The sequence below is a fragment of the Liolophura sinensis genome, chromosome 2 (genome assembly GCF_032854445.1).
Source record: "Liolophura sinensis isolate JHLJ2023 chromosome 2, CUHK_Ljap_v2, whole genome shotgun sequence".
Lineage (NCBI taxonomy): Eukaryota > Metazoa > Mollusca > Polyplacophora > Chitonida > Chitonidae > Liolophura > Liolophura sinensis.
Genome location: NC_088296.1, coordinates 26712355 through 26815708, shown reverse-complemented (window position 1 = coordinate 26815708; position 103354 = coordinate 26712355). Strand labels below are relative to the sequence as shown.

The following is a 103354-nucleotide window of genomic DNA, read 5'->3' as shown; positions in this document are numbered from 1 at the left end:
ATGTATGGAGTAAGCAAACATCTACATGTATGGCGTAAGCAATCCTTGTGGTGTACTGCACCGTTTTTCCCCCACAGGGACCTACATGTATGGCGTAAGCAATCCTTGTGTAGTATTGTACCGTTATTTCTCCACAGGGACCTAGATGTATGGCATAATCAATCCTTGTGTAGTATTGTACCGTTATTCCTCCACAGGGACCTAGATGTATGGCGTAATCAATCCTTGTGTAGTATTGTACCGTTATTTCTCCACAGGGACCTACATGTATGGCGTAAGCAATCCTCGTGATATACTGTACCGTTGTTTCTCCACAGGGACCTACATGTATGGCGTAAGCAATCCTCGTGATATACTGTACCGTTGTTTCTCCACAGGGACCTACATGTATGGCGTAAGCAATCCTTGTGGTGTTCTGTACCGTTATTTCCCCACAGGGACCTACATGTATGGCGTAAGCAATCCTCGTGATATATACTGTACCGTTGTTTCTCCACAGGGACCTACATGTATGGCGTAAGCAATCCTCGTGATATACTGTACCGTTGTTTCTCCACAGGGACTTACATGTATGGCGTAAGCAATCCTTGTGGTGTTCTGTACCGTTATTTCCCCACAGGGACCTACATGTATGGCGTAAGCAATCCTCGTGATGTACTATTCCGTTATTTCTCCACAGGGACACAGCGGGACAGGAGAGATACAGAACCCTGACATCCGGGTTCTACCGGGGAGCAGAGGTCAGTACTCTATCAGGGTTAATAACCCACAACACGAATACGCTGTACGACCAGACTGCGCGATGACAGCTTTTTCCACAGCTATTTTTCACTCAATTTTTTACTTATGTGTAGCATAACTCCGCAGTATAAATAAATAAATAAATTAATAAAAACAGCAAATGACCACAGGCAAGTTCCAGTCGATAAGATTTGTCATTACTTGTTTCGTAAATAACATCTGATTTATGGCGGTGGGAAAATGAAGGTGGAGGTGGGAAGATGAAGATGGAGGTGGGAATTAGCCATTCATGTGTCCATGAATATTCTGACGGTGAGTCCTCGACTTTAGAACGCCATTGTGAGCTGATCGTGATTGATTTAAGTTGTTTGGACATCGCCTTGACAATAGGTAAAGTTTATAGAAGTTTATTAGACTCACGCGAAATGTACAGCTTAAGAGAATCCGTGAATTACGTATTGTCACCACTCAAGGAAATAAAATCTTCTGCATGGATACAATAATTAATTTTGTGCATGTATTGTAGGCCTATTAAGAAAGTATTAGCATAGGAATTTGGCTTCTTTCCTGTATATCTGTGCAACTAGTCATTGCACCAATCTGTTAGATTAGGCCTAAATTATGTTGTCATACATTTGACTTCCACTGAATATATACGGCTCTTATTTATAGGGAATCGTTATCATGTATGACGTCACAAATGAGGATTCGTTCAGCAGCTTGCCTCGCTGGTTACGAGATGTAAATGAGGTGAGACAAAACCAAAAATAGTCCAGTGCCTGGGCTCTTTCTACCTGCCCTACATGCTCTGACAGATCATGTGGCTTGACAGCATTTCAGTCGGGTCAAACGTCTGAACTAAAACAAAATTTCATTTAAAAGACTGAATGTTTAATTCTGACAAGACTTTGGAAATTACTATAAGAAATGGATACCAAGAACGATTGCCCTACATGGCACATTTGTGTTACATGTAGGCAATTATGTGTTAAATGTGTTGTAGTCGCCCTTACTATGCCATGGTTAATTGCGCTACATATAGGCCTGTGTTGTTGTCGCCCTTACTGTGCCATGGTTAATTGCCCTACATATAGGCCTGTGTTGTTGTCGCCATTACTGTGCCGTGGTTAATTGCCCTACATATAGGCCTGTGTTGTTGTCGCCCTTACTGTGCCATGGTTAATTGCCCTACATATAGGCCTGTGTTGTTGTCACCATTACTGTGCCATGGTTAATTGCCCTACATATAGGCCTGTGTTTTTGTCACCATTACTGTGCCGTGGTTAATTGCCCTACAAATAGCCCTGTGTTGTTGTCGCCCTTACTGTGCCATGGTTAATTGCCCTACAATATGCCTGTGTTGTTGTCGCCCTTACTGTGCCATGGTTAATTGCCCTACATATAGGCCTGTGTTGTTGTCGCCATTACTGTGCCGTGGTTAATTGCCCTACAAATAGCCCTGTGTTGTTGTCGCCCTTACTGTGCCATGGTTAATTGCCCTACAATATGCCTGTGTTGTTGTCGCCCTTACTGTGCCATGGTTAATTGCCCTACATATAGGCCTGTGTTGTTGTCGCCCTTAATGTCCATGGTTAATTGCACTACATAAAGGCCTGTGTTGTTGTCCCCATTACTGTGCCATGGTTAATTGCCCTACATATAGGCCTGTGTTGTTGGCATCATTACTGTGCCATGGTTAATTGCGCTACATATAGGCCTGTGTTGTTGTCGCCCTTACTGTGCCATGGTTAATTGCCCTACATAAAGGCCTGTGTTGTTGTCATCATTACTGTGCCGTTGTTAATTGCCCTACATATAGGCTTGTGTTGTTGTCGCCATTAATGTGCCATGGTTAATTGCCCTACAATAGGCCTGTGTTGTTGTCACCATTACTGTGCCATGGTTATCACTTTGCGATGGTGCATGGTACATTTAGGCACTATTTAGCGAAGGAGAGAACAGGTGAACAGCAGTTTATATTAACGTTCAGTCCTTATTACGATATTTATTTCATTGATTTCATTGTTGTTTAATTAAGCTGTACCGTACTGAATAAGTTTTCATTTGTATAATGGCAGTCAGCTCTAGATCTTTAGGCAGGGAAAAGCAGAGTACACCACAGACCAGTGGATGGTCATCATTCCATGTGTCACGTGGGGACAGATATACACAACATACTGGCGGAAGACAAGTGGTCTTCCAGTGGAAGAAGACCCTCCACACCCCCACACCCCCAAACACAAACAGTGACAGTGGGGTAATATACAAAGTCCCTATCCATGGTGGGTTTTGAACCCACACCATGTGTCTCCTAGTGATTGAAAGATGAACAAGCACCTCTAGCCACTCCGACACTGTCCGCTCCCCAAATAGACCACGACCCTCTCGCCCTTACAGTGTGTTTTGCATAAATTTCTGCCCTGTTTTCTAACTCAAAGAGAAAGCTTATGTAGGCTGAGAACCTTTTGGTTACAGCATGGGTGTTTCATACAGGCATATAGTTCCATATTTTTCACTTTCGCTTTTACTTTCAGAACAGCACAGAAGACATATGTAAACTGATAGTAGGCAATAAAATAGATCTGAGCACAAAAAGATGTGTCAGTAAAGAAAGAGCTAAGCAGGTAAGTACGGAAGCCCATTCGGCCCGATAAAACATTTCTTCGTGCCTGGTTATATGCTTGAAGACATATAAGGCGATCATCTAGAAATCATCCAGTTTATAACACTAAAGTTTGAAAAACAACTGTGGTAGGCGTGGCTATCTGTGGTAGGTGTGGCTATCTGTGGTAGGTGTGGCTATCTGTGGTACGTGTGTCTATCTGAATATAATATACTACAGCACTGAGAGTAAAAGCAGAGGACTGGCGAAGGTGTAATAAATGTAGTTAGCAAATGGTACATGTATGTTCTACCACTGACATACGGCCTTTTGTCCGTTCACACCAGGGAACACGTCTTAAACAACGCTGTCAGTGCTTTGGGTAAACATTTGTACTAAGCTAACCTTTTCATATTTTCGTTTTTTTTTTCTTTTGTCAGTTTGCAGAATTCCACCAAATTGAATACCACGAGATCAGCTGTCGTGAAAACACGAACGTAGATGAGGCTTTAGCTATACTAGCCAGACGGATAAAGGAAAAATTTGAATTAAAGGTATGTACGAGATCTGATGACAGTCTGTTTAATAGTGCACATGAATTGAGAGATATGTACAAGAGCTGATGACACTCTGTTTAATAGTGCACAATGAATTGAAGGTATGTACGAGGTCTGATGACACTGTTTAATAGTGCACATGAATTGAAGGTATGTACGAGGTCTGATGGCACTCTGTTTAATAGTGCACATGAATTGAAGGTATGTACGAGGTCTGATGGCACTCTGTTTAATAGTGCACATGAATTGAAGGTATGTACGAGGTCTGATGACACTGTTTAATAGTGCACATGAATTGAAGGTATGTACGAGATCTGATGGCACTCTTTTTAATAGTGCACATGAATTGAAGGTATGTACGAGGTCTGATGGCACTCTGTTTAATAGTGCACAATGAATTGAAGGTATGTACGAGGTCTGATGACACTGTTTAATAGTGCACATGAATTAAAGGTATGTACGAGGTCTGATGGCACTCTGTTTAATAGTGCACATGAATTGAAGGTATGTACGAGGTCTGATGACACTGTTTAATAGTGCACATGAATTGAAGGTATGTACGAGGTCTGATGGCACTCTGTTTAATAGTGCACATGAATTGAAGGTATGTACGAGGCCTGATGGCACTCTGTTTAATAGTGCACATGAATTGAAGGTATGTACGAGGTCTGATGACACTGTTTAATAGTGCACATGAATTGAAGGTATGTACGAGGTCTGATGGCACTCTGTTTAATAGTGCACATGAATTGAAGGTATGTACGAGGTCTGATGGCACTCTGTTTAATAGTGCACATGAATTGAAGGTATGTACGAGGTCTGATGGCACTCTGTTTAATAGTGCACATGAATTGAAGGTATGTACGAGGTCTGATGACACTGTTTAATAGTGCACATGAATTGAAGGTATGTACGAGGTCTGATGGCACTCTGTTTAATAGTGCACATGAATTGAAGGTATGTACGAGGTCTGATGGCACTCTGTTTAATAGTGCACATGAATTGAATGTATGTACGAGGTCTGATGGCACTCTGTTTAATAGTGCACATGAATTGAAGGTATGTACGAGATCTGATGACACTCTGTTTAATAGTGCACATGAATTTAAGGTATGTACGAGGTCTGATGGCACTCTGTTTAATAGTGCACATGAATTGAAGGTATGTACGAGGTCTGATGGCACTCTGTTTAATAGTGCACATGAATTGAAGGTATGTACGAGGTCTGATGACACTGTTTAATAGTGCACATGAATTGAAGGTATGTACGAGATCTGATGGCACTCTTTTTAATAGTGCACATGAATTGAAGGTATGTACGAGGTCTGATGGCACTCTGTTTAATAGTGCACAATGAATTGAAGGTATGTACGAGGTCTGATGACACTGTTTAATAGTGCACATGAATTAAAGGTATGTACGACTTCTGATGGCACTCTGTTTAATAGTGCACATGAATTGAAGGTATGTACGAGGTCTGATGACACTGTTTAATAGTGCACATGAATTGAAGGTATGTACGAGGTCTGATGGCACTCTGTTTAATAGTGCACATGAATTGAAGGTATGTACGAGATCTGATGGCACTCTGTTTAATAGTGCACATGAATTGAAGGTATGTACGAGGTCTGATGACACTGTTTAATAGTGCACATGAATTGAAGGTATGTACGAGGTCTGATGGCACTCTGTTTAATAGTGCACATGAATTGAAGGTATGTACGAGGTCTGATGGCACTCTGTTTAATAGTGCACATGAATTGAAGGTATGTACGAGGTCTGATGGCACTCTGTTTAATAGTGCACATGAATTGAAGGTATGTACGAGGTCTGATGACACTGTTTAATAGTGCACATGAATTGAAGGTATGTACGAGGTCTGATGGCACTCTGTTTAATAGTGCACATGAATTGAAGGTATGTACGAGGTCTGATGGCACTCTGTTTAATAGTGCACATGAATTGAATGTATGTACGAGGTCTGATGGCACTCTGTTTAATAGTGCACATGAATTGAAGGTATGTACGAGGTCTGATGACACTGTTTAATAGTGCACATGAATTGAAGGTATGTACGAGATCTGATGGCACTCTGTTTAATAGTGCACATGAATTGAAGGTATGTACGAGGTCTGATGACACAGTTTAATAGTGCACATGAATTGAAGGTATGTACGAGATCTGATGGCACTCTGTTTAATAGTGTACATGAACTGAAGGTATCTACGAGATCTGATGGCACTCTGTTTAATAGTGCACAATGAATTGAAGGTATGTACGAGATCTGATGACACTGTTTAATAGTGCACATGAATTGAGAGATATGTACGAGATCTGATGGCACTCTGTTTAATAGTGCACAATGAATTGAAGGTATGTACGAGATCTGATGACACTCTGTTTAATAGTGCACATAAATTGAGAGATATGTACAAGATCTGATGACACTCTGTTTAATAGTGCACATGAATTGAAGGTATGTACGAGGTCTGATGGCACTCTGTTTAATAGTGCACATGAATTGAAGGTATGTACGAGGTCTGATGGCACTCTGTTTAATAGTGCACATGAATTGAATGTATGTACGAGGTCTGATGGCACTCTGTTTAATAGTGCACATGAATTGAAGGTATGTACGAGATCTGATGACACTGTTTAATAGTGCACATGAATTGAAGGTATGTACGAGGTCTGATGGCACTCTTTTTAATAGTGCACATGAATTGAAGGTATGTACGAGGTCTGATGGCACTCTGTTTAATAGTGCACATGAATTGAAGGTATGTACGAGGTCTGATGACACTGTTTAATAGTGCACATGAATTGAAGGTATGTACGAGATCTGATGGCACTCTTTTTAATAGTGCACATGAATTGAAGGTATGTACGAGGTCTGATGGCACTCTGTTTAATAGTGCACAATGAATTGAAGGTATGTACGAGGTCTGATGACACTGTTTAATAGTGCACATGAATTAAAGGTATGTACGACTTCTGATGGCACTCTGTTTAATAGTGCACATGAATTGAAGGTATGTACGAGGTCTGATGACACTGTTTAATAGTGCACATGAATTGAAGGTATGTACGAGGTCTGATGGCACTCTGTTTAATAGTGCACATGAATTGAAGGTATGTACGAGATCTGATGGCACTCTGTTTAATAGTGCACATGAATTGAAGGTATGTACGAGGTCTGATGACACTGTTTAATAGTGCACATGAATTGAAGGTATGTACGAGGTCTGATGGCACTCTGTTTAATAGTGCACATGAATTGAAGGTATGTACGAGGTCTGATGGCACTCTGTTTAATAGTGCACATGAATTGAAGGTATGTACGAGGTCTGATGACACTCTGTTTAATAGTGCACATGAATTGAAGGTATGTACGAGGTCTGATGACACTGTTTAATAGTGCACATGAATTGAAGGTATGTACGAGGTCTGATGGCACTCTGTTTAATAGTGCACATGAATTGAAGGTATGTACGAGGTCTGATGGCACTCTGTTTAATAGTGCACATGAATTGAATGTATGTACGAGGTCTGATGGCACTCTGTTTAATAGTGCACATGAATTGAAGGTATGTACGAGGTCTGATGACACTGTTTAATAGTGCACATGAATTGAAGGTATGTACGAGATCTGATGGCACTCTGTTTAATAGTGCACATGAATTGAAGGTATGTACGAGGTCTGATGACACTGTTTAATAGTGCACATGAATTGAAGGTATGTACGAGATCTGATGGCACTCTGTTTAATAGTGTACATGAACTGAAGGTATCTACGAGATCTGATGGCACTCTGTTTAATAGTGCACAATGAATTGAAGGTATGTACGAGATCTGATGACACTGTTTAATAGTGCACATGAATTGAGAGATATGTACGAGATCTGATGGCACTCTGTTTAATAGTGCACAATGAATTGAAGGTATGTACGAGATCTGATGACACTCTGTTTAATAGTGCACATAAATTGAGAGATATGTACAAGATCTGATGACACTCTGTTTAATAGTGTACATGAACTGAAGGTATCTACGAGATCTGATGGCACTCTGTTTAATAGTGCACAATGAATTGAAGGTATGTACGAGATCTGATGACACTCTGTTTAATAGTGCACATGAACTGAGAGATATGTACGAGATCTGATGACACTCTGTTTAATAGTGCACATGAATTGAAGGTATGTACGAGATCTGATGACACTCTGTTTAATAGTGCACATGAATTGAAGGTATCTACGAGATCTGATGACACTCTGTTTAATAATGTACATGAAATGAAAGTACCTACGAGATCTGATGACACTCTGTTTAATAATGTACATAAAATGAAAGTACGTACGAGATCTGATGACACTCTGTTTAATAATGTACATGAAATGAAAGTACCTACGAGATCTGATGACACGCTGTTTAATAATGTACATAAAATGAAAGTACGTACGAGATCTGATGACACTCTGTTTAATAATGTACATGAAATGAAAGTACCTACGAGATCTGATGACACTCTGTTTAATAATGTACATGAAATGAAAGTACGTACGAGAACTGATGACACTCTGTTTAGCAATGCACATGAAATGAAGATACGTATGAGGTCTGATGACACTGTTTAATAGTGTACATGTACCCATACACAAGCTACTGAGGTCCAAGCTGTTTAGTAGGTTGTTCCCTTCAGTTTTATCTTTCTTTCGTTACATCAGTCCCTTCTCTCTCTATCTGACACACAGGTTTTCTGTTTTTTTTCCTATAGCTGTGGTGTTTTTGCATATTGCTGTTTTAAAAATTACATTCTATACCTGCCTGTCTGTAATGTACGCTTAACAGCCCGATTCGGGGCGAAATGTAACAGTGCTACGGGTGGATAAAACGCCATTCGTTTCTTTTGAGCATGAGTAGACATATCGTACACTGCACAGTCCTTTTTAATCTCAATGAAAATCTGTTGGCAAATTATAAAAATTTAACTTCAGTGTGAACCCTTCAAACATATGAAAAAGGACGGTTTAAGAATTACCGGTAATTAAGTGCGATAAAGAACGCTTTACAGGGCGCCATATTTTTGATAAACTCACGCCATGTGTTCATTGAAATGTATGTTATTAAATCTAATTATGTCATTACTTTCCTTTCAGTCCACGTTGTCGAGACAAAAAGATATCACACTTACCGCACCGCCGAAGACAAAAAGCTCCTTCAAATGCCCGTGTATATGACGATACAAAGATACCTGGGGAGACAGCTCCACGGTGTTGCACTGACAATCGTTGTAACTTACAGCCTCGATCGAGAATCCGGTGAAGTTTAGTGTAGCCCCCTGAATCTTGTATTGAGAACAGGTATCTTGTGTTTTCGGAATTATTTCGTGACGTTTGTGGATTCGTGATTACCACACGGTGATTGGTGGAGTTTTTTATGTGCTCGTTTCTGAAAGAGTTGATAACGAATCAGGATATAGTTTCCGCACGGATTCGTTGTTGTTCGCATTCATCCTTTCTAGTATCGTCCTGTTCCGTGGGTGATTTTCAACTTATCTTCATCGTCTTTGTGTTATATGATGCTGTGATTTAACGAATTCTTTAAACTATATATCTATTTTTGACATACCGGTACTTTGAATGCCAGTGAGTGCTAACAGCAGCTCTTGATTGCAATCAACATGTCCGTCATAGCTACATGTACATACTGGTACAGTGTGTTGATTAGTAAGAGACAATGAAGGAATTCGTGATTGTTATTAACATATTCGCCACAGTGATTCACGAATTCGTGATTGTCATTACCACATTAAGCCACAGTGATTCACGAATTCGTGATTGTCATTAACATATTCGTCGCAGTGATTCACGAATTCGTGATTGTCGTGAAGTCATATTACCCTTAGCGGACCTTGCACTGTAGTTGTCACTTCCCGATCGTCAACATCCGGGTACTGGATAATACTGGACAGACATCTGGTGAGACAAATTACCTCCCTTACATCGGGAAACCTTGGCACCTTGGCGGTTCGGAGTGATGCGAAAAAATTCATACAGGAGAGCAAATGATAGAATCAGTTCATTGCTAATCGATTCCTTAACTTTTATGAACAACTGCATAAGGTAACGTGAGATCAAGAAAGCTGAGGTTGAAGAATGGATTGCAGAAAATTTTCATACTTGTAAGTTTGTTCCGGTAAATGCTGGTCACGAAAACCGCTTACAACCTATATATGATGTCTGATGGACGCCTCGCGAATCTCTAATTGGGCCAATGACGCTATTTGATCGCTACCACACATGGACATTGTGAAACCGCCGATCACCAGGAGATATGTTTACATGTAGACAACGTGAATGCATTGAACATTAACGAAGTTTGTGTTTTTAACCAGAAGTACATTGGACAAATTATCGAGATCTTTATTCAGTGTCCTCGAAGCTTTAACTCTGGACCTGTATTCCGTATATTTAATGTAAGAGTATAAAATGCAATGTAGGTCTATATGTGTATAACCGACACGTGACGTGTGAAGGCTGTATAAGAGATGCCGGGCAGTTTGTTATTACCATGCCTTTCAGTTCGTCAGTTTAGGCCTATCATCGTATGTGAATCTGTGTTGACATTAATACCACGCACTTCAGCTCGTCGGTTTAGGCCTATCATCGTATGTGAGATGCCGGGCAGTTTGTTATTACCATGCCTTTCAGTTCGTCAGTTTAGGCCTATCATCGTATGTGAATCTGTGTTGACATTAATACCACGCACTTCAGCTCGTCGGTTTAGGCCTATCATCGAATGTGAATCTGTGTTGACATGAGCGGGCAGTTTGTTAATACCACGCACCTCAGCTCGTCAATTTAGGCCTATCATCGTATGTGAATCCGTGTAGACATTAGCACACAATTACACGTACATATATCTTGATCTTATTTCTGATTTAGCTGCTTAATTAGAAACGCGCGAAATGTTTCATCATCTTTAATTAACGGAGTTGTTCAAGGTTATAAATTCTAATGGTTGCTCCCCGTAGTAATGTACATGTTCTTCAAACTGTCCTGTGTAGGCCTGCTCACAAATACACTACTGAAGGAGGCTACCGGGTAAAAACGCGCCACAATGTTCTTTATGTATAGTTCGTAATTCTTTTGTACTATGGAGGGTTAATCATTTTTATCTTCTCTGTTATGGGCAAGTAGCTAGGTGAGGTAGGGTGTAATTAATAAAGCATTCGATTACAGTTGAATTTATTACCGGTGACCTTATGAAATAAACTTTTTCTTTCGTCTGTAATTAAATATTCGATTCTTTACATCCTTGAAACCACAGGAAAATGGGGGCTTTTTTTTAGCATGGATGATGTACGTGCAAAGCTCAAAACTAGTGTGATAGAGGGGCCTTACATGGGTTCTGTTAGCCTGGATACTGTACGTGCAAAGTTCAAAACTAGTGTAATAGAAATATACATATATGAATGGGCCTCACATGGGTTCTGGTAGCATGGATACTGTGCGTGCAAAGCTCAAAACTAGTGTGATAGGGATATGCATGTGTGACTGGGCCTTACATGGGTTCTGGTAGCATAGATACTCTGCGTGCAAAGCTCAAAACTAGTGTGATAGAGATATGCATGTATGACTGGGCCCCACATGGGTTCTGTTAGCATGGATACTGTGCGTGCAAAGCTTAAAACTAGTGTGATAGGCAAGTGCATGTATGACTGGGCCTCATATGGGTTCTGATAGCCTGGATACTGTGCATACAAAGCTGAAAACTAGTGTGATAGGGACATGCATGTGTGACTGGGCTTTACATGGGTTCTGTTAGCATTGATGCAGTGCGTACAAAGCTCAAAACTAGTGTTATAGAGATATGCATGTATGACTGGGCCTTACATGGGTTCTGTTGGCATGGATGCTGTGCGTGCGGAGCTCAAAACTAGTGTGATAGTGATATGCATGTATGACTGGGCCTCACATGGGTTCTGTTAGCCTGGATACTGTGCGTGCAAAGCTCAAAACTAGTGTGATAGGCAAATGCATGTATGACTGGGCCTCACATGGCTTCTGGTAGCATGGATGCTGTGCGTGCAAAGCACAAAACTAGTGTGATAGGGATATGCATGTATGACTGGGCCTCACAGGGCTTCTGGTAGCATGGATGCTGTGCGTGCAAAGCTCAAAACTAGTGTGATAGGCATATGCATGTATGACTGGGCCTCACAGGGCTTCTGGTAGCAAACCCCAAGCACGCTTCTGGTAACATGGATGCTGTGCGTGCAAAGCTCAAAACTAGTGTGATAGGCATATGCATGTATGAATGGGCCTCACAGGGCTTCTGGTAGCATGGATACTGTGCGTGCAAAGCACAAAACTAGTGTGATAGGCATATGCATGTATGAATGGGCCTCACAGGGCTTCTGGTAGCACGTATACTGTGCGTGCAAAGCACAAAACTAGTGTGATAGGGATATGCATGTATGAATGGGCCTCACAGGGCTTCTGGTAGCATGGATACTGTGCGTGCAAAGCACAAAACTAGTGAGATACATGTAGGGATTACATGTATGACTGGCCCTAACTTGGGTTCTGTTAGCATGGATACTGTACGTACAAAGCTCAAAACTAGTGTGATAGGGACATACATGTATGACTGGGCCTCACATGGGTTCTGTTAGCCTGGATACTATGCGTGCAAAGCTCAAAACTAGTGTGATAGGGACATGCATGTGTGACTGGGCCTAACATGGGTTCTGTTAGCATTGATGCAGTGCGTACAAAGCTCAAAGCTAGGTGACACCCGCAGTATATAAAACTGGACCTCACGGAATATATCTGTGTTAGCATGGATGCTGTTCAAACCGGACAGAGTAAGGATTTAACTGACAATCTTGGTGCTCTTATAACAACAGTCGAAGTATACCATTCGGACAGAAATAACGTTATCAGATAGTCAAGCTATAAAAGAAAGAAACGAGCGGTCAAGACAGAGTTATACTTGCTCTCAAAACAAAGGGGGATGTCATTAATGTGTTCTTCGCGCATCTTTCTTACATGGAGAGTGATGTGTTTAATTGTATTTATTTACCTGATTGTTGTTTAAAGTCATATTAAGGACTATTTCACGTCTATTTATTAATTTATTTGTTGTGTTACAACTTACTCAAGAATATTTCACTCATACGACCGCAGCCAGCATTGTGGTGGGAGGAAACCGGGCAGAATCTATGCGTTGAAACAGAAATTCCTATACCAGATGAACGTTCCTGGTCAATAATCGCAAATCAAATTCCCAGAGCAAGGAAGAAAGCCATGACAATCATCAGGTTTCTCTCAGACCTGCCAATGTATAGCGGGAGAGGAAGCCAACATGAGCTGGACTTGAACTCATAGCAACCGCATTGGTGAGGGCTCCTAGCTCATTGCACCGCGCGGTAGGCTAACCACATCGGTCACGGAGCCTCCCTTTTCACTTATAAGGCGATGTTTTAGTGTTTGCGGGTGTAAGAAACCGGAGTGCCGAGGTAAATCATTTACCTTTGGCAATCTACTCACGAACTTTCCGACGGGTGACGCACAGATACACGGTATATCCACACAATATTGGCAGAAGACAAGTGGTGCCGGGCAAACGGTCACGAGCCCAACCCTTCTAAAACATTAGAGCTGTACGCCATATCGTGGCGACCAAGCCCAAAGAAACGCGTGTTTGTCCACAGCTTGACATCTTATGTGTCTTGTGCAGCTGTACTAAAGGAGTTCTGTTAGATGCAGCCCTCCAGCGCTCACTGTCCACGGATTCGTTCTCGATTCATCCACAACGTTCACTATTCCTACATGTACTCCGATTTATCCCCAACGTTCAATCTTCATGATACATCTACAATGATCATTATCCATTCCTCAACAACGTTCACCATCCATGCATGTTACCACACTCGATTCCTCCACAACGTTCACCATCCATGCATGTTACCACACTCGATTCCTCCACAACGTTCACCATCCATGCATGTTACCACACTCGATTCATCCACAACGTTCACCATCCATGCATGTTACCACACTCGATTCCTCCACAACGTTCACCATCCATGCATGTTACCACACTCGATTCCTCCACAACGTTCACCATCCATGCATGGTACCACACTCGATTCCTCCACAACGTTCACCATCCATGCATGTTACCACACTCGATTCATCCACAACGTTCACCATCCATGCATGTTACCACACTCGATTCCTCCACAACGTTCACCATCCATGCATGTTACCACACTCGATTCCTCCACAACGTTCACCATCCATGCATGTTACCACACTCGATTCCTCCACAACGTTCACCATCCATGCATGTTACCACACTCGATTCATCCACAACGTTCACCATCCATGCATGTTACCACACTCGATTCATCCACAACGTTCACCATCCATGCATGTTACCACACTCGATTCCTCCACAACGTTCACCATCCATGCATGTTACCACACTCGATTCATCCACAACGTTCACCATCCATGCATGTTACCACACTCGATTCATCCACAACGTTCACCATCCATGCATGTTACCACACTCGATTCATCCACAACGTACATTATCTATGCCTGAAACCACACTCGATTCATCTACAACGTTCACTGCCCATACATGTAAGCACACTCGATTCATCCACAACGTTCACCATCCATGCATGTTACCACACTCGATTCATCCACAACATTCACCATCCATGCATGTTACCACACTCGATTCATCCACAACGTTCACCATCCATGCATGTTACCACACTCGATTCCTCCACAACGTTCACCATCCATGCATGTTACCGCACTCGATTCATCCACAACGTTCACCATCCATGCATGTTACCACACTCGATTCATCCACAACGTTCACCATCCATGCATGTTACCACACTCGACTCATCCACAACGTTCACCATCCATGCATGTTACCACACTCGATTCATCCACAACGTTCACCATCCATGCATGTTACCACATTCGATTCCTCCACAACGTTCACCATCCATGCATGTTACCACACTCGATTCATCCACAACGTTCACCATCCATGCATGTTACCAGACTCGATTCATCCACAACGTTCACCATCCATGCATGTTACCACACTCGATTCCTCCACAACGTTCACCATCCATGCATGTTACCACACTCGATTCCTCCACAACGTTCACCATCCATGCATGTTACCACACTCGATTCCTCCACAACGTACATTATTTATGTCTGTAACCACACTCGATTCATCCACAACGTTCACTGCCCATACATGTAAGCACACTCGATTCATCCACAACGTTCACCATCCATGCATGTTACCACACTCGATTCATCCACAACGTTTACCATCCATGCATGTTACCACGCTCGATTCATCCACAACGTTCACCATCCATGCATGGTACCACACTCGATTCCTCCACAACGTTCACCATCCATGCATGTAACCACACTCGATTCATCCACAACGTTCACCATCCATGCATGGTACCACGCTCGATTCCTCCACAACGTTCACCATCCATGCATGGTACCACACTCGATTCATCCACAACGTTCACCATCCATGCATGTTACCACACTCGATTCATCCACAACGTTCACCATCCATGCATGGTACCACACTCGATTCCTCCACAACGTTCACCATCCATGCATGTTACCACACTCGATTCATCCACAACGTTCACCATCCATGCATGTTACCACACTCGATTCATCCACAACGTACATTATCTATGTCTGTAACCACACTCGATTCATCCACAACGTTCACTGCCCATACATGTAAGCACACTCGATTCATCCACAACGTTCACCATCCATGCATGGTACCACACTCAATTCATCCACAACGCTCACCATCCATGCATGGTACCACACTCGATTCATCCACAACGTTCACCATCCATGCATGTTACCACACTCGTTTCCTCCACAACGTTCACCATCCATGCATGGTACCACACTCGATTCCTCCACAACGTTCACCATCCATGCATGGTACCACACTCGATTCATCCACAACGTTCACCATCCATGCATGGTACCACACTCGATTCCTCCACAACGTTCACCATCCATGCATGTAACCACACTCGATTCCTCCACAACGTTCACCATCCATGCATGGTACCACGCTCGATTCCTCCACAACGTTCACCATCCATGCATGGTACCACACTCGATTCATCCACAACGTTCACCATCCATGCATGGTACCACACTCGATTCATCCACAACGTTCACCATCCATGCATGTTACCACACTCGATTCATCCACAACGTTCACCATCCATGCATGGTACCACACTCGATTCCTCCACAACGTTCACCATCCATGCATGTTACCACACTCGATTCATCCACAACGTTCACCATCCATGCATGTTACCACACTCGATTCATCCACAACGTACATTATCTATGTCTGTAACCACGCTCGATTCATCCACAACGTTCACTGCCCATACATGTAAGCACACTCGATTCATCCACAACGTTCACCATCCATGCATGTTACCACACTCGATTCATCCACAACATTCACCATCCATGCATGTTACCACGCTTGATTCATCCACAACGTTCACCATCCATGCATGGTACCACACTCGATTCCTCCACAACGTTCACTATCCATGCATGTAACCACACTCGATTCCTCCACAACGTTCACCATCCATGCATGGTACCACGCTCGATTCCTCCACAACGTTCACCATCCATGCATGTTACCACACTCGATTCATCCACAACGTTCACCATCCATGCATGTTACCACACTCGATTCATCCACAACGTTCACCATCCATGCATGGTACCACACTCGATTCCTCCACAACGTTCACCATCCATGCATGGTACCACACTCGATTCATCCACAACGTTCATCATCCATGCATGTTACCACACTCGATTCATCCACAACGTTCACCATCCATGCATGGTACCACACTCGATTCCTCCACAACGTACATTATCTATGTCTGTAACCACACTCGATTCATCCACAACGTTTACCATCCATGCATGTTACCACACTCGATTCATCCACAACGTTCACTATCCATGCATGTAAGCACACTCGATTCCTCCACAACGTACATTATCTATGTCTGTAACCACACTCGATTCATCCACAACGTTCACTGCCCATACATGGTACCACACTCGATTCATCCACAACGTTCACCATCCATGCATGTTACCACACTCGATTCATCCACAACGTTCACCATCCATGCATGTAAGCACACTCGATTCATCCACAACGTTCACCATCCATGCATGTTACCACACTTCGATTCATCCACAACGTTCACCATCCATGCATGGTACCACACTCGATTCCTCCACAACGTTCACCCATCCATGCATGTTACCACACTCGATTCATCCACAACGTTCACCATCCATGCATGGTACCACGCTCGATTCCTCCACAACATTCACCATCCATGCATGTTACCAAACTCGATTCATCCACAACGTTCACCATCCATGCATGTAAGCACACTCGATTCATCCACAACGTTTACCATCCATGCATGTTACCACACTCGATTCATCCACAACGTTCACTATCCATGCATGTAAGCACACTCGATTCATCCACAACGTTCACTGCCCATACATGGTACCACACTCGATTCATCCACAACGTTCACCATCCATGCATGTTACCACACTCGATTCATCCACAACGTTCACCATCCATGCATGTAAGCACACTCGATTCCTCCACAAATCCATACATGTTACCCACACTCGATTCATCCACAACGTTTACCATCCATGCATGTTACCACACTCAATTCATCCACAACGTTCACCATCCATGCATGTAAGCACACTCGATTCAATCCACAACGTTCACCATCCATGCATGTTACCACACTCGATTCATCCACAACGTTTACCATCCATGCATGTTACCATGCTCGATTCCTCTACAACGTTCACCATCCATGCATGGTACCACACTCGATTCCTCCACAACGTTCATCATCCATGCATGTAACCACACTCGATTCATCCACAACGTTCACCATCCATGCATGTTACCACACTCGATTCATCCACAACGTTCACCATCCATGCATGTTACCACACTCGATTCCTCCACAACGTTCACCATCCATGCATGGTACCACACTCGATTCCTCCACAACGGTTCACCATCCATGCATGGTACCACACTCGATTCATCCACAACGTTCACCATCCATGCATGTTACCACACTCGATTCCTCCACAACGTACATTATCTATGTCTGTAACCACACTCGATTCATCCACAACGTTCACTGCCCATACATGTAAGCACACTCGATTCATCCACAACGTTCACCATCCATGCATGTTACCACACTCGATTCATCCACAACGTTTACCATCCATGCATGTTACCACGCTCGATTCATCCACAACGTTCACCATCCATGCATGGTACCACACTCGATTCCTCCACAACGTACATTATCTATGTCTGTAACCACACTCGATTCATCCACAACGTTCACCCATCCATGCATGTTACCACACTCGATTCATCCACAACATTCACCATCCATGCATGTTACCACGCTTGATTCATCCACAACGTTCACCATCCATGCATGGTACCACACTCGATTCCTCCACAACGTTCACCATCCATGCATGGAACCACACTCGATTCCTCCACAACGTTCACCATCCATGCATGGTACCACGCTCGATTCATCCACAACGTTCACCATCCATGCATGTTACCACACTCGATTCATCCACAACGTTCACCATCCATGCATGTTACCACACTCGATTCCTCCACAACGTACATTATCTATGTCTGTAACCACACTCGATTCATCCACAACGTTTACCATCCATGCATGGTACCACACTCGATTCATCCACAACGTTCACCATCCATGCATGGTACCACACTCGATTCCTCCACAACGTTCACCATCCATGCATGTTACCACACTCGATTCCTCCACAACGTACATTATCTATGTCTGTAACCACACTCGATTCATCCACAACGTTCACTGCCATACATGTAAGCACACTCGATTCATCCACAACGTTCACCATCCATGCATGTTACCACACTCGATTCATCCACAACGTTTTATCATCCATGCATGTTTACCACGCTCGATTCATCCACAACGTTCACCATCCATGCATGGTACCACACTCGATTCCTCCACAACGTTCACCATCCATGCATGTAACCACACTCGATTCATCCACAACGTTCACCATCCATGCATGGTACCACGCTCGATTCTCCACAACGTTCACCATCCATGCATGGTACCACACTCGATTCATCCACAACGTTCACCATCCATGCATGTTACCACACTCGATTCCTCCACAACGTTCACCATCCATGCATGGTACCACACTCGATTCATCCACAACGTTCACCATCCATGCATGTTACCACACTCGATTCATCCACAACGTTCACCATCCATGCATGGTACCACACACTCGATTCCTCCACAACGTTCACCATCCATGCATGTTACCACACTCGATTCCTCCACAACGTTCACCATCCATGCATGGTACCACGCTCGATTCATCCACAACGTTCACCATCCATGCATGTTACCACACTCGATTCATCCACAACGTTCACCATCCATGCATGTAAGCACACCCGATTCCTCACAACGTTCACCATCCATGCATGTTACCACACTCGATTCATCCACAACGTTCACCATCTATGCATGGTACCACACTCGATTCCTCCACAACGTACATTATCTATGTCTGTAACCACACTCGATTCATCCACAACGTTCCACTGCCCATACATGGTACCACACTCGATTCACCCACAACGTTCACCATCCATGCATGTTACCACACTCGATTCATCCACAACGTTCACCATCCATGCATGTAAGCACACTCGATTCATCCACAACGTTCACCATCCATGCATGTTACCACACTCGATTCATCCACAAACGTTTACCATCCATGCATGTTACACACTCATTCATCCACAACGTTCACACATGCATGCCATGTTACCAGACTCGATTCATCCACAACGTTTACCATCCATGCATGTTACCCACGCTCGATTCATCCACAACGTTCACCATCCATGCATGGTACCACACCCGATTCATCCACAACGTTCACCATCCATGCATGGTACCACACTCGATTCCTCCACAACGTACATTATCTATGTCTGTAAACCACACTCGATTCATCCACAACGTTCACTGCCCATACATGGTACCACACTCGATTCATCCACAACGTTCACCATCCATGCATGTTACCACACTCGATTCATCCACAACGTTCACCATCCATGCATGTTACCACACTCGATTCATCCACAACGTTTACCATCCATGCATGTTACCACACTCGATTCATCCACAACGTTCACTATCCATGCATGTAAGCACACCTCGATTCCTACACAACGTACATTATCTATGTCTGTAACCACACTCGATTCATCCACAACGTTCACTGCCCATCCATGGTACCATACTCGATTCATCCACAACGTTCACCATCCATGCATGTTACCACACTCGATTCATCCACAACGTTCACCATCCATGCATGTAAGCACACTCGATTCATCCACAACGTTCACCATCCATGCATATTACCACACTCGATTCATCCACAACGTTTACATCCATGCATGTTACCACACTCAATTCATCCACAACGTTCACCATCCATGCATGTTACCAGACTCGATTCATCCACAACGTTTACCATCCATGCATGTTACCACGCTCGATTCATCCACAACGTTCACTGCCCATACATGTAAGCACACTCGATTCATCCACAACGTTCACCATCCATGCATGGTACCACGCTCGATTCATCCACAACGTTCACCATCCATGCATGTTACCACACTCGATTCCTCCACAACGTTCACCATCCATGCATGTTACCACACTCGATTCATCCACAACGTTCACTGCCCATACATGTAAGCACACTCGATTCATCCACAACGTTCACCATCCATGCATGTTACCACACTCGATTCATCCACAACATTCACCATCCATGCATGTTACCACACTCGATTCATCCACAACGTTCACCATCCATGCATGTTACCACACTCGATTCCTCCACAACGTTCACCATCCATGCATGTTACCACACTCGATTCATCACAAAGGTTTACCATCCATGCATGTTACCATGCTCGATTCATCCACAACGTTCACCATCCATGCATGGTACCACACTCGATTCCTCCACAACGTTCATCATCCATGCATGTAACCACACTCGATTCATCCACAACGTTCACTGCCCATACATGGTACCACACTCGATTCATCCACAACGTTCACCATCCATGCATGTTACCACACTCGATTCCTCCACAACGTTCACCATCCATGCATGGTACCACGCTCGATTCCTCCACAACGTTCATCATCCATGCATGTTACCACACTCGATTCATCCACAACGTTCACCATCCATGCATGGTACCACGCTCGATTCCTCCACAACGTTCACCATCCATGCATGTTACCACACTCGACTCATCCACAACGTTCACCATCCATGCATGTTACCACACTCGATTCATCCACAACGTTTACCATCCATGCATGTTACCACACTCGATTCATCCACAACGTTCACTATCCATGCATGTAAGCACACTCGATTCCTACACAACGTACATTATCTATGTCTGTAACCACACTCGATTCATCCACAACGTTCACTGCCCATACATGGTACCACACTCGATTCATCCACAACGTTCACCATCCATGCATGTTACCACACTCGATTCATCCACAACGTTCACCATCCATGCATGTAAGCACACTCGAATCATCCACAACGTTCACCATCCATGCATGTTACCACACTCGATTCATCCACAACGTTTACCATCCATGCATGTTACCACACTCAATTCATCCACAACGTTCACCATCCATGCATGTTACCAGACTCGATTCATCCACAACGTTTACCATCCATGCATGTTACCACACTCAATTCATCCACAACGTTCACCATCCATGCATGTTACCAGACTCGATTCATCCACAACGTTCACCATCCATGCATGGTACCACGCTCGATTCATCCACAACATTCACCATCCATGCATGTTACCACACTCGATTCATCCACAACGTTCACCATCCATGCATGTTACCACACTCGATTCCTCCACAACGTTCACCATCCATGCATGTTACCACACTCGATTCATCCACAAAGGTTTACCATCCATGCATGTTACCATGCTCGATTCATCCACAACGTTCACCATCCATGCATGGTACCACACTCGATTCATCCACAACGTTCACCATCCATGCATGTTACCACACTCGATTCATCCACAACGTTCACCATCCATGCATGTAAGCACACTCGATTCCTCCACAACGTACATTATCTATGTCTGTAACCACACTCGATTCATCCACAACGTTCACTGCCCATACATGGTACCACACTCGATTCATCCACAACGTTCACCATCCATGCATGTTACCACACTCGATTCATCCACAACGTTCACCATCCATGCATGTAAGCACACTCGATTCATCCACAACGTTCACCATCCATGCATGTTACCACACTCGATTCATCCACAACGTTTACCATCCATGCATGTTACCACACTCAATTCATCCACAACGTTCACCATCCATGCATGTTACCAGACTCGATTCATCCACAACGTTCACCATCCATGCATGGTACCACACTCGATTCATCCACAACGTTCACCATCCATGCATGGTACCACGCTCGATTCCTCCACACCGTTCACCATCCATGCATGTTACCACACTCGATTCATCCACAACGTTCACCATCCATGCATGTTACCACACTCGATTCATCCACAACGTTTACCATCCATGCATGTAAGCACACTCGATTCATCCACAACGTTCACCATCCATGCATGTTACCAGACTCGATTCATCCACAACGTTTACCATCCATGCATGTTACCACGCTCGATTCATCCACAACGTTCACTGCCCATACATGTAAGCACACTCGATTCATCCACAACGTTCACCATCCATGCATGGTACCACGCTCGATTCATCCACAACGTTCACCATCCATGCATGTTACCACACTCGATTCCTCCACAACGTTCACCATCCATGCATGTTACCACACTCGATTCATCCACAACGTTCACTGCCCATACATGTAAGCACACTCGATTCATCCACAACGTTCACCATCCATGCATGTTACCACACTCGATTCATCCACAACATTCACTATCCATGCATGTTACCACACTCGATTCATCCACAACGTTCACCATCCATGCATGTTACCACACTCGATTCCTCCACAACGTTCACCATCCATGCATGTTACCACACTCGATTCATCCACAAAGGTTTACCATCCATGCATGTTACCATGCTCGATTCATCCACAACGTTCACCATCCATGCATGGTACCACACTCGATTCCTCCACAACGTTCATCATCCATGCATGTAACCACACTCGATTCATCCACAACGTTCACCATCCATGCATGTTACCACACTCGATTCATCCACAACGTTCACCATCCATGCATGTTACCACACTCGATTCCTCCACAACGTTCACCATCCATGCATGTTACCACACTCGATTCCTCCACAACGTTCACCATCCATGCATGGTACCACACTCGATTCCTCCACAACGTTCACCATCCATGCATGGTACCACACTCGATTCATCCACAACGTTCACCATCCATGCATGTTACCACACTCGATTCATCCACAACGTACATTATCTATGTCTGTAACCACACTCGATTCATCCACAAGGTTCACTGCCCATACATGTCAGCACACTCGATTCATCCACAACGTTCACCATCCATGCATGTTACCACACTCGATTCATCCACAACATTCACCATCCATGCATGTTACCACGCTTGATTCATCCACAACGTTCATCATCCATGCATGTTACCACACTCGATTCCTCCACAACGTTCACCATCCATGCATGGTACCACACTCGATTCCTCCACAACGTTCACCATCCATGCATGTTACCACACTCGATTCCTCCACAACGTACATTATCTATGTCTGTAACCACACTCGATTCATCCACAACGTTCACTGCCCATACATGGTACCACACTCGATTCATCCACAACGTTCACCATCCATGCATGTTACCACACTCGATTCATCCACAACGTTTACCATCCTTGCATGTTACCACACTCAATTCATCCACAACGTTCACCATCCATGCATGTTACCAGACTCGATTCATCCACAACGTTTACCATCCATGCATGTTACCACGCTCGATTCATCCACAACGTTCACCATCCATGCATGGTACCACACTCGATTCATCCACAACGTTCACCATCCATGCATGGTACCACAGTCGATTCCTCCACAACGTACATTATCTATGTCTGTAACCACACTCGATTCATCCACAACGTTCACTGCCCATACATGGTACCACACTCGATTCATCCACAACGTTCACCATCCATGCATGTTACCACACTCGATTCCTCCACAACGTTCACCATCCATGCATGGTACCACGCTCGATTCCTCCACAACGTTCACCATCCATGCATGTTACCACACTCGATTCATCCACAACGTTCACCATCCATGCATGGTACCACGCTCGATTCCTCCACAACGTTCACCATCCATGCATGTTACCACACTCGATTCATCCACAACGTTCACCATCCATGCATGGTACCACACTCGATTCCTCCACAACGTTCACCATCCATGCATGGTACCACGCTCGATTCCTCCACAACGTTCACCATCCATGCATGTAAGCACACTCGATTCCTCCACAACGTACATTATCTATGTCTGTAACCACACTCGATCCATCCACAACGTTCACGGCCCATACATGGTACCACACTCGATTCATCCACAACGTTCACCATCCATGCATGTTACCACACTCGATTCATCCACAACGTTCACCATCCATGCATGTAAGCACACTCGATTCATCCACAACGTTCACCATCCATGCATGTTACCACACTCGATTCATCCACAACGTTTACCATCCTTGCATGTTACCACACTCAATTCATCCACAACGTTCACCATCCATGCATGTTACCAGACTCGATTCATCCACAACGTTTACCATCCATGCATGTTACCACGCTCGATTCATCCACAACGTTCACCATCCATGCATGGTACCACACTCGATTCATCCACAACGTTCACCATCCATGCATGGTACCACAGTCGATTCCTCCACAACGTACATTATCTATGTCTGTAACCACACTCGATTCATCCACAACGTTCACTGCCCATACATGGTACCACACTCGATTCATCCACAACGTTCACCATCCATGCATGTTACCACACTCAATTCATCCACAACGTTCACCATCCATGCATGTTACCAGACTCGATTCATCCACAACGTTTACCATCCATGCATGTTACCACGCTCGATTCATCCACAACGTTCACTGCCCATACATGTAAGCACACTCAATTCATCCACAACGTTCACCATCCATGCATGTAAGCACACTCGAATCATCCACAACGTTCACCATCCATGCATGTTACCACACTCGATTCATCCACAACGTTTACCATCCATGCATGTTACCACACTCAATTCATCCACAACGTTCACCATCCATGCATGTTACCAGACTCGATTCATCCACAACGTTTACCATCCATGCATGTTACCACGCTCGATTCATCCACAACGTTCACTGCCCATACATGTAAGCACACTCGATTCATCCACAACGTTCACCATCCATGCATGGTACCACGCTCGATTCATCCACAACATTCACCATCCATGCATGTTACCACACTCGATTCATCCACAACGTTCACCATCCATGCATGTTACCACACTCGATTCCTCCACAACGTTCACCATCCATGCATGTTACCACACTCGATTCATCCACAACGTTTACCATCCATGCATGTAAGCACACTCGATTCATCCACAACGTTCACCATCCATGCATGTAAGCACACTCGATTCATCCACAACGTTCACCATCCATGCATGTTACCAGACTCGATTCATCCACAACGTTTACCATCCATGCATGTTACCACGCTCGATTCATCCACAACGTTCACTGCCCATACATGTAAGCACACTCGATTCATCCACAACGTTCACCATCCATGCATGGTACCACGCTCGATTCATCCACAACGTTCACCATCCATGCATGTTACCACACTCGATTCCTCCACAACGTTCACTGCCCATACATGTAAGCACACTCGATTCATCCACAACGTTCACCATCCATGCATGTTACCACACTCGATTCATCCACAACATTCACTATCCATGCATGTTACCACACTCGATTCATCCACAACGTTCACCATCCATGCATGTTACCACACTCGATTCCTCCACAACGTTCACCATCCATGCATGTTACCACACTCGATTCATCCACAAAGGTTTACCATCCATGCATGTTACCATGCTCGATTCATCCACAACGTTCACCATCCATGCATGTTACCACACTCAATTCATCCACAACGTTCACCATCCATGCATGTTACCAGACTCGATTCATCCACAACGTTTACCATCCATGCATGTTACCACGCTCGATTCATCCACAACGTTCACTGCCCATACATGTAAGCACACTCGATTCATCCACAACGTTCACCATCCATGCATGGTACCACGCTCGATTCATCCACAACATTCACCATCCATGCATGTTACCACACTCGATTCATCCACAACGTTCACCATCCATGCATGTTACCACACTCGATTCCTCCACAACGTTCACCATCCATGCATGTTACCACACTCAATTCATCCACAACGTTCACCATCCATGCATGTTACCAGACTCGATTCATCCACAACGTTTACCATCCATGCATGTTACCACGCTCGATTCATCCACAACGTTCACTGCCCATACATGTAAGCACACTCAATTCATCCACAACGTTCACCATCCATGCATGTAAGCACACTCGAATCATCCACAACGTTCACCATCCATGCATGGTACCACGCTCGATTCATCCACAACATTCACCATCCATGCATGTTACCACACTCGATTCATCCACAACGTTCACCATCCATGCATGTTACCACACTCGATTCCTCCACAACGTTCACCATCCATGCATGTTACCACACTCGATTCATCCACAAAGGTTTACCATCCATGCATGTTACCATGCTCGATTCATCCACAACGTTCACCATCCATGCATGGTACCACACTCGATTCATCCACAACGTTCACCATCCATGCATGTTACCACACTCGATTCATCCACAACATTCACCATCCATGCATGTTACCACACTCGATTCATCCACAACGTTCACCATCCATGCATGTTACCACACTCGATTCATCCACAACGTTCACCATCCATGCATGGTTCCACGCTCGATTCCTCCACAACGTTCACCATCCATGCATGTTACCACACTCGATTCATCCACAACGTTCACCATCCATGCATGGTACCACGCTCGATTCCTCCACAACGTTCACCATCCATGCATGTTACCACACTCGATTCCTCCACAACGTTCACTGCCCATACATGTAAGCACACTCGATTCATCCACAACGTTCACCATCCATGCATGTTACCACACTCGATTCATCCACAACATTCACTATCCATGCATGTTACCACACTCGATTCATCCACAACGTTCACCATCCATGCATGTTACCACACTCGATTCCTCCACAACGTTCACCATCCATGCATGTTACCACACTCGATTCATCCACAAAGGTTTACCATCCATGCATGTTACCATGCTCGATTCATCCACAACGTTCACCATCCATGCATGTTACCACACTCAATTCATCCACAACGTTCACCATCCATGCATGTTACCAGACTCGATTCATCCACAACGTTTACCATCCATGCATGTTACCACGCTCGATTCATCCACAACGTTCACTGCCCATACATGTAAGCACACTCGATTCATCCACAACGTTCACCATCCATGCATGGTACCACGCTCGATTCATCCACAACATTCACCATCCATGCATGTTACCACACTCGATTCATCCACAACGTTCACCATCCATGCATGTTACCACACTCGATTCCTCCACAACGTTCACCATCCATGCATGTTACCACACTCGATTCATCCACAAAGGTTTACCATCCATGCATGTTACCATGCTCGATTCATCCACAACGTTCACCATCCATGCATGGTACCACACTCGATTCATCCACAACGTTCACCATCCATGCATGTTACCACACTCGATTCATCCACAACGTTCACCATCCATGCATGTAAGCACACTCGATTCCTCCACAACGTACATTATCTATGTCTGTAACCACACTCGATTCATCCACAACGTTCACTGCCCATACATGGTACCACACTCGATTCATCCACAACGTTCACCATCCATGCATGTTACCACACTCGATTCATCCACAACGTTCACCATCCATGCATGTAAGCACACTCGATTCATCCACAACGTTCACCATCCATGCATGTTACCACACTCGATTCATCCACAACGTTTACCATCCATGCATGTTACCACACTCGATTCATCCACAACGTTCACCATCCATGCATGTAAGCACACTCGATTCATCCACAACGTTCACCATCCATGCATGTTACCACACTCGATTCATCCACAACGTTTACCATCCATGCATGTTACCAGACTCGATTCATCCACAACGTTTACCATCCATGCATGTTACCACGCTCGATTCATCCACAACGTTCACCATCCATGCATGTTACCACACTCGATTCATCCACAACGTTCACCATCCATGCATGTTACCACACTCGATTCCTCCACAACGTTCACCATCCATGCATGTTACCACACTCGATTCATCCACAACGTTCACCATCCATGCATGTTACCACACTCGATTCATCCACAACGTTCACCATCCATGCATGTTACCACACTCGATTCATCCACAACGTTCACCATCCATGCATGTTACCACACTCGATTCATCCACAACGTTCACCATCCATGCATGTTACCACACTCGATTCCTCCACAACGTTCACCATCCATGCATGTTACCACACTCGATTCATCCACAACGTTCACCATCCATGCATGTTACCACACTCGATTCATCCACAACGTACATTATCTATGTCTGTAACCACACTCGATTCATCCACAACGTTCACTGCCCATACATGTAAGCACACTCGATTCATCCACAACGTTCACCATCCATGCATGTTACCACACTCGATTCATCCACAACGTTCACCATCCATGCATGGTACCACGCTCGATTCCTCCACAACGTTCACCATCCATGCATGTTACCACACTCGATTCATCCACAACGTTCACCATCCATGCATGGTACCACACTCGATTCCTCCACAACGTACATTATCTATGTCTGTAACCACACTCGATTCATCCACAACGTTCACTGCCCACACATGGTACCACACTCGATTCATCCACAACGTTCACCATCCATGCATGGTACCACACTCGATTCCTCCACAACGTTCACCATCCATGCATGTAACCACACTCGATTCCTCCACAACGTTCACCATCCATGCATGGTACCACGCTCGATTCATCCACAACGTTCATCATCCATGCATGTTACCACACTCGATTCCTCCACAACGTTCACCATCCATGCATGGTACCACACTCGATTCCTCCACAACGTTCACCATCCATGCCTGTTACCACACTCGATTCATCTACAACGTTTACCATCCATGCATGTTACCACACTCGATTCATCCACAACGTTCACCATCCATGCATGTAAGCACACTCGATTCCTCCACAACGTACATTATCTATGTCTGTAACCACACTCGATTCATCCACAACGTTCACCATCCATGCATGTTACCACACTCGATTCCTCCACAACGTTCACCATCCATGCATGGTACCACACTCGATTCCTCCACAACGTTCACCATCCATGCATGTTACCACACTCGATTCATCCACAACGTTCACCATCCATGCATGTTACCACACTCGATTCATCCACAACGTTTACCATCCATGCATGTTACCACACTCAATTCATCCACAACGTTCACCATCCATGCATGTTACCAGACTCGATTCATCCACAATGTTTACCATCCATGCATGTTACCACGCTCGATTCATCCACAACGTTCACTGCCCATACATGTAAGCACACTCGATTCATCCACAACGTTCACCATCCATGCATGGTACCACGCTCGATTCATCCACAACGTTCACCATCCATGCATGTTACCACACTCGATTCCTCCACAACGTTCACCATCCATGCATGTTACCACACTCGATTCATCCACAACGTTCACTGCCCATACATGTAAGCACACTCGATTCATCCACAACGTTCACCATCCATGCATGTTACCACACTCGATTCATGCACAACATTCACCATCCATGCATGTTACCACACTCGATTCATCCACAACGTTCACCATCCATGCATGTTACCACACTCGATTCATCCACAACGTTCACCATCCATGCATGGTACCACACTCGATTCCTCCACAACGTTCACCATCCATGCATGGTACCACACTCGATTCATCCACAACGTTTACCATCCATGCATGTTACCACACTCGATTCATCCACAACGTTCACCATCCATGCATGGTACCACGCTCGATTCCTCCACAACGTTCACCATCCATGCATGGTACCACACTCGATTCCTCCACAACGTTCACCATCCATGCATGGTACCACACTCGATTCCTCCACAACGTACATTATCTATGTCTGTAACCACACTCGATTCATCCACAACGTTCACTGCCCATACATGGTACCACACTCGATTCATCCACAACGTTCACCATCCATGCATGTTACCACACTCGATTCATCCACAACGTTCACCATCCATGCATGGTACCACACTCGATTCCTCCACAACGTTCACCATCCATGCATGGTACCACACTCGATTCATCCACAACGTTTACCATCCATGCATGTTACCACACTCGATTCATCCACAACGTTCACCATCCATGCATGGTACCACGCTCGATTCCTCCACAACGTTCACCATCCATGCATGTTACCACACTCGATTCATCCACAACGTTTACCATCCATGCATGGTACCACGCTCGATTCCTCCACACCGTTCACCATCCATGCATGTTACCACACTCGATTCATCCACAACGTTCACCATCCATGCATGTTACCACACTCGATTCATCCACAACGTTTACCATCCATGCATGTTACCACACTCGATTCATCCACAACGTTCACTATCCATGCATGTAAGCACACTCGATTCCTACACAACGTACATTATCTATGTCTGTAACCACACTCGATTCATCCACAACGTTCACTGCCCATACATGTAAGCACACTCGATTCATCCACAACGTTCACCATCCATGCATGTTACCACACTCGATTCATCCACAACATTCACCATCCATGCATGTTACCACGCTTGATTCATCCACAACGTTCACCATCCATGCATGTTACCACACTCGATTCATCTACAACGTTTACCATCCATTCATGTTACCACACTCGATTCATCCACAACGTTCACCATCCATGCATGTAAGCACACTCGATTCCTCCACAACGTACATTATCTATGTCTGTAACCACACTCGATTCATCCACAACGTTCACTGCCCATAAATGGTACCACACTCGATTCATCCACAACGTTCACCATCCATGCATGGTACCACACTCGATTCATCCACAACGTTTACCATCCATGCATGTTACCACTCTCGATTCATCCACAACGTTCACCATCCATGCATGTTACCACACTCGATTCATCCACAACGTTCACCATCCATGCATGTTACCACACTCGATTCCTCCACAACGTTCACCATCCATGCATGGTACCACACTCGATTCATCCACAACGTTCACCATCCATGCATGGTACCACACTCGATTCCTCCACAACGTTCACCATCCATGCATGGTACCACACTCGATTCCTCCACAACGTTCACCATCCATGCATGGTACCACACTCGATTCATCCACAACATTCACCATCCATGCATGTTACCACGCTTGATTCATCCACAACGTTCACCATCCATGCATGGTACCACACTCGATTCCTCCACAACGTTCACCATCCATGCATGGTACCACACTCGATTCATCCACAACGTTCACCATCCATACATGTAAGCACACTCGATTCATCCACAACGTTCACCATCCATGCATGGTACCACGCTCGATTCATCCACAACGTTCACCATCCATGCATGTTACCACACTCGATTCATCCACAACGTTCACCATCCATGCATGTTACCACACTCGATTCATCTACAACGTTTACCATCCATGCATGTTACCACACTCGATTCATCCACAACGTTCACCATCCATGCATGTAAGCACACTCGATTCCTCCACAACGTACATTATCTATGTCTGTAACCACACTCGATTCATCCACAACGTTCACTGCCCATACATGGTACCACACTCGATTCATCCACAACGTTCACCATCCATGCATGTTACCAGACTCGATTCATCCACAACGTTTACCATCCATGCATGTTACCACGCTCGATTCATCCACAACGTTCACCATCCATGCATGGTACCACACTCGATTCATCCACAACGTTCACCATCCATGCATGGTACCACACTCGATTCCTCCACAACGTACATTATCTATGTCTGTAACCACACTCGATTCATCCACAACGTTCACTGCCCATACATGGTACCACACTCGATTCATCCACAACGTTCACCATCCATGCATGTTACCACACTCGATTCCTCCACAACGTTCACCATCCATGCATGGTACCACACTCGATTCCTCCACAACGTTCACCATCCATGCATGGTACCACACTCGATTCATCCACAACGTTTACCATCCATGCATGTTACCACACTCGATTCATCCACAACGTTTACCATCCATGCATGGTACCACGCTCGATTCCTCCACAACGTTCACCATCCATGCATGGTACCACGCTCGATTCCTCCACAACGTTCATCATCCATCCCTCTTACCACACTCGATTCATCCACAACGTTCACCATCCATGCATGTTACCACACTCGATTCATCTACAACGTTTACCATCCATGCATGTTACCACACTCGATTCATCCACAACGTTCACCATCCATGCATGTAAGCACACTCGATTCCTCCACAACGTACATTATCTATGTCTGTAACCACACTCGATTCATCCACAACGTTCACTGCCCATACATGGTACCACACTCGATTCATCCACAACGTTCACCATCCATGCATGTAAGCACACTCGATTCATCCACAACGTTCACCATCCATGCATGTTACCACACTCGATTCATCCACAACGTTCACCATCCATGCATGTTACCACACTCGATTCATCCACAACGTTCACCATCCATGCATGTTACCACACTCGATTCATCCACAACGTTCACCATCCATGCATGTTACCACACTCGATTCATCCACAACGTTCACCATCCATGCATGTTACCACACTCGATTCATCCACAACGTTCACCATCCATGCATGTTACCACACTCGATTCCTCCACAACGTTCACCATCCATGCATGGTACCACACTCGATTCATCCACAACGTACATTATCTATGTCTGTAACCACACTCGATTCATCCACAACGTTCACTGCCCATACATGGTACCACACTCGATTCATCCACAACGTTCACCATCCATGCATGGTACCACACTCGATTCCTCCACAACGTTCACCATCCATGCATGTAACCACACTCGATTCCTCCACAACGTTCACCATCCATGCATGGTACCACGCTCGATTCATCCACAACGTTCATCATCCATGCATGTTACCACACTCGATTCATCCACAACGTTCACCATCCATGCATGGTACCACACTCGATTCCTCCACAACGTACATTATCTATGTCTGTAACCACACTCGATTCATCCACAACGTTCACTGCCCATACATGGTACCACACTCGATTCATCCACAACGTTCACCATCCATGCATGGTACCACACTCGATTCATCCACAACGTTCACCATCCATGCATGGTACCACACTCGATTCATCCACAACGTTCACCATCCATGCATGTTACCACACTCGATTCCTCCACAACGTTCACCATCCATGCATGGTACCACACTCGATTCCTCCACAACGTTCACCATCCATGCCTGTTACCACACTCGATTCATCTACAACGTTTACCATCCATGCATGTTACCACACTCGATTCATCCACAACGTTCACCATCCATGCATGTAAGCACACTCGATTCCTCCACAACGTACATTATCTATGTCTGTAACCACACTCGATTCATCCACAACGTTCACCATCCATGCATGTTACCACACTCGATTCCTCCACAACGTTCACCATCCATGCATGGTACCACACTCGATTCCTCCACAACGTTCACCATCCATGCATGTTACCACACTCGATTCATCCACAATGTTCACCATCCATGCATGTTACCACACTCGATTCATCCACAACGTTTACCATCCATGCATGGTACCACACTCGATTCATCCACAACGTTCACCATCCATGCATGTAAGCACACTCGATTCCTCCACAACGTACATTATCTATGTCTGTAACCACACTCGATTCATCCACAACGTTCACTGCCCATACATGGTACCACACTCGATTCATCCACAACGTTCACCATCCATGCATGTTACCACACTCGATTCATCCACAACGTTCACCATCCATGCATGTAAGCACACTCGATTCATCCACAACGTTCACCATCCATGCATGTTACCACACTCGATTCATCCACAACGTTTACCATCCATGCATGTTACCACACTCAATTCATCCACAACGTTCACCATCCATGCATGTAAGCACACTCGATTCATCCACAACGTTCACCATCCATGCATGTTACCACACTCGATTCATCCACAACGTTTACCATCCATGCATGTTACCACCCTCGATTCATCCACAACGTTCACCATCCATGCATGGTACCACACTCGATTCCTCCACAACGTTCACCATCCATGCATGTAACCACACTCGATTCCTCCACAACGTTCACCATCCATGCATGGTACCACGCTCGATTCATCCACAACGTTCACCATCCATACATGTAACCACACTTGATTCATCCAGAACGTCCACTACACATACATGTAACCACACTTGATTCATCCAGAACGTCCACTACATATACATGTAACCACACTTGATTCATCCACAACGTTCACTATTCATACATGTAACCACATTCGACTCATCCACAAAGTTCACTGCCCATACATGTAACCACACTCGATCCATCCAAATATTTTTGGTTCTTCGTTCGAATCTGAGCATAATAGAATTAGTTTTCATCTTTTTGAAACATCCATATAACAAAGGTATATAAATGTGAGAAAAAACGCAAAAAAATATATTAATGACATAAAGAGGCTGTATATTTATATATTTACTTACATTTTATATATTTTGCTTTTATTTTAATTATATTTTTGCACAATTAATAACAATCCGTCAACGGTGTCAGAAGTGCGGTGATATTTACAGCATGAGCAACCATATATGATGTGTGATGTATACTGTATGAACATGAAGATGAACACGAACAGGTATTACGCTCCACAAGGTATTTCCGTTCAGGAGCACGTTGAAACACGATTCCAACACCCAGACATTTCCGTTTGGCATAATAGATACGTCCAGCAAAACGGTGTACGAAGTAGAGAAAACAGAACTTAATACCAGGGAAAGAGGTTATCAAACAAACGAAGCTAACAGAACAATACAGAAACCCAGCGAAGTGGTACTGTCCGAGTTGGCGACAAGCGTAACCAGTTGGTTTCAACGTATCACTCAATAAAATAGCACAATGCTCATTTAAATTCGATGTCACTCGCTAGACTACAGCTGCAAGGGCAAAGTGTATGTTTGAACAGAGTGCTACACACAGCGCAGTGCAATATTCCGCAGTCACAACCACTTTAGGGAAATCCAATATGGATTCCATTTTACGATATAATCTTATTCACATTTCCGAATTACCAATTCCCGATCAGGATTGGAAGTGATCGGTGACAACAATTTTGGTTTAATGATGTTTGGTTTGCATGACCCTTTTCCCCCTCAAATGCAGCAAAATATTTAAGCCATACATCATTAATTAACTCCCTTTGTTATTAGAGGATTAAACCTATTTGAAACCATAAAAGTGAGAGGAGGAGAAAAGACCACAGGATGACACAAGATCATAGGATGACAGAAGACCCGGGGATGACTTAAGACGCTAAGGCGACGAAAGAGGCTAGGGCGACAAAAGATGGTAGGATGACAGAAGACGCTAGGATGACAGAAGACTGTAGGATGAGAGAAGACGTTAGGATGACAGAAGACGCTAGGATGACAGAAGACTGTAGGATGACAGAAGACCATAGGATGACAGAAGACGCTAGGATAACAGAAGACTGTAGGATGAGAGAAGACTGTAGGATGAGAGAAGACGTTATTATGACAGAAGACGCTAGGATGACAGAAGACTGTAGGATGACAGAAGACGCTAGGATGACAGAAGACGCTAGGATGACAGAAGACCATAGGATGACAGAAGACGCTAGGATGACAGAAGACGCTAGGATGACAGAAGACCATAGGATGACAGAAGACGCTAGGATGACAGAAGACTGTAGGATGACAGAAGACGCTAGGATGACAGAAGACTGTAGGATGACAGAAGACGCTAGGATGACAGAAGAACATAGGATGACAGAAGACGCTAGGATGACAGAAGACTATAGGATGTACAGTATGTAGGACAGTGTGGTAAAAGGTCAAGAAAACAGGGTTCTTAAAACTTCAACACATATAACCCTTGATCTCTGTTCATAGAAACGACAGGGATTCTCAGGGAGCATTGACTTAAGTTTGGAATGTAGGATGAATGGAAAAGACAGACAAGCAGGCCAGATAACAACACTACATTCCGCTTCCTGAGGTTTGAAATCATTCGTATTCAATCTCATGTTAACATCTGGAGTTAACTTCAGGATACAAACAAGTAGGTGGATGGATATGGATACTGACATTCTAGAATTCTTGGCAAATCTGCAAACTTCTTTCAGAATACTCAAAGAAATACTGCAAATCCATTTTCAATCAAGCTTTTAGCGGTCAAGTTTTTCCAAAATCCAAGGACTTCACAAACCAATGACTGTGAAGCTTCTGTAATCAGTGAAAAACACATATTTCAGTTCAATTTCTCCAATCTAAGGTCAGTTTCTGAAGCTTCTGTAGTCAGCAAACCACATATATTTCAGTTCAGTTTCTCCATTCTAAAGTCTTGGTCAGCTCCTGAACCTTCTGTAGTCAGCAAACCACATATATTTCAGTTCAGTTTCTCCATTCTACATCAGCCCCTGAAACTTCTGTGCTCAATTAACCAGGCTCTTCATTATACTTTCTCTGTTGACACTAAACCATTCTTCTGGAGTCCAGAAGTAGAAAGCACAAATTTTCGTCTAATTTCCCCATTCCAAAGCCTTGACAAACTCTTCTTCTGAAAATGACAACATCTTTGCTGCTTCTATATGCATCTGAAAACAAATCAAACATATACATGAAAACATATGTACAAGAGAATTGGGTAAAAAAAACTTACAATGTACTTAGCTAGGAAACCACAAGAGTTTTAGCTGAGACTCTTTGTGAGAGGCCTCTGGTTCAATGGCATGGGTTCCGTGATAAACTTGAATTTGGAGCTACATTCAGCTGTACATGTAGAGTCCAGCTTGTGGCCTGGCTTCACCACATGCCGGAAGAGCAATGTTTTAATCTAATGGGCCAGCTCATGCTGACTTCCTCTCCTGTCCTTCATGAATATGTACATTAGGAAGGCCTGACAGGAACCTGCGGATGGTCTCCCCCGGGCTCTGCCCGGTTTTCTCCCAACATAATGCTTACCAAAATATTCTTGATTACAACGTAAAACGCGAATCAAGAAAACTAACTAGTACATGTACATCTACTTGGTTTGTGTAACATTGCTATCTGACTCCATTTTCACAAAACTTCATAGATACATGTACATCATTCATAACTTTCTTGAAAATAACATTGCCGTTTACAATTTTAACTCAAAATAACATTGCCTTTTACCTCTTTAACCGAAAATAACAGCCTTTGAATTATAGGAAATATCCTGGAGGTTAAACCCTAAGGTTTAGATCCCCACCTCACTGTACTGTACACAAACCTTCTGCCTTTTCAGAATATCAATGAGTTTAAGTTGTTTTTTAAACCCAGCCATGAGCTCGTTTTTCTGTTTTTCCAGGCGCTTATTCTCAGCTATCAGCTGCTCTACCCTTTTCTTCTCTTGTACTGTAGTGTCCTGAGAAAAGGAAAATACAATACTGCTCACTATACTTTCTCATTTGTGCAGTGATTGGTCATAAAATCATGTACATTCCATCACAATGCTTTCAGAAGATGAGACAGCTAAGCTGACTATTGGCTGAACACAATGCATGACCTTGACTCATGACAGAGGTCATTTCTTGCATTTCACCAAGGACATTTATAGTCACCGAGTCATACTCAACTCAACCATGAGCCTTCAACTGCTGTTTCTACTTGGCACAGGTACATACAGACATGACAGATTTACCTTGGCTGATGACTTGGCCTTTGTACAGCCCCTCTTTGTACCTGTTCTCCTCCTCCACAGCGCTGTCTAACCGCAGCTCTGTCGGTCCTTGTGCTGTCAGTTGCTGTTTCTACCTGGCACAGGTACACACAGACATGACAGACTTACCTTGGCTGATGACTTGGCCTTGTACAGCTCCTCCTTGTACCTGTTCACCTACTCCACAGCCCTGTTTAACCTAACCTCAGTCGCTCCTTGTGCTGTCAGTTACTGTTTCTACCTGCCACAGGTACATACAGACATAACAGACTTACCTTGGCTGATGACTTGGCCTTGTACAGCTGCTCCTTGTACCTGTTCACCTCCTCCACAGCCCTGTTTAACCTAACCTCTGTCGCTCCTTGTGCTGTCAGTTACTGTTCCTACCTGGCACAGGTACATACAGACATGACAGACTTACCTTGGCTGATGACTTGGCCTTGTACAGCTCCTCCTTGTACCTGTTCACCTCCTCCACAGCCCTGTTTAACCTCACCTCTGTTGCTCCTTGTGCTGTCAGTTACTGTTTCTACCTGGCACAGGTACATACAGACATGCCAGACTTACCTTGGCCGATGACTTGGCCTTGTACAGCTCCTCCTTGTACCTGTTCACCTCCTCCACAGCCCTGTTTAACCTCACCTCTGTTGCTCCTTGTGCTGTCAGTTACTGTTTCTACCTGGCACAGGTACATACAGACATGCCAGACTTACCTTGGCTGATGACTTGGCCTTGTACAGCTCCTCCTTGTACCTGTCCACCTCCTCCAGAGCCCTGTTTAACCTAACCTCTGTCGCTCCTTGTGCTGTCAGTTGCTGTTTCTGGGACCTCTTCAGACTGTCCAGTTCCTGTAGAGAATAAAAGCTAATGAGCATGGACCAAGTCTCTTGTTTACAACTGGAAAAATATAAGCATTTTCCCCCTAAACACAGTACCTGTAAATAAACTATGACTCATTTTGATCTCTGGAATTTTACATTGTAGATCAAGATAAAGCTTAGGAGTATTAGCAGTGTACAACCATATTAACTGAAATTAAAATACAAATGTGTCTACTTTTCTCTTTTCTTTTAGCTTTTACATTGTTGGATGGCTGACAAAACAATTGCTCTGGTCAGTGTGATACACAGGCTATATGAGACAGAAGACATCCAGGCACTTCACCCTAGTCAGTGTGATACACAGGCTATATGAGACAGAAGACATCCAGGCACTTCACCCTAGTCAGTGTGATACACAGGCTATCTGTGGACATCCAGGCACTTCACCCTAGTCAGTGTGATACACAGGCTATATGAGACAGAAGACATCCAGGCACTTCACCCTAGTCAGTGTGATACACAGGCTCTATGAGACAGAAGACATCCAGGCACTTCACCATTGTCAGTGTGATACACAGGCTATCTGTGGATGTCCAGGCACTTATCGCCGTCTACACCATACCTGGTGCAGGACTCTGATAGCTGGTTACTTACCATTCTAACCCTGAGCAATATCTCAGTCTTGACCTTTCACAGGTATCACAAAGTAGTTTTCTCTCTACCACTGCCCACTCTCTTCTCACTGCAACCGTTATAACTTCTGTCAGCCAATTCTGCAAGCTTTTTGGCCTATTGTTCTTACACCCCTGACCTCTCACCTTTTTGACTGCAGTCAGCTGGTTGTGTAGACTGTCACACTTCCCCTTGGCCTCCTCAGCCATGTGTTTGTACTTGTCTATCTGTGTCTAATTTGTGGCATTTCTCCTCTGTAAGCTGTCCCACTGCCCCTCTCACTTCCCTGACCTCTCACCTTTTTGACTGCAGTCAGCTGGTTGTGTAGACTGTCAGACATTCCCCTTGGCCTCCTCAGCCATGTGTTTGTACTTGTCTATCCACTTCCCTGACCCCTGACCTCTCACCTTTTTGACTGCAGTCAGCTGGTTGTGTAGACTGTCAGACTTTCCCCTTGGCCTCCTCAGCCATGTGTTTGTACTTGTCTATCTGTGTCTACTTTGTGGCATTTCTCCTCTGTAAGCTGTCTTATTGCCCCTCTCACCTCCCTGACCTTTGACCTCTCACCTTTATGACTGCAGTCAGCTGGTTGTGTAGACTGTCACACTTCCCCTTGGCCTCCTCAGCCAAGTGTTTGTACTTGTCTATCTGTGTTTGCTGTGTGCCATTTCTCCTCTGTGAGGTGTGTCACTGCCCCTCACCCCCCCCCCCCACCCGCCCCCGCCCTCTCACCTTTTTGACTGCAGTCAGCTGGTTATGTAGACTGTCAGACTTCCCCTTGGCCTCCTCAGACATGTGTTTGTACTTGTCTATCTGTGTTTGCTGTGTTGCATTCGTCCTCTGTAACCGATTCCTCTCCTCCTCTACTTCCTTCACTTTGCTTGATAGAGCATTGTTTTTCTCATCCTACAAATGGATGTACGTTAAATTAGTGGCCAATAAAACGATGAGACAGCTTTGATGCTGGCATAAAAGCATATATGTACATGTACTAGGAGCACAGGACAGTTTCTGTGTAGCATGATACTGGGGACTCAAGCAACAATGGTCACTCAACAGTTCTATGTAACATGCCATTGGGGACTCAAGCTACAATGGCCGCTCAGCAGTTCTATGTAACATGCCATTGGGGACTCGAGCAACAATGGCCACTCAGCAGTTCTATGTAACATGCCATTGGGGACTCGAGCAACAATGGCTGCTCAACAGTTCTATGTAACATGCCATTGGGGACTCAAGTTACAATGGTCACTCAAAAGTTCTATGTAACATGCCATTGGGGACTCGAGCGACAATGGCTGCTCAACAGTTCTATGTAACATGCCATTGGGGACTCAAGCTACAATGGTCACTCAACAGTTCTATGTAACATGCCATTGGGGACTCGAGCTACAATGGCCGCTCAACAGTTCTATGCAACATGCCATTGGGGACTCAAGCAACAATGGTCAGTCAACAGTTCTATGTAACATGCCATTGGTGACTCGAGCAACAATGGCCACTCAACAGTTCTGTGTAACATGCCATTGGTGACTCAAGCAACAATGGTCACTCAACAGTTCTATGTAACATGCCATTGGTGACTCAAGCTACAATGGTCACTCAACAGTTCTGTGTAACATGCCATTGGTGACTCAAGCAACAATGGACACTCAACAGTTCTGTGTAACATGCCATTGGTGACTCAAGCAACAATGGACACTCAACAGTTCTGTGTAACATGCCATTGGTGACTCAAGCTACAATGGTCACTCAAGAGTTCTATGTAACATGCCATTGGTGACTCAAGCAACAATGGACACTCAACAGTTCTGTGTAACATGCCATTGGTGACTCAAGCAACAATGGACACTCAACAGTTCTGTGTAACATGCCATTGGTGACTCAAGCAACAATGGTCACTCAACAGTTCTATGTAACATGCCATTGGTGACTCAAGCTACAATGGTCACTCAACAGTTCTATGTAACATGCCATTGGGAACTCGAGCAACAATGGCCGATCAGCAGTTCTATGTAACATGCCACTGGGGCCTCGAGCAACAATGGCCACTCAACAGTTGTATGTCACATGCTACTCTGGACTCAAGCAACAATGGCTGCTCAACAGTTCTATGTAACATGCCACTGGGGACTCGAGCAACAATGGCTGATCAACAGTTCTATGTTGTATAGGAGGCTCTATCAATAACTCATTCGTGAACAAGTAATCAGCCCTAAATAAAGGCCAGCACTGGCCCTATTCCTCCTAAGCTGGGCTCAGCTGGTGTGGTACCAAGGTTTAATATAGGTATTAGTGCCTTTAGATTTGGCTGGACTAGGAGTTGAACTTCATCCTTAAGTTAAAAGCCCCAGTCACAGCTGCAATACTCTGTTGTCACCACACAACATCATTGGTCATGGTTTGCAGCCTCAATGGTCATGGTTTAGTTGTCTGGGGCCAGTTTCCTGAAGTGCACTTAGCTAAGTAAGCCCTGAACTACCTTGATAAAAAAGTTGCAGAGATATGGAGTGCACTAAAGGTCACTTAACAGTAAGTACGTTTCATGAAACTGGGGCTAGGATATGGCTGAAATATTATATCAGTAATTACCCATTCCAGGATGAGTGGTTTATACCATTGTCAACACCTCACATGGCTTTGGCCTCCAACACATGACTTACCTTGATGCTACATTCCTGGGCTAACCTATCCAGCTCTTCCTGCATCACTCTCAGCTTGGCTTTGAGAAATCTGATAGTGGCCTCTGGGAACAAGGTAAAAAGCACAGACAATTTCAACAACAGACATGCTTTCTCCTGTGTAACTCTAGGGAATGAGGTAAATCATCTTCTCATGTATGTTAAATGTTTACAGACTTGACACTGATTGGCACACAGTCGCAGATTTGGTATTGATTGGCTCACAGTTGCAGACTTGACATGGACTGTCTTACAGTCACAGACTTGACACTGATTGTCTCACAGTCGCAGATTTGACACTGATTGGCTCACAGTCTCAGACTTGACGCTGATTCGCTCAAAGTCGCAGACTTGACACAGATTGGTTCACACAGTCGCAGACTTGACACTGATTGGCTCACAGTCTCAGACTTGACGCTGATTGGCTCACAGTCGCAGACTTGACACAGATTGGTTCACAGTCGCAGATCTGACACTGCTTGGCTCAAACTGGATTGCATGAAATCTTTGTGTTAAATGTCCATACAGCCTTACGACATCTGACACCTGACCTTCATAGAATGAGCACGCCCAGTCATTCATGCTAAATCATTTTTGTTTTTGAAAAATATTTGAAATCAAAAATGACGCAAAACCCCAAATAAAGAGATGCATTATATTTTGGGCTAATCACAATTACCTGAGCCCATGTCTGCTGCTACCTCTGGTAAAACATCATCATCATCATCATTGGGGAGCAGTCCTTGTTCTGCCTGACCTTCTATGTGTGATATAGTATGTTTGAGGGAGAAGTCCTTAAACTCTGTCATAAACATATCATCAGGGACGGCCACGTCTTCTGCTCCTCCTCCAGATGGTTTAGCCCCACTTCTGGGTCGTGACCTGGGGAAGGCAATTCAAGTATACATGATATCACTAACCCTAACAACAAGGCAGTTTTGAGATGTGACGTCGATAAAAACACAATGGCGCCTTACAGAATGCCAGGGTAAATCAGTGCAGATTAAAGCTTGTGCGTATACATATTGAAACTTATTGAGAGATTGGAACTGAGAATTCCTGTACTGAGTTATGTCCCTTTGTAGCCCATGTATACCCAGGGTGTGTTTATATCTCTACATGTATCTCCTCGTGTGGTATGGTGAGCCCACAGAGGCCGCCACAGGATGCCGGCTGTGAAGTACACGACATTGCATCATGCCCAAAAAACACCAGACATGACAACTCACCCACTAACATAATACTGACAAGAGTCCAACCAGCCCTGTTTCCCTGTTTCAACCTCTCACCGCTTAGCACCAAATGAGGCCAAACAGTTACCACTTTTAAAGTCTATGGCATGACCAACAAGTAAGGAGGGTTTGATAACAGCTCTCCTGAATTTAAAGCAGACACTATAACCACTGGGGCATGCAAGCCATCCACATCCACATGTTACTGCAGCGGACACTTTAATCATACTAGGGGTAAAAAAAAAAATTGGACAAATTTAATACTGGCTGGTATTCATGATGACCATTTCATTATTGAAGCTTTTCTCATTTATCTTCTTTACTTATGTCAGACTCTCCAGCTGTGTATTGGTACAATGCGTTCTCAACACATGATATAAAAGTGAGACTCCTACACACGACCCACACTGTAAAACAATCCTGTTTTCATACAAACCTTGTTCCCGTTTTGGTCCTCGGAGTTTTTGATTGTGGCCGACTTTGATTTGACAGGTTAGAGGTGGGTCTACTTGGAGGCTGAAAATAGAATCCGACATGACAAAATCTTAACAAAACTGTGACAATAATGACACTAGTACCTCACCTCTTCCATCTCCTTAGCATAACATTCATTTGTGGTACTGTAAGATAAAATTATACTTTTTGCGAAGCGCTAAAATTGGCTAAATCCATAGAATGTAGTTTCTTCTCTTCCATCAAATTAAAAATGTGCATATTATTACCTTGCAAAGAAAGTTTTAGATTATCATTCAGTGCACATGTACTTAGAGTACGGTGGTTTTCACAGGTAATCCCAGGTAGTCACAGGTAATCACCTCTTCTGTCACATGACGTACTTAGAGTACTGTGGTAGTCACAGGTAATCACCTCTTCAGTTACATGGCACATGTACTTAGAGTACTGTGGTAGTCACAGGTAATCACAGGTAGTCACAGGTAATCACCTCTTCTGTCACATGACGTACTTAGAGTACTGTGGTAGTCACAGGTAATCACCTCTTCAGTTACATGGCACATGTACTGTGGTAATCACAGGTAGTCACAGGTAATCACCTCTTCTGTCACATGACACATGTACTTAGAGTACTGTGGTAGTCACAGGTAATCACCTCTTCAGTCACCAGACACACGTACTCTCAAGACTGACCACTTTACATTTTAGGAACTCAAAAGTCTACCTGTGTACCTGAGGTATTAATTTACATAATGCTGTAGTTCTACGCCTCAGAAACATCTTACGTATATCACATGTACAGTTCCTTAGAGTAATGGTCTCAAAATATCTCATCAAAAGTATGCCTTTATATTGCACACATTTTGGCCATAACATATTTCTGATATCGGCTCTGTAATCCACATGACAATAAATCTTCAAAAATTAGTAGTCAATAATAAACTCACAGCCCGCAAATCCCCCCCACCCACCCCACCACCAAAATCAGATAACAAAATTCTCAAGTTTTGTTTTCATTTGAATAATCCTGTTCTTACCTTGGGGGAAATGCCAACTCCACCATTGTTGTCTGAGTATTCATCATCCTCAAAGTCCCTGAAAAAAAATAAAAAAGAAGAAAACAGAAATTTACATATCCTGGGACAAGGCCTACTTTCACAAAACTTCTTAACTGTTTTTTTTTTCCTTAAGCAAAATTGTTCAGCTTGGCTGAACAATTCAAGTTCCATGAACAATTTTTGGCTAATTTGTGACTCTCCATACTAGACTTGAGTGAGTGAGTGCATGGGGATTAACGTCGTACTTAACAATTTTTCAGTCATATGACAACGAAAGAAGCCTTATAGTGCATGCAATGTGCCTCCTTGTTGCAGGACGGATTTCCACCGCTCTTTTATCTAGTGCTGCTTCACTGAGACGACTTACCGAAGGCAAATACGACGCCCAGCCTGAGCCATTATACTGATATGGGTCAACCAGTCATTGCACTATCCCCTTTATTCTGAACGCTAAGCAAGGAAGTTACAACTTCCTCTTTTAAGGTCTTAGGTGCAACTCGAGCCAGGATTAACCCTGGATCTACAGCTCCCAAAGTGGATGCTCTACCAACTGTGCTATTGTGGCCGGTCATACTAGACTTGATCTACCATCTTGAACAATTTACCAAACTACTGTTTTGTGAAACAAGTCAGGCCCAGCTGTTCATAAGTGCGTTAAGTACCCTAAATAATCTCAAATTACAGCACATTACAGTACTCAAATTTTTTTTTCTTCCTTCCTTTTAAAATTGATTTTAAGCATCTAGGTTAGGTGTTTAAAGCCTGAATATTTTTGTATGATTTTTTTTTTTAAATTTCAACCTCTTACTAGCTTTTTTTAATTCTCGTCCATTGCAGTTTTCACCAAACAGCATTCAGCTTTACTGCAATACAACTTTAGCCCTATATCATTATTTATCCCGTATCAGACAAGATACTCCGCTTTTCATTGGACAACAACAAGTCACATGGGGTAAAGATATGTTCTAAAATCCTGTGGACGAAGTCAAATGTGTCGTGTGTGTAGGTTATCTCCCTTTGTTGGGTTCCCATCGCTGATACGATTCACCTATACATCGGTCTTCTGCACTGAATTGATGGGTCTTTGCAGGATAAATTTGTTACATGGTTACTCAGTGATAGGATATGCAAATATATGGTGCCAGTGATCCTCATGTCAGTGATCCTCATGTCAGGATCCTCATGTCAGTGATCCTCATGCCAGTGATCCTCATGTCAGTGATCCTCATGTCTCGCCCAATATGAGGATTATGGAAACCACAGAGTAGCGTATCCTATCACTGAGTAACCATGTAACTAATGGTACGCGTTTCCACTTGTTTGTGAGGTAAAACTGCTGAGTGTGGCTGGTGTGCACATTACAGGTGACCACACTTGGTTAACTTTTGTTCCAATAATTCTTGAGTTACTCATTCTTTAAATCAGCATCCAATTCATATCAGTGATTTTGTGTCACATACCAAACAAAAGTCAGCATGATGTTAATGGTAAAAGTGACAAATCAAAGGTGTAAAATTACAGCTTGTTTAAAAAGACAAACCCCAAATCTGACATGCTAAATTCTAGTAGCTTACTTGAGAAAGTCTTCAGAGTTGATGTTGTCCAGGAGCCTGGATCTGGCCATGAAGCTCTCTTCTCTTGTCTGAAAGAGGATCAAGTTACTTCCTCATCATTTACTCATTTATTGATTTGATTGGTGTTTTATGCCGTACTCAAGAATATTCCACTTAGACAATGGTTGCCAGTATCATGGTGGGAGGAAAATGGGCAGAGCCCGGAGGAAACCCACGACCATCAGCAGGCTGCTGACAGAGCTTGCCATGTATGCCCAGACAGGAAGCCCCTAAGCCAGGGAGGGCCCCCTTCTCTCCTTATACAATTAGTGTCAATGATCTCAAGTCCTTTCCAAATCCCTAGGTCCCTATGTAAATAAAAGACATAAAATGCTATATTTGGCATCAAAACTTACATTTTTCCAATAAGATAATACAGTTCCTTCAAAACAAACCTCTGAACATCTTTCCTAAAAAAACTCTCAGAATCCAGCAGGCCAGTGAACAAATTACGTGTAAGCATGGACAAACATGTAAGCCATGTGTACTGACTTCATGTTTATGTGGGAAATTCTAACTGTTGTAAAATGGTTAGTACTGTACATGGTGGTATTTTTGAATCATTTCCATTAAACACATTTTCTAGTAAATGAGGCCCATCTTCACATTATTGTATTTTATTAAACTTTAAGCAATATTTAAATTACTTACGAAAAAATGAATTTACAAACTTCGGTGAAATCAGGCAGAGACAGGGAAAGACTAACTGTTTTGTGAAGTCGGATATAAAGACTTATTCCTAATACTACAGACCAAGGGAGATAACTGCATGGTTTGCTATAGCTTCAACTTCAAGAACCACTTCAGCCGTGTATTTGAATAGGACTTTTTTAACTGTTATGATGAATGTTACAGACAAAGGGAGATAACTGCATTCCTCACCATAACCTCTTCAGCTTCACGAACTAGATCAGCCGTCTTTGCTTCTAATTCTTGGTTCAGACGTCTGGGGAACATAAATCAATACAGGAGTAACACAACTGTACAATTCTCAAAAAAATTTGTAAACACACACTGTAAATAACCTAAATGTTAACCCCCAAAAAGTGTATTTTTAACAGAAGAAATAATTTTTTTCAAAGTCATAAAGTTACTGTTGGCTCTGAGCTTGCATTTTTCCAGCAGGATATCATCCTTCATTCCAAACAAACCCTTAAACATCTTCTTCAGATCGATACAAGTATTAAATCAGAAAAAAAGGAAATGTGAAAAGAAAAAAAAACGTATACATTTATATAAATGGTTTTGACTCTATAGAAGTGTATCCTGGAAATTTCCACTGCGTATGTCCATTCGCACGGTTTCATCTCAAATTGTCCAAATGATCAGATTAAAACATAAACCATTAAAACTCAACGTCAGTTAAGAATATGAACATTATTATCAAATGAAATGCTAAGCAAGTCATGAATGACAAGAATGAAAGAATTAGGGAGGTGTAAATCCTTAACACTGAAAATGTATAAATCATTCAACATTGTTTGTTTGTTAAATGGTGTTAAGTGTTTTGTTAAGTGGATTGAAGTTGGTCTAGTTTTACGTCAGGAGGTTTAGCAGACATGTAGTTAAGCCCTGGATTGAAGTTGGTCTAGTTTTACATCAGGAGATGTAGCAGACATGTAGTTAAGCCGTGGATTGAAGTTGCTCTAGTTTTATGTCAGGAGGTGTAGCAGACATGTAGTTAAGCCGTGGATTAAAGATGCTCTAGTTTTATGTCAGGAGGTGTAGCAGACATGTAGTTAAGCCCTGGATTGAAGTTGCTCTAGTTTTACGTCAGGAGGTGTAGCAGACATGTAGTTAAGCCCTAGATTGAAGTTGGTCTAGTTTTACATCAGGAGGTGAAGCAGACATGTAGTTAAGCCGTGGATTGAAGTTGCTCTAGTTTTACGTCAGGAGGTGAAGCAGACATGTAGTTAAGCCGTGGATTGAAGTTGCTCTAGTTTTACATCAGGAGGTGAAGCAGACATGTAGTTAAGCCCTAGATTGAAGTTGGTCTAGTTTTACATCAGGAGGTGAAGCAGACATGTAGTTAAGCCGTGGATTGAAGTTGCTCTAGTTTTACGTCAGGAGGTGAAGCAGACATGTAGTTAAGCCGTGGATTGAAGTTGCTCTAGTTTTACATCAGGAGGTGTAGCAGACATGTAGTTAAGCCGTGGATTGAAGTTGGTCTAGTTTTACATCAGGAGGTGAAGCAGACATGTAGTTAAGCCGTGGATTGAAGTTGCTCTAGTTTTACGTCAGGAGGTGAAGCAGACATGTAGTTAAGCCGTGGATTGAAGTTGCTCTAGTTTTATGTCAGGAGGTGTAGCAGACATGTAGTTAAGCCGTGGATTGAAGATGCTCTAGTTTTATGTCAGGAGGTGTATCAGACATGTAGTTAAGCCCTAGATTGAAGTTGCTCTAGTTTTACGTCAGGAGGTGTAGCAGACATGTAGTTAAGCCCTGGATTGAAGTTGGTCTAGTTTTACATCAGGAGGTGAAGCAGACATGTAGTTAAGCCGTGGATTGAAGTTGCTCTAGTTTTACGTCAGGAGGTGAAGCAGACATGTAGTTAAGCCGTGGATTGAAGTTGCTCTAGTTTTATGTCAGGAGGTGTAGCAGACATGTAGTTAAGCCGTGGATTGAAGATGCTCTAGTTTTATGTCAGGAGGTGTAGCAGACATGTAGTTAAGCCCTGGATTGAAGTTGCTCTAGTTTTACGTCAGGAGGTGTAGCAGACATGTAGTTAAGCCCTGGATTGAAGTTGGTCTAGTTTTACGTCTGGAGGTGTAGCAGACATGTAGTTAAGCCCTGGATTGAAGTTGGTCTAGTTTTACGTCAGGAGGTGTAGCAGACATGTAGTTAAGCCCTAGATTGAAGTTGGTCTAGTTTTACGTCTGGATTGAAATTGGTCTAGTTTTACGTCGGGAGGTGTAGCAGACATGTAGCTAAACCCTAGATTGAAGTTGGTCTGGTTTTATGTCAGGAGGTGTAGCAGACATGTAGTTAAGCCCTGGATTGAAGTTGGTCTAGTTTTACGTCTGGATTGAAATTGGTCTAGTTTTACGTCGGGAGGTGTAGCAGACATGTAGCTAAACCCTAGATTGAAGCTGCTCTAGTTTTATGTCAGGAGGTGTAGCAGACATGTAGTTAAGCCCTGGATTAAAGCTGCTTTAGTTTTACGTCAGGAGGTGTAGCAGACATGTAGTTAAGCCGTGGATTGAAGTTGCTCTAGTTTTACGTGAAGAGGTGTAGCAGACATGTAGTTAAGCCCTGGATTGAAGTTGGTCTAGTTTTACGTCAGGAGGTGTAGCAGACATGTAGTTAAGCCCTGGATTGAAGCTGCTCTAGTTTTATGTCAGGAGGTGTAGCAGACATGTAGTTAAGCCCTGGATTGAAGTTGGTCTAGTTTTACGTCAGGAGGTGTATCAGACATGTAGTTAAGCCCAGGATTGAAGTTGGTCTAGTTTTACGTCAGGGGGTGTAGCAGACATGTAGTTAAGCCCTGGATTGAAGTTGGTCTAGTTTTACGTCAGGGGGTGTAGCAGACATGTAGTTAAGCCCTGGATTGAAGTTGGTCTAGTTTTACGTGAAGAGGTGTAGCAGACATGTAGTTAAGCCCTGGATTGAAGTTGGTCTAGTTTTACGTCAGGAGGTGTAGCAGACATGTAGTTAAGCCCTGGATTGAAGCTGCTCTAGTTTTATGTCAGGAGGTGTAGCAGACATGTAGTTAAGCCCTGGATTGAAGTTGGTCTAGTTTTACGTCAGGAGGTGTATCAGACATGTAGTTAAGCCCAGGATTGAAGTTGGTCTAGTTTTACGTCAGGAGGTGTATCAGACATGTAGTTAAGCCCAGAATTGAAGTTGGTCTAGTTTTACGTCAGGAGGTGTAGCAGACATGCATTTAAGCCGTGGATTGAAGTTGGTCTAGTTTTACGTCAGGAGGTGTAGCAGACATGTAGTTAAGCCCTGGATTGAAGTTGGTCTAGTTTTACGTCAGGAGGTGTAGCAGACATGCAGTTAAGCCCTGGATTGAAGCTGCTCTAGTTTTATGTCAGAAGGTGGAGCAGACATGTGGTTAAGCCCTGGATTGAAGTTGATCTAGTTTTATGTCAGGCGGTGTAGCAGACATGCAGTTAAACCCTAGATTGAAGCTGCTCTAGTTTTATGTCAGGGGTGTATCAGACATGTACATTATTGATTAACTTATTTGATCGGGGTGCGTTCCATTCATCGATCTGACCGCCATTGGTGGCAGATTCAGTGGCCACCGGAGAACACAAATTGTTCTGGAAGTGGCATGAGTTAAGATGCTACAACAGATGTGACCGACTCCACTGATGTCAGACTTGGGGCGCCACTGGTCTCCTCCAGTGGTCAGTGGAATCACATGTCTGTGGCCACTACCTCCTCCAGTAGCCACAGGGAAGTGAACGGAATGTACCCAAGAATTTTCCACTCACAGGGCCTCCAATGGCAGTTAGTGTTATCGGTGTCCAAACCTCATTATGTTATGTCGAACAATATTGTGAATGAAAATACCTTGTTACCAAATATATAAATCAACAATTAAATAAGAGAACAGACAAAGCTCACTTGTACTCTTCCTCTCTGCTGAGAAGGTCCCTTGTTGATCCACCATCTTTACTCTGTGGTCGAGATATGTTGTTCCTCACATTTGTGGCAGATTTTTTAGTTCCTGACATTGCTCTCGAACCAGCAGTCTAATAAAACAATAAATAAATAAATCAACATGAGTAAAAATTTCAATGACCATCCAATACAAACCTTAAATAGGGCTTTCAATACGCGGTTACCCTGGAAATGTAGCCAGTTACCTGGCAGAGAATTAAGCGAAGTAAACTAGTCAGAGTTTTTGTGTCACAGTAATGGTCAAAATTTGACTAAAGTACACTACTGTCATGATTGTATCATGCTGCAGGTAGCTGGTAATCACCGCCTAATAAATTCACTCTTCATATTCTGATTAACAGATTCTATTTTAGTGGCTATTTACTGCTTCTTTTCAAACATCATCCAATCTGATATTTAATACTGAAAAATCAAGTACTTTCAAAGACCCATTCTAAGTTGTTGTTTTTTTTTTTTGTTTTTCAAACATTTCTGCATTCTTGAAAACCTTTTACAAAAACTCAAGCACTTTCAAGGATTTTCAAGGATTGAAACTCCAATGAAAAGATTGTGGGAACCCTCATCAATGCTGTCATAATATCTTTACTCGTGCAAGTATCTTGATACTTTAAAGTCTACAAATGAGTTGGAAGAAAGAAAAATAATCCAGAAATAAGTTGACAGAATATGTCCAGTCCCTTTAGCATCTGCGGTCATGTCATGAAAATCTAGCCCGGACCACTGGTCTGTAGATTGACTGTTGTTTGTTCACAATAGATGTAGGCAAAAGAATTATACACTAGCCACATATAACTTGTAAGAAATCTGTAAATAAAAACTACAGATACTGAATAATGGTATAATACAGTAATTTCTCAGAATGGCCAGTACAATGACAATTAAAACATACATGTATATATACTTCCGTTTAAAATTAGAAGTTATTAATTAATAATGAGTCAAGCTGTCTAATGACACTCCGCTTCCATCTAGGAATGTTGCATATGGCCATATTCCTTATGTCTGCAGAATGATATATCTGCCAATTAATTTGGCACAGGTCTACAGAGACATTTCAGTTGTTGTTGTTGTTGTAGCTGATGGATTTTGCCATTAAGCCCTGTCTATCTGTGCAGAGGTGGACTACTTATGCTGATTATGTATTGTTTCCCAGCAATAAATCCTTGTCGGTTCGGCATGTCAGATTTTAGGTCTTCACAAGCCTCAACATCAAAATATTAATCTGAAACGGATGCAAGTGTAGGTTTTTTCTTTCGCCTTCGTAAATAACGAACAGGCCGAGCGACTTCACTTTGCTTGAAGTAGAGGACAAAAAAATCACATGTAAAGGGCCTTTCAGACAGAGAATTACACAAGGTTTGGCTGATACTAGGTGCGTGCGTTGTTCGTACATTTGACCTTCCTTCCATGTAAGATTCTTGTCACTTCTTCTGACGATGACGTTAAGATATTTCACCGACGACAATGCCGCTAACTCCGAAAAGCGTGTGTTTGTTGTCAAGCTACCGTAAACCAGATGAATGTCGTAAACCAGGCACCTTTCGGTTTAAGCTGGTTTAGCTCCCCTTGGTCAGTATTTCTTAACCATAGAGCCCGGCTTATAGCCATGGAAACACTCAAAAAGTCTTCATTTCCTTTAAAAACAGTTGTAGAAAATTAATTAATCAATTTAAGTAAACCCTCTTTTATTTCTTGACGCTCAAGACAAAGTAATATTTCTAGCTTTTACTGAGAAACACTGTCAAATTACAGCAAGGCTTGAGAAAGCATACATGTGGATGTGTTTGGTGAGATAGTGTAGTTTGGCATTTAGTCAGTCGTTCACAATAAAGGGCTTAGACAGATTTAATGGATCCTGAGACAAAACAGATATTCTAGATCTGCATGCGTGAAATGTTTTAAACAAATATGGACAAGTTATGTTGTTTTTTTTTTCTTTTTTTTGCAAAGGACAAATCTCAGGAAAGATATAGTATTGATTATGGTACAATAGATCATTACGTTTTTTCTCTACGTAACAGAAAGTACCAAAATAACCCCTTTCCCTTAGTGTTATGGAACAGTGTCAGGGCTAAGAACGTTATGACCCTGTCCCCCTTCTGTTTAGTCACGTGCCAGATATGCATCCGCTGTGGTAAGTGCTGTGTTAGTGACTGTGACGCATCACACCGCTGACACTAGTGATATTGTTACATTCTGTACACAAATTAATGCTTTCCGCCAGATCATGTAGTTCATGAAACCTTCAATATACACACATAGTCACTTTAGGAAAAGATACTGAGGATACAGGCCATTATTAATGCTCTATGGTAAAAAAAAAATTTTTAGAAACGAAAAAATTAGAAGCAAGAAGAAAACAGCTTGTGAAGTCCTCAAAGAACCACCAGACGAGGTTAAAGGATACACTGAAAGGAACCCTAGAAAACAAAGATTATGGTTTTAAGGGAAATGAAGAAACTTGTGCCAAACAAATAGAAAAAATAATGTTCAGACATATGTTTTTTATTTCTTTTATATTCCCTGCCATGAAAGGAAATTTTCCGAACCGACATCAGAGATGAACTTACTGGAAATACGGGACCAGGATAGGGCCGATAGAGGCTCTCATAGAGTTACATTGACAGCTAGCTACTACCGTTGACTTCGCCATCCTCTGAAGGTTCCTTAAATGGCTGCTCGGGCCTTATGATCACTTGGGTTTCGTTCGTTGAAGAGCACTTGTACTGGAGCCAAATTCCCCCTTTAACCGATAGGTAAAATTTATTTATTCATAGAACCTAAACACTTTTTATGTTTGATTTCATTACACAGTGGTGTCAATTGAACATACTTTTTGTCTCTTGGTTTCAGAATTTTTTCAATGAAATATGGAGTCTTCTAGACTGGAGACCGTATACACATTACACCCTGATTGTCGTATGCTGATCCCACTGTTGGAAATCACGACATTGGCGAATATAAAATCATTTCTTTATAAATATGATGGTTGTTTTATATGAAATAACTCTATCCAATTCTACACAAAACATTCTCTAATACTTTTTTTTAATTCTATGACGATTGTGAAAGAAATTTATATGACCATTTCTTTGTAGAAAACTTTTCATAAACCTTTAAAATTCTATTAAAAAGAAGACATCAATTGAAAACTGGTTTTGAACAAAAACATCCTCAGACATACCCATAAACAGTACTGACCTGTCCTATAGCTCAGATTTCTGGGAAATAAAATCTACAAGACTATAAAAAAATCATGCTTGACTGAAAATGATGGGTGAGTAGAAAAATAATCAACCAAATAATTATAATTGTACTTGAAAATAAATGTTATAGTGACCACCTTCTGTTCTATTTGTGGAACAATACAGGCACAAATTTGTAAAGTGAACAACAGTACATGATATTCTAAAAAATAATAGCTGATGAAAAGGTTAATCTGGTTTCTGATTCAACATTACATTCTATAAACAACTGAAACACGTCACGACAAAATGATGCTGTGCTCATAAAACAGAGGACTGAAACACGTCACGACAAAATAATGCTGTGCTCATAAAACAGAGGAACGTTTAGATATCCTCCACTGATCCATTTTACTAAACTTGTTGGTGAATCACCTAAAACAGTAGTAAGTTTTATTTTCTTGAGAATGTTATATGGTTGAATGTAAACTACGTGAACCACATGTACAGTATAATGTTATAGGATTTATTTATTTGACGCCATACACAAGAATATTTCATTTATACGACGGCGGCCAGTCATACTTGAGTAACATTATACGCATTTACATATACTGTTACTCTAGAGTTTCCCTTCAGTACCGTCAGTTTGTGGATACCACTTCAGTACCGTCAGTTTGGGGACACCACTTAAGTACGGTCAGTTTTGGGACACCACTTCAGTGTCGTCAGTTTGGGGACACCACTTCAGTACCGTCAGTTTGGGGATGCCGCTTCAGTACCGTCAGTTTGGGGATGCCGCTTCAATACCGTCAGTTTGGGGATGCCACTTCAATACTGTCGGTTGAGGGTGATCACTTCAGTACTGTCAGCTAAGGGAGATCACTGCAGTACTGGTGTCCCTAAGCGGAGATCACTTCAGTACTGTCAGTTGAGGAACATCGCTTCAGTACTGTCAGTTGAGGAACATCGCTTCAGTACTGTCAGTTGAGGAACATCGCTTCAGTACTGTCAGTTGAGGAACATCGCTTCAGTACTGTCAGTTGAGGAACATCGCTTCAGTACTGTCAGTTGAGGAACATCGCTTCAGTACTGTCAGTTGAGGAACATCGCTTCAGTACTGTCAGTTGAGGAACATTGCTTCAGTACCGTCAGTTGAGGAACATCGCTTCAGTACTGTCAGTTGAGGAACATCGCTTTAGTACTGTCAGTTGAGGAACATTGCTTCAGTACCGTCGACTCCGGTCGTGGTGCACCAATAACTGTGTGGAACACTGTGGTGATAGTGCACCAATAACGGTATGGAATACTCCGGTGATAGTGCACCACGGACGGTATGGAATACTCCGGTGATAGTGCACCAACGACGGTATGGAATACTCCGGTGATAATACTCCAATGATAATGCACCAATAACGGTATGGAATACTGGTGTGATAGTGCACCAATTACAGTATGGATTACTGCCGTGATAGTGCACCAAGGACGGTATGGAACACTCTAGTGATAGTGTACCACGGACGGTATGGAATACTGTGGTGATAATGCACCAAGGACGGTAAGGAATACTCCGGTGATGGCGCACCAAGGATGGTATGGAATACTCCGGTGATAATACTCCAATGATAATGCACCAATAGCGGTATGGAATACTGGTGTGATAGTGCATCAATTACAGTATGGATTACTGCGGTGATAGTGCACCAATTACAGTATGGATTACTGCGGTGATGGTGCACCATTAACGGTATTGAATACTGCGGTGATGGTGCACCAATAATGATATGGAATACCGCGGTGATAGAGCACCTATAACGGTATGGAATACTCTGGTGATAGTGCACCACGGACGGTATGGAATACTCCGGTGATAGTGCACCACGGACGGTATGGAATACTCCAGTGATAGTGCACCACGGACGGTATGGAATACTCCGGTGATAGTGCACCAAGGACGGTATGGAATACTGCCGTGATAGTGCACCAAGGACGGTATGGAATACTGCCGTGATAGTGTACCACAGACGGTATGAAATACTCTAGTGATAGTGCACCATGGATGGTATGGAATACCGTGGTGATAGTGCACCAATAAGGGCATGGAATACTCCGGTGATAATGCACCAGTGACGGTAAGGAATACTCCGGTGATAGTGCACCAATGGTGGTATGGAATACTGTGGTGGTAATGCACAAGTGACAGTAAGGAATACTCCGGTGATAGTGCACCAATGATAGTATGGAATACTGTGGTGGTAATGCACAAGTGACAGTAAGGAATACTGCGGTGACAGTGCCCCAATAACAGTATGGAATACTCTCGTGATAGTGCACCAATGACGGTGCACCATCACTTTTTTAACAAAAAAGTTAACAAGCGTTGATTGCTTTAAGATTTATAGAGCACTGCTGGAAAACACCTCTGGGAATGAATTCAACTTCTGTCATTCACTTAGAAGCTAAATGTCTGGAAAATTGGTACACTTAGTTCAAGCATGGACGCCAAAACACAAGAATTTATTCATTTGACTGTTGTTTTACGCCGTACTCAAGAATATTTCTATTATACGACGGCGTCCAGCATTACGGTCAGAAGAAACCGGGTAGAGCCCGACTATCCGCAGGTTGATGACAGATCTTCCCTGAGAGAAAGTCAGCGTGAGCTGGACTTCAGCTCACAGCGACCCCACCTCCCCCTTCCCCACAAGCATAATAAAACTGCAAGCACGCATGTACAAACTTCATTTTGTTTATTGCAATTTCGATGAAATTTTACATGCATAGTTAACATTGTATTAACATTGTATATAGAAGGCAAAGTGAAGTGCTGAAGGAGAGATAAACAGCAGATCTGACTTCGTCCTTTGTTTCAAATTCCCCAGAATCATTCGTTGCAATGGATAATGTAAACTAGTGTCAGACGTTTTTCAGGTCTACCGTATTTTTATTTTTAAGAATACGGCCTTTTGTCAATTTACCTCAGTTAAAGTTTTATTCTGTTAATATAAATGCTTAAATAGAGCAAACTATACGTCCCTAGCACCATGGCTTAAGCAAAATTAGGTAAACTGGTCTAGAATTAATCAAACAAAATCGTCAGTAGTTTTTTATTCAGTCAGGTATATGGTCCCTCGACTCTTCATCACGCTCGTAGATTTCTGTCCTGTCCTGGGCCTATCCAGTGTTAATAAAGTGCACTTGGATGCACCCCTTAACATGATGTCTGGCGGACAATGCGAAACCTCTCCAGTCTGATGTACAGTTCAGCCTTAAAATGATCCCTGGTGGGCAATGTGAAACCTCTCCAGTCTGATGTACAGTTCAGCCTTAACATGATACCTGGCGGACAATGCGAAACCTCTCCAGTCTGATGTACAGTTCAGTCTTAACATGATGCCTGGCGGACAATGCGAAACCTCTCCAGTCTGATGTACAGTTCAGCCTTAACACGATGCCTGGTGGACAATGGGAAACCTCTCCAGTCTGATGTACAGTTCAGCCTTAACACGATGCCTGGTGGACAATGTGAAACCTCTCCAGTCTGATGTACAGTTCAGCCTTAACACGATGCCTGGTGGACAATGTGAAACCTCTTTAGTCTGATGTACAGTTCAGCCTTAACACGATGCCTGGTGGACAATGTGAAACCTCTCCAGTCTGATGTACAGTTCAGCCTTAACACGATGCCTGGTGGACAATGCGAAACCTCTCCAGTCTGATGTACAGGTCAGCCTTAACACGATGCCTGGTGGACAATGTGAAACCTCTCCAGTCTGACGTACAGTTCAGCCTTAACATGATGCCTGGCGGACAATGCGAAACCTCTCCAGTCTGATGTACAGTTCAGCCTTAACACGATGCCTGGTGGACAATGCGAAACCTCTCCAGTCTGATGTACAGTTCAGCCTTAACACGATGCCTGGTGGACAATGTGAAACCTCTCCAGTCTGATGTACAGTTCAGTCCATTCCTGCCTTTGTGGTGGCGGAATTGTGGGTAAACTGGTTAACCCAGATTATTCCCGAATCGTCATGGTGCCGGGATACGTATATCCAGGGATTATTCCCGAATCGTCATGGTGCCGGGATACGTATATCCAGGGATTATTCCCGAATCGTCATGGTGCCGGGATACGTATATCCAGGGATTATTCCCGAATCGTCATGGTGCCGGGATACGTATATCCAGGGATTATTCCCGAATCGTCATGGTGCCGGGATACGTATATCCAGGGATTATTCCCGAATCGTCATGGTGCCGGGATACGTATATCCAGGGATTATTCCCGAATCGTCATGGTGCCGGGATACGTATATCCAGGGATTACTCCCGAATCGTCATGGTGCCGGGATACGTATATCCAGGGATTATTCCCGAATCGTCATGGTGCCGGGATACGTATATCCAGGGAATACAAACACAAATATCAATCGATTTTACTGGATTACAGCTGTTCGATGTCGACCAGATTTCAAGGCACGGGCAGTGGCGCTGGCATTCATATGTATAAAAGCTCGAATAAAGAACTATATTTGTTATCCTTAGTGAGGGATTTGGCTTTATCGTTGTAGTTGCAGTCGTCAGAAGCCCACACCAGTGCATGTACATGCTGCGGCCTCCTCGACTGACTGCTGATTACAGGGAAAGACATCAGAAATCGAAGTAGGCATTACTAAATAGACCACATAAAACTATGCATAAATATACTTTCGTTTATTTTCATTTTTCTCAGATTTTTGTGAAAAGAGTTAAAGGCGCTCGATCATTTGCATTCCATGCTGGGCTGTATGAACCAGTGGTTAGGAACTCTGACGTGATAAGAACTTTATCCAGTTCCAATCACGACACTGAATGTGGAAATAACTCTTTTTAGCTATGAGTAAATGATTGCTGAAATAATGTTCCCAGCAATTCCTTTCCTCTGGTGAACATCATGAAAATATGGTGATATGACGTCAGTGTTGCTAGGTACCGTCAGTATGGCTCGCAAAGCCCACCATAGTTCTCAAATACGTGATTGCCTTTCAACACTCTTTCAAAAAATCTAAATAAAAATAAATGAAAGTATTTTTACGCTTAGCTTTTAGATGTCTATATGATGAGCCTTATTTTATAGTTTAGCTCTTTTTTACTTTAACCACATATACAAGGTTTTTTACCTGCGTGATATGACCCGTGGTGAGACAAAAACTGTGACGATAACGAGGAGATTATAACTTTCAAACGTCTCGGTTTCCCCATTTTTAGCACTTCTAAGATAAATCCGGAACAATAATTTTTACATCAAATTGTATAAAAAAGGAAGAATACCTCCAAACAGAGCAAAGTCAAAATCCTGTCAGTATGACGGAAGTCAGATTTATGGGTGCCCCTTTTATCAGAGAAAATAAAAGTTTATGGAACAAAGCCTTTTATAGCCAACCTTTGTCGTTTCTAAACAATTGTACTTGAATCCACATGCAGAACCCTGAAGTTATAACGGACCATAATGACGTGTATTTTTCCACTTGTTTTCTTTTCCAAACTGTGGGCTCCGCAGGCCTACTAAAGCTGCCTAACCCTTTTCCAAACTGTGGGCCCCGCAGGCCTACTAAAGCTGCCTAACCCTTTTCCAAACTGTGGGCCCCGCAGGCATACTAAAGCTGCCTAACCCTTTTCCAAACTGTGGGCTCCGCAGGCCTACTAAAGCTGCATAAAGGTCGTTTAAATGAGAAGAAACAGTTAGTGCTACCAAAATCTGAATGAAAGGATCTCCGGTCTTATATGCAGATATGGTCTTTCAGGAGAAAAGGGTATATGAAAACATTTTTGTATGGTGGGTATTTGGGATGATAATTTGGTATACATTGTCTTAATTATGTTTTAATCAAAGATGTGATACATGTCACAAGCGATATGTACCAAGAGGTGGTCTCAAATACCCACCATACAGAAATTATTTTTAAGTGTCTTTTTTATCGGGAAATAAAATAAAAGGACCGTATTTACAACTAACTTTTTGCATAATTTGATCTGAACTTTAAGTGATTTATGTTTTCTCCGCCTTTAAATCGGAGACACTCGTGTCCAGTTGTTAATCAACTCTAAGGCTATTTTTACGTGCACAGAGCGTTCGTGTTGACTGTCACCTAACCATACACACCTGTCCACGTTAGATCCGACTTGTAGGGGTATTTTACACCAAAACATTCAGATTGATTTTCCATCTCAATATTTTCGCGAGCTGACGATTCTTAAAAAAAACCCAGGAAATTTCGTTTTTCTTGTATCCTAATAAAATAAAAGTGATACAAAAACAAGCATCTCAGAATGTATAATCCGTAATAACTATAATCCTCTGTTACACGTAAACAGAATCACTCCTATCCTCTTTCACCTATCCACAGCCAGTTAATCCCCTATCACATGTTTTTATTGAACGAGCTGTCCGTCTGGACTGCCACCAGAGGGCGCCGCTGATTTGCCTCGGTTTCTCTGGCGGGTTTGTAAATCACTGAGCGGTCTTCGTCTTCCCCTTCAGTCGCATTCGTCAAGTCCTTCATGGGCTGTTAAAATAAAACCAATATCAAATGACGGATACATGTGCGAGTATCTGTATAACACAGAACTGCACTCAAAATCAGTGTGTACAGGATATGTCACAAAATTCCCGACACGTAGTGTATTTGGCAGAATAATATGTGACATATGTACTTGTGTAATTGGCAGAATAATGTAATACTTCTTGTGTATTTGACGGATTGAAGTTGTACAATACTTCTGTGTTGATAATCTAGTCGTACATTGTACTTGTGTAATTGGCAGAATAATGTAGTACTGTTTGTGTATTTGTCGGATTGAAGTTGTATAATACTTGTGTGTTGATAATCTAGTTGTACATTGTACTTGTGTATTTGTCGGAATAATGTAGCACTGTTTGTGTATTTGTCGGAATAATGTAGTACTGTTTGTGTATTTGTCGGAACAATGTAGTACTGTTTGTGTATTTGTCGAAATAATGTAGTACTGTTTGTGTATTTGTCGGAATAATGTAGTATTACTTGTATTCTGCATTCGACAGATTGTGCAGATCTGATTGTGCACTGGGCAGAATGCTAACGTAGACCTAATTGTGCATTTGGCGAACCAACATGGTCCGGAAGGGAGAATGCATAGCTGTTAGAGATAGCTCCCTTGAAACGTTAAATACATCTGTATAAGGCTTCAGCCAGCCGTTATTGTAAAGGGAAGAAAGATTACAAAATGAAACTAGCGTAAATACACCAATAAAACCTGTTTCTCAAATATCTTCCAACACTTTTTTAACATTTTGTTTTCACTGAGTTAAATGAAGCCAAGCGTTTGAGAAACGGCCAATGCACAGTTGGAAAAATGTTCCGAACGTGTTAAAATAGATATAAAAAATTAAGACAACGGAATGTTTTGTAAAATAACAACAATGGCGTTGAAAGTAATTGTTTTAGAGTTGCTTGGAAGTGTAAACAATAGACAATGGGTTCTTAACTGCATTGTCGTTTTTAAATACGGATTTTCGAACTGTTGCCAGTTCTTGTAGGTGACGTTTATATATGATTTCCCATCATGCAGTTCACAATTTCCTTCCAAGAGTTTGGTATATTTCTCCACCAGGTGGCGGGAGCTTCTAGAGATGACGTAAGATGTGTACAGTGCTATGGAGTCTAGCTATAGGGAAGCTGCATACTTCAGGTAATGGACTTTTAATAATGTTTATAAGTGATTTCAAGTCCAAGTCATACTGGTTTCCTCTCCAGCCGCACGTGGGAACGTCTGCCAGGAGCGTGCGGATGGTCGTGGGTTTCCTCCCACCATAATGCTGGCCGCCGTCACATAAGTGAAATATTCTTGAGTACGGCGTAAAACACCAATCGAATAAAAAAAACACCAATCAATAAAATTAATCAACAAATAAATAATAGTGATTTTCGGTTTCGAGTTATGGCCAGTTCCTGTAGGAGACGTTTATATTAGATTTCCCATGATGCAGTTCACAATTTCCACCTACGAGTTTGGTATATTTCTCCACCAGGTGGCGCGAGCTTCTAGAGATTGCTCCTGGGTCACGAATCAAGCTTAGATTAGAGTCAAAATTTCAGTCATCAAATTTGCTATGTTTCTTTCTGTCATTTTAGCTAAAACTTGTTGTACAGTAAGAATTTATGTTGTCAAGCAATATTTTGACCTTGCCACGTAAGGAGTAACAATTTTAAAGTGATCTAAAATTTTGGCTTATAAGTGTAAGATTGCTTCGTGATCTCGAGGCCTGTACTCTGATGTCCAACTGAGTTTCCCATTAAATATGCATGTTCATGTAACAGCATGGACGAAGGAATGTTTATCCTAATGGGCTTCGTTCACTCACGTTTTGTTCCAAAAGTTCAGGGTCAAGGCCGCTTTTCCCTAAAGCAGCCGACTCGATCTCGTCTTTGGTGAAGAAAAACCCACGTATAATATGTGACATGTAGAGGGGATTTACGTCCCTTGGATTAGAAAAACCTGGAAAAGGAAAATGACACAGTACAAAGAGTGTATTTTTAAACAGGCCTATAACAAGCTCACTATGGTTCTCTGCTAAGTACATATGATCAAAAATATTTGTGTGTGGGTTGCAAGTAGAGATTATCTACCGGAGCGCTCATTTTATCGGGTATCCTACTAGTTCAGATAACACATGTAACTGAAGACGCCGAACATGCCGCACCGCGCCTGAAAAAAACGACAACATATTTAGAGAGTTAGATTTATCGGAGAACGATAGCCAAATTGGTCTTACTGGCTTCGTGTACGTTGAAATTGAGATATTTGCCATCACCAGACACCTAACAAAACTTAAAGCTGCGCCCATAGCGACTAGAGCTGGATTCAAACACGCCACCTCATACTCGCAGCCAGCGGCAAAAATTTTAAATAAATCAGTCAAAACGATACATCATAATTGTAAGATACTGACCGGTAATGGCACTGGTGATCGTGGAGACTATCACTGTGACCAAAAGGCCAGCCAGAGAGTAAGACGTGAAAGAGAGGGCATACATCCGTTCTAATCCCACACTGAAAACGTTACAGAAAAAACAAACATTGCTCACATCATACACATCAGCCAGAGAATAACACGTGAAAGGATGTGGCAAAGACCCACCCTAATCCCACACTAAAACGTTACAGAGAAGACAAACATTCCTGACATCATACACATCAGTAAGAAGGTAACACGTGAAGGACATGGCGTACACCCTCCCTAATCCCACACTAAAACGTTACAGAAAAAACAAACATTTCTCTCATCATACACATCAGTAAGAAGGTAACACGTGAAGGACATGGCGTGCACCCTCCCTAATCCCACACTAAAACGTTACAAAGAAAACAAACATTTCTCTCATCATACACATCAGTAAGAGAATAACACGTGAAGGACATGGCGTACCCCCACCCTAATCCCACACTAAAACGTTACAGAGAAAACAAACATTTCTCACATCATACACATCAGTAAGAAGGTAACACGTGAAGGACATGGCGTACACCATCCCTTATCCCACACTGAAAACGTTACAGAGAAAACAAACATTTCTCTCATCATACACATCAGTAAGAAGGTAACACGTGAAGGACATGGCGTACACCCACCCTAATCCCACACTGAAAACGTTACAGAGAAAACAAACATTGCTCACATCATACACATCAGTAAAAAGGTAACACGTGAAGGACATGGCGTACACCATCCCTTATCCCACACTGAAAACGTTACAGAGAAAACAAACATTTCTCTCATCATACACATCAGTAAGAAGGTAACACGTGAAGGACATGGCGTACACCCACCCTAATCCCACACTGAAAACGTTACAGAGAAAACAAACACTGCTCACATCATACACATCAGTAAAAAGGTAACACGTGAAGGACATGGCGTACACCCACCCTAATCACACACTGAAAACGTTACAGAGAAAACAAACATTGCTCACATCATACACATCAGTAAAAAGGTAACACGTGAAGGACATGGCGTACACCCACCCTAATCCCACACTGAAAACGTTACAGAGAAAACAAACATTGCTCACATCATACACATCAGTAAAAAGGTAACACGTGAAGGACATAACGTACACCCACCCTAATCCCACACTGAAAACGTTACAGAGAAAACAAACACTTCTCTCATCATACACATCAGTGAGAAGGTAACACGTGAAGGACATGGCGTACACCCACCCTAACCCCACACTGAAAACGTTACAGAGAAAAACAAACATGCTCACATCATACTCATCAGCCAGAGAGTAGCACATGACGGACATGGCGTACATCTGCCCTAATCACACACTGAAAACGTTGCAAAGAAAACATTGTTCACATCACAAAAACGCAGCAGAGAGTGAGACATGATCGAAGGACCCGGCGGAGGTCTACATTCGCTGGTATCTAACACTGAAAACGTAACATAGAAAAATATTGCTCACATCATACACATCAGTACGAGAGTAACACGTGAAGGACATTGCGTACATCCGTTCTAATCCCACACTAAAAACGTTACAAAAAAAGCAAACATTGCTCTCATCATACACATCAGTTACAGAGTAAGAGAGTAACCGTTAACCTGTGATAAGACGAGAAGAACCCAGCAAGTACTTGTTTCGGAAGTTGATGGTACTTACCATGATTCCGGTGTTTTAAAGGGGCTAACAACAGTACTATTTGTGAGAAGTGACTGAGTGACGTTCGTGGGGCAGGCGTCCGTGCCCTCCAGGTGTAGATAAGGGGTCTTAATACCGGTCAATTGAGCCCCGAGGGTTATCCACACACACATGCCCACACCGCACAGACCTCCCACCAGAACACCCTGGACAATTAAATGCAGATCGTTAATACGAAAGAAGATTTGGAATTGCTAACAAGGTCAGCAAAGAGCTCGCCTGTATGAGACACATGGCTGATAAACTACCGCTCATTACATTACGTTCTGATATCATGAATTTGGTAATTTACGGTAAAAAATATGCCCTCAGAGCATCAGCGATCAGCGACTTGGTAAGGAATATCAAGGTAAACACTATTCTTACAACAGCCGGTGTGTGCATTCTTAGGTTTCATAGGTTAACGCATATCGTAAATTTCAAGTCGCGGGGAATTTCTCAAGTTGGCCTGTAACGAAGAATGAGCTTATGTTTAGCAGCGGCAGTAAGTGAAACATGGTGAAGTATTCCCACTGATGATATGAGCGTAGTCCATGAGGCTCTTACTGATGACGCATTACAAATTGGACAGGAAACAACGCTCGTCGGGCTTTTTCTAGTTCAGAGATAAATGTCTTTCTGGCGCATGGTTAATTCACTATTACACAATTTACAAACCTTTGAATGGGCCCAGGGAATGAAAGCTCCCGTGAGAAACAAGCCCATGATGGGACCTCCTAGTGACCCCAACAGACAACTACAGATCTGAAACAAAACGTGTACTCATGAACATTCTGTGTGGAATAAGCCCATGATGGGACCCCTTGGTGACCCCAACAGACAACTACAGATCTGAAACAAGACGTGTACTCATGAACATTCTGTGTGGAATAAGCCCATGATGGGACCCCAACAGACAACTACAGATCTGTAACAAGACGTGTAGTCATGAACCTTCTGTGAGGAATAATTCCATGATGGGACCCCTTAATGACCCCAACAGACAACTACAGATCTGAAACAAGAGGTGTAGTCATGAACCTTCAGTGAGGAATAATTCCATAATGGGACCCCTTGGTGACCCCAACAGACAACTACAGATCTGAAACAAGACATGTAGTCATGAACATTCTGTGAGGGATAACCTCATAATGCCACCTCGTGGTGACCCCAACAGACAACTACAGATCTGTAACAAGACGTGTACTCATGAACCTTCTGTGAGGAATAATTCCATGATGGGACCCCTTAATGACCCCAACAGACAACTACAGATCTGTAACAAGACGTGTAGTCATGAACCTTCAGTGAGGAATAATTCCATGATGGGGCCCCTTAATGACCCCAACAGACAACTACAGATCTGTAACAAGACGTGTAGTCATGAACCTTCAGTGAGGAATAATTCCATGATGGGACCCCTTGGTGACTCCAATAGACAACCTCAGATCTGTAACAAGACATGTATTCATGAACATTCTGTGAGGGATAACCTCATAATGCCACCTCGTGGTAACCCCAACAGACAACTACAGATCTGTAACAAGACGTGTACTCATGAACATTCTGTGAGGAATGATGGGACCCCTTAGGGACCCCTTAGTGACCCCAACAGACAACTACAGATCTGTAACAAGGCGTGTAGTCATGAACACTCTGTGAGGAATAAGCCCATGATGGGACCTAGTGGTGACCCCAACAGACATCTACAGATCTGAAACAAGACGTGTAATCATGAACATTCTGTGAGGAACAAGCCCACGATGGGACCTCTTGGTGACCCCAACAGACAACTACAGATCTGAAACAAGACGTGTATTCATGAACATTCTGTGAGGAATAAGCCCATGATGGGACCCCTTGGTGACCCCAACAGACAACTACAGATCTGTAACAAGACGTGTAGTCATGAACATTCTGTGAGGAATGATGGCACCCCTTGGTGACCCCAACAGACAACTACAGATCTGAAACAAGACATGTATTCGTGAACAATGAACAGATCCTATGAACATTCATTTACATCTGGATGAAACGAAGAACAGAACGAGTAACGCTGGGTTTCATAGAGTAGTTATATTTGTCTCAATGTCGTGTCACATAGAGGCTATATGTGTGGAAACAGGGAATCTTGATCAAGTGCTTTCTTTCTAAAATCAAAGCTGTTTTTCGTGCATGTCTCTGATTTATGTAGTTATAATATATTTATTTCATTTCTGTCTTATTCTTAAGTATGGCGAAAAACACCAATCAAATAAATGAATATATCCATGATTGGTGTCTAGCAGAAGATGACCGAATTTTGCACTGATAAAACTGCGGTTAGTTTTAAGGATGGAGTAAACTAGCGGCCTTTGTAAAATAACGAATGAACTTTTTCACGAATAGGACTTTTCTTGCGGCCAACTGGCTTTGTAAACTCCACTAAATCTGCCGTCACTTACCTGAGTGATTGGGCCGCCGTACGCCATTACCATAAAAGACAAACCGATTGATATCAAACCGAACACAACCACTGGAAGGAAAAGAAAAGATATAGATCCTCATTACTATAAATACAAGGATTATTACGTGTTCATAGTACAATGTTTACACAGGAGAACGATGCTAAAACACTCACCCCCATCCCCCACCCCCACCACCACCCCACTCACCTTTTCCCTCACCTTCCTCATCGCTATTCCTTGTACCTGATACATATTTTGCATAAATATTTACCATTTTCACGGAAAGTCCAATCGCAGGATTTTAAAACACAAAAAGTAGGGGCGTGTCTATTTGTGGGAAAATGGTAAAATATGTATTTTTGTTACTTACCGAATAATTTGGCCATAATAGTCCTCCGTAGTTCAGAAATATTTGGCCAAAATGGCGAGACAAAGTCCATCAGTGTGTTTGCTGCAATCCCATTCAGGCCAGAGGATAAAGAACTACAACAATGGGAAGCGGCGGGGGTCAGCTGATACTCTAGAAGAGACAATATCAGAAAGTTTCCCAAGCCAATGGGCTCTAAAACATTGACCAATTGTCATGGCACTTCTCAGGAACAATATTTCTTTGTATGCTTCACAGATAACAGCGCTTTCCGGGTTATTGCAGTTGGTCTGACGCTGCGCATACTTGTGGCAGACCGAGCCTATGCCCTCCCAATACTCGAGGCAATGTCATAGGTGGGGAAAAATAAAAAGTACATAAAGCTCATATAACCGAGTGCAAGAAGCTTGTGAGTGAATATGGTATTCAATATGATTTTCAATTTTTCTTCAAAGAGATAGACACCTGAAAATAGTTTTTGTACGGTAGATACTGGGGACTACCTCTTGGTATACATGTATATTGTCTTTGAGTACTACAGCTATAAATGAGGATATACACGTAACACATGTATATTGTCTTTGAGTACTACAGCTATAAATGAGGATATACACGTAACACATGTTTATTGTCTTTGAGTACTACAGCTATAAATGAGGATATACACGTAACACATGTATATTGTCTTTGAGTACTACAGCTATAAATGAGGATATACACGTAACACATGTATATTGTCTTTGAGTACTACAGCTATAAATGAGGATATACACGTAACACATGTATATTGTCTTTGAGTACTACAGCTATAAATGAGGATGTACACGTAACACATGTTTCATCAGTATTATTGGCACCAGAATTTGGTTCTTTCAGATAAAAAGCGTGTTCAACCTGGATTTTAATCGTATTTGTATTTCCAATGTATTCATAAATATCACCATAATCCAGGTTAAATGCATTTGATTGGATATAAACAATAAATTTACATTCATATAAAACTATTGTACACGCATCATATCCTTATTTAGGACATTATTCCGCAAAGACGACATATACCAAGAGGTGGTCCCAAATGCCCAACATGCAAAAATATTTTTAGATACCCTTTACTCCTGAAAGAAAAAATCGAAAAATATTCAAGGCCATATTTGTAAAAATGTTTTCATGCTCTGAAATCTGATCATCATATTTATGTTTCCGTCTCCGTTAAGTTTCAGATTAAAGAAGTGCACGAAATCTGCTGAATGTGTTTGATTTGGTAGATTGACCTCTGCGAGAGTTAGCCACCATGTTACCCAGCGGCCTACAGTGACATTACCCAGCATTACCCAGCGCCGCAAATCTAGTTTCAGCTAGCCATAGCCCCATGCAAATAAACAGTGCACCAAAGTTCCCCCTCAAAACAATGTTTGACATTTACCAAGATATTTGTCCGATCGTTGTGAAATTTTGCACGTGCAGCATCTCAGTAATCCAGTCATACACTGTGGCATTGATTACCCTGTAGATACAGATGTGCTCCAATGAGCATGCGCAAATGCATTGTCACTCGGAGTTTGAAAATTTTACAAACAGACTGAAGATAATTTTGACTATCTGTACGACCAGATAATGTTATAATCTGGTATAACCACCACGATTTTGTGTCACACTGAGATAGCGAGTTCGCATCGTGTTAATGCGGCGTGTAGTCAGACTCCTGAAGCAGATGTCTAAGGTCATCAAGATTGGACACCATCGTAACATGGCGATACACCGCTTGTTCCACATGGCTCCACAAATGTTCAAAGGGATTGAGATCCAGGGAATTAGCGCGCTATTCATGTGCTCAATGCCCTCATGTTCAAAGATGAAATGTATCATGCTGGTACGATGTGGACGCGCACTGTTGTCCATAAAAAGAAATCCATTGCCATCTTAAATCTGTTTGCAAAATTTTTCAAAATCCAACCGATAAGGTATTTGCTCATTGTAGCACATCGGTATCTACAGGGTAATCCTTGCTACAATGTGTTGATTACTGAAATATTGTGTGCAAAATTTGACAACTATTGGGGTAATGCCTTGGTAAAACACAGTTTTGGGTGGTACTTACTTCTGATGCACTGCTTACAACGGAGCCAATGTTTTTTTGTTTTTTTCGGGGGGGGGGGGGGGGGGGGGCAGAAAACGTAACTGTGCCAGCGGAGACGATGGCTGTGTCGTTCTAGTCACAGTGCCAACAATTTCTAAATCTTTTTCTGAACAGTGTCCTCAGGTAAATTTGTTGTTTTTTAGCGACGTATGTCTGCGAGAACATTGTCAAAAATATTTTAAAATATTATTTTAGTTCTGACGCGTAAATTTATATTTCACTCTGTCGATCGGTCGGTCTGCCAGTCATCTAATGTTTTCACCTCCTCCCTATTCAAAGGGTATTTTATATTTACAAGGCGCATGGGTGCAAGGTGACATTAAATCTTTGCAGGAGCATGCGTCGAAACAACAGAATAAAGTGATGTCCATTTACTCACAAAACAAGATACCAATGCTAACTCACCTTAAAGAAGCACTGAACAGAGCAGCTAGGAACAGACCGCCCATACCAGGCAGTGTCTGGAAGAGCTCCATAACAAAGTACGGCAGAATCTACAATCATACAACAACAACACGAAGCGCCATTAGGTGGAAGTTGGTTGTTTGGAAGTTTGCTTCTACAGAGGGTAACGATCTTGTGTTTTAACAATATTTCCTTGATACGTATTTGGTTTCTATCGCAAATTTTGTGTCACGTCATCTTGTCCAATAATGGCTCAGGCTCGGCAATCCTGTAAGACATGAAGGATCCCAAAGTAATACAATCACACAGTAGATCAATCTCATAGTAAAACAGTCACACAGTAAATGAATCCCGCACTAAAACAATCACACGGTCAAACAACTTCACAGTAAAACAATCACAGAGTAAATGAATCCAACAGTAAAACAATTTCACAGTGAAACATTCCCAACAGTAAAACAATCTTACAGTAAAACAACCTCACAGTACAACAATCTCAAACTAAAGCCATCCCACACTAAGTGAATCCAAGAGTAAAACAATGACACAGTAAAACAACCCCAAAGTAAAACAATGACACAGTAAATAAATTCCATAGTAAAACAATCTCACAGTGAAACAATCCCACAGTAAAACAATCACACAGTAAATGAATCCCACAGTAAAACAATCCCACAGTAAATAAATTCCACAGTAAAACAATCTCACAGTAAAACAATCTCGCAGTAAATGAATCCCACAGTGAAACAATCTCACAGTAAAACAATCACACAGTAAATGAATCTCACAGTAAAGCAAACTCACTGTAAGACAATCCAACAGTAGAACAACGCCACAGTAAAACAATCACACAGTAAATGAATCACACAGTAAAGCAATCTCACTGTAAGACAATCCCACTGTAGCCATATACCACAGTAAATGAATCCCACAGTAAAACAATCTCAGAGTAAAACAATCACACAGTAAAACAAAGTCGTGCACTGTACCCATTATATATCTGAATATCCATGAAATAGTTTACCTCGTTTGAACCGGATATGTACCCGGCAGAATACGGCTCACACTGCTTGGATTTGTAATAGGCAAATGCCACGAAGCCTTCCAGACCGGCCGCGATGGCTAGCAGAAGGAAACCAGGCGTACTCCACAATACCATTCTGAAACAGAACACACAATTATGGTAGAGCAGAGGGAGAAACCTTACCACAGGGGCAAAACAGGCATGCTCCATAACGTCTTACTGAAACCGAATGCAAACGTACGGTAGAGCAAAAGGGAGAAACCTTGCCACAGAGGAAAACCAGGCGTGCTTCATAACGTCGTGCTGCAAGCGAACGCAAACATATGGTAGAGCAAAACGGAGAAACCTCGCCACAGAGGAAAACCACGCGTGCTTCATAAAGTCGTGCTGCAAGCGAACGCAAAAGTATGGTAGAGCAAAACGGAGAAACCTCGCCACATAGAAAACCAGGCATGCTCCATAACGACTTACTGAAACCGAACGCAAACGTACTGTAGAGCAAAACTGTAAAGAAACCTTGCGAAAGAGGAGCACAAGGAAGGAAGTCTTCATTTCACCGCTGTAAAATGGTCACGTGTATGGTAGGGCAAAAAGAAGGAACATCGTACAAACAGAAGAAAAACAGTTTTGTCCAAGAAACACAACTGCGAGAACTTCCTCCCTTCAAAAGAGGACCATCATTCTTCATAAGACCATCGTGAAACAGACACTAGAATGGAAGCGGCGTAAAAATGCAGAAGCTGGAAGATGAAGTCGACGGAAGATAGCAAAGAACGACAAAGGCAGGTATACGTATAACAGAACAACAGGGACAAAGATTCGGGTTGGCGTGGACAAACATGGAGTATTCTGTAGTACCAGCCTGAGTCAGGTATAGGAGAAGAACAGGGACAAAGCTTCGGGTTAGAGTGGACAAACATGGAGTATACTATACGAATCTGAGTATGGCATACACGTATACATCCTAAAGCAACATGGGCAAATCCTAAGGTGACAGGCAGAATTGAGATTGATGACTGGACGTCTAGCCATAGCATCTTAACAACTGATCTATCCATCCAGTTGGAACAGTTTTCTTGATTGAGTCCAAAGTCCAGAGATTTCGCCTATTAGAGTCCAGGGTCAGGAATCTTCCCCTATTAGAGTCAGAGTCCAGACTCATAGCATTATAGAGACCGGGGTATTGGATTGTTAGAGTCCAGACTTGCCGCCTTTTTTAGAAACCAGGGCCCAGGGTCCAGGCCCGTCGCTATTTAGTGACCAGTGTCCTGGATTGTTAGAGTCGAGCGAGTATTTCCTATTTGGCTTGATGCATATACATGTACATGTACCTCAGTTATCAGAGCGGTGGGGCTAGATGTCCCACTTGAGCCAGTATTTTCGCTAGTCTCGATTTATCACAGTAGAAACTCCTATCTATTTGATGAATACGCCTTCCCGAACGATAAGTACAATCTGAACTTTCTTTTGTCTGAACTCCAGTTCATATTACAATGTGTCAGTGTTTAATATAACTTGCCTGTAACGTCTGTGACGTCGTCAAGAATCGAAGACAGATGAGCCTTGAACGTCAATAAAACGACGTCAAGGTCGGGCTGTCAGGCGTCTGATGGGCCCCCAGTAATACCAAGTGCTCATACTTACTTGATAGCTTGTCGTTGCGTTGGCATGGAAGCAATTCGCTGGACAGACGACTGGTTAAAACCTACTCCGAACCACCCAATCGCTCCAGCCAAAAGACTGTTCCAGAAGGTCGTCCTTACCGTGGGATCAAAGCTCCAACTGTCGGGGGGAAATACAAGAAACTTGTATGCAAATAGAAAACGGGATAGAATAAAAGCAATTAGTGCGTGAAATATAGAAATAATAGCAATATTAAACTGTACAATTTCTCAGCAATCCTATTCATGATATATTTGTATATAGGCGTGGTCACAGATAATCACATACAGCCCTCGTCAAACATACCGAACGTTCCATGTCGATAATTGCATACCCAAATTTTCAAAATAATGTTCAATGCAAACCACTGAAGAAGTGAGAATCCATCAGTGCCTTGTTTAGACTGCAAGAACCAATAAATGTCTAATATTATATAAAGTTTTTGACAGTTACAGTGTTCACCCTCATCAAATAACATCGCTCAGTAGTTTGTAAACGCGAAAGCAACTAAAATAGCATCACAATGTGTTAGAGGCACTTTACGACTCGGAAAAACACTTGCCTTCGTACATTTAAGCAGTGTTCAATACTCGCCTGTCTTCCCACAGGTGAAGGGGAGGTAATGCTGGTTACACAAGCGCAACACTTGTGTCGACGTTTACATTTAAATGCAGAACAAAATTTACCCCTAGCAGGATGTATATGTCGAGGAAACTTCTCTTGAAAGAAATTCAGACAAACTTCGCATAAAGTGAACTAACATGCTTTAAGACTCCGCAATCTAGAATGCTTCATGAACACGTTTGGGAATTTTGTTGTATGAATATTAACTATTTGTAAAAACATTCAGGCTCACGCTTTATTAGAAATAGAATCCTTCAATTCATGAGCACGTGTTTAATAATCCGACATTTTGTAATCTAATAATCCACAACTCACTTAATCCTTTCAACTTACTTGGTATCCAATCTGCCGCCCAAACGTTTCAACTTAGTTGATATCCAATCTGCCGCCCAAACGTTTCAACTTAGTTGATATCCAATCTGCCGCCCAAACGTTTCAACTTACTTGGTATCCAATTAGCCGCTCAAACGTTTCAACTTAGTTGATATCCAATCTGCCGCCCAAACGTTTCAACTTACTTGGTATCCAATCTGCCGCCCAAACGTTTCAACTTAGTTGATACCCAATCTGCCGCTCAAACGTTTCAGCTTACTTGGTATCCAATCTGCCGCCCAAACGTTTCAACTTACTTGATATCCAATCTGCCGACCAAACGTTTTAACTTACTTGATATCCAATCTGCCGCCCTCTTTGTTCAATCTCCAGAAGTTGGCCAAACCTCCAATATCCATGGTTGCCTGCACATGCCAAACAGGATATGACATCAAACAGGATAGGACACCAAACAGGATATGACACCAAAGAGGATAGGACGCCAAACAGGATATGGCACCAAACAGGATATGACACCAAACAGGACAGGGACACCAAGCAGTATATGACACCAAACAGGATATGGCACTAAACAGGATAAGACACTAAACAGGATAGGACGCCAAACAGGATATGGCACCAAACAGGATAGGACACCAAACAGGATAGGACAGCAAACAGGATATGATACTAAATAGGATAGGACGCCAAACAGGAAATGGCACCAAACAGAATATAACACCAAACAGGATAGGACACCAAACAGGATATGACACCAAACAGGATATGACACCAAACAGGATATAACACCAAACAGGATATGACACTAAACAGGATAAGACACTAAACGTTATATGACACCAAACAGGATATGACACTAAACAGGATAGGACGCCAAACAGGATATGACACCAAACATGAGAGGACACCAAACAGGATATGACACTAAACAGGATAGGGCACCAAACAGGATAGGAACCAAACAGGATAGGACGCCAAACAGGATATGGCACCAAACAGGATACGACACCAAACAGGATATGACACAATGATTTTATTTTACACCACTGCAGATCATTTATATAATTTTTTTTTCATTTTTTGTGCTTTACGGTTCATTTTTAAGAATGTTCCGTCAATATGATGTCGGTGAGAGGCAGGAAACCACAGCAAGCATGTTTGACAAACCTCCTGATGTAGGGTCGCAGCTGTAACATTTGCGAGTACTTGTATGCAAATATTAGCCACTGAATGTTGTTTGTTTATTTTTGTTTTTTGTTGTTTATTTTTTCTTGCGGTGCGTAGTTTGCTTACTCATTTACTTTTCTGAGAGTTTAACAAGTTAAAGAATACACCATTTAAATGATGAAGGTCAATTTTATGGGTGCAAGAAACTCTGTAGTGGACATTCTCCTCTTTGCCTGTTTGCTGAAAAATCTCCTCACTTAAAAAATGGATCCGAACACGTGACCTTACACGTGACCTTAATGTTCAGCAAAGTGCGAGTCTCAGAGAACCAGAGAGAGCCCCTACGTGTATTTAGGTTACTCCCTGTATCACATGCGTTCTATAACCACAGTGCCTTCCCGCAGTTTACCATGATGAAGTATTGTTTACTAACCCAGTCTGAGGATAGAGCTTGCTTCAACCAGGTTGTTTACACTGTATATCATAACAAATACAGTGTGATAATGGAAAGGTTATCACAGGCCAATCCCTGCAGTACTGTAAGCCAGTTGTGTTTCGGGCAGTTTATACATAGCGTCCATTCCGGACCGCCCAGGCGCCTTTACTTGGGTAAAACTTCACCGAGATTCACTCGGCTGACCTGGTATTTACTTTTAGCCTCGGGCCTAATAGTACTTTTTTTTTCTCTGTGGAATTAAGCTCTACGTAAATGGTTTATGTACTAACCTATTGCTTGGTATCGCTCCTCAGTCGTCTGTGTGTGTTTAGATAAGTAAAGACTGATGTGAAATATGACAGCGATCGAAATGAGATACAGCACATAGATATACAAAGACACTGCGGAAGTCTCAGATGTGGTTAGGCAATTGCATACTGTCCTTTAAAGTGAAGTCGCGCGTTCGAATCCAACTGTGGCTGCGTGGTTTGGCAGCGGTCTTTTATCGGTAGGTCTAGGTTTGTCGGGTGTATAGTGAGCTTCCATGGTTTTCCCCGAAGCAATGTCCTGTTTTCTCCATCTGTAAAAGCTGATCTTGTCGTCAATAAACCGACAATGTTTACTTGTATGCCACACATAAAACACGGATCAAATAAGCGAATATAATCGCGATGGTATACGATTTGCTGTAGTAAAATTCAAACCCAGGGTTTTAGTGCCCATAAACCATTCTCAGCACGCGGACAACCATTTTGTCCCTACAACAATTATCAAATAGAAATACACGTATACGCAAAACGGAGCTAAGACAAATCATACAGGCTATGTCGACTGTTATGATAGCGTGACGTCACAATGACTCGCCATGGAATGCAGCGTCACAAAGAACAATAACGTCAGTGTACGCAGTAATTTAGCTGCGCAGGTTTTAAATCATTTAGCAAGTGTATGCTAACATTTTAACCCGCCTGACTAGCCAATGGCCATCGAGAGTCACGATCGGCGTAGTGACGAAATTCTTTACTATTTACTTTCAAAACAAAATCATGGGCAAACGTTAGTCATAAACGGTTTGATAAACCGGCGTACTAACAAAAAATACAGAAAGTATAGACAGAACAGAAGTTTACCTTTATAAGAACGGCTGTAATTCCTATGAAAATGATAATACACTGGAACACATCTGTCCATATGACGGCCTTGATGCCTCCCTGGACGAAAAGAGACGAATAGAAACAGAATATCAAAAATGAGAAGATGTCCATAAAACTTAATTAGCATTCAAGGGACATGATTAACTTGTTAGTAAGGGGACCTGGTTTAATCCATTTAGGATTCATGACAGCTAGCCGTTTTTAGTTTTTCAGAAGTAAAGTGTATGTACATAGGCAAAGTCTACAGGTAATGTAGTAAAGTATAGTAAAGGTGAAGGTTTTAGGCAATGTATAGGCATACCTTCATGTATATAGGTAACGCACAAAGTTAAGTATAAATGTAAAGTAAAGAGGTTAAACATATGGTATGGAACATGGTAAGGTAAAATATACTCAAGAAAAAAATTAACGCACGAAGCAATTTTAAATTGTTTTCTCTCAGTATTCAAATAACGTGTTACATACTTGTACTCAAGAACAAGGGTAAGTATTCGTTATCTCTTGTGGCTTCAATTTTGTTTTAGAGTAATAATCTAGGAGGTATGGCAGCGTGAAAACAGAATGGTCGGTAATCACAGTGCACAGCACTCAGCCCGGATGTGTCCACCGTTAGCATTACGACAGGACTCAGTACCGAGTGTGTGCACCGTTATCATCACCACAGGACTCAGTACCGAGTGTGTCAACCGTTAGCATCACGAAAGGACTCAGTATCGAGTGTGTCCACTGTTAGCATCACAACAGGACTCAGTATTGAGTGTGCGCACCGTTAACATCACGACAGGACTCAGTACGGAGGGTGTCCACCGTTAACATCACGAAAGGACTCAGTACAGTGAGTGTGCACAGTTGACATCACGACAGGACTCAGTACCGAGGGTGTCCACCGTTAGTATTACGACAGGACTCAGTACCGAGCGTGTGCACCGTTTACATCACGACAGGACATAGTACCCAGGGTGTCCACCGTTAGTATTATGACAGGACTCAGTACCGAGTGTGTCCACCGTTAGCATCACGACAGGACTCAGTACCGAGTCTGTCCACCGTTAGCATCACGAGAGGTTTCAGTACCGAGTGTGTCCACCGTTAGCATCACGACAGGACTCAGTACCGAGTGTGTCCACCGTTACCATCACGACAGCCCTCAGTACCGAGTGTCTCCACAGTTAGCATCAAGACAGCCCTCAGTACCGAGGGTGTCCACCGTTAGCATCACGACAGGACTCAGTACCGAGTGTGTCTACCGTTATCATCACGACAGGACTCAGTAACGAGGGTGTCCACCGTTAGCATCACGAGAGGTTTCAGTACCGAGTGTGTCCACCGTTAGCATCACGACAGGACTCAGTACCGAGTGTGTCCACAGTTAGCATCAAGACAGCCCTCAGTACCGAGTGTCTCCACAGTTAGCATCAAGACAGCCCTCAGTACTGAGCGTGTCCACAGTTAGCATCAAGACCCGAGTGTATCCACAGTTAGCATCAAGACAGCCCTCAGTACTGAGCGTGTCCACAGTTAGCATCACGACAGGACTCAGTCCGAGTGTGTCCACCATTACCATCACGTGGACTGGAGAACAACTCTGTTGTCATGCTCCAGCAGCTCAAGGCAGGCGGAGGCTGGCCTGGCCGCCAGGTGTCAGTTGTGTCTATAGCTTCGGGGAATTTCCGCTGTTGCCATGAGCCATTTAATCACAAAATAAAGGTTTACTTTGTTAAGTTGTAAGTAAATCTTATTCTGCAATGATCTCACTTCCCAATTAATCTAACCCGCCGTCTGTTTGCCAAAACAGCACCAGGAATAATACATGACCGTACGTCACTCTTTCATTGCGATTGTTATTTCAGTGAAACAACAACAACATCCAAAGTTTACGACAATGCATATTTACGCTACAGGTATGCAGAATATAGGATTAAATTTCGTGGATGGAACATGGTAACTTCATACATCGAACATATAGATAAGCACGGCACACTTACTTAACCTGACAGCAGCCGTTCAACGAAGTGTGTATCATTCAAGGGGAGTAACTCGTGTATTTAATTGTCACAACAAACGGAAATACGCGAATATTTTCTTTCAATTTTGTCAAGCAGAATCCGAAATAATTATGTCTTCAGCTTTTGCATGCCATTAGAGAGCTTTTTATATATTATGAAATGATAAGTCGATAATGAGAATAATCTAGGAGATAATTTCAAAACCATCGATTTAAAAATTTATAAAAAAATTTATATAAAATTTATAAATTAATTAAATTTTAAAGAATACAAACAGTATTAAATTGTCTGTCGACACATCACACAAAATACTGACAGAAGTTCTCTTCTCAGTAGATATATTTCTGATAGGCTAATTTGCACCATCTTGCGTAGATTTGTGAAAATACAAAATCCACAAAAATTTAAGATAGTCCTTGGTTACCATGGCAACCGCCAATGCGAACAATGCGTGTTGGTCAGGAATCTCATATCATTACTACAAAGTTATTGAGCAAGTTTTATGCAAATTAGAGACGATTTTGTAAAATGACCTGGACGCTGACCTTGGGCTGCTGGAGGCACGCTGGATACTTACCCTAATTGTTGAGTTAGCACGTAATTTAATACTGAGAAAGAATATAAAATTGTTCCATGCATTTATGAATAAAGGTCAGGAGTACAGTTCATGTACACGTAAACATGCAATGAATAAAGGTCAAGAATACAGGTCATGTACACGTGAGCATGCAATGAATAAAGGTCAAGAATACAGGTCATGTACACGTAAACATGCAATGAATACAGGTGAGGAATACAGGTATAATGTATATGAATAATGTGCAAAGGTAAAGTATACCAGGTAGAGTATACAGGTAAAGAAAAAAGGCAATGTATATAGGCAATGAATAATAATACAAGTAATGTATACAGGGAAAGAACAGGTAACTAAAATAGGTAACACATACATGTAAAGTACAGCAGGTAATGTACACAGGTAAAGTATGTACAATGTAGGTAATGTATAGAGGTAAATGAAAATAAATTTAACCCGGTGTCTAATGATAATCACACAAAGGTAAGGGTCTTGCTACTTACGATAGATGTGTAAATGATGGAAGCAATGCCGACCAGAACAACGGAAGCCCAGACAGGGAGATTAGCCACTGACAACAAAAAACACAGGTGTACAATAATATACCTGTAGATGAGATTTCTCAATAGAATTTGGCCTTACAATAATGGGCTTATAATTTATTTACTATATTTCACCACTGACACATTATATTTGTATTCTCAAAAAAATCTGTTCAATTTATTGGAAATTCTGAGCTAATATTCTGTTGTCAGCGTGATGCTAGAATATACTCGGTTAACTCAGCAGATTATTCTTTTCCATTATTGTTTACAGATCAGTACAGATAGATTGATTATATTTGTTATATTTGATAAATACAGCACAAACAGTGTAGTAATTCAACATAAATGTTCTTTTAGACTAGCGGAAATAGTACACTGACTATGACACAGAATTAGTGCATTCTAGCATCAAACAGACGAGCGGCTTTCTGTTAAAGTTAACAGATTTTTTGGAGTGTACTCGCTGGCTCAGTCGCCTAAGGCGTTATTCTCGCCACATCAGATCGTGTTTTGTGAGGGCGAGCGTTTGCATGCAGCTCTCGCTGTTACAGCCACAAACTGTACGTCAAGTACCTGGCCAAAGACATTTACTTCAGGCACTTCGGTCCACTCCCCCCATAAGTACCATCACCGTCATATATAAGAGAAATGTTCTTAAGGAAGACTTTAATGACGTATGTCATTATTGTTAAATGTGATGAGTGCAGCATTTTCAGTCATTCTCAGTCATTCGAAACCAATAAACTGCTGTTAACATCACTGCATGTTTCACTTACTTGTAATTCACAATGCTTACAATACATAAATAGTAAGAATAAAACCATAGCTGAGGTAACGGATTTCATCTGTGTGACTGTTCGCCAGTTATCACGCTGTCATCGCTGATCTGGTTTTACTCTTCAGGATGCAGTGTTTTGTACCAATCAGATCATGAGAGCTACAGCAACCAACACTAAACCGTTAGAGAAGACAAAGTTCTATGTTATATTATTACCATATCTAACCAGGCCTAACTCTTAACCCGATTCGGCCTGGTTTTTAGCATAAATGTTTATTTTTACAAGCAGTCTGTACTGTCATAAAACAACAAAAGTCTTACCGGTTTCCATGGCAACGGCGGGTCCATAGAGAACGACGGCCATGTACAATGTCTGCAAAATGAAAGGGAGATAACTAGCGATGTGTGAAGATAAAAAAAAAAACTGAACATAAAGATCTGGTAATAATGCAATATTACAATTAATCTAGTGAGGCTCTACAAATAACTAATACAACAACAAGTATGGGTCTACCAACAACTTACCCATGGAGGAAGGTAACTGTAAACGAAGTGTCTATACAACCCCAGGTCAATTTGTTACCTGGCCATCTCGTTATCATCTCGAAGGAGTGGGGTGGGGGGGTGGGGGGGGGGGGGGGGCTGGTAGGGGAGCTCAGTTGGCTAGCGCGCTGGCGCAGCCAAAGGACCCAGAAGCCTCTCATAAATGCTGTCGCTGTGAGATCAAGTCCATGCTGGCTTCCTCTCCGCTCGTAAGTGAGAAGGTCTCCAGCAACCTTCGGATAGCTCTAGCTTCCCCTTGCTCTGTCCGGTTTCCTCCCACCATAATGCTGGCCGCCGTCGTAGAAGTGAAATATTCTTGAGTACGGGGTAAAACATCAATCAAATAAATAAATGCATCTCGTTATACAACCCCAGGTGAATTTCTTTCCTGGTCATCTCGCTATACAGCCCCATGTGAATTTTTCACCTGATCATCTGGTTATACAACCCCGGGTGAATTTGTTACCTGGTCATCTCGCTATACAGCCTCATTTGCATTTGTTACCTGGTCACCTCGGTATACTACCCCGGGTGAATTTGTTATCTGGTCACCTCGTTATACAGCCCCAGGTGAATTTCTTACTTGGTCATCTCGGTATACAGCCCCATGTGAATTTGTTACCTGGTCATCTCGCTATACAGCCCCTGGTGAATTTCTTACCTGGTTATCTCCTATATACAGCCTCATTTTATTTGTTACGCACGTGACTTTTTACCTAAAGCCTTATCCGGTTTTAACTAAAGCCTTTTTAGTTTTTACCTCAAGCCTTTCACTAGGAACTCTTAACTTTATAGCACAAAGCATGAATTTTGCACTCTACCTGTTAACTAGAAACTATTAAGTTTTTACCACAAAGCAGGCTTCTGAACAATTCCAGTTTTAACCAACAATCTTGAATGTTTCACCAAAGCCACTGAAAGCTATCAACGACAACCTTAGAGATATGTTTACCAAAAAATTTGAATATTTCTAATACAAAGCATGAAGTTTGTTTTACTTATATCTTTGCAGGTTTTTACTGCATATTTCATGTGTTTTCAACCAGCAAATACCTGGTTTTTAACAATAACTTGGTCAAAAGTCTTTGACAACCACAACTCATGGCGATTTTTTTATGACAGAATATTCATCAATAGTCTTGAAGGTTTTTAATAAAATCGATGATTTTTAGCAATAACATCATAACCTTGGACGTTATTCTCACAACACATGAAGGTTTTAACAAAATCTTCGAGGCTTTGAAAACTAACATCAGAGGCAGTTACCAATATCTATGGGTGCTTTTGTCGCCAACCGTGCATGGAGGTTTTTACAAGTTTCCAGAAAGCACGGAAGTCTTTACCACAAAACATGGAAGTCTTTACCAAAAAACATTAAATTCTTTTCCACAAAGCCCGGAGGTCTTCACCACAAAGCACAGAAATCTTTACCACAATACACGGAAGTCTTTACTACAAAGCATAGAAGCCTTTACCACAAAGCATAGAAGTCTTTACGTCAAAATACGAAAGTCTTTACCACAAACCATTGAAGTCTTTATCGCAAAACACGAAAGTCTTTACCACAAAACATGGAAGTTCATACCACAAAACACGGAAGTTCATACCACAAAGCACGGAACTCTTTAATATAGAGCATGGAAGTCTTTACCATAAAGCACGGAAGTCTTTACCACAGAGCACGGACGTCTTTTCCACAGACCACGGAAGTCTTTACCACAAATCATGAAAGTTTTTAACACAAATCATGAAAGTCTTTACCACAAATCATGGAAGTCTTTACCACAGAGCACGAAAGTCTTTACCACAAAGGACGAAAGTCTTTACCACAAAGCACGGAAGTTTTTACCACAAATCATGAAAGTCCTTACCACAAAGGACGAAAGTCTTTACCACAAATCATGGAAGCCTTTACCAAAAATCATGGAAGTCTTTACCACAAAGATTGGAAGTTCATGCCATAAAGCACGAAAGTCTGTACCACAGAGTATGGAGGTCTTTACCACAAATCATGGAGGCCTTTACCACAAAGTATTGAAGTCTTTGTCACAAATAGGTCATGAAGATTTCTGCTTAGAACCACAACACCTTTTATCTCAAGTCAAAAAAGGTAAAAAGTAAAATAGTTTCTGCGTCAAAAAAGGTTCCTGGATCAAAAAGCTTAGCCTAATCTTAATTTCAGATCGTATGCCTGACTTTACGTTTGATTTTAAACACCAATTTTCGTGTTTGTCATTACACGCTACAGCTACTCGCTGTGTTGAGATTATGGGAAATGTCAAGTATTAATCAGAAATTTAGTACAGTCAACATTTTTAAAGTTAATTCTAATCCTGGGCTTAACCTTATCCAGGGTCCATTGACGTTGGGGGTGAGGGAAAGTGTAAAATAAGAAAGCCATCAGGTACTTACGTTTAAGAGCATCCCAAACACCGCGCCCATCTTTCTGACAGCCACAGAGTCAAACCGCTTCTCTAAATACTGGAAAACATAAACAACAGGTTTTAAGGAACAGACCTCAATCCGCTAACTGCATGTTAGACTGTAACACCTAAGTAATGGTGCAGAATGTCTTTACAGACGTGGGTCGAAATATCGAGGAAGTACACTGAGTTCCTCTAGCTCTTCTGTTGTCGTCATTCTTTGAATTTAAGAGGTGACAAAGCTCAAAACATCTTCCCAAATCATCATAACAACACCGGAAATAATACACATGCTTAGTTTATGTACAAGAATGCAGTCCAATACATATTCATTTTATTTATGTATTTGATTGGTGTTTTACGCCGTGCTCAAGAACATTTCACTTGGACGACGGCGGCCTGAATTATGGTGAAAACCGGGCAGAGCCCGGGGGAAACCCACGAACACACGCAGGTTGCTGAGGACCTTCCCACGTACGGCCGGAGAGGAAGCCAGCATGAGCTGGACTTGATCTCACAGCGACCGCATTGGTGAGAGGCTCCTGAGTCATTACGCTGCGCTAGCGCGATAACCAACTGAGCCACGGAGGACCCCCAATACACAATGAAGTTCCGACAAAAAAAATCCCGAGAACAGTAAATTTACTGCCTCCAGTGAGACTCGAGCTCACCACTCTGGATGTCTAACCCAATCGCTCTACCAACTGAGCTACCAGATGTGAAAGGCTGGCTTGTTAGAATACCCTTACATGAAGTGAACAGCTAAAAATAAAAATGCACAGTAGGTTCACGAGTTCAGTACTCACTACCACAAGGTAGCTTTTTAAAATTTTAGCCCGATTATTGTTTCGAAAGCAACTGCCACCATCATCATCACGGGTCAATATGTTCACTCGTCTCGCGCTATTTCAGTGTCGGAAATTCAATATTCATTGATTATTCCCTGATTATGAGGGCAGTTGTACGTAGTTCGGTTCGATTTAGATTTGTTTATTTATTTATTTGACTGGTGTTTTACGTCGTACTCAAGAATATTTCACTAATTCGACGGCGGCCAGCATTATGGTGGGTGGAAACCGGGCAGAGACTGGGGGAAATCCACGACCATCCGCAGGTTGCTGAGAGACCTTCCCACGTACGGCCAGAGAGGAAACCAGCGTGAGCTGGACTTGAGCTCACAGCGACCGCATTGGTGAGAGACTTCTGGGTCATTACGCTACTTTACCGCGCTAACCAACTGAGCCACGGAGGCCCCAGTTCTATTTAAAAGCATTTTGAAGTTGTCTACACTGACTTACGTCTAAATGTGCTGTACATACTGGCGTATCTAATCTGTAGCTGTGATTTACAGAAACGGTTTGTCAAAATATCTAACGTTGAAGCTATGTCGAAATGTTGTGTTTTGTCCAATACTCTAGCATTAACCATAAACACGAGGCACATTCCTCTAACTGAAACATTGCACGGATGAACAGAGTGGAGGATAGGCCATAAGGAAAATTCCTGATGCTTTTTATCTCAACATAAATCTGGCGCAATGTTAAAAACGCTAAACATTACCGTCAAAAAAGCGACTAATCATAAAAATGGCTACCGTAATGTTCCCACAGAGACGACATAAATACTTGCGTCGCCTTGGTATTGGTGTGTTAGGAGTAGTGGCATACGCTGGTTGCCCTTGTTGGCCCTCGTAATCTTAATAATTGGAAAATAATTTGGAGCAAGTATCCATTCTGATATTTGTCTCTAGACCAGTGGCATCTAATATGTACACTGCAATAATATCACTGCATTTTTGCCATTTAATTCTTCATAAGTCATGGTGCTAGGGGGCGTATATATCAATTGACAGCAGTTCGTAGGATTTTCTCTGATTAACTGGAAGTATCTGTACCTGTTAATTAATAATGCTATCCATTCACACAAATTAATTACATTTATTGTTTTATTTGTTTGTTTGTTTGTTTGTTTGTTTGTTTGAATGGTGTTAACATTATGTGAGAGGAAACCGGTCAGAAACCGGAGGAAAACCAGGAAAATCCACAGGTTGCTACTAGCCCTTCCCACATACGAATGGAGATGAAGCCAACATGAGTTGGACTTGAAATCATGGTCACCGCATTGGTAAAAGGCTCCTGTACTTCTGTGCTGGCCACGCTAACCAGTAGGCCATGGAGGTCCGGCAGAACATGGGATCAAACCTCGGTCGAGCCACACCCAAAGAGTTTAAAAATGATACTTATTAGCCTACTACATCTCTTGACGTTCAGCCCTGAGATATTAGAGCGACGAAACAGGACTGGTTGACTTGGTGTAAGCATAATGTGACTGATGAGTGGTGTCTGGTATGTTCGACATGATACTTCAGTGGCGGCTGCACCTTGGCGGCATGGCCTCGCCCTGCCACAAGAAAACGCAGTGTATATATACCTACCTAATGACCCCTCGTCGTCACATGACCGAAAAATTGTTAAGTACGTCGTAAAACCCCAAGTATACATACATATATTTAAAACGAACAGTTTTATCTACACATTGTTTTTCACATTTGTCAGTGAGCCAAGCCTGTTTTGAACACCTTGCTTTGTCCAGAGCTCGAGCATAGCAACCACGAAGCAGGTTCACGTGCAGCTCACTTCCATTCTAAAGAGGACATTGCCCTGCATTTCTGCCAGTAAAGAGGGTTACGGCATTCTTGTTTACTGGCATTTCAATGATCTTTGAAATTATATTTGTTAGCATTCTGTAAACACTATAATCATAAACTGTCATTGTAGACTCTTTTACTTGTTTTGGTGATTTGTTGTATTTTGTGTGTTTTGTGTGTGAACGCCCTCACATTTACGGAGACGCCTATAGCACGAGTCTGTATGTTCTGTAACACTTCTAGCTTACATAAGCAGCTTATACAACAAATACTACGCAGCGATTCGTTACGGTGTGTTGATGTAAGGTATGCTCTAGTCCCCAACGCCCCCCTCCACAAACAAACCCAACCCTCGCTCCCAACCTCCCCTACCCCTGACTGTCAGCAAGACATCCCGCTAAGATACACAAAACTTGTTCATAGTGATTTCATAACCGAGTTTTGAATACCGGACTCCCGCTGCGACATGGTCGAGTCCGACAAATCCACGTACACTTAGTTACCATAGAGACCAGGATAAATTATCGAGATTATGTCGATTTACAGACAACCTCTGGCATTGTTCCAAGACACATCAATGTAAGGGAGAGATGAAAGTGGGTTTATGCGCGATAGTCTTTCGTAACATTTGTCACATCTGTGACATGCAGCGCTTTCTTCACACCTGACCTCTATGCCTGACCAATGTGCACGGTTTGCTTGTTTGAGAAATCTTGTATCTCACCGGCCGAAAAACAAAAACGTTTGAGACATCACTACACAGAAACTTCACACAGCAAAAATAAATACTGGTATTGTCAAAGTTATTTGGAAAGGTTTAATTACCGTAAATAGTCCGCATAATTCTTACTCCTGCAGAAGACGGCATAACACGTGAATTGCATACGGGCGTTTGCAAGAGTATCCTTTCTAACACATCACAAGATGCACACGGAGTTCTACAAATGGCAATGGCCCATGCTATGTTGCTATGTTTGCCATGCTATGTTGCTATGTTGCCCGTGCTATGTTGCTATGTTTCCCATGCTATGTTGCTATGTTGCCCACGCTATGTTGCTAGGTTGCCCACGCTATGTTAATCTTGTGCAGAATATTTGTTCTCGTTTGTTGTATATTATTTGTTGAATATTTGTTGTACGCTCTCGTTGGTCGCCGCCGTATTAGTGAAATACTCTTAAGTACAAACTTCAGTCAAATAAATAAGTAAATAAATATGTTCTTATTTTTAAAAAAAAGCTGGACGTTTTACAATGTTGTGTAACCTCGAAACATATCCGCAGGGATATTATTCGCGGGGCTGTTGTCCGCAGAGCTTATATCCGGTACATTACACTCCACGACGTAGGTTTACAAATCTGTTTCACCCTAAGGCGTTGAAAACACAACTTTTCTATGCGACAGAAGGTTACCGTACACAAGACTCTCGCCACGGTAAACCTACCACGAATACGTGAGCTATCTGTAGATATGCAAGTACACTACGACGAGGTATTCTACTTACAACGAAGCACACCATCCTTTTGAGAAAAAAATGTGTATTTTCAAAGCCGGAGCAAGAATGTTAACTTAAAATAGGTGAGGTAGATACCTGGCCAGGTAAAGACAGATTCCTCGCCAGGTAGAGGTATATACCTGGCAACGTAAAGGTAGATACCTGACCAGGTATTATTTCACACGCCACTGCACACAGATACATGAACCTTCACCACCTTTGTTTGATGCTCCGCGGAAACACGATTGTAAGAAACCCACTTAACGGCTAAACGTATGCCAGTCAGAATGATTTATACTGTACCGGATTTCTACAGTAGATACATGCAATTAAACAGCAAGCATTCTTCAAGACAAAATCAGTCAACTAGAAAATGCTACAAGATCAAGCATCGTAAATTTGTATTTGAAGTTCATCACAGTTTCATTTTAAGTGACAAAAAAAAAAGAAAATTAACTAGTCAGGCACAGAGATGGAGACGATAACGTTTTGTAGGATTAATGAAGTGACGCGAAGTATTGTAGCTGTATTTTATAACTGTCCTAACCACGACCTATCATTAATATCTTACAAGTTAGCCTTGGGTGTCACCAATGACGCCAAGAGAACGTTTATCTCGTGGTTTGCGAGGCGGTTTGTTAAGGTCTGGTTTGTTTTTGCTAGTTATGTACATGTACAAAATAAAACCCGCCGTAGCATGACGAAATTTTATTCATATTGCATTCAGCCGCAATAAAATACCGAATAATATATGTTACATTTCATAATATAAATATTTGAATTACATTGTCAAGTGTTTCTCTTTTCGTATCCAGGATTAGAGGTAATTTTTCCTGTAGCTATTTACAGTCAGGAACTGTAAAGCCTTTGTAAAGATCTTGTATCTTAGTCGTTTAGTCACTTATGTTATTGTCATCTGGTCATTCGCTAGACCTAAATTTATTGGTATTGAAATACAAAAACAACAATGAAGAAAGTCTTAATTCGGAATACATGTAATTTCCTATATCTACATTGTCTATTACAAAAGAGATTCCATAATTAGCCATGCCTTATGAATCCTCTTAAATAAATCAAAGGGTTTATAGTGTATTTCTTTTCGAGAGTCGCCTATATTCAGCTCTCTGTACAATCTGTCATACTCGCTATCAATATTGCCTTTAATCAGTGACACGTCACAACACAAGCTCTACACGTGGATATGTTGGATGTCCAAAGAAAATCAAGTTAGAACACTTTTTCTAATTCGTAATGTTAAACTGCACATGCTCAGTGTCGACGTCAAGAACTGGTTTTTGAATACTTGTGACGTCACCCGAGGCAATGGGCTCTTGCCGTCGAGCTTCTGAACTTTAATATTATCAATCAGAAAAAGAGTTCTAACTTCATTTTCCTGCAATCATATGGACGTGCAATCTATCAATGCGCAGAGCTTATGTTGTTACGTGTCATCGACTAAAGGGTATTTTGGTAGTGAGTATGACTGAGTTTACATCTGTACAGCTAAATATAGGCGTGAGTATGACTGATTTTAAGACTGAACAGCTAAATATAGGCGTGAGTGTGACTGATTTAACAGCTGAACAGCTAAATATAGGCGTGAGTATGACTGAGTTTAAAGCTGAACAGCTAAATATAGGCGTGAGTATGACTGATTTAACAGCTGAACAGCTAAATATAGGCGTGAGTACGACTGATTTTAAGGCTGAACAGCTAAATATAGGCGTGAGTGTAACTGATTTAACAGCTGAACAGCTAAATATAGGCGTGAGTATGACTGATTTAACAGCTGAACAGCTAAATATAGGCGTGAGTATGACTGATTTAACAGCTGAACAGCTAAATATAGGCGTGAGTATGACTGATTTTAAGGCTGAACAGCTAAATATAGGCGTGAGTATGACTGATTTTAAGGCTGTACGACTAAATATGGGCGTGAGTATGACTGATTTAACAGCTGAACAGCTAAATATAGGCGTGAGTATGACTGATTTTAAGGCTGAACAGCTAAATATAGGCGTGAGTATGACTGATTTAACAGCTGAACAGCTAAATATAGGCAACCCTCTGAACGAAATAGACTATAGCTACTGTGGAGTTCGGGTGAAAATTTTGTATCGAGGGTACGAGCTGGAGAAGACACGTTCTTTGCTAGCATAACTTTACTTATTACTGGTCGTTCAAGTTAGCCAGATGTTTATATCGGGGGGGGGGGGGACTCGTTTGCTCATATATGCCCTGTCTCTAATGACACCTGTCATCACATAAAAATAAGGTGTCGCAAAAGCACCTGTTTTCATCGTAAAATCCACTACGCCAGTACTGTACCAATAATGTTAGTGTTTATACTGCAGAATTACAAAATTCAGCTTTTATACACTGCAACTGTGCTGCGAAGATGGCAAGATAAGAAAACGTGAGCAGAAATCAATTGTATTCCGCAAGTTTTTTGCGCCCAGCAAAATTCTCAATACCAATGGTCGAAATATGGCTACATGTATACCTACACGGATACCTTACCAGCGGGTGAGCAGCTAGTCGGTTAGCAATTACAGCATCTGCGAATGCGCATGTGGGATATATATATATATGACCCAGGATCCTATTTTACAGCTCTTTACATGTAGTTTACAGTGGCTAAACTGTGTCGAACGAAAAGGTCGGTGAACCAACTCAACTCATCTGCAGTCAGAAGTACCAAGAAAACTCGTAGTTAGTTTAGCATTCCATGTTCCATGTGGCAGAATTAAAGCTCTGATAGACGTGCCATTTTTTTTTCACCGACAACATGCTCTGCCACTTCCGTTAGCTCGTGGCAACAGTCTTCTAGCTAGCTGGAGCATTGCACACTAGCATCTACCACCACTACGTCCAAAACATCTACGCAAAAGTTTTATACAAAAACAGCAGGAACAGTGACTGCACGGACAGGTACTTCTTGAAAACGGCAAAGAGCTAATGCTGAAATATTGAAGGCCAAGACTGAATACGTTGTTTCCTATTATTTTCTACGGATATTGTCAAAATACTTTTGTTCATTTACCGATGTTCTACCATTTTTGCGCAGCTTCACCTCAACACTACTCTCTTCTCTCCCACCTTAAAGAGGCTTCACCTCAACACTACTCTCTTCTCTCCCACATTAAAGAGGCTTCACCTCAACCTTACTCTCCTCTCTCCCACCTTAAAGAGGCTTCACCTCAACATTACTCTCTTCTCTCCCACCTTAAAGAGGCTTCACCTCAACCTTACTCTCCTCTCTCCCACCTTAAAGAGGCTTCACCTCAACATTACTCTCTTCTCTCCCACCTTAAAGAGGCTTCACCTCAACACTACTCTCTTCTCTCCCACCTTAAAGAGGCTTCACCTCAACCTTACTCTCCTCTCTCCCACCTTAAAGAGGCTTCACCTCAACACTACTCTCTTCTCTCCCACCTTAAAGAGGCTTCACCTCAACATTACTCTCCTCTCTCCCACCTTAAAGAGGCTTCACCTCAACCTTACTCTCTTCTCTCCCACCTTAAAGAGGCTTCACCTCAACACTACTCTCTTCTCTCCCACCTTAAAGAGGCTTCACCTCAACCTTACTCTCCTCTCTCCCACCTTAAAGAGGCTTCACCTCAACCTTACTCTCTTCTCTCCCACCTTAAAGAGGCTTCACCTCAACCTTACTCTCTTCTCTCCCACCTTAAAGAGGCTTCACCTCAACCTTACTCTCCTCTCTCCCACCTTAAAGAGGCTTCACCTCAACATTACTCTCTTCTCTCCCACCTTAAAGAGGCTTCACCTCAACACTACTCTCTTCTCTCCCACCTTAAAGAGGCTTCACCTCAACCTTACTCTCTTCTCTCCCAGCTTAAAGAGGCTTCACCTCAACATTACTCTCTTCTCTCCCACATTAAAGAGGCTTCACCTCAACATTACTCTCTTCTCTCCCACCTTAAAGAGGCTTCACCTCAACACTACTCTCTTCTCTCCCACCTTAAAGAGGCTTCACCTCAACCTTACTCTCCTCTCTCCCACCTTAAAGAGGCTTCACCTCAACATTACTCTCTTCTCTCCCACCTTAAAGAGGCTTCACCTCAACCTTACTCTCCTCTCTCCCACCTTAAAGAGGCTTCACCTCAACATTACTCTCTTCTCTCCCAGCTTAAAGAGGCTTCACCTCAACATTACTCTCTTCTCTCCCACCTTAAAGAGGCTTCACCTCAACACTACTCTCTTCTCTCCCACCTTAAAGAGGCTTCACCTCAACCTTACTCTCCTCTCTCCCACCTTAAAGAGGCTTCACCTCAACATTACTCTCTTCTCTCCCACCTTAAAGAGGCTTCACCTCAACACTACTCTCTTCTCTCCCACCTTAAAGAGGCTTCACCTCAACCTTACTCTCCTCTCTCCCACCTTAAAGAGGCTTCACCTCAACATTACTCTCTTCTCTCCCACCTTAAAGAGGCTTCACCTCAACACCACTCTCTTCTCTCCCACCTTAAAGAGGCTTCACCTCAACCTTACTCTCCTCTCTCCCACCTTAAAGAGGCAATCATAAATTCCATGAAAAACCAAATAAAATTGTAATCAAATGTCCGTTACCCCCAACTAGCATGTTTTGACTGATGACCTGATCAGACGCTCAAACACGCTACTCTGAAATACGATTACTCTCCTCACATCGTTAAACATTAATTATGTGTCGAACACGTGAACAAGATTCAGTGAGGACTCACTAGCAATGATAAAGCGATCAGCCTGTCTTCTAATGAATGGGGTAGCCGGGCGGTAAAAACCACGTGTTACTTGAGCTTTTTATTTTTTTATTTTCTTTTTCATTTATTTCTTTTCGCTGCTTAATAAGTCAGATATTGCCTCTCGGTGGAAATTGGCCAGGTGTTGGGCCTTCTAGGTTAACCACATTTTTCACCAAATTTTCATCAAACCTGTATCAGGTGTACCATAGTAAAAGTAATGCAGAAAAACAGTTGTGTGTTTCGTTGACCTTGGTATAGATTTCAAGGACATAAGACAGTTACTTGCGCCCTCTATTCGTCTGATCTACAATAGGAGAATGGTCCAAAAATGTTAACTGCCAACATTCGAAGTCAAGATTCTGTATGTGACTGTATGCGACACATATGAAATAAAATACCATTTGTACATGCAAATTCATTTATTTGGTTGGTGTTTTACGCCGTACTCAAGAATATTTCACTTATCCGACGGCCGCCAGCATTATGGCAGGTGGAAACCGGACAGAACCCGGGGGAAACCCACGGCCACCCGAAGGTTGCTGGCAAACCTTCCCAAGTACAGCCGGAAATACATGCAAAAATAGACAATTAAATAGTAAATACCTCATATGAACTGGTCAGCTGGAGCGGATGAAAGAGGGGTACCAAAATGGTGACGATCATTGTGTTGGAGATAATGATGGAGACGAAGTTGAAGATGTAAGTACAGCCATAGAGGTACATTTCTGCCGGGAATCCCAACATGAATACAGAGGACATAAACGTCACCACGTACGAAAAGGATACCGGAAGCACCGACATCTTCCGGTTAGCAACCAAATATTCGGAAGTGGTTCTCTGCTTGGACCCCGCGCATGCGTGGTATATTCCGATACCGATGGATACGGCCAGGAGTGCTGCAAACATGGCGTAATCCGCCCAGTGAAGTTGTATCATGGATTCGGCCATCTTGAGTCTAAATGTTTCGGCTTCCGTCCAGAGTATAACAGTTCTGAAATTGGTGAATTTCTGCAAAACAAAACTGTAAAAAATTGAGTGGTCGGTACATAAAATGTGATTAACTGTTTGTATGGAAGTACAAACGTACGGTAATGCAAAAGCCGTCAGGTGGGTAAAACCTTGTTTGGATTCGGGGTAAAGGAATGGCTATCAGGATTTACGTAGAATACAATACACAAAAAGCGTTTGTCAAGACAAAAGTTATACATGAACACCTGAGTGAGTGTTATATAATATATATATATATATATATATATATATATATATATATATATATATATATATATATATAAGCTAGATCATTCTAAATCAAATAGAACAAGCAGATAAGTGGAAACTGAGTTAAGCATAGTGTCTTAGCCCTCCAATTTTCTACACCGCTCCGTTGGCCTAATGGTTGGAGCGTACACCTCGAGGTCAGGAGCTCTGATCGAACCACGCCAAAAAAGCTTTAGAAATGACACTTGCTGCTGCCCCGCTAGACGCTCAACACAGAGAGGTTAGAGCAAGAAAACATGACTGGTTGGCGCGGTGTCAGTATAATGTGACAGGGTGGGGCATCATAACTGGTGTCTTCGGCATGGTAGTTCAGTGACGGCAGCCCTTTGTTAGCTTGGACATGCCCGGTCAAAAAGAAGACACAATATATGTACACTCCGCGTCGTCATAACAATGAAACATTGTTAATTACGACTTTAAACCCCAAGCTTACATACCAACGACACCAGATATTGTTGATCCCAAACACACGCACACAGGCGAGAGTCATACTCAACAGGTCCTATACTGGTTCAGAAAACAGAAAGCTGTACCTGCCTCGGAGCTGTGAACTCCCTCAATTGACTGCACTATTGTGATATCCTTCAACTGACAATACTAAAGTGATCTCCTTCAACTGACAATACTAAAGTGATCTCCTTCAACTGACGGTAGTAAAGTGTTCTCCTTCAACTGACGGTAGTAAAGTGATCTTCACCAACTGATGGTACTAAAACGATCTTCAAATGACGGAACTAATTTGAACTACTTCAACTGACGGAACTGGACGAAACGCGTGCGAGTACGCAGCCGTATTTCCTCTTGTGAAACGGATTGTAAAGGGTTATGGTGTCGTCCAAGCGCAAGTTAGAAAAACCGCAGCTTATGTAAACCGGCAGTTTGACCTAATTAGCCTAAAACGAACATTACTAATGCCAAAGGCAATGAATGGAAACAAATTGTACGAGCACGCGGCCTACGCGATACAGAATCTAGGCCACTTGGTGTAAGGGTCTGCACGCTACATGCGGGTCTGGGGCAGACGGTACGGAATAACACACGGTTTCTGCCCTTTCTCCTCTCCACGGGTCTCTTGGCCAAGATGAACTTTAAAATGGTACGTTTCATCAGTGTAGCTCGTACGGTAATGATCGTACTGCTAAAAACCATTATCGCTCATAGTAATTTTTTATGAAAGAAATATCACAGTAGTGAAACCATTGGTGCGCATTGTTGTTTACGTAACACAGAAAATACGGCGCAAAAACCATTACAACACTGTCAGTGTGGAGCAAAACTGATATGCCTCCATAACACTCTACTGTGAGATTACGAGTTTACACTGAGAAATTAGCGATGGTGACATGCTACCATCACACATCATGTGAGTTTACGAACGATGTTCCACAAAACATCACAGCACATGGTGGGTTTAGCTATCAAATGCATTTCTTCTTTACGTACGTACGTATACGTTATTTCTTGTACACGTTGACATGTTGTGTGTTAATTTAACTGATTATCAATTAAACAGGGCACCTCAAGGTGATCTAAGGCTTCAGTGTATCCTTACAATTACAAATTGAAGTAAGCCAGGACGCATCTTTTTATGGGGATTACAATGACAGACAATTACCAAGTGATGTAAGCCAGGACGCATCTTTTTATGGGCATTACAATTGACAGACAATTACAAAGTGATGTAAGCCAGGACGCATCTTTTTATGGGCATTACAATGACAGACGATTACAAAGTGAAGTAAGCCAGGACGCATCTTTTTATGGGGATTACAATGACAGACAATTACAAAGTGATGTAAGCCAGGACCGCATCTTTTATGGGCATTACAATGACAGACAATTACAAAGTGAAGTAAGCCAGGACGCATCTTTTTATGGGGATTACAATGACAGACACTACAATGTGAAGTAAGCCAGCACGCATCCAGTAAATCTATGCATAAAAATACATTTAGACTTTTTTTTATACATTTGAAAGAGAGTTGACTTTCCTACGGAAGGCTTCATTAAGCACGGGGCTGGTGTTTTAGGTACTTTATTCACGGTCACAAGAAAGTTTTCCTCACTTTAAAATGAACACCAGCTTTCATTGTTGGGCATAAAAGATAAGCTAGATAATTTCCTGCAAAAACTTTGCCTCCAGGTGAAGATAAAGAAAACGAGATGAAGCGATGATAGAGGACTTTGTCACGCGGACACATAGTCCACATTACAACTCGAATACTTGACCGTGTTTAACTGATGGGGGTGGGGGTGGGGGGTGGGGGGGAAATGTCCCAAAAAGATATATTTTTGACTTTTGCAATTATCATTCTCCTGATATTTTGTTATAAGGCAATATTTTTTCTTTAAAAATATTTTCAGTACGTGTAGGTGCGGATATTAGAATCTTTAGGTTTGCTTTCATAACACAAGCCCCTCCCCCCCCCCCCCCCCCACACACACACACACCACCCTCTCCATCCCCTATATTTAAGTTGGCATTTTTTTTTGACTAGTCATATCTAGGTTATATAGCTCAGCCGCTTCCCAGGCTCACGCGCCGCTTGAACGGTAAAGTTGTACTGGGGATAAATCAACTCTCTACAAACATTAGTTCAGAAGCATCTGTGTTCATGTGTGTTCAGCCTGTTGTTGCTTTATTTTGTTGTTTTGGTTTTTTTATCAGAGTTGTGGGCAGAAGAAATACCGTGAATCAGTCAGAATCTTCGATCAGTTATAGACCCTTGAAAGAACGATAGGCGTCAGAAACGTGGGCACATGCGCACGTCATGATAGTATTCCCGGGTGTACGTCACTCTATATACCTAGGCCACGCACACACGCACACACACACACACACACACACGCACTGAGACTGCCAAGATCTGTGTGTGGTACAGTTAGTTTCTTTGTTTCTTTATCCCTTGAGGGTTCAAAACCGAACGTAGCTGTTCGCTATCACCACGTGAAAAATGTTTAGTATGGCGTTAAACAAGAATCAAAATAAATAAATGTTTCGTCTGCCTGGGGATTGTACAACTTCTCTTTCAGCATCACTTTGATAATTTCATGATATCGGCTAGCTGGCTAGTCCCAATGCCCACAAACTTACAGTGCTGCCACACTGGAACGCAATACTGAAAACACTAAAGAGGACACCGTATGGTTGTCCCATGCCGACACATTTACTAACATTCCATGCTGATAACACCAGACATAACAACGTGAAGCTGATTCATTGCCGACAAATTTACGATATAGCCGGACAAGAGACATTGACGCAGTCAGAGTATACATATGGGTTTCACTTCCGTCATGTCGTATCTGTTGTTTGAACGCAACACATCCTGCAGCAAGCCACAATGGGATAATCTGCCCGGAGAGCGACAGGTAACAGCTTGCATAGTACACACGCTTACCCCAGGCACGTTACCTGTGCCCAGGATTTTGTACATGGTATTTTCTTGTGGCCTGTATGTACAGCCGAGTATGAAGAATGGCTGATATGGATGGCGGAAGGGGGGGGGGGGGGGATGTGCTGAAGATCACAAAACTGCCAGGGGGCTAAAATTCTGCTGCCAGGAAAAGAGCTCTCAAGTCAGCGTGTAGACGTGCACGTTTACATATGTCATATACCTGGACTTAACGGGTTTGCTGGACATCAGGGTGTTCACTAAAGTGAAAAAAAAAGCAACTCTGGTCTGAGCAGGCTGGACAAACTTCAGCGCTGATCGTAGTCTAATCGCATCTCCAATGTCCTCTAATGGATCTATATATGAAGTTTCGCCGAGTTAAGATTAGTTCTTTTGGAGATACGTGGTTGATAAGTCATACGTTAGGACAGATGTACATGACTAAATCAATAGGCTAAACCCTTGGCCAAAGATGGGCGAGTGGTTAAAGCGGATGTACATGATTAAATAAATAGGTTAAAGCCTGTGCCAAAGTTGGCCGAGTAGTCATAGCGGATGTACATGACTAAATCAATAGGCTAAACCCTTGGCCAAAGTTGACCGAGTGGTTAAAGCGGATGTACATGATTAAATCAACAAACTAAGCCCATGGCCAAAGTTGACCGAGTGGTTAAAGCGAATGTACATGATTCTATCAATAGGCTAAACATTTGGCCAAAGTTGGCCGTGTGGTTAAAGCGGAATTCTATATACTGTTTCTTGAATATCTGAACGTCGTAATGAAGTGCTCGTGTTACCAGCAATAGGAATCTGCTTCCGTCGCAAATCCACTTTGGTCTTTTGTCCATTAGTTTAATCGTTTTGGCATCAGTGAACGCAGTTTGGTTTTTTGCAGCATACATGACATGCGCTCAGACCTAAATCACGACTAAATCAATATGTTAGACTCTTGGCCAAAGTTGACCGAGTGGTTAAAGCGAATGTACATGATTAAATCAATAAACTAAACCCTTGGCCAAAGTTGGCCGAGTAGTTAAAGCGAATGTACACGACTAAATCAATAGGTTAAACTCTTGGCCAAAGTTGACCGAGTGGTTAAAGCGGATGTACATGATTAAATCAATAAACTAAGCCCATGGCTAAAGTTGGCCGAGTGGTTAAAACGAATGTACATGATTAAATCAATAGGCTAAACCCTTGGCCAAAGTTGGCCGACTGGTTAAAGCGGATGTACATGATTCTATCAATAGGCTAAACATTTGGCCAAAGTTGGCCGTGTGGTTAAAGCGGAATTCTATATACTGTTTCTTGAATATCTGATTTCACTATACATGTACATATATTAACGTTTTGAACAATTGCTTGTTGTCCAACGCTGCGCTACGAGGCAGCCGCGCTTACGTCAGGTCACACGAGATTTGAGATTCCACGAGGCTATGCAGAGATAGGTGACGTTGATTACGGCTGAAGAATACATCGATGTTAAGGCGTTCAACATGTAAATCAATATTCAAATAGAAATTCCCAAGTTCAGCCTGTTGTACAATCAGCATTATTGTCTATCTGGGGGTTGAAACATTCGTGCACCAGCCGTCAACCAAGATAGACGTCCCGGTCAATAGTCGCAAGACCAATTCCCATAGCGACGTTTAACACAAACAACCAGTTATCGAAGAAAGTATATAGAGTACGAAATTAGGACGGAATGGTGCAAAAAGATGCAGTCAACGGTTTGCAATAATATTGGCACATGGAAATGCTTCAGCAGAATACAGGCTTCACACGAAAATCTGTTCCTGGATGGACATGCAGCATGTGGCACTTAGGTTTCAGTCGTCTGACATAAATTTGTCAATGTACCAGCTGTACATGTTTAAACAAATAATACAGATACAACATCTAGGCATGTCTCGTTCACAGCGAGTTGCTGGACAAATGAGGTCGTGTGTTCGAAATCAGAGCTAGTATAACAATAACAAACCTGATTACTCATGAATAAAGCGAACATTTTAAATGGCTTCTGTACTGCCTGATTAGTAAATTACCCCACAGGAAATAATTTGGGCAAATTTCGGGGTGATGAATTTACAAGTACATTCAAAGAAAGACTTGTTTTTTTCCTGTTTTTTATTTATTTATTTATTTATTTATTCACTTATTTATTTATTTACTTATTTATTTATTTACTTATGTTGTCTTCGCTGTTCTCATATTTAATGTCTACCTTTTAGTAACACGGTAAAGGTTGATAGTAGTTTATTTATACTTGATACATGCGTCATTCTAACTGTAGCTGGGCGCCCGGTAACAAATACATGCACAAGCTGCATAAAAGCCGCTGGGAGAAAACACATGCGCAAGCGCGGTACCCAATTTCTGACACGCACTATGTTTTTAACTCCATTCTGTAGGCTTACTATCCATAATATCGGACAATTATTCGTGTTTTGAAAATAACCAAAACAAGTTTACCCAGAGTCATTCTCTGGGTCCCGCTTCTTGCCATGGTGACGAATGGATGATGCGATTGACGTCTATTCTATGACAAACGTGCCTGCTGTACATTGGATAACCAATATCTGTCGGTTGATCTTTTTTTTCGTGGTTAAAGGTTTACGGTATATATATTAAAAGAAAACAAAATAGCACTCACACGTAACCTATTTATTACTTATTTAAACTCTGGTATGGAGTGGTTTCACTACATTCATTTTGTAAAAAACGACCAATATAACTGTACCCATTTTCATTCTCCATAGTTTATGTGTTGTATTTTACACTTTCTATATGAGTGTTAATGTGAACAGTTTTTGCCTAATGCGTATAAATGAACTGTATACTGGAGTGAGTGAGTTCTTGGGGTTTAACGTCGTAATTAACAATTTTTCAGTCCTATGAGGACGAAGGAATCCTTAGAGTGCATGTCATGTTCCTCCTTGTTGCAGGACGGATTTCCATCGGCCTTTTATCTTGTGCTGCTTCACCCAGGTCTTAGTTGTGACTCGACCCAGGATTGATCCTGGATCTACCGCTCCCGAAAACCATATAACTGTAATCCGGTCGCAGCAGCCAGATCTTTGATAATGGGGTCAGTAGTACCTTGAAAGCTCAGAAATATAGAGAATTAAAACGTTTACAGTTGCATTGGTCGTTTTCTTACGTAGTGCATTACTTATTTATTGATCTGCGTACGTGGGGCGGTCTTCCACCAACCTGCGGATGGTCTTGGGTTTCCCATTGTCTCTGCCCGGTTTCCTCCAACCATAATGCTGGCCGCCGTCGTATAAGTGAAATATTCTTGAGTACGACGTAAAACACCAATCAAATAAATAAATCAAATTTATTGATCTGCTTGTTTAATTTACTTATATGATTGGTGCTTAACACACTTATCGTCGCAACTGCAGTAAACCACTGACATTCGGCGTGCATCTGGGAACCCTCCTGACTTAAAGCCGTGGCGCAATTACCGGGAGATGGATTCGAACATGTGAACTAACTGGTTCGGTGGCTGGCAGTTGTGAACAGCGAACCAATGTTCTTGGCGTTTAAACAAGCGAGGGTTCGACAGAACATTTTGACACGTGCTTAAAAGACGGTGGAAGACTACTGTTAACCCGGGGAGCGGAGAAACATGGTTCTGTACTTTAACAAAAACCAGATGGGGGTGGAAATGGTGGAGGGATGGTGGACGGGCGGGGAGGGGGGGGGGGGCGAAATAAATCGCTCTATTAAAGAGAGACGAGCCTGGCTTTCAAGAAAGACGTCTTAGCAATAGCGAAGAAAGATGAAATGTTGCTCATAAAAGATGTTGCAGAAATAAATGGAAAATCATTATCAAAAAGTTTTTGTTTTTTTTTTTTTGAAATCGACGGAGAAAAGCTGCATCATCGTACAGACTTGGGGAAATTCTGGGGCAAGAGAAGATGAAGCTACCTCAAGATTTGTTGAAGGCTTGTTGGTCGTCTGGTCTTTAACATGTTTTACTGGCAATTCGGTGCCTTACTCGGTGGTCGCCGGTTCGACACACGGAGTGGCCAATTTTCAACGTTAGAATCTGTGTTATATCCAGATAATGTAATCCCTCATACGAGTAGCCCCTGATAGCTACAACACCGTTACTTAGAAATCCACTTTCTAAATGACAGCTACCAATATGACACAAAACTAGGCGATGAGTATCATGTGACAAGTACACCTGTAACGATCAGACGTTGATGAGCGATATGTAACCCACATCCCGAGGGGTCAATCTCGCTAAAGTTAATCCTCACGGTGACCCGTGGGATCAGAGCCAATCAGCTTAGACAGGCGTCAGACAGGGCGTGGCCGCTTGAGCTACAAATTAAGGTACATGCATTCTTGCTGGTAGCTAGTAGATGTTGTACAGCAAATGTTGTACACTAAATGTTGTATAGCAAATGTTGTATAGTAAATGTTGTATAACAAATGTTGATTCCTTGAGATGAACAGACGACTGAAAGTGTCGAAAAGAATTCTTGCCTCAGATGAAATGTAACAAGGAACTGTATGCAGAAATATTTACATTTAAAAAAAAATATTTTTACCTTCCAATAAATTCTGCAAAAATAAATTATTATTGTACAAGAGTTTCTGAGAATATATCGATTTTTCGCATTGGATTTCCCGTTTAAAACGCAACGTAGAAGAATAATCGTTACCTTAAGATCAGAGATGATTTTACAGAAAACAACTGTTTTCAAAATGTTCCCAAGACACAGGAAATTCGAATTAGGAATATGATTTGACGTCATATATGATTTGACGTCACATCACGGAAATTCGTATGAGGAATATGGTTTGACATCACATCACATAGATAAGGCCACCGTGTTTTAGCATACTTTAAGTGTTCTTTATCGCGTATAAACATTCTTAAAAAAATAAATGGATGAAAACAGTCCTGGTTTAGTTCTATAACGACAAAACGAAACATGGCTAATTTGGGGAACTGTATACATTTAGGTCAACATTAGCTACAGTGTATGGTGGTGCTTCATATAGTGACAAAGAAGCTTAATGAATGACAGAGGTATCCACACTTAATGAATGACAGAGGTATCCACACTTAATGAATGACAGAGGTATCCACACTTAATGAATGACAGAGGTATCCACACTTAATGAATGACAGAGGTATCCACAATTAATGAATGACAGAGGTACCCACGCTTAATGTATAACAGAGGTATACATGGTTAATAAATGACAGAGGTATCCACACTTAATGAATGACAGAGGTATCCACACTTAATGAATGACAGAGGTATCCACGCTTAATGAATAACAGAGGTATCCACAATTAATGAATGACAGAGGTATCC

The 103354-nt window shown here is 42.4% G+C and overlaps 3 protein-coding genes across 3 annotated transcripts; 1 reads left to right on the top strand and 2 right to left on the bottom strand.

Moving 5' to 3' along the window:
• The first annotated feature begins 684 nt into the window (after nt 1-684).
• Nucleotides 685-11156, top strand: LOC135463099 (ras-related protein Rab-10-like). The gene is made up of 5 exons (XM_064740418.1): nt 685-740; nt 1414-1491; nt 3276-3365; nt 3784-3897; nt 9060-11156. The coding sequence occupies exons 2-5, from the start codon at nt 1426-1428 to the stop codon at nt 9138-9140; spliced, it is 351 nt and encodes a 116-aa protein (XP_064596488.1). The 5' UTR covers nt 685-740; nt 1414-1425; the 3' UTR covers nt 9141-11156.
• Nucleotides 11157-37179: 26023 nt separating this feature from the next.
• LOC135462852 (testis-expressed protein 9-like) lies at nt 37180-53432 on the bottom strand. The gene is made up of 12 exons (XM_064740138.1): nt 53328-53432; nt 51880-52007; nt 48187-48250; nt 47266-47333; nt 45671-45728; nt 44617-44696; nt 43628-43830; nt 42931-43013; nt 41000-41173; nt 39488-39622; nt 38346-38480; nt 37180-37686 (listed from the first exon to the last, which is right to left on the bottom strand). The coding sequence occupies exons 1-12, from the start codon at nt 53343-53345 to the stop codon at nt 37612-37614; spliced, it is 1221 nt and encodes a 406-aa protein (XP_064596208.1). The 5' UTR covers nt 53346-53432; the 3' UTR covers nt 37180-37611.
• A 7651-nt stretch (nt 53433-61083) lies between these two features.
• Nucleotides 61084-94284, bottom strand: LOC135462626 (sodium-dependent multivitamin transporter-like). The gene is made up of 16 exons (XM_064739849.1): nt 93940-94284; nt 84442-84510; nt 81808-81859; nt 80667-80734; nt 77560-77640; nt 75160-75230; nt 73852-73989; nt 72208-72343; nt 71184-71272; nt 68645-68757; nt 68272-68342; nt 66506-66592; nt 65810-65994; nt 64090-64190; nt 63502-63635; nt 61084-61666 (listed from the first exon to the last, which is right to left on the bottom strand). Exons 1-16 carry the CDS (start codon nt 94282-94284, stop codon nt 61523-61525), a joined length of 1884 nt encoding a protein of 627 aa, XP_064595919.1. The 3' UTR covers nt 61084-61522.
• Nucleotides 94285-103354: the final 9070 nt, after the last annotated feature.

Bases quoted from the DNA above. Each gene is read 5' to 3' on its own strand.
- LOC135462852 (XM_064740138.1), bottom strand. The intron at 47,334-48,186 runs GTGAGGAATGCA...ATCCTCTTTCAG, and splicing joins GTGAAGCTGAAGAGGTTATG to ACAAGAGAAGAGAGCTTCAT. The intron at 38,481-39,487 runs GTAAGTCTGGCA...TCCTTTTCTCAG, and splicing joins AGGCCAAGTCATCAGCCAAG to GACACTACAGTACAAGAGAA.
- LOC135463099 (XM_064740418.1), top strand. From the start codon at position 1,426: ATGTATGACGTCACAAATGAGGATTCGTTCAGCAGCTTGCCTCGCTGG. The intron at 1,492-3,275 runs GTGAGACAAAAC...TTTTACTTTCAG, and splicing joins GGTTACGAGATGTAAATGAG to AACAGCACAGAAGACATATG. The intron at 3,366-3,783 runs GTAAGTACGGAA...TTCTTTTGTCAG, and splicing joins GTAAAGAAAGAGCTAAGCAG to TTTGCAGAATTCCACCAAAT.
- LOC135462626 (XM_064739849.1), bottom strand. From the start codon at position 94,284: ATGGCCGAATCCATGATACAACTTCACTGGGCGGATTACGCCATGTTT. The intron at 68,343-68,644 runs GTAAGTAACAAA...TTTTCCTTCCAG, and splicing joins TATTATGGCCAAATTATTCG to TGGTTGTGTTCGGTTTGATA. The intron at 66,593-68,271 runs GTAAGTGACGGC...GTTTTGTTTCAG, and splicing joins ACGGCGGCCCAATCACTCAG to ATCTGTAGTTGTCTGTTGGG.